This window comes from Uloborus diversus, chromosome 1 (genome assembly GCF_026930045.1).
Source record: "Uloborus diversus isolate 005 chromosome 1, Udiv.v.3.1, whole genome shotgun sequence".
NCBI classification, from domain to species: domain Eukaryota; kingdom Metazoa; phylum Arthropoda; class Arachnida; order Araneae; family Uloboridae; genus Uloborus; species Uloborus diversus.
In genome coordinates, this window is record NC_072731.1 from 184,303,266 (window position 1) to 184,422,368 (window position 119,103).

General features: G+C 34.4%; 2 protein-coding genes across 2 annotated transcripts; both read right to left on the reverse strand.

Moving 5' to 3' along the window:
• Positions 1-24,443: 24,443 nt before the first annotated feature.
• Positions 24,444-39,338, reverse strand: LOC129217585 (uncharacterized). Its single transcript, XM_054851915.1, has 6 exons — positions 38,957-39,338; positions 36,220-36,313; positions 34,395-34,523; positions 31,564-31,747; positions 26,239-26,410; positions 24,444-24,562 (listed from the first exon to the last, which is right to left on the reverse strand). Exons 1-6 carry the CDS (start codon positions 39,336-39,338, stop codon positions 24,444-24,446), a joined length of 1,080 nt encoding a protein of 359 aa, XP_054707890.1.
• A 7,008-nt stretch (positions 39,339-46,346) lies between these two features.
• On the reverse strand, positions 46,347-105,289 carry LOC129223687 (pantothenate kinase 3-like). Its single transcript, XM_054858080.1, has 9 exons — positions 104,992-105,289; positions 84,846-84,961; positions 61,960-62,123; positions 60,341-60,514; positions 59,624-59,868; positions 58,744-58,920; positions 52,780-52,903; positions 49,920-50,045; positions 46,347-46,665 (listed from the first exon to the last, which is right to left on the reverse strand). Exons 1-9 carry the CDS (start codon positions 105,054-105,056, stop codon positions 46,615-46,617), a joined length of 1,242 nt encoding a protein of 413 aa, XP_054714055.1. The 5' UTR covers positions 105,057-105,289; the 3' UTR covers positions 46,347-46,614.
• Positions 105,290-119,103: the final 13,814 nt, after the last annotated feature.

Below are 119,103 nucleotides of genomic sequence, written 5' to 3' on the forward strand. Positions count from 1 at the left end.
CTTTTAAATTTATAAAACACGCAACAAAGCATGAATATCATGCAAGTAATAAAAATTATTCAAAATGAAGCATATTTACAGAAATAAATATTCGTTGAATTGCTCCTTCTGTCGAATTTTGTTTCAGTAAATTGTTTTACAATTCCTGAAACTGACAATAAAATGTAATAAAATAAAAATTGCAAATAATGAAGAAAAATAACTCTCACTAAATTTATTAGGAAAGAAAGAAAAGGAAAACGATTAGAGCCCGGATTATGTGCACTGAAAAATCATGAAAAAATGCATGCATATATGTGCACTAAAAATACTTAAGATATTCACTAAAAACTAAAAAATATGCGCTGAAAAAAAAATTAATTTGAATTTTGACATCTGGAATTCAAATTATGTTTTTCGCAATCACAAGTGTGTGTATGTAGGCGTGTGTGTTTGTGTCTGTGTGCAGACATGAGTGTGTGTGTATGTGTTTGTGTCTGTGTGCAGGCATTTGTGGGTATGTGTGTGTATGTACGCGTGTGTGTGTGTGTGTAGGATAGGGACGCAACCCTAGAGACTGTTTTCGCTAGAGGAGCAGCATCGAGAGGGGCCGGTCGACGGTGGTGCTGCAGAGGGAGGTGGAGAGAAAATAAAATCATAGGAATTTCTACTCCTTCGTTGCACCGGGGCCTCCACACTTCCAAATCCGGCCCCGCGAGGGACTTTCCATCCACAGTGATAAAATGAAGGCCACAGAGGCCGATACTCCTCTCCCGGATGATAAAGTTCCGAATTTTCTATAATTTCCTCTTTTTTAATTAAATCTTAACATATAAAAACAAGTGTAATCCAAATTTTTCTCTAGTGCCCCCCCCCCCCATGGAGAGATGCCCGAAAGAAACACGGGTTTCGTATAATTACAGGAAAAAAATTATCGATCAGCAAATAAATTAAATCCCAATTGAAATGGAACAACAAAGCATATGCAGCATGCAGCCAGAAATGACACTTATGTTTTTTTTTCTAAAACGGCGTTCCTGATTTTCTCGAAGGAACTATTATACATCAGAAATTTACAGTAGAAGTGAGGCCATACGGCATAAGGAACAGAACAACGCTTAACAAATGACCATTCTATCAACATTAGGATATATGTGATTCATAGTATGGATAATTCTATCTAGAACTTTTTTCTTTCCTTCCTCCAACAAACACATCTATTGATCAAGAAAATTCAGATAAATCTAAAATAAATGAAAATGATCATTGATTTTATTTTCTCAATATTTACAATCAATAGTTGTATTCGATGTAAATAATTTTGCGTAACGAAGTACCATATTTTGTCGCTATTGGTCACGGAAGTTTTGAAAGGATATGAGTGATAATTTTCTTTTTCACACCGTCAAAGTGTTAAATGTCAATTCGTATGGGCGATAAGGAAAATGCTTTTTCAAATAAGGGATAGTAAAAATGATAAACAATAGGCATGGTTAAGGAATTACGAAATGATCGGAAACACCAAAAGTTAACACTGCACGAAAGACAATGAAAAAGCAAAATATACGAAATAAAAGAACTGCAGTAAAATCTGATTAATCCTGATTAATAGGGTATCCAGGCCGTCCGAATTAGTGAAAGTACGGATTTAAAAAAAAAAAAAAAACCTATAAATTGAACCAGGGAACATAAACAAACTATTGTAAAACGTAAAAATTGTATTGCAACTTTAAGAAAATGAAATATACTGCAGTAAAATCCCTCTAATGCGGATACTAACGGGGCAATTTCTTTTGTCCGCAATAGAGAGATTTCTACAGGACAGGGGTTTAATACTGCTATTTGAATTGAACTGGGAAATTAAAAATTGTCCGCCTTTGAGGGGTGTCCGGTAGGAGGAGTTTTACTGTAATTCATTAAAATGAAATTAAGTATAGTATGCATATTTTACAGGCCTACAAAAATACATTATTGCGCTAAGTGGCTTTTTATTTATACCAGTGGTGCCCAATCTACGGCCCGCGAAGCTAATCTGCGTGGCCCATTATTTTTCTCTCATGCAACTACATCTCTCCTAACATTTGGCTGTTTCTGGATCCTGTGAATTAGTTAAGTTTATTTTTATTTGCTCATTTCGAAAAAAGGCCAAACCCCAGTAACAGACACCGACAATGTATGTAATAGATGTAGCAAATAGGGTCGCTTTCTTTTAATGCTATAAATATAAGTAATGGTAATTATATTTTAATTCGCTGTTCTTTAGTTATAAATATACTTAAATGTTCATGCAACTTTTAATTCTTAAAATATAAATTTTGAAAAATCCTCGATTGCTCTAACATAAAAATATACTGTATTTTCCATACCTAAAATATAGGTTTAAAAAAATTCCAGATCGGAATAATGTAAAAAACTATACTTTAAATTAATTTTCTTCTCTTTCAGTACATAATCCTTTATTTTTATGAAATTCTCTTTGCAATTCACAAGATTTAGAAATCGAAATGGGTTTCTATCCTAACCTGTTCGACCTTTTTTCTATATCTGGTCTACCACAAAGCAAAAAAGCTTGACAACTAGTCATAAGCTGCTCGCCTTTTATCACTGTTAGACAAATGCCACATTAGGGACAAAGATGCTGTTCATTTATTAACAGCCTATGTAGATGCAGTAAATTTAAATCCAAATGACTTTGTGATCAATCGTACACCCCTGAGATATTTCTTCAGTTGTATATGATATATAAGATGATTGCTCTTTATTGCTAGCTGTTCAAGCTGTAGTGTTTGATACAACGGCTTGCAATACCGGCCGTATTCGAGCAAAAACTGAATGGTGATACCTTACATTTGGATTGTCATCATCATGCACTTGAAATCGTTCTGCAGAGTATGTATTTAAAGAAATTCTTGCCTTTCTTAGTTCTAGATCCAATATTCCATTATTTAAGGGCTTCAAAATTTTGTGGAAACATCTCCATCACTCAGACTTATAACATTTCAATCAAGTACATATACCACTTAAATTCTAAAAGACGAATTTGATGACATATTATTGTTCGTAAAAATCGGAAGTGAGAAAGATTACAGAGAATTTTCATAACTTGTAATAATATTTCCTGGTGAAGTTCCTCTTACAGGGATATGTTCTCGGCAACCTGGAGCTTATCCTTAAACCAGATGGGTGGCAAAAGGAATTTATTGTTTGAAAATTTATATATTTAGGAAACACTTTAAATTGACCTTACATGAAGAGAAAGCCCGTAAATGCTGTTTTACAGTTAAATGCTGTATGAAGATATGGTTTTTCGCAGCAACCCAATCTAGGCTCCTAAATATAATGTGTCTAAAAAATTAGCAGCGTACAAAATGATGACAAACATGCAGCAGAAGCAGTGTTTGGAAAATTTATAAATCGGTTATGGTATTTAGGGGATAAACTAGTAGCTTTGTCCGTATTGGGTGAAAGAATTAACTACGAATATAGGAAAAGATTACTCTGAAACAGAGGTTCCCAACCGGTGGTTCGCGAACCCCCAGGGGTTCGCGAGGTGCAGGAAGGGGGTTCGCGAAAATTTCGGTGCAATGGCGGATTTTTCCTAGTTTGGTAAAAAATTATAAAATATTCAATTTGCACACATAGTTACTAAATTTTTTTTTTAATTTGAAAACGCGCCAGACTCTTGTATTAAGCTCAAAAAAAAAAAAAAAAAAAAAAAAAAAAAAAAAAAATCTTTCAGCGGTTTTATAATCTTGGTTAAAAAGAAATTTTCTCATTTTTTTTTCGATAGACAACAAAAAGAGATATCCTTCCTTCTTTATTGCGAGGCGCCATGCAGAAACGTTGTATTAAGCTGTGGCGGGGATCACGATGACCTTAAAAAGGCGCCATCGCGTGGAGTCAATCAAACAATATACATAATATACATATGTCGAAAAAAATAAAGAATTCTCAAACAATGCAATATAGGGGTATTATTTCTATTCTGGTTGAAATATAACTCGGGAATTTCCGTCGAATTCAGTCATCGAATAGCAGACATGACAGCAAAAGGCTCTAAACTTAAAATTTATTACTGGATTTTACCCATCTGTTCGTTTTCAAAAATATATAACATCAGCATGCTCATAGTTCTGGGGAAATAGTTGTTAACAGACGTATTTAGAGATACTTTAGAGATGCTTGAAAACAAGTGATTTTGTTTGCAATTGGTTTTGCTACGTGAACTTGCTACTCTGTTTGTGAAGTTATAATCGTGTTGGTAACTTTTATGATTTAATAACTTTCTGCTGTTATGGATCGATGGTTGAAAACTGGTAGTTTGGTTGAGCGACAAATGGAGAAGCAGTCAATCGATCAACGCTCTACATCAGCAGTAACTTTCGAATCAACACAGGATATTGAAATAGATAGCTGTAATGAACTGCCGCCTCCCCCGACTAAACAGAAAAGTGAACTAGGGGAGAAAAAAGGAAAAAAGCGAGAATATGACAGTGACTATTTACAAATGGGTTTTTATTTTACTGGAGAAGAGTCTGATACTAGACCGCTTTGTCTTCTCTGCAACGAAGTTCTAGCGAACAGCAGTTTGAAACCGTCACTTCTGAGAAGACACCTCGAAACAAAGCATCCGACACACAAGGAGAAACCAAACGAATATTTTAAAAGAAAATTGGAATATAATAAAAAGTGTAGCGTCTCTACGTTCCTGTTAGAATCCAACGAAGATAGTAAAATGGCCCTTGAAGCTTCATATCGATTCAGTTATAGAATTGCAAGATCTGGACAGCCACATACAATTGCAGAAAATTTAATTGGACCGTGTGCTAAAGATATTGCTAAGTGAATGCTGGGAGAAAAGTCAGCAAAAAAAATTGACCTGGTTCCGCTATCAAACAACACAGTATCACGCAGAATTACTGATTTGGCAAGTAATGTGAAGAAAGAACTTGTGAATAGAATAAAAGAGAATAATTTTGCGATCCAGCTTGATGAGTCGACTGATGTAGCAAACGCTGCAATATTACTTGTCTATGTTAGGTATATTTTTAACGATACAATTAAAGAAGATGTACTATTTTCAAAACCTTTGAAAACCAACACAACTGGAGAAGCAATTTTCGAACTGGTCAACAGTTACTTTGAAGAAAATGGAATAGATTGGTCTTTGTGTGTGGGTGTGTGCACGGATGGTGCAAAATCAATGACAGGAAAATTTGTTGGCTTTGTGGTGCGAGTAAAGAAGATCAACGAGAAAATTGAATGGACTCATTGCTGCATTCATAGACAAGCATTAGCATGTAAGCGTATTCCCGCAGAATTATCCGCTACTTTGAATGATGCGGTAAAAATTGTAAATTTCATAAAATCACGTGCCACAAACTGCCGTCTATTTCACGCGCTTTGTGAGGAATTGAGAAGCCTTCATGTTACTTTACTTCTTCACACAGAAGTTAGATGGCTTTCCCGTGGCAAAATTTTGACACGCTTATTTGAATTGAAGTCAGAAGTCCAAGCATTTTTTGTTGATCATCCATTTCACTTGTCCACTTGCATATTCGATCCTCTTTGGATGCAAAGGCTTGCATATTTAGCTGACATCTTTTCAAAATTAAATGAATTAAATCTATCCTTGCAAGGTGCAGTTGTTAATATTTTCGTTGTATATGATAAAATTGAAGCTATGGTAAAAAAATTGAATTTCTGGATCCAATGCCTGGAAATGGGTGAGTTTTCTTGTTTCACTTCTCTTAGTAGTTTTTTATCAGAAAACTCAATGAAACTTGATGAAAGCGTTAAAAGAAATGTATGTGAACATCTGCAACATCTTGAACTAACTTTGACGAGTATTTTCCTAATAGGTGTAACGTCCCTCTCTCAAACAACTGGATACGCAATCCTTTTGAAGGAAATCCATGCTTAGAGAACACCCTGACATTACCTGAAAATTAAATGCTCATCGAGTTATCCTGTGATAATTCATTGAAAACTACCTTTAAAGAGCTCCCGTTAATTGACTTCTGGCTCAGTGTAAGAAATGACTATACCGTTTTGTCCAAAAAAGCAATTCGAATTTTATTACCATTTTGTACAACATATCTGTGCGAGAAAGGATTTTCCTCCTATACTTATCTCAAAGATAAATACCGAAGCAGATTGAATGCAGAGCCTGATTTAAGACTCAAACTGTCAGACATTGAACCAAACTTTCAGTTTCTTTGTTCCGTCAAACAGCCACAAATATCGCATTAAGGATTTTTTTCCCAATTTAAAGTATGCTTTAAAAAAATAGTTGGTTTATAAAACTTCTTGTTTATAATTTTTCTTGTAGATGTAGTTTTAACTTTTTACTAATGTTTGCACTTAATGATATTTTACAATTATATTTTTGTTTATTGCAATCAAATGCTGCAAAAAATGGAAAGCAAACATGCTGTTTTTTATTGTTTCTTACATGTTACTAATTTCAACATCAGGGGGTTCGCGAACTTTTTTGCCTGTTCCAAGGGGTTCGCAAAGAGAAATAGGTTGGGAACCGCTGCTCTAAAAAATGTAAGACGTGCCAGATGACTGTATAAAAAATTTCAGATAACAGTAGATGATTTGGAATACTTCCTTAGTAAAGATCTTCCTTTTCATAGAATCAATTACAAGTTAATAAAACTATTAGATAAGTTACAAACACCAAAAGATGTTTTCCTATTTGATCCTGATTCATGGCAAAATAAAGGAAGCTATTTAAAAGAAAGAGATATGGTTAAAATGCTGAAAGCTGTGAATGATACAACTGAAAGAGGAATACAATTAATCGAAGAATTTCACAGTCAGTTTGCCAAATAGGAGTCACAAATCCAATTTATTTTACAGATAGTCCAAGACTATCAAAAAAAAAAAATACGATTGAAAAAAATACGGATTGAGATACATTGAGAAAAGCGTCCGATTAAGGTAAAGTTTCTAAAGCACTATTTCATTCTTATTCAATATGTAAAATGTTTAGATGATATGAAGTAAATAAAAAAGTTAATTTTTGTGCTACCTCACCGTAAAAATATTTTTCAAACTTAGGAGAAACGATGTACGGGGTCTGAAGTAAAAACTCGAAGATTTGTCGGAAAATTGACAAAAGCGTTAAAGTTCAACGTCCTAGGGGCACGTGTTATTATTGACTGGTCGAGCTCAAATTTTGCACAGGTTACTTTTTATTATAGTGCCACAAAACTAGGGGGCGTCACTTGTTGAATTCCGAAAAAATATTTTCCCCATATAAATTAGGACCACCCTAATATATATATATATATATATATATATATACATATAGATAGATAGATAGATAGATAGGTAGTTAGATAGATAGAGAGGGAGAGAGAGAGAGAGAGAGAACTTTTAGGGATCAGCAGTAGTAGAAAACAGATTTCGTTACAATGAAGAGAAAAATAATTAACAATTTGAATTTAATTGTAAATATAATATTTGCGCAGATACAGGGTCGGGGGGTGGGGAATTTTCTAAAATTCTTCTGAAGTTCTAGTTACCACTGTTCTTATCTGCTCCACGCTGTACATACTTTGCTAATTGTATTGACATTAATCCAAAAAATTTGCTAAGTTTGGGCCCCTATCACTCATTAATCGGGCCCTATATAAACCTTATCACATTTCCGTGAGCATAACTGCAGGGATCAAAGTGACCAACTGACAAAATATAGGACATTTTTCGAAAAAAATATAAGACACATTTTGAAAAAAATATAGGATTTATAGGACACCAAAATATATAGATATAATGATAAAAGTTTGCACACACATCACAAAAAAGGTACTTTTTATTGCCCCCGTCTTGAAGGCATTAAGATTATACAACCCTCAAAAACCATATAAAGCTGCGTTTTTAGAGCTACAATTTCGCAAAATATTCTCCAGGAGAGCCTTCGTACCTCTTCCCCCTACCAAAGATCGCTTCAAGTGCATTTTTAAAACAAACTCGGACCCATTTCTGCCGAAGAGAAAACCCCGGAGTTATGTTATATGATTAGGTTCAGATTGTTAATGCTTAGATCAGTGATTCCCAACCTGGGGGCGATCGCCCCCAAAGGGGCGATCGAACTCTTTTAGGGGCGATAAATTTCTGGGGGGCGATAGGGGGGCGACCGGTATTAGGATACCTGGTAATGGGAAATTCTTGACCTTTCAAAAACTATATTTATTTAAAACAAATCGGTACACAATTCAGAAATCTTTCAGAATACCTATATTGTGTAATACCGAACCAAACATATGGCACGTCAAATCAAAGAAAGTCGTTCCCAGAAAATAAGGCATTTATGACTTACAGGTCAATCAAATCTGTTCGGATAAAAAAAATCCCAAAAGCGAAAAATAATATTTTTTATTTTATTGCCGTTTTCACGAGGAAGAAAAAAAAATCTTGTAAGCACTGACTGACCGTTGGCGCAAACGGCCAAAGGTGGGTGAATTACTTAGAAGACAAGCAACAGATCTTGACAAAGGGCTTCTTGCTTCTTACGAAGTGTCTCTTTTGATAGCAAAATGTGGTAAACCTCATACCATTGGCGAATCTCTTATTCTACCGGTTGCCGAAAAAATAGTTGAAATTTTGCTTGGTGAGGGCTCTAGTGAAAAGATAAGTCAATCTCTCCCCCTGAGTAACAACACAGTTTCCAGGAGAATAGATGAAATGGCTGTTGACGTTGAGTGCAAACTCATAAATGTTTTAAACAAAGTAAATTTGCACTTCAGATTGATGAATCAACTGTGACAGATAACAGAACTATTTTATTAGCTTACGTGAGGTGTATTAATGAGCTGAAAGTTGTTCGCCAGAACTTTGATTACTGATACTGAAAAAAAAAGTCTGGGATTTTAAGCCCTCTTTCCAATAAAAAAGAGAAAAATTCATGAACCAAATCTTGCATCATCATAAATATATGATTTAAAAAAAGTTAGCCAAATCAGGTGAGGAGATATGTGACTGTCGGGGGATTTGGACCAAAATTTCGCACTAATTGCTTTCGTTTGAACGATTCCTCCTATAATTTTTAGCATCTGAAACATCATACCATACGACTCCACTGGGAAATTTTAACCCTCTGATCCAGCACACAAATTTATTTCAAACAAAGGATATTATGACGTAGTATAAGCAAAAAAGTTTTTTAAAACTTATTTTAAATGTCTTATAAAGGTTTTTCAGCATTAAAGCGATGTGACCATACTTCAAATTTTTATGACGTAGTATAAGCAAAAAAGTTTTTTAAAACTTATTTTAAATGTCTTATAAAGGTTTTTCAGCAATAAAGCGATGTGACCATACTTCAAATTTTTATTTTAGTACAATTTTGTGGTATCGTTTTCCGATTAAGATTCATATTTATTTATTTTTTCAAAAAAATACTCATTCTCCCCCTTTCTATGATTAAAGATTAAAAGCTCAACAAAGGGATCGTCGATTTTTAAAGCAGTGAAGGATTATTTTGAAGAAAAAGAAATTCCATTGACAAATGTAAGTGCTTGCGCAGCAGATGGTGCCCCTGCCATGGCGGGTTCGTCATATTGGGTTTCTTGCACATCTTAAAAAAGAAGTGCCAGAAGTGATTACCATCCATTGTGTCATTCATCGTCAACACTTGGCTGTAAAAAAATTGAGTGGTGTTTTACATGAAACCTTACAATTAGTCATTACTGGTATTAACAAGATCAAAGCTAATTCTCTCAATGATCGCCTGTTTCGAAAGCTTTGTCATGAAAATGATGAAAAATTCGAGCGCTTGCTTTTACATACGTCTGTGAGATGGCTTTCCAAAGGAAACTGTTTGCGCCGTTTCTTTGAATTATTCAACTCTAGCTGAGTTTCTCGACTTGCATGATCCTGCTTCAAGTGAGAATTTGAAACAGCGCAAATTGGAACTTGCTTATCTCACAGATATTTTTGAAAAAATGAACGAAGTCAACATTAAGCTTCAAGGAAACAAGATGAACCTCATTAAGGTCAAAAGCATAATTTCAGCATTCATTGCCAAATTCGAAATCCACAAGGCAAATATTGGCCGTAAAGAATTTATCCTGTTTCCGACTCTAAAAAAAAGTTTAATCGTGGATGATGAACTTCCCGAAGAAAAAATTTAAATTTTTATTGATCACCTTGATCAGTTAAAAAAGAACATGGAATCAAGGTTTGCAGATTTGATCAACTTACAAATTCCTGACTGGATTTTAGACCCATTTAGTTTTGAAGATGTAGATGAACTAGAAAACTCTCTGCAGACAGAGTTTATGGATTTGAAATTCGATTGTGAATCAAAATTTACTTTCAAGCAATACGGTTACGAACTTGCCTGGGTGAAGCTTATGGATACTTATCCACAACTTTGGAAAAGAACAGCTTCTCATCTCAGTCCCTTCAACATATTTAGTTGAAAGAGGATTTAACTCTGTAGTGCAGCTTCTCACGAAGCAAAGAAATAGATTGGACATCTGCCTCAAAGGGGACCTCAGATTAAATCTCACTAATATAAAGTCAGACATCAAAGCTTTAACGGAGTTCCATCAAGCACAAGGCAACCATTAAAAAGGTTAAAAAAAAAAGAAAAAACAAATCTTAACAGTTAACATTTTTAATTTTTTCCAGATTTCAATTTTAAAAAAAAGCATGTTACTGAAAAATGTAGTATTCTTATTTTTGCTAAGTATGTAAATGACGTTGGTTAATTAAAGCACTTCAAATTGTTTTTTCTTTCTTTTATGGGGAGGGGGGAAGGGGTTAAGAATAACAAATTCAGTTTTAAAGCTAATTATTGCTTTATCATGCACTTTTTTAAGCTTTAAACTAAAATTAGACGTTCAGTAACATTAATCTTCACTAAAATCAGTGCCATCTAATTTGTTTTTAAGGGAAGAACGTGTAGCGCGACAGGTGTAATTTAACTTCCGAAAGGGGCGATGGGCCAAAAAAGGTTGGGAACCACTGGCTTAGATCTACTAATTACTTGCTCTTAAACTAGAAGCTGAACTCGTTCTCGACCTCTATATCTAAGATACGTCTGAAATAATTAAAAGACCGCCCTTTTCATACACGGGAAGTAAGTGTAAAAAACGTAGAAGGTACTTTTTGGACCTCGCGGCGAGTCTAAATTCAGGAGACATCGGCTAATGTTAATACAGGGCTAATGTTTCCGTGATGGCTTGACATGTCGTCCACCTGAAGCTTTTAGAGATATACACCTTCTTTTCTGGATAATACCTCACTTTAAAGAATATTCCTTACCTTAGCCGTTTTCCTCTGCCATCAAAAATAGTCTATGCAGCACGTATGTTTTTAGGACTTAAAATTCCAACAGTTTTCCGGGAGATTGCTTACTAATCCTCCTTTCCCAATATCATTAAGGATCATCTGAATTTTTGTTTTACACGTTCATTACAAATCATACATTCCGTTTTCACACGATACCATGTGAAAAGTTCCTCCTCTTCAATCGTTATTGCATATAAGGTGTGCCTGCAGAGACTGACTCGGTGGCCAATTTATTGGTAACAAACTTGTTAAAAAACTTCAGTTTCAAAAAACACGCCCCCCCCCCCCAAAGAGCGACAATTATCGTCGAAATTTAGTCTAGAAAGAAATCCTAAATCCCACCCCTTCTCCTAGTGTTTTCAAAGATAGCTTACACATGCGCTTTTAAGACTAATTCCGAAACTTTTCTTAGGTATTTCATCAAATCCCCCTCGCGCAAACATTGCCACAGATCATCTAAAAACGCGCTTTTGGAGCTATAATTTCGAAAATTTTTCGGGGGAGTGCCCCCAGACCCCCCATCATCTGCAAGAATAAAACACCTTTTCTATGTAGGTGCTCGTATTACTAATTCTTTCTTTCCACATTCGTGAAAGGCAATTCTGATTAATTGAGTCCTCAAATTTTAGTGATGATTCAATCCTAAAACTAGAAGCTGAATCCGTTCTGTATTTTACATTTGAAAAAAGTAGATGGGGGGGGGGGGGCGTCGAGTAACTCTTAAGAGGCTGGCTGGCCTGTAAATGCCAGGGCCAGTTCATGCTCTCCCATTCGCCACTGATTGGCGCTAGGAGAATATTTCCATTTATTTTCGTAAATCATGCCAATAGTGATTCCATCTGTCTGGTCCATCCAAATTCCACTTATTTTCGTCACAAAAATTATTTGTAGCCATTGGTTACCCCAACTTATGATTTCCTGGCTAAAGTTTAGATGTCCTATGTTGTTCCTAATCAGTAACTGAGGTTTATGCAATTTTGCTGCATAAATAAAACCTCCACATCTTCTAACTGCGTTATGAATCGTTTTTGACAAACATTTGAACATATTTTTTGAATAAGTTTCCTGATTGAGTACTTTCCAGATGATGTAAGTTTGCAAACACTTCCTCCATCACGAGAAGACAAAGCTTTAGGGATTTCCCTGGTGTTGTTTTTACCATAACTGTATTTCAATTTAAAAAAGTTGTTGACTTTAATCTTCAATCTTCAAATTGTTTTCGCAATAGTACTCCTAATCATTCCCGCTGAAGAACAAACTTCAATCTGTTTTCTTCTATGAGCAGTTAACTTTTTACCTTTCAATATCATCACATAGAGAACCAAAACTTTGAGGAAATTAATGATAAAACTACAAGTTGAAGGATTTTCACAATCTTGGGAACTGCGATCATATTTATTTCAGTATATGTACCTGTAGTTTAAAAAAAACGAGCTGATGTGTGTGCATCACATGACTTCCTTTTACACCAATTTAATGTCATTTCCCCAATACTGGCAATTTTAATGTGATTCAATAGTTTACTCTCTAAATATCACCAACAGTGGCCAAATTGAAACCAAATTAAAAAAAAAAAAAAAAAAAAAAAAAAAAAACGCCAAATTTGTCGCTAAGTATGGCGACAAAACTTGGCGACCAAAAGACTTGCGATATATCGCCAAGGGTCCGCCAAATTATAACACCACTTGAGTTTACATCGAAATTAACAATGATTCCTCCCCAAAAAGGGGTAAAAGACCCTTTTAAAAACACCCGAATGCAACCAAAAGGGGAGGTGCACAACTAGACCCCACTAGGAGTCTATGTACCAAATTTCAACTTTCTAGGACTTGCCGTTCTTGAGTTATGCGACATACATACGCACATACAGACGTCACGAGAAAATTCGTTGTAATTAACTCGGGAATCGTCATTATGGATATTTCCCGTGTCTAAACGTTCTTAGGCACTTATCCACGTGTGGTCGAATCGAAAAAAAACTCAATATTCATTCGGGGGTGAGTAAAATGGAAATTAAGGTCGACTTTTGAGTGAAAATATTTTCGCGACTACAATACTTCCTTTTTTGTTAAAGGAAGTAAAAAACTAGTGTCCTTAAAGTTTTTACTCAGGCTAAAATACTAATTTTGAATACAACACCGTTTTTCTGGTAATTGCATACTTTACAAATCCTGTCTGTTAAGTTATTTCTTAGGAATGAATATTAATAATTAATAATACAATAGTATTAAAATCAATTTAGTTTTATTCTCTAATTATCACAAAAAAATTTACTGGCCTTAAAGTTTTTACTCAGGCTGTATGATAATAAATACTAAATTTGATCCTTCAATAGTCATTATAATTATTTCTACAGAACAATTTCTTTAAAAGTATTAAAAAAATAGTCTTCTATAAAAAATAATAATAATAATAATAAAGTTGTGATATAGTTATACAGACATTACAAAGAAATGATATCCAGGGCTAGTGTAGGGTAGCTTTTTTTTTTCAGTCCCTGCCTGACACAATCTTTTTATGTAGTCATAGCAAGTGTATGAAAGAACTTTTCTAGCTTGCTTAGCTAAAAAATATTTTAGTGAAAACGCTATGATGTATCAGTAACATAAATTTACCCCCAAAATATATATTTGTATATTTTGGGGGTAAATTTTTGTAATGGCAAAAATAATGCAAATGTAATGTAAATTGGTTTCACACCACCTTTTTTTTTTGGTGAGTTGTCCAAAACCTAAGGTGAGTTCCCCCAAACTAATTTTTTCTAACTGCAGAGTTGTGCATTGGTATATATTTAATAAATGCCCCCTTCATATCAATAAAGCCTAAAATCCAAGAATTTTGAATGAAATCCCTAGAACCCTAGATCTCTTTTGAAAACCCAAGCTGTAGCACCCCTGGTTATAAATTATGTACTAATATAGGAAAAAGTAGGCTGCTTTAGTTCTGGAAGACTTGTGTTTGTAGTTTATAGCATTGTATTTGATGAATCACTCTTTACAATTCTAGCGAGAGAAAAAATAGATAATTATTGCTGAGCAAAATTGGTACTCCAATGCAGAAGAATAACTTTTATTTGGAAACATCCCTAAGTACATTTCTTCAGAAAAATAGTCATTTCATATCACAGAAATCTACAAATAAGCTTATGCTTAGACTTTGATATATAATATCCAGACAGTATCGTTTAAATCAGCCATTAACAAAATAAAATAAAATTAACAATACTCATAGTCATTAAACAAAAGTTTAAAAACTAGAATTTCAAAATTAAACTACGCAGCATATGTGTGCAACAGATAAATCATTTTGCATGAACAGTTGCAAAATATTTTCCAGTAAAATAGTGTTTATTACAAATAAATGCAATTACAAGAACAAACATTGCATTAATGGGGTCTCATTTCAAGCTAAACTTGGAAATGAAGGGCTTGTTGCAAAGAGGAGGTAGCTCCAGTTTTGATGTCTTCATAAGGTCTGCATTAGAGCTTAAATCAATCCACTTTTTTCTCTTTTGTATTTTAATAAATCCCCCTATATACTTCTCATTTCATGAGAAGTCATACCAATTTAAAATATGATTTGATGTTTTATGCATTAATTTCGAAACATAAAATTTGAAGCTTTCTCCTTTTTGCAGTAAGCCCTTTAATTCTTCAGGGGTGCCCATACCCCTCCCTAAGAGCAAGGACTCACCCCCTCCAAATGCAAGAGCCCCCCCTAAACAAAGAGGAAAATACCCCTCAAAACACCCGTCCCCCTAAACGTTCTAATGGCGCAGTCTGAACGTCTCCCCCCCCCCTTGGTGGGCACCTCTGAATTCTTACAATGCCAAGTTTTCGAAAATCTTCTTTTACCTCCTCAATAATGTTCATGAATTCATCACTGCTTTCTCTTTTCTTTTCAAAGCTGTCTAACAGGTTAATATTGATGTTAAAAATCCGTACACTGTTAAAAATTTTCCGGAAAATTTACGGTAATTGTTACTGGCATCCATGTTGCCAGTAACTATTACCGTAAAAATCAAATGTTACTGTAAAATTTTACGGTTTCCTCGGTAGGCCACAGCAACCAGTTGGCGCTGGGATCGCTTATTTCTCCGGCATAAATTACCGTAAAAATCAGCAATGCGTCGGCGATGCGATTTTACAGTAACAATTACCAGAAAATCTTCCTGAATTTTTAACAGTGTACTAGTACATTAGAGTTTGGACAGTTCTAGATTGTTTCTAGATAGAAAGAGCACTGAGCAACTTAGATATAATGTGCAAATAAACAATAACCACAGTAGATGATGATGCACTGTCTATTAAGTATTGTTTTCCGTTGCAATATTTTCTCTGAAGGATCTAATGACTTCTTTTATTGTTCACAGGGTTACAAATCTGGACACTGACCATAACATCGACTACTTAAAATAGCGTACATAGACTTTGGTGTGTCTGCGAGATTTATAAGTGCATCCTCTCCCCTCAATAAGAATTAAAAACAAATTTTAAATTAGTGTTATTTTTTCAGAGCGTGCGCCCTCATGTCTCTTATGCCTCCCCCCCCCTTGCCCCGGGGTCGCGGGATTGCTATGTACGCCACTAATCCTAGCCTGCATATCGATTTCATGGCTGTTAACTGACACCAAAGTCTAAGCCAGTCAACTTATTCATAAACTTTTGACAAATTAAAAACTAGATGAAAAAATTCTCTGACTGAGCGTCTAATATGGTAATTTCTGCAAATCTTAAAAATTCTTTTACTGTAAAGTTAAATTTCTCATCAACAAATCGTACTGGTACTCCCATTGACAATTGTTCTTTCCCACCAATATCAGCCACAGGGCCGACGCCAAAGGGGGGGGGGAGGGTGCTACACTATTACACTAGGGTGGTCACAAGGTACATGGGGAAAACTTTTTTCAAATCTTTTGCGGCACCCCCCTAAAATGTGCCAATAGACTAGAAAATGTGATTTGGAAAGTTTCAAGTCATTTCGACTTGAAACTTTCCAAATCACATTTCGTCATCGTTTTCGTCATCGTTTGTTCGATGAAACGATGTCATCGAACACATCGTTTCATATCATTGATATTAACACGTTCTGCAAAGAGGCTAAAGTTACGAAAAATGGCAATTTTTAGCAAAAAATCGTAGTTTTTCATCTGTAAAACCAAAATTCATTCTAGAAACTTCATCCTGCTCTCATATTATAGCGAATTTTATTCTCTTTAAGTCTAATTTCATCTAAATTCTTGTAAAAATAGATTGAACATTATTCAGGATTTTTCAAGTCAGGTCGTAGCTAATATCCTCAAAATCGCGTAAAAAGAACGAATCATTATATTATAAATTGTATTGCTTATTTTAGTTAATGGTTGTAACCCCCTTACAAAGTTGAGCTATCAGAGCAAAAACATCAATATTATCAGAAATATATGCAGTGAAATCCCGTTACAACGAATACCGATACAACGAAATATCTGTTTCAACGAAAGAAATTTTCAGCTCCGATTTGATTTCCATTACGTTGCTTGAATTTCATTACTACTAAAACCTCATTACAACGAAGAAAATTTCTGGTAATTTGAAATTCGCTGTAACAGAATTTCACTTTACTATAGTTATATCTCTAAACCTCAAAGCTAAAACAAACAACTGCACGTAAAACTTATGAAATTAGCTGTAGAGGCCATGAATACAGAACGTTGCTTTCCTCCTCGGTGATCAGCGCTAAACACCAGTTGAAAATCCCAGTCTTGTAAGGGTTTTCGACCCCCCAAAGAAAAAAAAAACTACGATTTCCAGGAAAGTGGACTATGTTCTTAGACGAGGACTTGTTAGGGCTTTCGTTAAAATGACAGTCATTTTATGGCTCTTTCTGCAGTACAAACCTGTGTTTTGTGAGTATTACAGAAAAAGTTTTTGTATTTAGCAAGTCGCTACAACATCTTAGAAGTTGGTTTGAAAGCAGTATTGATTTGCAAAATAAGTACGTCCACTAGTCCTCAACCAGATATTTTTCAAGAATTTCAGGATGAATGGTATAATTAAGAGGCAATTCAAAGCAAGCATTGAAGATTAAAAACAAAACAAGCAATCCAGGTGAAATTTCAAGCTTTTTTTTTGAGAAATAAAAACAGTAGCATCTTAGGGATGCCTATAAGAAGTTCATTCCACTTTGCTTAACTTATTTAGGGAGTCTTTCTCCAAACAATGTTACTTTTTGAGTACCTGGCGCTATTCATCACACAAGATGGATGGTAAAGGCCATATGACGTAGTGATAAGCAAAGGGATGTAAGTGAACATTTTAAAGTTCCTTATAAAATGCGTTTAAAGTGCAGATCCTAGGTAGACTTTCATTGAACTGTTTTTCTAAATCATGCTATATGACAGCTCCTACCAGAGCTACTAGTGCCATCTCTTGCCCTTAAGCAGAGGACACGTTCCCCTAATATTTGTAATGATTATTTCGAAAATTTTAATTTTTGACAATTACATTCCTTTGCTTCTCACTGCCTCATATACTCTTTAAAAATATATCTTCTCAGGGATCAGCTTTCCTTAATCGATTGAAAGATAAAAGGTATTGAAAGTATTAGGTTGTTTGTCAACATTTACGGAAAAGTATGGTTTATTGTCTGCGATCCAGCTTTGGCCCCCAACCAAGATCTACAGTTAATAAAATCTTTGGTTCAATACAAAAGTATTTATGAAGATGATGTAGGCACAGAACTACCTAAAATAATTAATCATTTGTGGTCCCTGAACTCAGAGAAGGTTGCATTTCCTTTTTTGATGATACTTTAGGGAGAAAATAAAAGATCAAAACAAAGAAGACTGCAAAATTAAAATCCGAAGTAGGAGATAATGAAGATGATTGTGATGATAGGGATACAAAAGCACAGCTCAATCTGAAAGAAGCTTAGTTTATTGGACAAAGAAGTAGATTTTTTCATTTCTCCTCAAACTTTTTAAGAGATACAATTTTTTTTAAAGAGATTCGAAATCGATAGACATTTTTTAAATACTGATCTTGATGAACAGTGTGAAAACCAATATTATATTAAGGCTAAAAAGATAGTAAACAGTGTAAGGGCACAGCTGAAACAGGTGTAAAACTAATTTCTAACTAACGACAGTTTCTATTACAAGTTATGTCCGAATGCAGGCACATTTTTCCACATTCATCAAAACCTGTCATATCAAAGTTATTACCACTTTAACTTCTCAATGAAAAGTAATAACATAATGATGTATAATTTAACAGTGTAAGCAATAAAATGCATTAGATTTTTTTTCTTTTCTTTTTTGTAATTTTAACTCTGCTTTATCTTCTGAACTGCTTAGTTATTTCATTTTAAATCAGCAATTTGTTGCATTTAATTTTTAAAGTACCTCTAAAAGAAGCCTTTTTAATGGATAAATTAAAATCAACAAAGAGCAAATAAATGTAATTGAATATTGTAATGCTTTTAGATCTTTGCACGAAAATTCCTTATTAATGATATCTTCCATGACGTGACCTGAAAAATGCCCAGTACCATTCCATAAATTTTGTTTAAAAAATGGATTAGATAACTCATGACGAGAATAAAATTTCCTATAAAATGAGACCAGAACGAAGTTTCTAGGATGAAAAGTTTTGGTTTTAAAGAAGAAAAACTACGATTTTTTGCTAAAAATCACTGTTTTTCGTAACTTTTGCCTCTTTGTGGCATGTGTTAATATTATCGGATTGAGCTGAAACTTTACAAATCATGTTTTCTAGTCCATTGGCACATTTTAGGGGGGTGCCGAAGAAGAAATTCGAAAATCCATTTTTTGTGACCATCCTAGTGGGGGCCTCCAATTTTATTTTAGCGATGCAACAACAAAGAAAAAGGTAAACTCTTTGATGTTTAAAAAATTGCAATAGTATTTTTTAATGAACAATTGAAATAATAGTAACAAAAAGTATCTTTTCTGTAAAATTTGAATAGAAAATGTAATCTTAAAATACAATTTAGGAACATCTATGATTCTCTTTTATTAAGATTATCTAAGTAAGGGCCGCAGAAATGTAAGCTTCAAACATTTTTTAAAACAAAAAAAGAGTAATCAGTACACTGTTCAGTATTCACTAGGCCGCAGAGTGGGTATGTCTGCCTAATCGGAAACTATGGACCCAGCGCATATTGAAGTGTTGTGCATAAAAAGTAAAATTAGCATAATAGGAGGAGGACCAGCGACAAAACTAACATGGTGCACGCCTTGTCTCTTGGAGGATCTGATTATACAAAACCATGCCTCATGGTTCTTTAGTTTAAAAAAAATAGATAAATAAATAGGATGGCTTCATAGGGGCTGCTGAAACATTCCCGTACATACGCACAAAGTGTGTACTTACATACGCACATACATATGTACATACGGAAGTCACGAGAAAACTTGTTGTAATTAACTCGGGGATCGTCAAAATGGATACTTTGGGTGTCTATACATTCTTTGGCATCTATCTACGTGTGGTCAGGTTGAAAAAAAAAAACTCAATATTCCTTCGGGGGCAACCAAAATGGAAATTAGGTCAATTTTTGAGTGAAATTTTTTTTCGCGAATACAATACTTCCTTTTTTGTAAAAGGAAGTAAAAATAGATAAATAAATAGGTAGCTTTCATAGGGGCTGCTGAAACATTCCCACATGTAATTTTTTTGATGAAAAATACTGTCCTGAAAATAATTGCTAAGTCAAGAAAAATGCATTGGTCGGCAAAATATATTTGAAATAGAGAGAGAGAGAGAGAGAGAGGAAAAAAATGGTTTAATGCAAGGAGAAGTTCAAAGTATTGTGATGAATAATCACACCAAAAGTTGTAATTGTTTGACCATAAAAATAGTGAGTAAATTAAAGCTTGATCAAGAGATGCAGGAGGCACATTTAAAATAAAACGGAGTGGAATAAATAAGACGTAAAGTATCACAGAAAATTACCACATCCATTTAAAATGTTAAAAGTTTTTTTTTCTGGGGCCGCAGACGCTTGTATTTCAAGAAAACAAAAATGTTAGGCCGAAAATGGAAAATTTTACATTGTAAAATCCAAGCTGCCCTGGAAGTGAGTTTTTAAAACTTAGGTTTTGAAAAAATTCCCGGAAAACGTTCTCAAACTCCATCCCTTGCCCTAACGTCATTAAGTCATTAAAGATGTCCTACACATGAGTATTTAGGACTGCAATTTCTAAAAACCATGAGTGTGCTCCCAACGTAACCCCCAAGAAACGCTCTCTCAATTAATCATTCATGGTCGAATAAATTCCGTCTGTCAGACTTTAATAAAAAAAAAAAAAAAAAAACTCTATGAGTCTCCCTGAGGTCCTCTTCCTAATATTACCGAAGACCCTTAAAACTTTCATTGTTAAAGCTTCAATTCAGAAAAATTTTCGTTGAAGATCTCCCAAATTCCCTGTCCCTTAACAGTATTTAAACGCACCTACGGTTGCGTTAATTGAAATTCAATTTTGAAAATTTGCCAGGGGAGGACTCCGAATCTCTCCACCCATAACCAAAAATCTTCTAAAACTGCGATTTCTACAGATCAAAATTTTTCCGAGAGAATACCTCTCTCTCTCGCCAACATCATCAAAAAACGTCTTAATTCTCGCTTTCAGTGCTTTAATTACAAAACATTTCTGTGCGCAAGTCCCTTCAAAACTCCCCCCCTCCCCGCCTTTTATCGAAGGTTGGTTTAAATTACGTTTTCGGAGCTTTAATTTCAAGAAACTGGCAGTGCACTCAATTTTCACAAAAAAAAAAAAAAAAAAAAAAACCTACAATCGTATTTTTAAGCCTTCAATTTCATTTTTTTTTTTGGGGGGGGGGGGGGGTGGATATCGCATCTTTCTTTTCCGAAATTATTTTAACCATAAACCGTCTACAACTGCATTTTTCGAACTACTATTTTCAAATTTTGCACGGGGGAGAACCACCGGCCCTCCCTTTACCTGTCACATTCAGTAATAATTCACAATTACGTGCTTGGAGTTTGAAATTTGAAAAAAAATCGGGGATGACTCCGAGTCTCTTCCTCCCTTAACATCACCATAGATCGTCTGAAACTGTATTTGAAATAACAATCTTGAGAAGTTCCCGCGGGAGAACCCCCGGAGCCCCTCTTTTAAATATAATCAAATATACGGCGATCGTGTTTTGCGAACCTAAATTTGGGTACAAATTATCGGGAGAGGCTGGGTACAAATTATCCTGGACATCCTCTCCCTTTCCTCCCCAAGTTAAAAATATATTCTAAAACTGCATTTTTATATCTTCGATTTCGAAAAAATGCCAGGAGGTAGCCCTCTGACACTCCCTATTTCTGACTGAATATTATCTTTACAGTTAAATTTATATTGCTAGTACTAAGGTCTAGTAATATCACTATCCCTGATAAACCAGAAGCTAAATCTTTCTCTCTCTGCATATTGGAACATGCATTTGAAACAATTAAGGGGCCGTCAAATGCAGCCCCCCCCCCCGTTTTTTGACCCAGTGACGGCAGCCTTGTCAGCCATTTCATCAGACAATAATGAAAATGCTGTTGATCTATTTACCACACAAACAATCTCTTGTTATAACAAAATATCATGTATTTAATAAATCTGTGTGATGCATATTTTGTTTCTCCACTATGGATTTGTAATTGATTCTCAAAAATTTTATCGCCTACACTTACTCTAAACAAAGATAAATTTCGAAAATTTACTACACTCTAATGTTCCCCTCTAATGGATAGGTCACAAGTCCCATAAAATATAAACCTAGCAAATAATGGATTTCAGTTTTTCTTATTGGTACTTACAAGCTTTAAAAGAAGTTTATTTCTGCCTGCACTACTGATAATGAGTGTGTGTGTGCTATGAAAGACCAAAATCGGAAACTGTCACCTTTTACTGGTGATTCACAGAAAATTTGGATTTCCACTGATGTCTTTGGTATGTGAATATTGATGGGTGACTGGCTACTGTCGTCATTTACCAGATTTCAGAGTTTCACAGCAACATATACATTCTTTTTCATAAAAACTTGTACGACAAGAAAGAGTTAACAAAACAATGTGAAATTTTACACACATAAGTACAGCATTGGTATAAGGAAATGATAATAAACCCAAAGCAAAATGATCATTTATCATAGGAAAAATCCTAAATGAATGGAGGTTTTAGTATTCCGTTGAGCTTATTCTAAAGTGAATGTATGAGCAGATACAGGCAAGCATTGAGGACTAAAAGCATTGTAAAATGTCCTGCATCATTGTGAAAGGTTTGCAGTTCTTCAGATAAAAGTTCGTAAAAAATTATATTATTCTTGTTATCAAAAAAATGAAATTATATTGAACCACAGACTTTTTTCCTTTGAATAAATACTTGACTTACATAATATTTTTAGATGAATAGTTAACTTTCATGTACCACTTAATCTGATGAAAAAATCGTTTACTGAATAAAAACATTGAAATAAATAACATATACACAAGTAAATAAATAAATATAATTTCAGGACTTTCACAAGAAAACAGTATAATTTTTCTGTAATTCAACATTTTAAAAATAAATAAATAAATAAAAACAAAAATAAGCATAAAATTTTGTAAAAACTATTTTTTACTACCCAACAGTTAAATAAACAAAAATCATGACTGAAAATTCTGACAATAAGTTTCTATTTGATAAAAGATGATTAAAAAATTGAATATAAATTTTCCTTTATAGTTCAGTCTTTAGATATAAATAAATAAATAAACTTTCTACAAAAAAATTTAACAATAAAAGAAAGTACATTTCTTAATAATTTAATAAAGAACTAAAAATAGTTTAGAATTCTTCAATGAATCCCAAGTTGATAAATATTTACAAGAAGTAAACATAGATTTTTCTCCCGTTTGATAAAATAATAAATAATACTAAAAAAGGTAATATTACTACATTTCTTCTCTACCAAATTAAGTCACAATAGCACATAATTTTATTTAAAGTAGCCAGAAAAATTGGACGATAAAATCACTGCAAATTAAACTTTTAATTGATAACTACAAAACATACTTCATTACCATATCCAACCCACATCAGAAAATAAACACGTTAAGAATTTCCATCTTGTTTTAAGAAAAAAAAATCTGCTAATTGCAAGAATCGTTTTTAATCTTTCTCAAAAAGCACTTAAAGCAATAACCAATAATACAGTGCCGGTAAAAAAAACTGCATCACCCTTGCACTTTCACAACAATGGGATTATGTGAGAAGTTTTCGTTGACCAATTAACGATGAATGTGTGTGAAATTCTGCAAAACTTATGAAACAAACATTTCACAGCAGGAATCCGATAACTGTTTACATAGATTGGGGCTGTTTCTGGGTCAAGGCAAACTGCTGACCCCATGCTCATTTTTCCATTTCTGAACCTGCGTGTGAGTTTAGAGAAAAAAATTACTTAACCCCATGTCAATTTAAGTCTACTGGCAGGATAAAGGTTTTTAAATTGCTACTTACCAGTTTTGCCGTATGGCAAGGAGCAGAATCATCCCGGAAAATGATGTTTGGAACTGAAGTAAAGTGATCCCGGATAGTAGGAAGCAATTTCTCCTCCAAAATGCCAATATACACCTGGGCATTTACTGTTCCTTGCACAAAGTGAAGCCCACCAACTCCTTGATCAGAAATACATCCCCAAATCATTTTGGATATGGGATGCTTGATTGTGTGTTGAATGCAGTCAGGATGAAATTCCTCTCCTTTGCGGCGTGGACGATGCATTTTTTTTTTACCACCAATGTACATAATGTGAGGCAGTGAGAAGCAAAGGGATGTAAGCGGACAATTTCAAGTTTTGAGAAAAACATGTTTAAAGATCCTAGGTAGGTTTTCATTGATTTTTTTTTCTAAATCATGCTGTACAGCAAAACCTACCAGGGCTACTAGTACTATCTGGTGCCCAGAAACAGAGGAGAGGTTCACCTACCATTTGTACTGGTTATCTCCAAATTTTTAATTTTGCCACTTACATCCCTTTGCTTTTCACTGCCTCATGTATCCATGAAAAAGAAATCAAATATTTCTACAAACCTTTTTTGCTAAATTTCCCAGTGAGGGTAATGAAAATTATGATCCGTTACAAACATAAACAAACTCTTTTGAACTACACATTTTTCAAAATAAAATTGGATAGTTCTTTATTGATGACTTCTGAGTGTTTCCAAAAGACATAATGAGAACCATTTTCAAAGCAAAGTGATTTTAGAAATGGGAGTTCTTTCCCTAAAAGCAAAATCGAAGAATATTTTAATATTTTGAAAATATATTTATATAAAACAAAATCAAAAAAAGTTCTTATATATTCTTCTATAGTAAAAAATTCTACAGAACTAACACTCCATTTAAGAACATTTATTTCTACTAACAAAGGAAATTTTAAAACAGATCTGACAGTAGTGAAATGTTTTTCAGTGAATATCTTTACATGCATAAAATCCAAAAAACAATGTTCCAGTTTGATTTAACATGCAGAAAATGTCCAATGTAGCAATTGTAACAACTGAGGTTGGCAAGGTTTTGAACACAACAGTAAAAATCATGGCTTTTATTCTCCTGTCCAAAACTATACTTTAAGTGAGATTGTATTTTGTGAGCAAATATCAAAAACAGAATGAAATCTGTTAAAGTAATAAAAAAATATAACTATTTAAATTATCTAAAAACATAATTTAGTGAACGCAAACATTCAAATATGTATTTAAAACACATATAAAATTTCTATCTGATTCTAATCTAGTCAAAGTTTTAACTCTTCATTAATAATTTCAAATACTATGCACAAGTTTAAATATGTACACATTTTTAAAAAATCAAAATTAATTTCCTACATATATATGCAGAGGCATGTTTGTCTTAGTATATTACTAACATTTAAAAACACTTACAACCAAGCTAACTATTTTGCATAAAAATTTGCGAGTAAGTTTTGAATTTGTACATGTTAAGCATTACATTAAAAATTCTGAAACATTAAAAATTCTAAGATACACTATAGTTGTAAAATATTGCACTTTTTATCAAAAATGCTGATTGAAACTCCTGTTCCAATTCAAAAAAGCATGGCATTTTCTTATTAAAAGTATACAACTCATAAGATATAAGCAGTGCTGTAGCTGGAAAAAAAAAGTTGGGGGAATGCAATTTTTTATAGGGTACATGTCGTGACTGGCGGATTTTCATTAGTCTTAAAAGGGTCAGTGTATGTTACTTAGAAAGCTTTAATTTTAAAATAAGGAATTTAGTTGTGTTTTAAACATGGTTTAAAACCAATTTGCATTATGTCTATAACAACACACCAAACATTTCAGGGATTCCCCTAGCAAACTAAATCTCTAGGTATAAACAGTGATAGATTTTGATGAAAATTCACACAATATACTTTAAAAAAGGATGCAAGTCGGTAGCTATGAAAGTATAATTGACAAAGGACTGAACAAAACAAATAAATATATCAATTGACATACCAGGCTACTTCTACTAATTGGATTGTATTTGAGGCAGTGCTAACATAAAATCCATGGCTCAGTGAAGGCCTACATTAAATGATTCCCAAACAAGAAATAAATCATTTAGTTCCTCTCGCATGTCTCGTTCATCTTCAACTATTAAGTTCAAGTCTCAAATACTTGTGTCACAACTTACATTTTTGACAAATAGAAATATCAATTGACATACTAGCCTACATCTAATAATTGGGTTGCATTTGAGGCTGTGCTAACATAAAACTTTCGGGCTAGGGAAGACCAACATTAAAATATTCCCAAACGAGTTAAATCACTTAGTTTTTCTCACTTGTCATGTTGATCTTGAACTAGTCAGTGTACGTCTCAAATGCTTGTGTCACAACTTACATTTTCAACAACATAACAATAGATAAATATTAATCATAGAACTTTTACCTTCATGCTCTAATTGTGCCTCAGAGTTGAAATAATAAATATCTGACTTTTCAGCTCCTAGAACATGAGCTATATCATATGAAGCTTCTTTATTAATCAATGTGTCATTCTCACTGAAGGCAAAAAGTATTGGAAACTTTTGACATGATAGCTGCTGTAGTTTTTCTTTGGACTAAAAAAACAGATTTTATAATCAGTAGTATTACAAAACTTAATAACTGAAAATGATTACAAAGGTCTGCAAGTAAAAAACTGCACAGGTATCGATTTCTTTTTCTTTTTAAATTTTCAGCATGGTAAAAAAAAAAAGCTTAAAAAATTCCATCATTTCTACACTTAAGTTTTTGTATGTCAATGTGCAAAATAAAATATATTTATCTTGTTGTGAAACATACAATTAATTATTTTTAAAAAATCAATGTTAAGCATTTTCTCCTTCATCATGTCTACTTGAATATGTCAAATTTTAAGGAAAATATTCCTAATAAACAAGCGATTTGCACCCATGAGACCATGACTGGTGATTTTCTAGCTGTTTAACAGCAGAAAATTAAATGGCAGTATCTGTTTAAGAAGTGGCTCTCAAAACCTTTTCATTACTGAGGACACCTTGGTAACCTTCCAAATCCTATGCAGACCACATATGAGGTAGTGAGAAGCAAAGGGATGCAAGTGGCAAAATTAAAGATTTGGAGATAACCAAGGAGGATAGAAGAAAGGGGAGACGCCGAAAGCCGCAAACTTGCCGCGCGCACTTGTCGCCGCGGACAGAGGCGGGCAAGGGAAGGAGAAGGGGAAAAGTCTACTAAGAAAGCAATGGTATCCAATGTGAAGCACTACGGAAAATGTTCATAAAGAGAAAGAAATGGGTCACCATTTATAATTTTTGTTGTCAGAGTGTAAAATATGCTTAACTTATCACATACAACAATGTAAAAAACTATATATTTAAGGGGGGGGGGTTCTTTTTTTTTATTCGTTTTTGTTGCTAGTGAATGCATTTTTGGAATGTAGAGTAGTTTTATTCATTTCTCATCATTACCACTCGACTTCAGAACCTTAACTGCACTTAATTTATGAACACGTATGTCTAAAACAGTCTTTAGTTAGAATTAGGTGGAATCTTTAAATTGTGTATAAACACGTAACATATAAATTATACTTTAAAATGAGGATTCTTTTGATCTTAAATTTTGAACATTGTTTGAAAGAACTACAGAATGCACACAAAGTGCAGAAAATATTTTGATTATGCACAATAAATGTTAACATACTGAAAGTAAAACAAATGTATGACAAAAACTTTGATTTCTCAAAAAATACTCTTAAACTAGTCAAAAATTTAAATAATTTTCCAATTACATTTTCTTCGTCAAGAGCTCCCTTCACAAAGTTTTCCTTTAAAAAAATCTGCCTATCAGTTCACGATTTATATGTTGCTCAAGTCATTTGCATTAATGAGAAATTGTTACGATATATTTGCTTTTTATTTCTAGAATTTTAAGGTTTGACTTTTAGTTGTAATATATTTGAATATATTGAATCATTGTTTATTATAATATTAAGTAGCAAGTTTATAAAGTTTACCTGCATTCAAAAAATCTTGATTTGTAATTCACAATTAAAAGCCAAAGTTTAAAATTCCGAAAATAAAGCACAAATGTATTGCATAAACATCACACCACTGCAAATGGATTGACTATTGAGCAATATGCCTTTTTTGATAGGATTGGTTGCTCTGTCAGCAAAAGGTTATTTTTGCTAGAAAAAGTGGCAAAAACTAGAGAAAACCTACAAAAACTAAAAAATTGCCAATTATAAATAGTTACAAAACAACAATATAATTTTGCACGTAATTTAATTGAAACTTGAATCAAAGAATACAATTGAGACTTTACATTTAATCCTCATTTATCGCGGTGAATTTGTTCCAGACTTCACCGCGATAACTGAATTTCCGCGAAGTAGGATTCTGTATTTATAAACGGAATATTTTCCTAATTAGAGGGCATAAAACTTACTGATGAAAATTTAAATAGGTTTTCAACATAGTTAGAGCCCCCTAGACACGAAACAGCACCCTTATCCAACATTACATTTGTATTACTTAATATATTGCACAATATATGAGAAAACGAGATATATTAGACGGAATTGATATCACATTAATTATATATATATATATATATATATATATATATATATATATATATATATATATATATATATATATATATATATATATATATATATATATATATATATTGGGAAATAAATTACACACACACACATGCAGTTCTTACACACTACTACTAACCAGGGTTGCCAGACGTCCCGGATTTCAAGGGACAGTCCCGTATTTTGAAAAACTGTCCCGCGTCCCAGGGAACTTCCATACGGGACGGCTAAAATCTCGTGTTCTAGCTAATAACAATATTTAACAAAATGAGACGTTATTTTAAGGGAAAAATAAAAGAAAACAAAAAATTTGAAATAAAGAGCAATAAGAAAATCATGCGGCAGCAAACACAAAAACTATTTTGTTTTAATTTGGTTTTTGTTTTGGTGCCAGACTATGAGAAACCGAATGATTGCTTCCTCTTTGCTGATTGACTAATGTTGGGAATATATCGTCAATCGCCATGAAAACAATTTTTATACTTTGATCGGTGACATTTTGTAAGATTTAATGCTTTATTACGAAAACGATTAAATATTTCAGATTTATCATGAAAAGACGTTCTACATTGGAAAGCAACCCTTAAAAATACACCACATCCGGTAATTGCCCTCAACCTCAAAAATAATAACCCCCCCTTCCCTTCACTCCTAGAAGCCTGTCCCGTATTTACTGTTCTTAAATCTGGCAACCCTGTTACTAACCTATGAAAAAAGCTCAACTTCAACTTGTTCAAACATGAATTAATTTCCAGTTAGTGACCGTATGTGTCCCCTTTCTTCCTCTACATTTATCCTCATCAAAGGTATTACACATACAGCTTAAAGAGCTAATAGTACGTTGTTGAACACCATTAGAGATGACTTATCCCTTTGTAATAATACAATGATTTAGCTTTGCAGTTAGCGTTTAAGGTTAAATTGAGATAAACTTTCTTCGGCAATTTTAAACCTCCACTCCCTCAAACTAGTACAACTACAGTCCCTAAGAAGAGCTTACCTTACTTAAAAGACATAATTTGTCATTCTCTTGTAAGAAAAAGTTTGCATGAGAACATAAAAAAGGCTCATTGCTATAATTGAAAAAAAAAAAAAAAAAAAAAACAGAAAAAACCGTGATGTAGTGAAACCGCGAAAGTCGAAGCGCGAAGTAGTGTGGGACAACTGTACTAGGTTTTGTCATTAATATAAATTCATAATTAAAACAATTTAAAGTAATGTTAGGGGACATAGGTACTGTTTTAAAACTTGACTATCGTAATGCAATGTTTAAAAAAAAACAGTCCTGTTTTACAGAATTCAATTGAATTTAAACGTGCTTGAACTATTTCGTGAGTAATTTTCAATAACAAAAATATTATTTAGTATGAGTTATACATTTTTTCATATGTATGTTTCACACTTGATATAATTATAGTTTACTTCTCCCTTTTTTTAAACTCTCATGACATTGCGAAATTTGCACTACTTATCCGCCAAAAATTAACTAAAAGATAAGAATTTCTCATTTAATAGTTTGGAAAGTTTAATAGTTTAAACCAAAGTCAGTGAGTTATTTTATTATTATTTAACCTCTACTTTCTTTCGTTCTGCATTCAAAGTATTAGTTAGAAAAGCATTTTACTGAAACAGTACAATCTTAACATGTGGATTACTGTTTCACTGATGTAATTTAATAATTTTAGGCATAAAATGTTAAAATTATTAGAATACAGTTAATATTACTAAATATTAAACTAACAACATCCAGTCCCCATAAATAAGGCATCTAGTTTTGCCACTTTGGCGAATATGGGCAAAAATATTTTTGCTAGAACAGTTTTTGCCCTTTTTTTTTCTAACTTAGGCAAAACTGTGCCAAACTTAATTTAAAAAAATGTTTATCTCAATGTTTATTATTAAAAGAATTAGACTTATAAAAAGTTTATTACGTTATTTCGCAACAGGTTGTATTGGAGATTCAAAATGATTGCTTTTGCTATTAAATGCAAAATTTTGCAATTTATAAATAAATATAATTAATAATAATATTGATAGCAAAAATAATTTCTGTAGTTCTACAATTCTGAACACAACACACCAACAGAAGGATGCACCAATCCACCTCCAGTTTTGAAGGAAATTAAAGACTTAAAACACAGGAATCAGTGGTAATAACAGCATCAGCACATAACAAGCACTTTAGAGTCCGCAACAGCTTTCTGGAAACAAACCCAGTAATATAATACACTATGTGCTCAGCAAATTTAGTCAAAGATCCAGGATCAAAGATGTAATCATGATAAGAAATTATGAATAGAAAATATTCACCATTAAACACAGCATTACACTACCATTTCTGAGCAAACACCACTGTTAAAGCCCTTTAAAGCCGAATGTTCTTGGTAGACTTTTCGTCACACCAGTTAAAACCGGTTATGGTTTTGGCTACACGTTTCCCTGCATTGGGCGTCTCCCCTTCCTTCTATCCTCCCTGGAGATAACCAGTACAAATGGTAGGTGAACCTCTCCTCTGTCTTGGGCAAGAGATTATACTAGTAGCCCTAGTACGTGCTGCTGTACAGCATTATTTAGAAAAACATTTCAATGAAAGCCAACCTAGGATGATATTTTTAAATGCGTTTTACTTGAAACTTGAAAATGTCTACTTGCATCCTTTTGTTTTTCATAAAAATTCTTACTAGTAGGTGAAATGAGATGAATCCAAAAGAGCATGTGCACTAATTTTTGCAGCAGATCCAAGATTAATTTTCTTTCGCTGTTAGCAGACCACATGAAAATTGCTCATGGACCACAGGTTGAAAATCCCTCATTGTTTTAGGGTATTTTGCATTTACAACTTAAAATCTATATATTCTAAGGTTTAGGATATTTTTGTTACATTCATGTGCAGCACGAGTATTTTAGTTTGCATTTCAAAAGCTGGTTCTTGATATTTTTTATAATAAAGAATTCTACATTTTGCATAATTAAAAGACAAGAACTAGTTTTTTTTTTAATTTTTTTAAAAATAATATTTTAAAGCTATAAAACAATTCACATATTAAAATTAATTATTCTGTTACATGAGTACATGTTTTCTACAGTTCAAATAGCATTATATTTCAAATATAGTGCACCTGCAATCATCAAATAAGAAATACTTACACTTGTAATATTTCCATTTGTCATAACTGTAAGTGACAACAAAGGATCCAAGCAGTGTTCCACTCTAACTGGCAATTTAACAAATTTCAAGAAAAAGGGACCAAATGTCTCCATAAGTTTGAATATAATGTAATTTTCACTGCCATTTACTATATATTCCAATTCCTTCAAATATTTGGTAGCCCTAAAAATAACAGATGTTTCAGATAACAAACAAATATTTATGCAGAAAAAAGTGGAGTGCTTTACGAAAGAAAAAAAAAGCAGCAGTAATGTTTTTTTACAGTGGAATCCATTTATTTGGACCAGCCGCTTATTCGGACGAAATCTTATAGAACCAAAACAAATCCTACTACACAAGCCTAATATTATTTGCTTATTGAGACAAAAAATCTGTACAATTGAACCAAGGAACATGAGAACAAATTGGAAAAAAATTTTAAATTGCCGACTTACGAGCTTCAAGTGTGTTAATGCACTTAATAGTTAGTACAATAAAAATTAATTATGGTTCTTTGTAACTTTCAATTAAATTCAGAAATATTTGCAGGAAACAAAATAGTTAACGAAACTCTCATTACATGGCGGCTCTGTTCCAGCAGATATCAAAATTTCAGTAAAGTTTCAAATTTTTTCAGTTCAGTTAGCACATTCAACAATATATAAATGATTTCAAAACAAAAAATGTTTACTTGTAAAATACCTAATTTACACTTCACTGAAATTTTTAATGACCGATTAGTACTTTTTATCACTTATTTTCTTACTTATTTCTTTCACATTTCTAGTTACTTCTGGTTGTTTCATTGAATCGATACTGACTGGAAAGAATAACAATAACAGTATCAGTCTGAACATGTTGTTGAAGGATTGTAAACATATTATTCGCTTTATTTAAATTTATTTTTTAATGAAACAATTTCATAAACAGCAATTTTTCTTCTTTGTATGCTACCATAGATATGGGGCTCACAATAATCATGAGGACATTTAAATGTTTTGTTTATAGCATGTTTGGTCAAGCTTTACTTGTCCTGTTCACTTAATCAGACCAGCCGGTTATTAGGACCAAAATGGTCCAGTCTCAATGTGGTCCTATTAACTGGAATGAACTGTATTACAAACAATTTTTTTTTATTCTCCTGCTTTGTGATGGAAAAAATAATTTCTTTTATTTACTACAATATATAAATATTCAGTTTATAATTAAAAATTATTATAGGCGATCTTGTCTGTATTTTAATTATAAAAACACAATATCTAATCATAACGTAAGTTGTCGAAATTCAAACTAAGTTCTATTTAAAAGTTGTACTACTGCAACTTTGCAAATCCCTTGAATCCTTCAGTCATGACGGGAAGATATTGTACTGTTATTTTACTAACCTTATAAATGCTATACTCATCATAGATTGGCTTTTTTTTTTTTTTTTAAAGATCAAAACATAACACTTCTTTTTCGTTACTTTGTTTGAAATAAATCAAAGTCATTCGAAATAAAGATATACCTTTGAGCAGAAAAGCAAAGGAAATATCTGTACATCAGAGCCAGACTAGCAAAAGTCTAAATATTGTGATTTTCAATTTATATTAGTACATTGTATGTAGAAGCCATATGAGCATAATTCTAAAATAATAATAATCCTTTGCAATTATTTATCAGAAAAAAAAGAGTGCAAGTCCCATCTTTTGTATGGACCAGGGAAACATTTTCCCTTTCTCCTGTAAAGTAGTGATTATGTGACTTAGGTTAGTGTGGCCCTTAGGAACAAATATTACAATATTGAATTGCACAAATTTGCAGATAACTGCATACACATGTTTGGGGCTTACAAGCAGTGAGGTAGCCAAGGAGAGGGTTAATAAGGTCTGGACCTTCTACAAAAGATTTAAATTGAAAATGTAAATTTTTTCTAATATAATTTTCCTATTCATGTAAGATGAAAAAGAAATTGAAATTTGAGCATAAATATATGTAGGTAATATATTTCCTACTGATTGTACAATATCAGAAAATTCAAATGTGGAAATATACATTTTTCTTTTCAGTTTTACATAAAAAATGTATATTATTATTATTCCGCAAGAAATTGATGTTAGGGCAAAATACAGCAATAGTGTACTTAATGTAATGAAGCAACTTCAATAATAAAGCATGGTTTGATTCCTTTTGCTTTGGATTTGGGATGGTGGGAGAAAAACATTTTAAAACTGGAACTATTAGTTTGTTGGAGGATTATAAGACAAATTGGATTTCAAGATATTCGGGTTAGGTGTCCTCTTTCTCTTTCTATATAGTAAATTCTCGATTATCTGCTAGGTTGGCATGGTAGTCGTGGATAAACCAACTTCACGGAGAATCTGCAAAATATGTAAAAAATAACACATACACAGTAGCTTAAACGCTAGCGCAATAGCTCAGTTAATCATTATGATTTTTCTTTCAAGTAGGAAAGATCAAAGATCAACTGCCCACGAATAAAATCGGGAGTTTACTGTAATTTTTACTGTATATATAGGCCTCCCCTCCAAAATTAAATCTTGGCTATGCCACTGGTTACAAGGCTTACCCTTTTCAATGCAAGAGAGTTGAATTTATGGATGAAAAGACATCTGACAAATTACTTTTCCTTATGCAAAGTCGTGAGTTTATTTAAAGGAAAGAGATATCAAAATGAGTAATATTGTATAGAAATATTGATGATAAATTTTTAAGTAAAAATAGTTAAAGCAATACCATAACCTTTTTTTAAAATTCAAGAACAACAATAAAGTAAAAATGATCAATAGGAAAAAAAATCAGCACAGAATACTCATCCTTATCAGCATACCTCATCTTTTCAGGACTGAAAGATCCAGGATTCAATAATGCAAGGGATTTGATATTGATGCCCCTATCTTTCAAACAAAGCAGTAGACCTGGATATATTGCACTGCTGTGGCAAACTAAAGTATTCACTCTGCAAATGTGGGGGGAAAATGGATATTAGAGAAAAATACATACAAAGTGCATACATTTTAAAGTTATGGAATTAGTTCTTAAATTTGCAATTTTTACATTTGAAAATTAAAAATAAGTGACATGTCTTAATTTTTAAAGTTTCTATTTTGCTGACGAAACATGTTACCAATAAAAAGTTACAAAAAAAAAAAGAGTTTTACACATAAGGGGAAAAAACACAATTAATTTCATAAAACGTTGAAATGATTTAGTGTTAAATCCTATTGACGATCTTTTGTTAAAATGTTAAATGATCCTAATGTTAAAATGATCTATTAATAATTTATAATGATTATAAATTATTAACATCATGTGAAGAATTTTGTATTTTATTTCAGAAAGAAAAACTTTTTGTCACTTTTATTCCATTTGTCCATTTATTATTACTATTTTTCTGTATTTTATTGATGGGTTGGGAGAAGGATCCATGTGTTCTAAAAACAAAACAAAAAAAGTTAGAGTGCTAAGCATCTAAGGAGTTTTTAGTGAGTTGTTGTATGGAATTCACAAGTCTGAAATGCAAAACATTTTTAAGCTTCATCATTCGCCAGCGATGCTTATAATCACTACAGTTTTTTCATGTAAAGGGATGCATTTGTGTCTTGCAATTCCAAATCATCAGAAATAAACATATGCGTTTGATAACATTGTACTTTCAAATTTTAATCATACGTGGTTGACACATTTGAGACTTCTCATACCGTTTTTAACTTTAATTTGTATTTAATTTGAATAGTTCTTGTACATAATTCAAAGTTTCTCAACCTGGTTCTCTTCTTTCCCATTTTGGAGTTGCAATGTTGGTAAAAAGTTTAATTTTTGAGATGTTGTTCACACAATTTTAACATAACTGTTAATTGATCACATGCAGCGCCTTAAATTTTCTCTGTTGTATCTTTATTTTTCTTTCGTGAAAAGCATGATATTCTTTGAGAAAGATATATTTTTAACATGTGTTAAAATGTTACGAACTTTGTTCATGTAAAAAGGGGCTGAAAATCCGTTTAGAGGATGTCGAAAAAGAACTCCAACTCAAATTCTCTCTGCGGCACCGTTTCATAAAAACATATTTCTTTAAAAAGAATATCATAACAAAAAGGAAATATGTAAACAAGATGAAAAATAAATGATAAAAGCTGGGTGTATGGTGAAGAAGCTGCTTAGCCACTGCCACTTCATTCTCATTTCAACCATCTGCACATTGCAGCAAAATATTGTTGCTCTGAACTTTGAACTTAATGGTTTTTTTTGAGCTAATGGGGGTACCACGGTACCCCTGGTGACCCCTGTGTGCACGCACCTGTGTATGTGTATTTGCCTGTTTGTTCAAGTTAAATGCATGGAATAAAGCATAAGTTAAAAAAAATATAAGAAAATATTAAAAGTTTTCTTCCAATTAAGTGTGTATTTGCATGCTTGTTCAATTACCCTAATGCTTGGTGTGACAAGGCAATTTCCAAGCCAACACCCGAGCAAAAACATTTCCTTTTGTCTGTCCCTAGGATGCCTAATCCTCTCTTGGGTTGGAGTTTTTTACTCCTGCCCCCGGCTGCTTTCCACTTTTTTGACCCTAATAACATCCCCTAATAACATCTTGAAAACAAAAGAGACACAACTTAAATCAAAATGAAAAATAAAAATTCTATACTTCTTACTGCTTTATATCAATAGCTTTCAAAAAATCAGAAATGTATTCTGCTTTTTCTTCATCTGAATGGCGGAAAATTCCAGGCCTATAAGTGCGAAAATCTAAATAAAACAAAATGACATTTTTTTAACACAAGTAACTTAATTTCTTTCATAAAAAGTATACAAAAATGTTTCAAAAAGGTAATAAGCCTGAGCAGCTGTAAAAATTATTCAGGATTTACAAAAATTTATAAATTGTAAGGCGACAGAGGCACAGATTACTTCTCTACATAGCCACCATTCTTATCACAGCATTTGTTTGAGCGCAGGGCCGGATTTAGGGAGAGCAGGCTGGGCTACTGCCCCGGGGCCTCCACAACAAAGGCGCCCCCCACAATAAAAATTTTTTACAAAATATCCTAACTTTCACGGGTCAGCAAATTTTATGTTTTTTCTCCCAGACATTTTTTTTCTTTCTTTTTTTTTTTTTTTTTGGCATTTCTACAAAGAATGCTTGCACAAAAATAATGTTATTATCAATATATCAGAAAGCCCTGATTGCAAGTATCCATTTAGTATCAATTTTTTATTTGATTGAGCATTTCAATGGCAATATATTTTTTTTATTCATTTAATTTGTAATTTGTACCTATAAGTTAAAGAGATGATGTATTGTAAATATCATATGAAAATAACCTTAAAAGTACGTAACTTTTAAAATGAAATATATGTTTAGATATAAATGAGAAACAGTAATTTTAAGTCTATAAATTATAATAATAATAATATAAAAAATAAATAGCAGTAACTTCAGGATGTATTTACTATTAAAGTGCTGATCAAAAATATCGGATATATACATATATATATATATATATATATATATATAAATATTCGGATATATATCAAAGTATCGGATATTTTTGAAAATATGATGATCTTTTCGAACCCTGATTAGGGGTCTCCACTCCTTCATTGCCCCAGGGCCTCCACACTTCCCAATTTTGCCCTGTTTGAGCGACACACCAAACCATCGAAACCGGCATGGAAGAAATCACCGTCAAGAATGGTAAACAACAAGAAGACAGCTAGCTGAATCACAGAGTTGATTCTGAAATGCTAACATTCCAAATGTTTCTTAAAAGGTTCAAAGAGATAGAAATCACTAGGTACAAGATCAGGAATGGGTCCATTACCTCCGAACAAAACCCTAATCACACTTCTTGTTTTCATGGCGGACCATGCTTTCATCTTAAAACTGACATTTTGTCCTATCAGTGAACACCTAGCTAATAATATCGGCACCATTTAAAAGCTCTGATCTTCTTCGTTACGTGCAGCATTATTTTTATTCATGATAAGAATTTGCACAAAAGTCAGAGCTTTTTACCCTACTTTTTGAAACATCTACATAAACAATTATGTAAATTAGCAAAGTTGGCTTTGACATCATTTTAAATCTAAGCTTGAAAATTATTCAAACCAGGTTTATACCCTTACCAGCAAAACAAAAAAAATTCTTTCCTTTTTACTTTCTTCTATATGTAATACATAGAAAAAGGTATTGGTTTCGCGCAAATTTTCAAATTTTGACAGATTTGAACAGATCTGCTGCTCTACAGCAAAAACTACCGCATGAAATCGAACGAAATTTGGTACACATATGTGCCCCTATGTGAACTTGTGCCTATTGGTTTTTGGCGCGAATTCCTCCAAGGAGGGTGGACCAATGGGACGTTTTTTTGAGTTGCGCATGCTTGCTATTCCTCAGGAAGTAACTGGCAGAATCAAACAAAATTTGGTCCATGTATTGCCATTAACAGGAACAGGTGCTGATTCAATTTTGGTGTCAATAACTCAAACGAGGGTTGAGCGTATAGAACGTTTTTTGTCGTCAATTGTGATGTTTAAAATAACTTTCAATTTTGTTCTTTGCTTTGTTTTTGCGATAATTCAGAAATTGGGACAGTCCTCAAGTTTTTTGTGTGCGCAATAGCGCAATTTTATTTTTTCTGGGAATATTGCTTTTTCCTCAAGCATGGGGAGGGGTCAGAATTCAAAAGAAATATATAGAAGAAAGTTTCGTGGTGGCCACAGCATACTAGTTAATGTTTGCTTTACAAGACTATTTCATGTAAATAATTTTGCTTCTCATTTATAATTAGATTCATTTCAATGTAGCAAATATGCACTGGTTGAAACAAAAAGCAAAATATTTAAGAAAAATACAAAATAAAAAATATGTTTAACAACAGTTTATTTCATAGTCACACTAAAGAAGAAATCAAAATTGTGTTTAACTTCAAATTTGCTGTGGAAAAAATACAAAACACACTTGAATCAATTATTTTTAGAAAACGGCCTTGCTGAAATAATCGATTTACTTTTAGCAGTAACTACTGCACCAGAAAAAAAAAATACTTATCAAAGGAGGGGGGGAAAAACCATTACATTTGCATTTAGATACATTCATGACGGTATATAAAAAAAGAAAAGTGCTCAAAGTAAAAGCACTTATTTTCAAAGCATTAATTTTCAGAAGCACATCTTACTCCCGAAAATTTAAGCCATAGGAAATATTTTTTTGCAGTAAATTTTTTCAACATTTCTCTACGGTCAGATAAAATTGGTAAAACTTTTAGTTTCAGAAATCAGCAATATCTTTATTTTTGGAAAAATAAGTGCCTTTACAGTAGGGAATACATAGGGGAAATGCTAGTTGGTGGAGTGTTTTTATTGGTTGCATGGGATAAAAGTACTTACCTGGAAAAGAGGGAGCTACAACTCTTATTCCTTGCTGATATAGGTGAGACGTTAGAAGTGTAAAATCTTTCCATGATCCGGGTGCACCATGTAAAGCTACAGTCAACGGCAATGATGAATGATTTGATTTGCTGTGAGTGTCGATGTAAGGAACATTGAAAGTCAAATCACTACTAGGAACAGTTTTGAACTTGCCTTCATTTTTCCACTTTTTATATAACTGGCCACAAGATTTTATTTGCACAAACTTTTCCTTAAATTGGAAATCAAGATTTTGATTTTCAGTATGTTCACATCGTGCAGATGATAGTATTGATCGTTGAAGATAATTCGATTTTCGAGCCTTGTCGGAATCGGATAGCATACGTAAAACCCGCTTCATAGTTGAGAATATAAAAACATGAAATAAATAATATTAAAAAGAGAAATTAAATATTTACACGGAAATTTCGGTCGATAAGACTTCCTGTTACATACGCAGAAGCATTGCATGAATGCGCAGCAGTAGGGAAAAACAGGAAAACTCTAAATTTTAATTTACCGTTCAAACATAAAATTATGCAACACTGTTACATTGCTTCAATCAACATTCTCAGAAAGAATTAGAGTAAAGAACCAGCTTTCACGTTTCTGGATTTCAAAGATTTCGTATAAACTTAAATAAATATTTCAGGAATTTTTGCGGTTGTATTTTCTTTCTTATAAAATTGAAAGAAATATAAAATCACTCAATTTTTATTGTTTATACATGTGACATAAATGATGCAATCTCATCGCAGTTTTTCAAAGTTGTAAACAAACAATACATTACCTTATATTAGATTTCTAGGCATTGACGTTCAGGAGAGTTCTTGAATCAAGTCTTTTCTCTTCAGTACACCTGAGTTAACCGGTAACTATTCGAACAATAACTGTACGATGGGCCGTGGTAGCCCGATCGGTAGAGTGTCGGATTCGGAGCCAGAGGGTCCTCAGTTCGAACGTCGATGGTCGAAGATCCACCGTCGTCATTAAAGGGGACTGGGCGACGTTAAATATTCTCGTGGTCTCAATGTCCTCCAAGTGAAACGATACCTCTGGGGTGCTAGCACCAGGTAGCTATTAGCTCCTGGACTAGTTCTAAATTCTTATTAACTGTACGATCCGGTGATGGTGCTGCCATCTATAGGTATACAAAAAATAATGGAGGCAAGGAACTTAGTATGCAGTCCTCGATATAGATACAGTTGTAGTCAGTTGTGACTCAGAATCGAAATCGGAAAACTGTACGATCCGGTGATGGTGCTGCTACATATCGGTATAAAAAAAGTAATGGAGGCAAGGCACTTAGTATGCAGTCATCGACATAAATAAAGTTGTAGTCAGTTGTGACTCGGAATCGGAAAGTAGACTTCCAAAAATAACAATGCAAAACTACCAACTCGGGCCGTGGTAGCCCGATCGGTAGAGTGTCGGATTCGGGGCCGGAGGGTCCTGAGTTCGACCCTCGATGGTCGAAGATCCACCGTCGTCATTAAAGGGGACTGGGCGACGTTAAATAAGCTCGTGGTCTCAATGTCCTCCAAATGAAACGATACCTCTGGGGGTGCTAGCATCAGGTATCTATTAGCTCCTGGTTTAGTTCTAAATTCTCATTAACTGTTCGATCCGGTGATGGTGCTGGCATCTATTGGTATAAAAAAATTAATGGAGGCAAGGCACTTAGTATGCAGTCCTCGACATAAATAAAGTTGTAGTCAGTTGTGACTCGGAATTGGAAAGTAGACTTCCAAAAATAACAATGCAAAACTACCAACTCGAGCCGTGGTAGCCCGATCGGTAGAGTGTCGGATTCGGGGCCGGAGGGTCCTGAGTTCGACCCTCGATGGTCGAAGATCCACCGTCGTCATTAAAGGGGACTGGGCGACGTTAAATAAGCTCGTGGTCTCAATGTCCTCCAAGTGAAACGATACCTCTGGGGGTGCTAGCACCAGGTAGCTATTAGCTCCTGGTCTAGTTCTAAATTCTCATTAACTGTTCGATCCGGTGATGGTGCTGCCATCTATCGGTATAAAAAAGTAATGGAAGCAAGGCATTTAGTATGCAGTCCTCGACATAAATACAGTTGTAGTCAGTTGTGACTCGGAATCGAAACTACCAACTCCCCCCTAAACAAAAATGTTAATACTTTGAAACATCAATCTGTAAATTTATCTCCAAAAATGCATTTTTGTGCACGGTGTGTGTTTAGAAAACTTTTATTCGTTTTGTTTTGTTTACGCGAAGGCGAACACAGTGAAAATTAATCGGTTTCATCTTTATAGTGGTAATTAATTTTATTAAAATAAACTAATAGATTCATCACATCTCACCTAATATTATGGTTGTGAAAATATTATTTCTGTAGTATGTCAACATCGCTAAAAATTCGGAAGGGTACCAAGTGACCCTAAGTTCTGAGATCTCAGCACTCTAAACCTTAAGGGGCCCCGGATATCCCGAGAACGTCCAGAGGTAAAAGTATTTTTTATGAAGTGTTACCCGCCGCAGGTGGCGAACGGGGTTTGGCGAGTGAAGTTAGCAGGGTGTGAACTACCTGGTTTAAATTAAAATTCAAAATAGAATTTTATGACTCAAATTTCTACTCATATTTCTGTGTCAAATGCATCTATCTCTCTGCTTAAAAATCATTATTGCGCAACTCTCTAATGTAGCTGCGAACTCAGGGACGTCCATCTCCCCAAGAGCAATGGCGCATCCTCCCTAGAAAGAAAAAAACTCCTGAAAACAGCACCCCTACACCGCCCTAAAAATTTCAATGCCGAAGTCTGCGCCATGCCCCCCCCCCCTTTCCAGGCGATTCTTTTCAGAAAGACAAAATATGTCAATGTCATTGCAGCGATAATGAGCGAATGAAGAAGGTAGAATGTAGAATCCATGTCAATTTCATTTTTTATCTCCCAAAAGAGTTACGGCTCTCAATGCCTACATTACTGAAAAACTAAAGCGTCCATGCGAAACGAGATAGGTAGCGAGGCATGATAAGGTGTTTCAATTCATTGCAAATTTACCACTTATAGTTGAAGTTCTGGACGTAATTAGTGAATGGACTGATGAGAGTTTCAGCAGGAAAAGCATGGATACTGTCAGGAGCCCTGTGTGATCCTGAGTTAATAGTTGATCTGCTCTGCCTTTCAGACTTTTGCGACGTTTTATCTTGCACTCTTCCTTTATGTGGAATATTGCAAAAAGAGTGTCCTGGTCTGTCAAAAGCTGGACAACTTGTGAAAGATTTAATTCAGGAACTCGAATTGAGACGTTCAGAATCAGAAAATCGTTTTGAGAAGATTTTTTGCGATATCGGTAAAATAGCCAAAACACTTAACATGCTGGACCCGATCAACAATGGTGCAAAATAGATTGGTCGGACTTGCTATGTTGCATATTCATCAGGACATACCTTGACCCCAATAGCGTGCTTAATCGTTTTTCAAAATTAAAAAATCATCGCCAATGTCTTTAATTATTTTTTCTTGCCCTTTAAACTTGTATGATCACTTTTAAAACATTATTTAGTATACAGGGTGGTCCGTTTTAACCTGCAAGACGTTTATTTTCGCAACCGTTAGTCCTAGACATATACTTCCAATTGCAAAAATGTTCAAAATAAGATGTAGTGTTAGGATATTGAAACTTCGAAGTGAAAATTAAAATGTGTCAAAAATACAAAATGTAACTTTTTATACGGGCCCAAGGTCCCCTAACTTATATGTAGGGAAATAATCTCATTGGAAAAAAAATTCCAACGCAAAAAGTTTGAAAGTAGTACAACCAATATTCATCGAGACATGAAACGCAGCATTTTGTGACTTAAACCATTTTTCACTCGCCGTCAATAACATCTTTTGGGGGAAAATATAGTGGTTAACAAGTGTTTAAAATTACATGTGTGCATCATAGAGTGATTTTTCAAATTATTGGAGGTTTTGTATTGTGTTTTTGCGTATCACGGCATAACATTTGCATTTTCTTTTAAATAGCAATGAAAAATATAATTACCTTGTTTTACTTACTTTAACGACCTGTCATTCTTCTGAAAGAGCGATAAGTTCCAATCTCATCTTCTGTATGGTCTCTTAAAACTTTAAACTGGAATATCTCCTTGAGTTTTAGTCGCACAAATGTCAAGTTTTTTGTGTTAGTAATACTTTTCAATCTAGATTACTTCTCTAAAAATTAGTTGGGGGATCTAGGGCCCATATAAAAAGTTAGATTTCGTATTTTTGACTCATTTTTGTTTTTGCTTTAAACTTTCAATATCTTAACTCTGCATCTGATTTTGAACATTTTTGCAATTTGAATATACATCTAGGACTAATGGTTGAGAAAATAAAGGTCTTGCAGGTTAAAACGGAACACCCTGTATATAAACGAGGAAAAATATCTGTTTTTCAGTAATCTTTTTTGAATAAGTCTTTTTGAACACAAGTTAAAGCAATGTTTTGTATTTCTTTGTTGTAGAGTTTGTCATTATATTTAATAGCGTCTGCAATCAATATTTTCTTTCAGCACTTGAAAATGCAACAACAAATAAACGGTTTTTAAAATTATTATCTTGGAATAGTAACTTGTAAAATGTGTGATGCATATAATTGTTTCGCAAAAAGCGCAACGAAGCAGAGGATGAATAGAAAAACTCAATTTTTTTGTTTATTTCTTTATTTGATGAATCATTTCATATGCCCCCCCCCCCCCGCAATAAATATAATTTCTAAGAAAGTTCCCCTCCCAAATCCATAGTCTGGAATCGCGCCTAGTCAACGGTGGTGCTCGCCACCGTCGTTCAGTCCAAAAATCAAAGGACGTCATTCAACGGTCAAGTAAAACCAATAAGCAATTCAAAATTGCTCAAAAAAAAAAAATAATAATAATAATAATTTGAATTCTGAAATTTTGAATTCAAATTATGTTTTTCGCAATCACGAGCTACGGCAGGACCCTACTCATTGGGGGTTATTGTTTCTAGAAACAGCTCCTGTCCCCCCCCCAAGCCTACCCCTCCTCCTGGGCGGTTACGTGTGTACAGTTGTGTGTATGTGTGTGTGTGCAGGCGTGTGTGTATGTGTAGGCGCGCGAGCGTGCATGTGTAGGCTTGTGTGTGTGTGCGTAGACCTGTGTATGCACGTGGGCGTGTGTAAAGGCTTGTGTGTATGAGCGTGTGTGTGTGTATGAGCACGCGTGTGTGTAGGACATGGATGCCATCGACAAGGAGAAACGGATTCCAGGAGGCAGTGTTCGGAGCTGCGCCTGCAGAGGCCGGTGGTGCTGGTGTCCCTGGTCCAAGCTGAAAAAGGAACCAAACGCCAAGGATGGTGAAATGAAAGCAATAAGCAATCGTGATTGCTCAAAAAAAAAAAAAAAAAAAAAAAAAAAAAAAAGAATTTTGACACCTAGGATTTAAATTATGTTTTTCACAATCAAGAGTGTTTGTGTGTATGTAGGCGCGTGTGTTTGTGTCTGCGTGCAGGCATGAGTGGGTGGGTATGTGTGTATGGGTTTGTGTGTGTGTAGGTGTGTATGTATGTATGTATGTGTGTGCGTGTGTAGGATATGGATGCAACCTGGAGACAGTTTTCGCTAGATACTAGTATCATCGTGAGGCCGGTCGACGGTGGTGCTGCAGAGGGAGGCGGGGGGGGGGAATAAAATCATAGGACATCAAAACAGTCAAGTGAGAACAATAAGCAATCGTGATTGCTCAAAAAAAAAAAGGGTTCTTCAATTATTTAAGAAATTTGGTTAGTAAATTTAAGACTTCAACCTTTCTTTCTGCTTCCTTGCGATTAGGGTACCCAGCACCTCCACAAATACTTTGTGGGTTTCTCGAACACCGCAGCACCCCTGAAGTAAGTGCTCCTTGGTCAGATCACTCGACTAGGGAAGCTCTATGTACTTGAGTGTTCAGGATACCCATGATGACATAAGAGAGCGTCAAAATTGTAGCTAGTTTTGTCATTTAAATGGTCAATGAACATTTCTCCCTTCCCTTTATTTTCTTGGTGCTCTAAGAATGCGCTTATTTAGCTTGTGGCTTAATTCACCACATTGTGGCAATGCTATGGTGATGTTTCGTGGCGGCGGAGATTTTCTCTACTATAACGAACCTCGGAGCCCAATCTCTTCGGTTTGAGTGTGTGTGTAGGGATGGTAGGGGAGTTCTACTAAGCAAAAAATATTTTTGAGGAGTTTTTGGATTTATATATAAATATCTATCAGGGTGGTATTTAAGGGGCCTGTTTTTAGGGCTCAAACCCACTCCGAAAAGTTTCAATTTTATTCCAAATATTGTTTTTCATTTACTTTTTTTTGTTAAAAAATAAAGTTATTATTTTTGAAGAATTGCATATCCTGTGCTTTTTTCTGAAAAATTTATTTTTTCGTTTTTATCTCGAACGAATTTCTTACGAAACAGTACCTAACGCTAACAAAAACATAAAATTTTTTGACCTTGAAAGTATCAAACTCTTAATAGCTATAGCATATTTTAAAGCTGTCAAAAATATTAATTTAAGAGGGGCGTGCATTCGAATGCACTTGCATGAGTAACAAATCTATTCTTTTAAGTTAGAAAAAGACATCGAATATTTAGCTGGGCTAATGTAGTGCACCCATATTTTTCTTAATTCAATTAATACGTCATCTTTAACATTTGCTCATGCTGATGGCCTAAAAGCGGCACTCCTCATTAAAATAAACTATTGTAACAAAAGTTATTAGAATTTTATTGATCATATAGATTTCACGAGAAATTTTTGGTAAAACCTTTCCTCATGGGTGAAAAATAAAAAATCCATTTTATAAGCAGCTTTGGAGCAGGTCAAATTGCATTTGGGAGCAGGTCTAAATAAGATTTTTAAGCATTAACATTTAAGCCTTCGTAGAGCACTCGTCTTCTCTTTCTACTGTTGCTGCATTCATCCTCATATAAATAATAGCCGATGATAGAGTAACCCGCGTGTTTCAAGAATGAAACTCGCGCCACGGCATGATAATTTGATTAACACGGCAGAGAAATGCTTTATTTTGACAGGGCTGAACTGGATCCAGTAACTTTTCTGTTTTGCTGGTAAGACTCACTTTAAGAGAATAAAGAAACATAAAAAAGGTCACTAATGAACGCTATCTACTGGAGTTAACGGTTAATCCACTGGTGCTAGGGTTAAACTTTCAACTATAAAAATGTCACCAAACAGGCAATTACTTCGCTCAAATGTAAAAGCAATTTTCACCCGTCATACCTTGGTGGGAAGCATTTTTCTTTTTTGAATACCGAAAGGTTTCAATTAGTGAAAGCAAGAACACATGCCACGGACATCGGCGTGGCACTGTTAGTAAATAATGACAATCAACATTAAAATGATAATCTATTTTATTATGCATTACAAAAAATATCATAATCCAAATAGGTTCACGCATAGAACATGCTCGTCGTGAACTTAGTCTGGTATGAACGGGTTTTTCAGGCGTCAAATTGGTCCCAGTACAAGTGTATTAACAACTTGAGCTTTGATGATATGAAGAATTTCATGCCTCTAACGTGTTAGGTTAACGATGTTATTACTCACTGAGAGATGTATAACAGCTGTACAGGATTTAGCGAAAAGCATTCTCCGTGATTTTTATGGACTTCTCATTAACTCCTGCAAGCAACCGACTGCTCCAAAATATCCCTAAAAGGAAAAAGTGCAGTTAAAACACGTAGTTTTTTTAAAAAATAATAACACTTAAAACATTTAGAAGCAGGATTAATTATCAAAGGACTAAAGTTTAAATGAGGTAACTGATGAAGGTTGTTTTTTCTGGTGACAATGCAAAATTAACTTCACCAATAAACAGTACTGACAATCATCGTCCACGTAATAATGATCCGTGCGCCACATAGTGGTGACCCGGCGACGCAACAGATGGCGCCACGTTAACGCAGCATTAGGCCCCAGTCGCAACGACAGCTGCAGCGTAACGGCACAACTACAGCCAGAACGCCGGACTTCTCAGCGCCTCTCATCTCTACATAGTATAAAATGAAGTCTCCAAAAAGCGTCTGTTTGTTTGAACTCGCAAAACTCCAGAACTACCCGGCCGATTTTGCTGAAATTTTCACAGGAACAATCCTTTAAGTCCTGAGAAGGTTTGCAGACCAGTTCGAAAACAATTCGATGAATAGTTCTTTTTTTATTCCAATTTAGGCCCAATTTTCACATATATTCCCGAATATGGGGGTGAAAAATTACTTTCACATATTAATATACATTTCGTTCGAAAGGGTAGAATTTTCCGCGTTCTATGATATTTGTTTCAATGCTCTAACTTTATTACAGCGGGAGTTATTTGCGGTTTTAGCTCGAATTTTTTTAGGCTTAGCTGAAATTTAGGTACTACTTTCTTCATTAAATAAATCAATAAAAAGTGAAGAAGTTGTCCCACAGCTTTCTTTTTGACGCCATTGGAAAAAGCGACCTTTTTTACTCCAGAATTAACTCGACCTATGGTCGAAAAACTAACCTTTTATCTCGAAAGGAAAAAAAGTTACAAGCCTTTTTAAATCAAGTTTCAGAAATCTCGATTTCATTCAAATTGTGAACCATTTTCTTTCGCATTTTAATTCCTTAAACTTATTTTATTTTGTGTTTCCATGGTTACGCATTTTAAATCCATCTTTCTGGATTTAATTTCTTAAAAGTATTTTAATATCTGTCGTCATTGTTTAGAAAGGAAATCATGATGTTTTTTTTTTTACTTATTTTTTACGCCTGATTGTTGAATATACGTCACTTGACACAATTTTTATTTTCAAGGTGGACCGGGCAAAGCCGGGCAACGCAGCTAGTCAGTGAATAAATTGAATAGCTCTTTCGCTTCCCTGCTCCATCACTTAGTTGGGGGGAGTAATATGGCGTACATTAGAGAGCTCATAACCTAACTTTGCTCCCAAACCTTGAGGTCCTTTTGATTCAGTGGTTAAAGCACTGGGTTAGCATTGCAAAGGACCGTGGTTCAAATCTCGACCCGGACAATCCTCCACATCGTCCACGTAATTATGATATGTACTCCACAATTCTACTACGCAAGATAAGGATACAATGACGAGGTTAGCATCACAAAAGGTCCGTGGTTCAAATTCCGACCCGGACAATCCTCCACATCGTCCACGAAATTATGATATGTACTCCACACTTCTACTACGCAAGATAAGGATACGATGACTAGGTTAGCATCGCAAAAGGTCCGTGGTTCAAATTCCGACCCAGACAATCCTCCGCATCGTCCACGTAATTATGATATGTACTCCACACTTCTACTACGCAAGATAAGGATACGATGACTAGGTTAGCATCGCAAAAGGTCCGTGGTTCAAATTCCGACCCAGACAATCCTCCACATCGTCCACGTAATTATGATATGTACTCCACACTTCTACTACGCAAGATAAGGATACGATGACTAGGTTAGCATCGCAAAAGGTCCGTAGTTCAAATTCCGACCCGGACAATCCTCCACATCGTCCACGAAATTATGATATGTACTCCACACTTCTACTACGCAAGATAAGGAAACGATGACTAGGATAGCATCGCAAAAGGTCCGTGGTTCAAATTCCGGCCTGGACAATCCTCCACATCGTCCACGTAATTATGATATGTACGTCACACGTCTACTATGCAAGATAAAGATACAACGACAGTAAATTATAAATGTTTAAGCTCTCGGATATTCTTCAATATTAATCTTCTTCTTGGCCAACATCGAACCTTGACTGTTGAGTGATACCATTAGTTGATACACTGACCAGTATAGATGGGCCTCCCTGAAAACGTTGTCCAGGAATTTTTGCTTTGATCCAGATATTCTTCAATAGTGGTCAGGTTCACATATTGTTAACATCAAAATATGTATGTAATGAGTTGAGTAGTTATTTTATTACTGCTTGGTATGAGCTTAATGTATCATAACCTAGTGAATACAATGGGTTTAGGTAATTTTCTCGTGTTTAAATGAAGTTGTAGATTGTAATTTAATGAGCTATTGTTCGACCAACCACCGACTCGATGGAAAGATGAACATCCGATTTATAGATAGAAACGGAAGCATCTATTACTTTGAAGGGTTTGTCAAATTCGAAGCAGTCTATCGAAACGACATTTTTGTTGGTAAGCAGTAAAGTTGTATTCTGAAAGACTGTCTTAGAGGTATTAAATATTTCTAAATTTGTCTGAAGCGAACAAAACTCAAAATGCGTTAATGAAGAAATTAATTGTTATGTTTGTAAAATGGAAAAAGTAATGTGCATCGGCGCTAATAAAAGTCATTAAAAATGATTGACCAGTTTCCTGGATTAATCGCTACCTTCGTCAGTCCCCAGAGCAGAATAAAATTGCTTTATTCTTTAAAATTCTGAGACAGCATTATAAAGTTCGCTTTTTAATCGCATTTATAAATGTAATGAAAATATGTAAATACTGCTGTAGTAAAAATTGTAGCAGTTACTAATACTAGGCCGTGGGAAAATATAGTAACGTTTGATAAAGGTGCATTACATAGTAATTTGTAATTTAAAATGTAGCAATACTACATCATTTATGTATGGATAAGTATGCATATATATCTTAATCTTCTCTTCAGTTTCTTTTTTCCCCTCGCCTTTAACTGCCGTGTACACTTCTCCCGGTTAATGTGATAACCTAATAATTTCTTTTCTTTCATACCAAACATAAATGAACTCGTCGAAGGTCAAGCATAAAATTACCAGAGCCGCACTATTAAGTTTATTGTTTAAGCAACCATCCTATCTATGTATATTTCTACATTGAAAGAGCTGTACAAATATAGGAAGTATTGAGTGAAGTACTGCGGGAGGATATAATTTCCCAACACTCTAACGAACACAATTATAAGGGGAAGAAAATATATATTTCAATAACTATACCTCATGTTCCAAAAAGAGTGCTTTAAGGGAACCTCTAGACCAGAACTCCATAGCATACGCCAGTAGCTTCATGGAAATGGTGTTGACTCGAAGAAAATTACCTACGAACACAACTCTTTGAATGCCCTGAAAGAATTGCAATGGACATAGCTTAAACTTCTTTGGAGAGAAAAAAATTATTAATAATTCGTCGACAAGGAATGTTTTTTATTTCACATCGATGATGCTAGCTTTGACACTAGTAAATACTACTCATAAGCCGAATTTTAAAAGAAATTAAAAAAATGACCATCTGATTTTTTGAACTCTTCAAGTAAGAATATGATTTTTAGTCCTTGATATTTTCTTTAGAGAAATTTATGTAAAGTAAATCTGATTCCTGGGTTTTATAAGAACTTTGTTTTTGAACGTTTTTTTTTAAAGCGTTAAACAAGCTGAATTAAAAGCTACAGCTCGTTTTGTTGTTCAATGTAATCATAAGCACCAGCCACTTGTCAAAGTTCCAAGGAACACTTTTAAAACAGATTGCTTAGTTCGTCATCTCAGAAAAAAAAAGCTTCATTAACTTGCAGAAAAAATGTTCTTAAATTGAAGAGTATGCTATAACCTTGCCACTATATTTTGTTGAAACAACACCACCGATTAGCATTTCATCAAAACGAGAAATATCGTAAATGTTTCATTTAAACGGAAAGGGACAACATCTCTTTGAAAATTTCAAATTTCGGTTTAAACGGAAAGGAGCAATCTCTGAAAAATTCTTAACAGTAGAGTGGCAGTCGTATACAGCGCCTCTCTGTGGCTGGTGCCTGTGATCAGTGGTGAATTTACTATGTCGCAATTGTGCAAAGAGGCCAGCATGTTCATAGGAGCCCAAAATACACATAATAAATATTTTGCATTAATTTTCTGTAATAAGCAAAGGGGCCCCAAAAAGTAATTTGTAACAGGCCCCCAAACTAGTAAATCCGCCACTGCTTATAATAACTTATGCAGACGCCTAATTTTCTCCAAACATAATTAGCAGGGAGGGGGGGGGGAGTCGTTTTCAAGTGGAAAAAAAAAGTTAAGCTTCGATGGGGAAAACACTAGCAGGAATGGGTTCCAACTCAAATTCAATTTTAACGTTGAATAAATAATCTTTTTACTGGCGGAAGTTTTTTTAATGAACGCGAATTTGCTGCAAAAGAAAAAAAAAGTTCAACTTCTTGGATATTTGGCGCTTATAGAATTGCAATACTCTGATAAACTACAAACATTCCGAATTTCAAATACGCCATTGTTTTTACTGGGTATTGTGAGCCCACATCACTCACAGTAACACATTAATTGAGGAGTTTACTTTCAAAACGGATTATATCCAGTTTTATATTTTTTTGGCAAAAGGAAAAAAACATTTTACGCCCAACACTAACTGTTAGAATTTCGAATTTTTCACAATGTTTTGGTAGAATAAGAAGTGACTATTGGCATTGGCATAAGTATAGGAATTTTTCCTCAATTTTATCAGACCAAAATTGCCAATTTTATTTTGGATATATTCCTTTTTGGCGTAAAACAGGGAATATCATCACTCTTGGGGGGGGGGGGGGAAACCACGCATTTTCTTAAGAAATAAACTTTAAAATTGAAACAAAATATTCAACATTTTTTTAAATATATATATTTTTTTACTCTACTTTATTCTTTCCTACTTACTTAATTCTTTTCATTAAACATTTAAAAAAAATAAAAAATAAAACAGGACATTCGATCTAATTAAGTATGAACAATGAAACCACCCAAGCTGATTCAAATACCATCGTTGTAGGTATTAATAGATCACATTTTTTATCAAAATTAATCACAATTTTTCAATTAACCACAATTTAATCATTAATTAATCACGATTTAGTAGTAATATCAATTATTTAATAAATATTTAGTAATAACAATTTGAGGTCGCGCTTGCCTAACTGATATCAGACTTGCACAAGGCTCAAGGTGCTGTGATCTCTTAATAAGGACAGGTATCATGCTTGATTGGAAATGCTCAGCCAGTGCCTCGCTCCGCTATTTTATTTATGAACTTCTTTTGAGTTTGAAGTGGCAAATTCAAATTTGGATATGCGCCCTTTTGATATGAAAGTGAATGAGTAGATACCGGTAAATAAAGGATAAGTTCCACTTTGCTGTAAAAGGCCTGGCGAGAAATAAGGGGATGGATAAACACCAATAATATTAGAAATTCAGAAGAAAAAAAAAACCTTTTTGAGCAATCACGATTGCTTATTGCTTTCATTTGATTGTTCTTGGCGTCCTTTGGTTTTATTTTCCCATCGCCACCCTCCGCACCATCACTGTCGACCGGATCCTCACGATGCTGCTCCTCTAGCGAAAGCCGTCTCCAGGTTGCGTCCATGTCCTACACACACGCGCATACATACACAATTACACATACACACGCATACATACAGACACCTACACATACGCACAAATACACACAACTACCCACACATTCATGCCTGCACACAGACACAAGCACATATGCCTACACACACATACACATACCACCCCACACACACAAACACTCATACACACAACTACCCACACACTTATGCCAGCACACAGACACAAACACACATGCCTACACACTCATACACATACCTACACACATACAGACATACCCCCACACACAAACATAAACATACACGCCTACATACACACACTCGTGATTGCGAAAAACCTAATTTGAATTCAAGGTGACAAAATTCAAATTAATTTTTCCTTCTTTTTTTTTTCCAAAAGTGGATATAATCCGTTTTGAAAGTAAACTCCTCAATTGGTAAATCTATAGGGGTTCTAGGTAAATCTTGAGTACCTCATTGAGTGCTGCCATCCGGGCGATGGATCCGATATTGTTTGTGATGGTTACCAAAGTTGCTCTGGCCAAGTCGGCCTGAGATGCTGCAGATCGCCTCTCTTTGCTATTCATGTTTCCGAAACTGTAAGAAGACAGGAAAAAAAAAAAAAAAAAAAAAATAAGTAAATAGTAATGTAATAGGTCCCTGCAGAAATTAAAGAATGCGTAGTTGTTGATGCAACAGATTGCTGGAATTGTTCACGAAACAGGTTTAGGATCTCAAAAGTGACAGTAAATAGTAAACAGTATAGTGACAGTTAATTTAGTGTTACAATATAATATAATAAATAACGTGTAACAAGCCTACACGACGAGGTCTGGCCGAGTTAAGGTAAATACTCGCAACCCAAGATCGTATCCAGATTTTTTTTCGGTTGTCTGTCGGAGCAAGTGTATAAGTGTGTCGATATAGTGCCCGACACTCGTGGGCGTACGAACCCGGAACAACCTCCCCCCCCCCTCTGGGAAAAGCCTTGTGGTAATTCTCCGATTATGAACCCAACTGTCTATTAATCAGGCTACCACGGTCTTCCGCCATACTCCAAACTAGAGCCGCTATATAGATAGGCCGACGTATCAGCTTAAGTTTAGCCATTTTGGATCGGATTTTTCATTGTTATGGAACTAGGGTTACCACAGCAAAGTGTCGTGTTTCGCCAAATTTGCCCTAAAAAATATTTTATTTAATAAACAATTCACGTGTGTAGCTAATACTCGTTCGCAGTGAACAATCACCTAATGCGAAAACTTGCCAGAAAAGACAACTGCTCAAAAATGCGCTCCGATCCAAAATGGCTGATCTTAAGGGTGCTCTTCACTGAGAGTCTGAAAGATTCGGATCTAATGTTAACCTACGGAGAAAGTTGGAGCTTGTTTTACAAATTCCTGTGAAGTTTTCGGATCCGGTTTTTTTTCTGAGTATTTTTCAAGACCATGTCTGTTTCTTTTAGTTTTTACTTTTTTGATGTGTCCATTCTCCGATTTTTTAAAATTCGAGAAAAAATGAATTTCTTCGAAAGCGAGGTACTGTTGGACATTTCGCTCTGTAAAACATCTGCAACTCGTGCTATCGAAATTTTAAGAACGCCCTGACACGCAAAATATTTCCAGCTCTCTTTTGAGATCTTGTTTGAAATAATGCGACCATTTTTTAAACAAATATCATGTTCTAACTATTGAAAAAAATTTCAAAATACGTTCACTTTTTGCATTCGCCCCGCCCTTTATTAGAAACCTCCCCTTTTTGAGGGGTAAGTGCTAATGGGGTGTAAGATTTATTACCCTCTCATTAGTTCCCCTCAATGACCTCCGCTGGACGTCCTTTCTTCTTTCCTCTTTTCCTAAGGCTTTCGTGAAGAATCAAGTGCTTTTGAAAGTGAATCCATGTAGATGCGTGCTATTAGCTGTTAAATTCGCAACATCTGCTTTTTTTTCAAATTTGTGGTTTGAAAAGAAATATATTTGAAAGGAATATTTCTGAGTCAAATTGTTTATTTACAATATAATGAACATTGTTACAATGCTGTCGAATGCGAAAAGTTGACATTTTTCAATTCCAGTAGAAAAATATTTTTATATATAGATTAAATCGTATTCCAGATACTGGGTATTTTGCATCGTTTTACATGTGTTTTATGTTACTACAAATGGTACACACATAAAGTGCTTTCCACAGCTCAACAAACATTTTTGAAAATTATTTGTGTCTTTAAGAGCCAGACTCGTCAAATTTCTTTAGAAGGTTTGGGAGGTGGAAAATTCAATTGCGGAAAACATTCCGTACACCAACATACTCATTAAACACATAGAAAATCATGAAAAATATATTAGCAATTTAATATAATTCAGTTAATGTAAACGTGGTAGAATTACTAAGCATTGTATGTATTAGTTTTAATGACGTTTTCAGCCTTATGTTGCCGACAAAGCTAACTAAAATGTGAACAATATAGAATGGGGGTTACAAGTTTTCACTGTTTTCTATTTTCATTCTCAGAAGCTAGATCAGCATTTTAATACAATGTAGAAAAAATTAATTACAGGCATAAAGGTTTTCAGGTCACATAAGCACCCCCCCCCCCTCCCTTAAAAAAAAAATCATTAAAGATCGTCTTAAATTTCGTTTTTATGGCTTTAATTTCAAAAAATTTCGGGAAGGGAGTTTGTGAAAAGTCCTTCTTTGACCATAAAAAAAAAAAGTCGTCTAAAATTGCATTTTTGGATTTCAAAAACCTGCATGTCCCCAACGTTATTAAAGATGTCCTACAATCATGTTTATAACACTTTAAAAATTTTGCCTCCCCCCCAACATCACACTAAGACTGCGTTTTTAGACTATTTCGAAAAATTTCGGGGAAAGCTTCCGAACTCCCCGTTTCCTAACAGAATTGAAGAACCTGAAATTGTGTTTTTGGCGTTTCAAGTTCAAAAATTTGCTGGTGGAAGATCACAGGACCTCTTACTTACTTCCAAATACTACCAGAGATCGTCTAAAAGTGCATTTTGAAAATTTTTATTTTCGAGAAAATTAAAAGGCATAGCCCTCAAACAGAGTGCTTGGGAAAATAGGGAGTATTTCTGAGTAAATAGTATGCTTACGATAAAGATCATGTTAATTAAATATAGAAATGGTTCCCTCTCCTAAACAAGAAGCTAAATCCTTTCTCTCGCTGTATTTACATATTACTAGGAGTCAATAGAATGGAAAATGTGGGATCTCAAAAAAGATTTTTGTTCTATACGAATGAAAATTACTTGATAATCATTGGATTAGAACATTCATTTTATTCTGTGACTGAAGACAGGATACGATAATTTTTCGGCACAGAAGTGCGTAACACAGAACTTAAAAGAAAAAGTTTGTCTTGTTTGTCTTTTTTTTTAATTGTGAACCCTTACTTGTACCTATAATTGCTTTCCTAAATGTAAGCTGTTCATTTTCATTTTTGTTTCAACTTTATGTATTTCCTGCAAATCTGTTTCTTGCCCTTTTTTTATTTTTTATTATTGATTCATTAAATGCAAGATGCATGAAAACGAGGCAGAGCGATAAAAACTTTAAAATCTGGCAGAGCGAGGCGTTGAGATTTTTTTTCATCTAAGTATTTCGAGATTTTTTTTTTTTTTTTTCAGGCAGATATACATGTAGGTAATATTTTCGTGCCTCCTGAGAAAAAGTACAACCCTTAATATTTATTATGACAACTAACGAGGATCAGACACTCACAAGACTTATTAGAAAATTTTAATAAAAACTCAATGTGTTGAAGTAGAAGCACTATATACACTATATGACCAAAAGCATTGGGACACTTTCAAAAATTCACATGTTTAGGGATTTCTCGAGAAATAATAGTCCAATTGCTCTATAATTTGTTTCGCATAAAATGTATACTCTAGTTGTCATTTTCCAATAAAAATTAAGTCTGCTATTCATTTAGGGGACCGACAACAAATTGAGTAAAAAAGTTTTTTGATAATTTTTCATTGCAAATTGCTGGGAATAAGCTATAATTTTCAGAAATGAGTTAAAAATCTATCAAAAACTTATTTTTATATTTTTGTGAAAGTATCTCTTATACCCATGGAAATATAAGCATTTCTTTCAAAAATGCAAAATTTTTTTGAAGGTTTTCGCCTTATATTACGCAGAGTATTTCGTCAAACGTTACTAAACTTTTAAAATATTTGACAGCATTTTAGAGAAACATAATAATAAAATTTGAAGTTAAAATATTGAAAATTTGTTGAAATATGAACAGTTAAAGCTATTAATTTTTCACTGCGCAGACACGAAAGATAGCAATTTATAACGTTCATAATTCAAAGCTCAGATACATCCTACAATCCATGAAAAAAATTCCACCGCAATTTCTTTAAATTTTAAAAAGTTATCAGCAATCTAATGAGCCGAATTTCTATAATTCTAGGATAGGCGACGAATGGTAAGGAATTGTTAGCAAACTGGCAACACTTTCCTGCCATCGTTATAGAGTGATTCATGATAAGAACAGATTATTTGTTGCTGGTCCCCTAAATGAATAGCAGACTTAATTGTTATTGGATTTGACGTCTGGAGTATACTTTTCATGAGAAAAAAATTACAGAGCAGAGAGCAATTGGTCTTTTATTTTTTGAGAAATCCGTAAAATTGTGAATTTTTGAGAGTGTCCCAATACTTTTGGTCATATAGTGCATGTAATACCTCATGTATTTTGCCGAATTTAGTAACTGGGAATCTGAGACTCTAAAAGTGCTAGGTTTAGTTTTATTGCAAAATTTCAACGCAAGATAGTTTACAAACATTGAGAGTGGGGGAAGGAGTGATTTTTGCCTTTGAGCTTGGAGCAGGGTGAGCACATTTGCATACAAAGATCAGAGAAAAATCTTTAATTTTTCAAATTCAGGAAATCCTTATCCGTAGCCGTCCGCGACTTTGCCGTTGTTATGCTCAATTTGAAAGAACTTTCACCATAACAACCCCTTGAGAAATGCTATCGTAGCCTTCTCATCTGCATATAGTACTTAGATAAATAAATAAATATTTTTTCAAAAAGAAAAGGATTCAAAGATAAAGATTAGGGGAATTTTCTGGTCACCAGTGGTGAGAAAAGGTATTTATAGTAGCCACATTTTTTTCTAGTCGCCACTACATTTGTAAAACAGGTAACTAACCAACAAAGTAGTATTTAATTTAGCACTAAAATATAAATATTATCAGTTCAAATAAAGGTTAATGTAACTAATTAGTGGCATTAATGTTTATTGTACAATCAAGTATTAACTATGCAAAGAGGATCTAGTTTCATTTTTAAGAATGTTTTCTGCTAACTCGGATGGGGTTGGGGAGAGTGGCAAACAGGCAGAGGAAGTGAAAGAATTTCGCCAACCGATAACTAGTTAGTCCCCACTTTTATTCGGCACTCGATTTTTCAAATTTATTAAGTAGGATCATCCATTTTTAAAGAATATTTTTTGGTTAGAATTTGGAGTTCATTTCGTTAAAATTCAGTGTGGTCATGCAGGCTATCTTTTTTTTCCTTCCTTTTTTGATATTATCAATTTTCAATAACGAACATTTTTCTAAAAATAAAACGAATTTATAAATTTATTTATTGCAAATATTCATTCATTCGTTAATTTTTCCTAGATGAGATCAGGAACCGTATTAATGGGGAAAAAAATCTTCGTTTCAAAAATTAATTTTAGTGCGAATGCAAATAAATTAATATCACAAGCGGGATTGCAAAATGCCGCGCCTTTTACACTGAGTTATTTTTCTTTTACCTATGTAGTCAAGACTCAAGAGGGAAAGAACTAGAATTTCCTTGGAAGGGTCTGTAAAAAGCTGCGGTTTCATTTCGCCGTCAGCTATTACCTCCTTCGACTACTCTGCACAGCAGGGGAGCGTCCGGTCTGTCCCCTTGCAAAATGTGACAGGTCACCATGATCCACACTCTCATCGGCCACCGCTCGTTCTATTGGTTGTTGAAGTGTCAATCACTTCACTGATGAACATTGCTTTCGTTTAAAGAAAAAGCCCATTTTCAAGCGAGATCGTTTTTCTTTCCCACTGAAGAGCAGCCTTAAGCTGATGCGCCGGCTATATATAGGAGCCTTACTCCAAACTAAGGCCGGTATCCGGTCCTGCGGTGGAGTGGGTATATTTACTGCACTGGGCTATCTCGTGTTTATTATAAACACTAACGATAGTTTTACATAAGAAATCTTTTTGAAAAAAAATCTTAATTCGACTTTTTAAAAGTATTAATAAAACATCAATGTTCGACTCAATTTTAATTTGTAACAGTAACTTAGTTTTACTTTATGACATGCACAAAATAAAGCGGTAATCTGGATCTAGACATACCGCCAGTTCGCCATTTGATGATTCCTAATCTACACAGCAAGCAAGTACTATACCTGCTAGCAACGGTGTTTCCTCTAAGGTTGAATTTCATGTAATCGCCTCCATAGATATCTTTAACTAGTTTGTCGACTTTCGTGCTATCTCCTTGTTCTGCAAGGGAAATTGCTTCTTCAAACGTGTCACAACCTGTCAGCAAGCAGCATAGTCCTAAAAAGGTTCCACCTCCCAAACTGAAATGAAATATAATAAATAAATAAATAAATATTGTCAAATGTTTTAAGCTCAATATCTTAATATTTAAGCAACAGTAGTTTCTCAAAAGAAGGTCTAAACTTTGCTTCAACTAAAGCATTCCCACATTTATTGAGTTTTAGAAAATGACCACTTCTAAGAAATCGGAAACGGTCAAATACATGATGGGGAAATATGAGAAAAAAAACTTTGCAGTTTGTATTCCTGGAGCGTGAGTGGCATAAACTGTAGTGTCTTGGAGGACTGTCCTGTCCAACTGACCTTATAGAGGAATGGAAAAATTATTCTGGTTAACTGTGGAGTCTCCAACTGGATGACCAAATTGACCAGATTGGAGATGACCAGATTGACCATAATGTGCGTCGTTTGAGTTTGGTTGAGGCCACCGTTCACTCCATCTGAGTTGTGAGTTTCTCGAGTTATGTAGATCAAAATCAATAAGACAGAAATCTGCTTTTAGCCGAATAGAAGCAATTAGCAATTACCCTGGTTGATTGAACAAATATAAAAGTTTCTTTGTGGCGTCAACTAAAAATTTGAAATCAATTGAGTTAGGTACTGAATTTAAGAATATTGTTTTGAAAATGTATAACGATAATAATGTTTCAAAGCATTTAGAAGAAGTTAAATCAGTCACTTAAAACTTTTTGGCACTAACGAAAGAATAACATCAAACCTCACCTGGTGCCTGTAACTCTTTTGTACTCATTCTCTGAATAAACTGCCAGTATGCTGACTCCAGACCCAATGTTAACCACCAGGAATGGATACGGAGAACTGAAATCGAATGGAACTTTTTTACAGCGATCGTCATCAACAGGATCGCTCCAATAGTAACATTCGCGGAAATTGTTTTGCTCCACGTATTGGATGCCGCGAATCAGGGAATCCATCTCATCGAACTTGTGAATCTTCTGAAAAATTTCCTGTTGCCAAGGAAAAAAAACATTTCAAAATAAACCCTACAGTTTCAAAAAAAGTAGAACAAAATTCTATATGAATATACATAAACATTTAAATTCATCGAGAACAGTTTAATGAAACTCAACATGTGGAAATCATGTCCAACTCTCAAGAAGTTGTAAAATAGTCATTTGCAACATGAGTATGATTTTTTATGAAAACAAGAGCTGCAGTTCACATTTTCTTTAAAATATAAGCGTTTTTTTTTCACTAAAAATTACAAGTTTTTTCAACTTTTTTTTACTACAATATCCAGAGTTTCCAATCAACTTTCGTGAAACTTGCAGAAATATTGACAACACGCAAAATAAACATTATACTCGAAATGGAAATGCACACACACACGCATAGAATAGTATCTACTGAACCTTGTTAATCTATTTTCATACTTTCATAGAGTGACAAATTAGTTGAAAAAACTAGAAAAGTGATTACCTTTTGGAAGTCCTGTTCGAACTTGTACGCTCCACCACCAGTGGCGCATACTGTGCTGGATACTGGAGCAATTTGTTTGCTTTTAACCAACCTTAGGAAAGCGCTCATTTCGCTGGTTGGAAATCGTATGAAGTGGAGAGATCCGTGGAGGTTATTTACCATGACATTGTCCATCTATAAGTGGATGAAATAATACGAATGTAGCATTTCTCGGAAAAAATACACACATGCAGCTATACTCTGTTCAGCGAAAAGGTGGACAGAAATGAACAAATCAGTGGGCAGAAAGTTGGCTACATTGGGAATTTTCTCTGTATAGCAAAAATGATCATGCCAAACGCGGTTGCCACTGTTAAATGGAGTATTTCTGTATTTAAATCAAGTCTATCTTTTTCGTGAACGTAGTACAGGCAAACTTCTATGATTTTTCGCTATCCTTAAAACAAAATCAACTATAGGTTGATTTTTTAAATTTAAAACACAGCTTTTTTTTAAGATTTCATTTTTTCTTCGAATTTTCTCATTTCTAACTGAGAAAACTTTTGGAATATTTTTTTTTAACATTCTCTATTTACTTGTAATATTTATCATCATCATCATCAAGCTAGGACTAGTAAAGAAGTACCGTTGAATGATTAATATAAGATATAATCAGTGTTGCAACTTTTAATATTAGCTTCAAATTTATAGAAATTCAAAATACCATAACTCATCGATGAACTATCACATTTGTCCTGAGAAAACAGAAAGTGCGATATAATTGAAGTCATTGCAAATAATGATTAGTGATTCATTTATAACAGTGGTTCCCGAAATGGCCCAGAAGGACTCCAGGGGTTCATGTAAAATAAAAAAATAAAAAAAATAAAAAAAAAAGGTGAGGAATGCATGAGATGCAAATAGAAGTCCACGAGCCTAGATCCCATAAAAGCAATTTATTGCAGAAATTTAGGCATTCTACAAGTGTTATATAGAGCACCAAAAAAGAATTTTTACTCATGTATACTTACAGAATACATTTTAATCTAATAAAAATACAACATTTTACATGACAGAAAAATATACACCTTTTTGGATAGCATAGACTGTGTTCATCATTCATTTTTTTCATATAAAATTATATACATATGTGTCAAAGTACATCATCTTCGTTCTTCAGTAGAGAAAAACGAATCGTTTTCGTACACACACTAATTATTGAAGCACAGTGCAATCTGACTGAGAATCGTATGGATTAATCGGCACAACGGAAGCTACGAACATATCGGACTCCGTATCGAGTCCCGGTCAAAACGTTTCAAGTATATCCACAACAGAATTGTACATTTTAATGGTTAAAATAGATTATAAAAATCGAGAACACTAAACAATACTCAAAATGCTTTGGTTTTTTACAATCGCTTCACCGGTTGAACTGTTGATAATCAATAGCTCTGCTCAACGCAGTGCACGCAACCACGGACAACGAGAAAGAAAGAAAAAGCGAGAAAAGTGCATATGCGAATTTTCGTCACACAAAAAACAACTACGTCACTTCCGTCACAATAACGTTTGCTGATCAGAACTTCAATGCTCTCACATAAAAAGTTTCACTTCAAAAACAAAACGTGAATTCTTACTTGTAAGTGCACGTCCCTAGTACCAGTGTTGCAGTAAGCAGCCCTGCCCTTCACGAACTGCTTCAGGTTTTGGTGGGCTTCCGATTCGTCGGAAGAGTCTGTGGGCTCGAAATAGACGACTTTGACCAGGCTGCCACCAATGTCGATTCCAAACAGAGGTGTGCCTGAAACAAGAAAAGCAAAATGAATTGGAATTTCAAAATTATCATAAATAATTGAGAAGGATCTGAAATCAGAAATTAACTCAAAAGAAACTCATTAGGCTCAAGTTAAACTCAAAGATACTCGTAGGCATGTTTAAAGAGAGGTATAAAAATAAATTTTATACGTATATGCAATACATAAATAAGACAAATGAAGGAAACAAACTACCAATAAAATTAGCTGATGTCCAAAAAATTAAAAATTAATTTGAATTTTGACATCTGGAATTCAAATTACGTTTTTCGCAATCACGAGTGTGTGTGTGTGTTTATGTATGTGTGGGGGTATGTGTGTTTGTGTGTAGGGTGGTATGTGCATGCGTGTGTAGGCATGTGTGTTTATGTCTGTGTGCAGTTATGAGTGTTTGTGTGTGGGGAGGGTATGTGTGTAGGCATATGTGTTTGTGTCTGTGTGCAGGCATGAGTGTGTGGGTAGTTGTGTGTATGTGTGTGTGTGTGTAGGTATCTGCATGTATGCGTGTGTGTATGTGTTTTTGTATGTATGTGTAGGTGTCTGTATGTATGCGTGTGTGTATATGTTTGTGTGTGTATGTGTTTTGTATGTATGTGTAGGTGTATGTGTGTGTAGGTGTGTACATGCGGGTGTCCGTGAGTGTGTATGTGTGTGTGTGTGTGAGTAGTTGTGTATGTATGCGCGTGTGTGTTGGACATGGATGCAACCTGGAGACGGCTTTCGCTATAGGAGCAGCATCGTGAGGAGCCGGTCGAGGGTGATGGTGCGGAGGGTGGCGGTGGGAAAATAAAATGATAGGACGCCAAAAACAGTCTAACGAGAACAATAAGCAATCGTGATTGCTCAAAAAAAAAAAAAATGATGCTGGGTAGTAGACTCATTTATTTTTAAACGAACTTCTTGTAAAAATTTTTCTCTGCAATAACCATAACCAGGGTTCGAAAATATCCGACATTTTCAATTAACACAAACAAAGTCTTCAAAATAGTAAATGCACACTCAAATCACTCTTTACTTTCTTGTATTATAATGACAATATGTAGACTTACAATTAAGGTTTCTTTCATTTTTTATCTAATATTTCATTCTACATTTCTATCAATTTTAAATGGAGTTAATTTGGCATTAGCTGTTTTACTCATTTTTCTTCTGTTAGTTACTTTTGCACAGTTATATGATTCAGAAATAAATATGCATTAGTCAGTCCAGTCATAAGACATTTTCTTTCTTCTGAGCAATGTTTAATATTTAATTAATTATTTTTAATATGAGTTAAAATTGTTATATTACTAATAATTTTATGAATATAAAATACAAGTAAAAAAGAAATATATTACTTTGCTGTATTAATAATGTATTAATACATCATAAAAATATAGTAAATAAATTTTTAGTTATTTTTAATAATAAATTAACAATATTACTATCACTAATATACTTTTTTTTATTGAAAATACCGTAGTTGAAAAAATAAATATCGAAAATATCAAAATAGCATGAAATTTTCAAAATAAATATCGGATATATATCGTGATGTATATCATGATATATATCGACCGATATATATCGGCGAACCCTGCCATAAACGGAAACATCAAGGAAGGCAGCCTTTCTGCATTTAGCATAACCCATTGACGAACAGAACGCATCTCATATCTGACTGTGGCTCAATTTACAACAATTTACTGATTATGACCATATTACCAATTGTGACATTCTATACTGATTACGACTTTGTTACTGCACCAGTATATGTTTAATCATTCTTATCTCGAATCAAGATTGTTTTTGAAAAATGTGCTGTTTCTTAAACGTTAAATAACTTTTAATCATTTTGTAATTAATTATCCTTATTATTTATGTTTTTAAGTAACACCGTTTTTTCTTCAAAATTGTACTTAAAAAAAATCATTTATATGTTTTTCTTCAAATTTCAATCAACCTTAATTATGTACACAAAATGTTGATTTTGATGGTGTTACTGTATTTTGAGTTGTCAAAATTTCAATCAAGTCAGCTGTTGTTCAGGGTTTCTCTGTTGGACGGCAATGGAAAGTCACTCCACATCTCCCGCCAAAACCGAGAAGGTCTTGTTACCATTCGGGGGAGAAGTGGAGAGAGAGAGAGAGAGAGAGAATAAAGCGACTAACATAAAGACAATAGACAAATGTAAAGAATTCGAAGTTAGAGACTTTGCATTTGACTTCTAAAGTGCAGAAAAACTTCAAACTATTTTGAAGCCACGGATACAAATGACGATGTTTTTCGGATCCCACGTTCCTCGAAACCAATAACAAGAAAGAGAAAATAGAGAGAAAGACAGTTAAAATCAAATAATCAACTTCTTTGGTACTGTACAGAAATATAAAATTAAAAAAGCAAGTATGTATGAATTTTTTATATTTTTTTACGAATCCGTTTTCCGTTTTCTTACGAGCACTCGGTTATAACGAGCAAAAATCGCGGTCCCTTCGCGCTCGTTATAAACGAGTTCGACTGTAGTTGCATAACTCTGCTTTACAAACCAGGTCTATAATTAACACCAATGCAGCAAGGGACATTTGGGTCCTTGTGTAAATGCTTTCAGAGTCTTTCAAAATAAACCTCTACTGAATTAAAGAGCCTTGTCAAAGAGTAAATTTACAGTGCTGGCCAAATTATTAGACTAAAGAGTTTTTTTTTTTTTTGCTTTTTGTACACTATTTGTACTAAAAATACTATTTATTTTACTGTTAAAGTACAGTACATACTGTACACTGATTATTACGTTATTTTAGCATAATTTAATGTTTGCAGGTATCAGCACTGTCTGCTTTGTTTATGTTCTTTGTTTATCTACTTACCAGGAACATAACCTCAATCAGCTTAAACAGTTCACTAGTTCTTTTTATTAGTGTGTTCTGTTATATTTAAAGTTAGGTTTAGGTAATTAGTGAGTATGTGTATGTGAGTATATATAATACATGGGCGTCACTGGCTCTTCGTTATTGAGGGGGACGATTGATGCAACGCAGAACAATCCCCCCCCCCCCCATTTTTTTGAAATCGGGAACTTTAATTTAGTGATGTAAAAAGAAAAGGGAAGCCTTCCATCTCAAAAACAAAAAGAATAAAATAATGAATATAAGTACAAATTAAATAAATACCTGTGTGCTGAAAAGTAAAAGAAGACAAAACAAAGTTCATTTGCACAAATTTTCAGCAAGCATGTGTTTCCGAGTTACAAGAAACTCTTTTTCTCTCTTAAAAGAAGGGAGTTTATGGATAGCTCATTTTTATCGGTCGTGTTTGTTCATCAGCATGATTTCTATAAAGTCAGCATTAAGCTAAAAACGTTTTATAAATAAAAATCGATAAAAATAGATTTTTTGCAAATTTTGTAGGAACAGTATTAATGAAAGGAGAGAGTTTTTCCTTTAAAAAATTAAATCCACTTTTGTTTATAAAAATAATTTTTTGAAAATACTCACAATTTTTTTAATCACATTTTTTTTTTTTTTTTTTTTGAATTGATGTTAACATTCGGGAACGTTGACGTTCAAAAAGCTAAAAATACTGTCAAAAACCGTCTCAAATAAGCAAATTCTTAACGTTTCAATAAGATAACTGTAAATAAAAAGTTAGTCTATAAATGAGAATCTTATCCCGTTAAAAACGAAGCAAACAAACATAGGTGCAATCTTTGCCCCTGTCGATAAAATAATTGAGCGCATAAAAAAAAAAAAAAAAGAAGCAATAAAATAACAATATTTTCACTTTTTACTTTCAAGGGAGACTTATTTCACAAGCAGCAGTTTTAAATTCCCCCCCCCCCCAAAAAAAAAGCTTACTAGATAACGGACCTTTCCTCCCCTGGTATTTTGTAGTGCAAAATACCAGGCATTGCCGTAAAATGCAAAGAAATTCTGAGAGTCGACTGAACATCGAACACAAAATTGCATATCCATTTGATCACTGATCGTAAATATATCAAGATAATAGTGATATAAAAATATCAGTAACTTCAATGTTAATTTATAGCAGCGGATTTATTATTTTTGATATATTTGTCACTCTTATATTATAATATTTTTAAATTCTTTCTTTAACTTACTTTTTTCGTTTCGCATTTACTTATAAACAGTAAACAAACAATAAATAGAAAAATGTATTCTTTTAAATCGGTTTTTATCTTTGAAAGAATAAGAACAAACTGATTCATTTCTAGAAGGATAATGGCAAAATAAGCCGTACTATTCAACTTTCAGAGAAATAAAAGTATGATTAACAATGTACGTGGATTCACACATTGACCTATAATACACCCAAAAGTCTTTTTCTTTAAAATAACAAAGTAAATCAAAACTTTATATCTTTCACTTTTTTTTATAGTCTTATATCAATGTTTATTTTGTAAATAAATTTAATTATCTAGAGGGAAAATATTTAGATTTTAGATCAAAATTAGATGCGCATTCTCCTCATATTTAGGTTTATAAAAATTACAAGTTAAAAATTCAGCTTTTATCTACGTTTTATGATTCTCTGAATATTTTATAATCCTAGATTATTATTAATAATCTTGATCAATGACTGGGAACTGAGTAAAATTTTATCGCTACATCAATATATTTAAATAAATAAAACTGAAATTTTATACTAATAGCAAAAGAATAAAATATAACTTTAAAGAAATTCCTTAAGTGTTCTAACTACTGCGACCGACATCTGTCCCGGTAGATTTTGAAAACTGGTACGATTTTTGGAAATTTCAAAGCTAGAAATATTTCAAGACTGCAATATTTTGACTGCTTCATTTTGAAGCAACTAAAGTTGCTTATATTATTATTAACTTTAAATAATTTAATGTAACTTATTTATTTCTTGGGAACTTTCAAGTTAAATAAAATATATTATCAATTATATTCCACAGTTTCTAGTTCCAAGGGTTCAGCACACAAACCTTTTAATTAAATATAATTTTCCACTAGATTTTGTTGTATGGTACAATTGTGTATAACTTAAAGTTCAATAATTTATAAAATTATAATTGTAAAAATGAATGTTCTCAACATAAATTATTACAAGCCGAAGCGGCCGAGTCACACCTCATGATTCGACTAGGCCCGGGTCGGATGCTTCATTCAATCTCTTATTTGTAGCGCGCTTTTTACTACAGAGGAAAAAAAACCCAAAAGAATTATGAACCATTTTAAATTTACCATTAATTAGGAATTCCAACCACACTTAGAGTTTTCAGTATTTATACCAGTAACGTCTTAACTTCAGTAATGTATGTATTCATTTAAATGCAAATTTTACTGATGTTTAAAATAATGAAATTTTCCATAATGGATTTCCATGACCTGTACGAACCCTAAGCGAGTTCGACTGTACTGATTCAATGAAGCATTTTGAATTTGCGTGAGTATGTCGTGCAGAGAGATCACCTGAAACTTTTTTCAAAGTCACGAGTTAAATGAACGGATCAAAAGAATGAACGATCCTCTGATGAACGGATCATTAAAAAGAACGACATTGCCCACCTCTAGTAATGAAGGACCTATTCGCAACTCAGGCTCAAGCGCCACCATGAATATATGCCCGATAAAACCATTCTTGACCAATCAGTAAGAACAATTCTTTCTGTGCTCACTGTTCGGATATGGATATATTTTATCTTTAACTTACAGAAAAATACAAAAGAACTTTGATCCCGCATTTTTTGGTCTCCTGTGTGCATTGTTTTGGTTTTACGGTCTCGTCACGCATGCCATCTATATCCATTTTTCCCGTTTGGATCGTTTCTAAAACTTGCAGTTTACCGCATGTGTCACTCAAAAAATTAAACAACCTAAAAATAAAGAAACAAAGTTGAAATTTAGCCTACTACCATCATGCTTGACAGTTATGCTTCAATTGGTAAAGACACGTGACTTGACTTCTGTTCAAGGATTGATCACAGGGAACGAAGAAATGGACTATCATGTCATCCGAAAAAAGGTAAGGAAGAAAAAAACTTACATTATTTTGGTGTCCCTAAAATTGTGGTGTCCTGGGCGGTCATTCCAAGCTCGTCAGCTTGCGAGATCGAGATTTTCGCTCACGTGATCGATTGTGACGTACAAATGTCGCAAAGTAGCATTTTAATCTACTCGATCTTAGCTTGCGGCTAGGGGGGAGAGAAAATTTTGGGTTTTTCGACAAAATGTCCGAAACGGTGGAAAAAAAATTAAACTTCAAGCTAAATAAACTTCCTATGAAACTTTCTACACATATTTGGTAAATTTCCAATAATTTTCCGGGTATATATCATGAAAAATCGGTGATTTTCGGAAAATTCTCTCCTTTTGTCAAACATTTGCTTCTGGAGCCACCTATGATGAGTAGTCATTAAAGTTGTCAACGGCAAATTTGTAGAGCATTAAATTTCCTTCAATTTGATATGCTATTTTATTGTATTTTGTTCAACCAACCAAAAGTTACAGAATTTCAAACACGCTCTTTCATGGCAAAACATGGAACACTTGCCATTCACAAATTTCAAACTGACTCGAAAGAATCGCGCACTTCCTCTTACCTAAATGAATTCGACAATCCAGATGGACAATAAAGAGGATTTGTGGATTACTACAACACAAATGATGTTTAAGGGTGGGGGGGGGGGATTCTGAAATTGTTTGTGATTTGTTGGAAGGAAAGAGTAAGAAGTGTGACATAAGCATTTTTTAATACGAATATGTTTATGAAAAGTAGCCTGTAAAAGGAACTTTGTGACAAGGGGGGAGGGTAAAAATGTTGAAAAAAAGTGTGACATTATTTATGGACAGCCCTTTACCAAGGAATCGGACGAAGATTTTCAAAATTACGTATATGCAGTATGAATTGGTGGACTGAGGACGTGCAGAAAGTCAGCACTATACATACTGTTTAAGGAAATTGATATTGATTTAATTTAATTTGAATTTGTTGTTACTTAGGATACCTAGTCTACAAAACTGTTTGGCAAAAAGAGACGACTGTATATACCATATGGACATTAACGTTAGTTAGAAAATTGAAACGACGGTCAAACAAGAAGGTTTCTGTCCAATTTTCCTAATAACAGTCAGCTGACAAATCCGCTAATGATGAAGCTGTTGAAAAACGAGACAAATAAACTTCGAGCTTTAGGTGATGTTGATGTTGATATTGCGAACACGGCTATCATCAGATGACAAAAGTCTTCGGTAGCTATCATTTGAAAGGAATTCCTCCTTGTTGTTCTCTTGATAGCCAAATACAACATTCTACTGTCAAAATGTACCAGAAATCTAAAATCATACAACATGTATCTAAAATATATATCAACAGTTCTTCTTCCCCTGAATCCATTGAGGCTGCTGGGGTCATATGTATCTCTCATGGTACGGTGCTCCAGTCACAGAAAACTCTCCCAACGAATTCCGTTACAGATCATTTATCAAAGTAGCTGCAAACATCAAGGCTGATCTCTAACTCTGCCGTACCATCAGGTACACCTGTAGCTAGGAACTTAATGATTTTGGCCGATTGCTTTTCTACGAGTGACCTTCCAGTCACTTGTAGAAAATCATCGTTAAACTACTCTGTCGAAAGCTTGCATTGCAAGGGCAGTTGCAACAACGGAATCAAAATATTTATCCAGGACGAGGGAGACGACAATGACATCAATACATTACCAATTTTTTAGAACAACTTTTCCACTGCTGGTGACATGACCTTTCCGCCTCAGAATAAAGCCAAGATGTCACCTTAAAGATGATATTTTCATTTTCTAATTATTGTCAGTCCATATTCCATATAAACACTTTCAAAATATGATTAGTAACTAGTATGTTGTGGCCATCACGAAACTTTCTTCTATATTTTTCTTTTTTTTTTCTGATCCCTCCTCATGCTTGACGAGGAAGCAATATTCCCAACAAAAACAAAATTACAAATGTAAAAACTTGACGACCTCCCAATGTCTGAATTATTGCAAAAGCAAAGCAAAGAGCGAAAATTAAAAGCTATTTTAAAAAGCCTTGCCTGAATTAATTACAAATATTTTATTTGTTAACAAACATAAGATGGCAACAGTTAAGAATTTTAAATCATTGAGATAATACCATAGACTAATAATAAGAGTAGACCGAGCTATGGCAACCCTTTTGCTGCTCATAAACCAAACCATGTGACTGGTGGATATCCTAGCAACAGCGGGCGTTAATCGTAGCAGACGATCTACGCCAGCGCGAAATAAAATAAATAGAATTTATGGAACACGGAAGAATGATCTTTTATGGAGTCCGATTTGTAAATTTGTTATTCCAAGTTGTAAATATTTTGTTAATATAGTGAGTTTTTCGTTTAGATAGTATTGTGCATTTTCTTTAGTCAATTTCAATAACTCTCTAAGCAATAAAAGATGCAAGCGACCAAGAAGAATCAGCAAACGGTAAGATTTTTACCTACAGTTTCAATTTAAGATACCGATTAGTACATTTTTGCGTTAACGCAAAACGTTTACGCCATTTCGTTCACGCCAACGCTGACAGCTCCAAATGAAATAAAAGTTACCGAAAACTGATCAAAAACTATTACTAATGTCAAAATAATGCATAACTAAAAGAAAAACAGTTCAATCTCTGCACCTGGAAGTTTTTTTTTAATGAAAACACATTGTCTTAAAATACATGTCGAGTGCCAAACTATGGATAATGCTGCCATCTAGCAACCATGCTGCCAAAGTCTTCGCCAAGCCCTTCCACTAGTCACATGATACATCTATGAACCAATTTTCTTCATCAGCAAGAATGAGAAAGCTCGGTCTACTTATTATTAGTCTATGGATAATACCATAGACTAATAATAAGAGTAGACCGAGCTATGGCAACCCTTTTGCTGCTCATAAACCAAACCATGTGACTGGTGGATATCCTAGCAACAGCGGGCGTTAATCGTAGCAGACGATCAACGCCAGCGCGAAATAAAATAAATAGAATTGATGGAACACGGAAGAATGATCTTTTATGGAGTCCGATTTACAAATTTGTTATTCTAAGTTGTAAATATTTTGTTAATATAGTGAGTTTTTCGTTTAGATAGTATTGTGCATTTTCTTTAGTCAATTTCAATAACTCTCTAAGCAATAAAAGATGCAAGCGACCAAGAAGAATCAGCAAACGGTAAGATTTTTACCTACAGTTTCAATTTAAGATACCGATTAGTACATTTTTGCGTTAACGCAAAACGTTTACGCCATTTCGTTCACGCCAACGCTGACAACTCCAAATGAAATAAAAGTTACCGAAAACTGATCAAAAACTATTACTAATGTCAAAATAATGCATAACTAAAAGAAAAACAGTTCAATCTCTGCACCTGGAAGTTTTTTTAAATGAAAACACATTGTCGTAAAATACATGTCGAGTGCCAAACTGTAGATAATGCTGCCATCTAGCAACCATGCTGCCAAAGTCTTCGCCAATCCCTTCCACTAGTCACATGATACATCTATGAACCAATTTTCTTCATCAGCAAGAATGAGAAAGCTCGGTCTACTCTTATTATTAGTCTATGGATAATACTTCCAATCATTTCCATACAATTAAAATCGCGAGAAATACGCAGACGATAATCTATTACGATTTATCTTTCTTATTGTTGCATTAATTCGCAACTCCAACGAACTATAGGGGGCACTGCAGTCACTGTCTAATGGCGGACGAAAAAACTAAAACAAACGCACGTGGTAACGAAGAAAATGCTAAAAGTGTTGTGATTTTTGTTCGTATGTATGATTTTTTCGCATTATTCTTTTTCAATTAATTTTCAAAGTCTTGTGGATATTCTGGCCCACGTAGAAAGAAATGAGAATTCAAGAAGCATTACTAAACGTCAAAGATTAATGCAAACTACGTAGTTCGTAGTTCTAAGCAGCTATTTCCACGATGTTGAATTCGATATTTATCAATTCTTGATAAAACTAAATAATAATTGTGACCTGACAAGAATAACAATTAATGCTAGAAAATTCAATATGACATTACAAATTATTATCGAATGGAGTTCCGAATACTTTTCTGCCTTGCTTGGCTAGCGCTTATTGTTTTGCATTTGTAGCTGAGTTATTTCTATCGAATTCCCGAATCGGTTAATTTAAAATTTTTCTGTTTCGATTTTTCTAATTTCTGAGTTACGATTTAATTATGTCATGTTATGCAAATCATCAACAAAATTCTCACGGATATATGGTGGTAGTTTTCTTTTCAGTTTGATTGACCATTATTTCTTTTTACTTATCGAATTCTGTAATCTTACTACCATTTTATTCCAATTATAATAAAAATTAAAAATGGTTTAACTAAAAGCGCGAAATCTCGCCAAGGCTACTTTGCTCGCACAATACTAAAACTATAACCCTAAACAAATTTGGCGAAACCTTTCAGCTGAGAATAAAAGGAATAAAGTAAATTCTTTCTCGGTTAAACATTTTTCATTTTGTTCTACGATAATATATTCAAGAAAATATTTTGCATACTGTCCATTCCAACTAAATGCTGCTGTAAAATATAGTTAGTTTAATAAATTTAAGATTAAAAAAAAACCCATATTCTTACAAATTCATACAAAACAATAAAATTTTTTACCTTGTATAACGTTATCCAGGTTTGTTAATCCAGAATTTTCGCTTTCACCATTTCTCAATCAACTCATATTTTAGAAGGAAATAATGAAAACTAACATTATTTTGAGAAGCTCGAGAATACTACTATGGGACGAATTAATTTCTGTAGCTGAAAGCAAACTAAGATACATCGATTGCGTTAATAAATACTCAGAACAAACTGCCTGTGTTTACGTCAGCAGACATACGTGGAACGCAACGTGGCAATGTTTTAGTTTTCCCGGCAGTTTTATAAATCACCGCAAGGTAGCGTATTCGAGCGCTGGAGTTACGAATGAAGCTATTTTTATTCGCTAAAAATCTAGTATGTTGTGGCTATCACGAAACTTTCTTCTATATTTTTCTTTTTTTTCTGATCCCTCCCCATGCTTGACGAGGAAGCAATATTCCCAACAAAAACAAAATTACACATGCAAAAACTTGACGACCATCCCAATGTCTGAATTATTGCAAAAGCAAAGCAAAGAGCGAAAATTGAAAGTTATTTTAAAAGCCTTGCTTGAATGAATTACAAATATTTTATTTGTTAACAAACATAAGATGGCAACAGTTAAAAATTTTAAATCATTGAGATAATATTTCCGATCACTTCCATACCACACCGATTCATATTCCGATCATCTTTCAACATCACACCAGAGGATAAGGGGCAGGGCCCCAGGTGCCTCAAGCAACGAACTTATATTTCTGTGGCATTTCCATACAATTAAAATCACGAGAAATACGCAGACGACAATCTATTACGATTTATCTTTCTTATTGTTGCATTAATAAAGCTATTTTTATTCGCAAAAAAAAAAATAAATAAATAAATAAATAAATAAAATTAAAAAAAATTAATTTGAATTTTTGGCATCTTGAATTCAAATTATGTTTTTCGCAATCACGAGCGTGTGTGTTTGTGTAGGCGCATGTGTGTGGGTGCGTGGGTGCGTAAGTGTATGTATGCATGTGTGTGAGTGAGTGTTGTGTACGTGCGTGTGCGTGTAGGTGTTCGTGTGTGTGTGCGTGTAGCCGTTCGTGTGTGTGTGTAGGCGTTCGTGTGTGTGTGTGTAGGCGTTCGTGTGTGTGTAAGCGTTCGTGTGTATGTGTATGTAGGCATGTGTTTGTGTCTGTGTGCAGGCATGTGTGTGTAGGACATGGACGCCACCGCCCAGTAAAAGTGGATTCCGGGATCCGGGGGACAGTGCTCAGGACCAGCCGCGCCGCCGCCGGTGGACGGTGGTGCTGCAGGCCTGGTCCAAGCTGAAAAAGGAACCGGAACATCAAGGACGGTCAAGTGAGAACAATAAGCAATCGTGATTGCTCAAAATAAAAAAAAAAAAAAAAACACCTTGGAGTGATTGGTGTCAAAATTGAACCAAAGCCTGTTTACATATGGATTCACATATATTCCAAATTTCAACTAGAACGTAGCATTACTTCTTGAGATAGGGCACTCACAATGGAAAAAAAGAACAGGCGATTGCGCTACCCCTTTTTAGCTGTTGACACCAAAATAAAATCAGCTTTTATACCCACTAAGGGCTACTTGCCGATAAATTTTTCTTTCATTCCGTTCATTATTTCTTGAGATACAGCAGTCATAATTGACGATAAAAAACGTTCTATAGTTCAACCCCGTTTGAGTTATTGACACCAAAACTGAATCAGCAACTGTTTCTGTTACTGGCAACATATGGACCAAATTTTGTTTGATTCCGCCAGTTACTTCCTGAGGAATAGCAATCACGCGTAACTCAAAAAATGTCCCATTGCTCCACCCCCCTTGGAGGAATTCGCGCCAAAAACCAATGGGCACAAGTTCACATAGGGTCACATATGTGTACCAAATTTCGTTCGATTCCATGCGGTAGTTTTTGCTGTAGAGCGGCCACAAAAAACTGGTCACACACAGCCGTGACACACACACACACACACACACACACACACACACACACACACACACACACACACACACACATACACACACAAACAGACAGACATTTTCCAAAAATAGTCGAAATGAACTCAGCACACCTCAAAAAGTTCGAATCCGTCAAAATTCGAAATTCGAAAATTTGCACGAATCCAATACTTTCTTCTATATATTAGATATAGAAGAAAGTAATAATGATAATAAAAATAAATCAGCACCTCTTGGCGTGATTGGCGCCAAAATTGAACCAAAGCCTGTTTACATATGGATTCACATATATTCCAAATTTCAACCAGAACGTAGCATTACTTCTTGAGATAGGGCACTCACAATGGAAAACTAGTATGTTGTGGCCATCACGAAACTTTCTTCTATATTTTTCCTTTTTCTGATCCCTCCCCATGCTTGACGAGGAAGCAATATTCCCAACAAAAACAAAATGACACATGCAAAGACTTGACGACCATCCCAATGTCTGAATTATTGTAAAAGCAAAGCAAAGAGCGAAAATTGAAAGTTATTTTAAAAGCCTTGCTTGAATTAATTACAAATATTTTATTTGTTAACAAACATAAGATGGCAACAGTTAAAAATTTTAAATCATTGAGATAATATTTCCGGTCATTTCCATACAATTAAAATCACGAGAAATACGCAGACGACAATCTATTACGATGTATCTTTCTTATTGTTGCATTAATAAAAATATTTTTATTCGCAAAAAAAAAAAAAAAAAAAAATCAACACCTCTTGGAGCGATCGGCGTCAAAATTGAACCAAAGCCTGTTTACATATGGATTCACATATATTCCAAATTTCAACCAGAACGTAGCATTACTTCTTCAGATAGGGCACTCAAAATGGAAAAAAAAGAACGGGTGATTGCGCTACCCCCCTTTTTAGCTGTTGACACAAAAATAAAATCAGTTCTTATACCCACTAAGGGCTACTTGCCGATAAATTTTTCTTTCATTCCGTTCATTATTTCTTGAGATACAGCAGTCACAATTGACGACAAAAAACGTTCTATAGTTCAACCCCCGTTTGAGTTATTGACACCAAAATTGAATCAGCACCTGTTCCTGTTAATACCAACATATGGACCAAATTTTGTTTGATTCCGCCAGTTACTTCCTGAGGAATAGCAAGCACGCGTAACTCAAAAAACGTCCCATTGCTCCACTTTCTTTAGAGGAATTCGCGCCAAAAACCAATGGGCACAAGTTCACATAGGGGCACATATGTGTACTAAATTTCGTTCGATTTCATGCGGTAGTTTTTGTTGTAGAGCGGCTACAAAAAACTGGTCACACACAGACGTGACACACATACATACACACACACATACATACATACACACACACAGACAGACAGACATTTTCCAAAAATGGTCGAAATGGACTCAGCACACCTCAAAACGTTCGAATCCGTCAAAATTCGAAATTCGAAAATTTGCACGAATCCAATACTTTCTTCTATATATCAGATATAGAAGAAAGTAAAAAGAACGGGCGATTGCGCTACCCCCTTTTTACTTTCTTCTATATCTAATATATAGAAGAAAGTATTGGATTCGTGCAAATTTTCGAATTTCGAATTTTGACAGATTCGAACGTTTTGAGGTGTGCTGAGTTCATTTCGACTAGTTTTGGAAAATGTCTGTCTGTCTGTGTGTGTGTGTGTATGTATGTATGTGTGTGTGTATGTATGTGTGTCACGTCTGTGTGTGACCAGTTTTTTGTGGCCGCTCTACAGCAAAAACTACCGCATGAAATCGAACGAAATTTGGTACACATATGTGCCCGTATGTGAACTTATGCCCATTAGTTTTTGGCGCGAATTCCTCCAAGGGGGGTGGAGCAATGGGACGTTTTTTGAGTTACGCGTGCTTGCTATTCCTCAGGAAGTAACTGGCGGAATCAAACAAAATTTGGTCCATATGTTGTCATTAACAGGAGCAGGTGCTGATTCAATTTTGGTGTCAATAACTCAAAGGGGGGTTGAGCTATAGAACGATTTTTGTCGTCAATTGTGACTGCTGTATCTCAAGAAATAACGAACGGAATCAAACAAAAATTTTTTGACAAGTAGCCCTTAGTGGGTATAAGAGCTGATTTTATTTTGGTGTCAACAGCTAAAAAGGGGGGTAGCGCAATCGCCCGTTCTTTTTTTTCCATTGTGAGTGCCCTATCTCAAGAAGTAATGCTACGTTCTGGTTGAAATTTGGAATATATGTGAATCTATATGTAAACAGGCTTTGGTTCAATTTTGACGCCAATCGCTCCAAGAGGTGTTGATTTTTTTTTTTTTTTTGCGAATAAAAATAGCTTTATTAATGCAACAATAAGAAAGATAAATCGTAATAGATTGTCGTCTGCGTATTTCTCGTGATTTTAATTGTATGGAAATGATCGGAAATATTATCTCAATGATTTAAAATTTTTAACTGTTGCCATCTTATGTTTGTTAATAAATAAAATATTTGTAATTAATTCAAGTAAGGCTTTTAAAGTAACTTTCAATTTTCGCTCTTTGTTTTGTTTTTACAATAATTCAGACATTGGGATGGTCGTCAAGTTTTTGCATGTGTAATTTTGTTTCTGTTAGGAATATTGCTTCCTCGTCAAGCATGGGGAGGGATCAGAAAAAGGAAAAATATAGAAGAAAGTTTCGTGATGGCCACAACATACTAGTTAGCTGTTGACACCAAAATAAAATCAGCTCTTATACCCACTAAGGGCTACTTGCCGATAAATTTTTCTTTCATTCCGTGCATTATTTCTTGAGATACAGCAGTCACAATTGACGATAAAAAGCGTTCTATAGCTCAACCCCTGTTTGAGTTATTGACACCAAAATTGAATCAGCACCTGTTCCTGTTAATGACAACATATGGACCAAATTTTGTTTGATTCCGCCAGTTACTTCCTGAGGAATAGCAAGCACGCGTAACTCAAAAAACGTCCCATTGCTCCACTTTCTTTAGAGGAATTCGCGCCAAAAACCAATGGGCACAAGTTCACATAGGGGCACATATGTTTACCAAATTTCGTTCGATTTCATGCGGTAGTTTTTGCTGTAGAGCGGCCACAAAAAACTGGTCACACACAGTTGTGACACACACACATACACACACACACAGAGACACACACACACAGACAGACAGACATTTTCCAAAAATAGTCGGAATGGACTCAGCACACCTCAAAACGTTCGAATCCGTCAAAATTTGAAATTCGAAAATTTGCACGAATCCAATACTTTCTTCTATACATTAGATATAGAAGAAAGTAATAATGTAATAAAAACTATGCTGTAATTACAAACTAGTATGTTGTGGCCATCACGAAACTTTCTTCTATATTTTTCTTTTTTTTTCTGATCCCTCCCCATGCTTGACGAGGAAGCAATATTCCCAGCAAAAACAAAATTACATATGAAAAAACTTGACGACCATCCCAATGTCTGCATTATTGCAAAAGCAAAACAAAGAGCGAAAATTGAAAGTTATTTTAAAAGCCTTGCTTGAATTAATTACAAATATTTTATTTGTTAACAAACATAAGATGGCAACAGTTAAAAATTTTAAATCATTGAAATAATATTTCCGATCATTTCCATACAATTAAAATCACGAGAAATAAGCAGACGATAATCTATACGATTTATCTTTCTTATTGTTGCACTAATAAAGCTATTTTTATTCGCTAAAAAATAATGATAATAAAAATAAATCAGCACCTCTTGGCGCCAAAATTGAACCAAAGCCTGTTTACATATGGATTCACATATATTCCAAATTTTAATCAGAACGTAGCATTACTTTTTGAGATAGGGCACTCACAATGGAAAAAAAGAACGGGCGATTGCGCTACCCCCTTTTTAGCTGTTGACACCAAAATAAAATCAGCTTTTATACCCACTAAGGGCTGCTTGCCGATAAATTTTTCTTTCATTCCGTTCATTATTTCTTGAGATACAGCAGTCACAATTGACGACAAAAAACGTTCTATAGCTCAACCCCCGTTTGAGTTATCGACACCATAATTAAATCAGCACCTGTTTCTGTTACTGGCAACATATGGACCAAATTTTGTTTGATTCCGCCAGTTACTTCCTGAGGAATAGCAATCGCGCGTAACTCAAAAAACGTCCCATTGCTCCACCCCCCTTAGAGGAATTCGCGCCAAAAACCAATGGGCACAAGTTAACATAGGGGCACATATGTGTACTAAGTTTCGTTCGATTTCATGCGGTAGTTTTTGCTGTAGAGCAGCCACAAAAAATTGGTCACACACAGACGTGACACACATACACACACACATACACACATACACACACACGTACACACATACACACACACACACACACATACACACAGACAGACAGACATTTTCCAAAAATAGTCGAAATGGACTCAGCACACCTCAAAACGTTCGAATCCGTCAAAATTCGAAATTCGAAAATTTGCACGAATCCAATACTTTCTTCTATATATTAGATATAGAAGAAAGTAAAAAGGTGCTGCCAGTCAACTACATTTACCTTATTCCTATCGTTAAAATTTTCATTATCATGCTATAGCGTCACATATTCATTTCAATAAGAATAAGGAAATTGAGTACATGCTAGAACTTCATAGTTTATGAGTACTTGTCAGCTGGGTGTCGAGGGGATTGGGCATAGGCTTCGTATTTCTTTGGTATCAGGTTTGAATCTGCAGTTCAAGTGTTCAGCCGATGGATTTTAAAGACAAAGAATACCGTCAGGGTCCTTGTCACATGATTGCTGCACAAGATCCCTTGAGCGCCTGCTTGGCACAGACACTCTGAGACAAAAAGAGCGAAATACTTTTTTGTTTTCGAAAAGTATTGCTTTTCAAGAACACATACCTAGCAAACCACTGGAAATGTGACATATATGTATGAAAAAAATTTCACAATAAATTTAATAAGCTTTCACAATTGTTCGGAACACATTTTACATGCCGTTTTCGAGATACAATCGATAACCACAAAATTTGGCTCCCTCTTCCCACCTTATAACTCCACTCCCCCCCCCCTCCAGTGTCGGGAACTTTCAGTATATTTACTTATTAATTACTTCTAACAATTTTCTTACTGAGGAAGTGCTGGCTTTCTGCACGTCCTCAGTTCACTTTCGTTAAATAATGTCATGGGTATGGAACTAATTCATACTGCATATACGTAGTTCTGCAAATCTTCTTCCGATTTCTTGGTAAAGGGCTGTCCATCAATGATGTTACACTTTTTTTCAACATTTTTGACTCCCACCCCATTTGTCACAAAGTACTTTTCATAAACTAATTTTTATGAACACATTCGTATTAAAAATGCTTAATGTCACATTTACTTTATTCTTCCCCCTTGTCATAATTTCACGATCCCCCCCCCGCCCCTTTAAACATCATTTGTACTGTAGTAATCCACCTATACTTCTATATTGTCCATCAGGATTGGTATATTCATTGAGGAAAGAGCAAATGCGCGATCCTTTCGAGTCAGTTTGAAAATTGTGAATGGCATGTGTTCCATGTTTTGCCATGAAACGGCGTGTTTGAAATTCAGTAACTTTCGATTGATTGAATAAAATATAACAAAATAGCATACCAAATTGAAGGAAATTCAAAGCTCTACAACTTTGTCGTTGACAATTTTCATGACTACTCATCCTGGGAGGCACTAGAAGCAAATGTTTGACAAAAGAGAGAATTTTTACGAAGATCATCGATTTTTCATAATATACCCGGAAAATTATTCGAAATTTAACAAATATGTGTAAAAACAGTTTCATAGGAAGTTTATTTAGCTTGAAGTTTTATTTTAAACGCATTTTTTTCCCCAGTTTCCGAAAGTTTTTCGAAAAAAACCAAAATTTTCTTCCCCCCTCCCTCCCACCTTTAGCTCATCCCTCAGGGGCGGGGACTTTTAGTATGTTTACTTACTAACTATCCCTAGCAATATTCTTAAGTCAAAATTTATCGCATATTCCATGCACGCAACAACGTGTTCATTGACTGGACTGCAAGACAAAGAGGTAATCAAAGATTCGGAAACGAGTGAGAGCAGAATAACCGTTATGGAGGATGAATTGATGAATATTCTGAAGACAAAAATTATCGCATATTCCTTGCACGCTACACCTCTGTTTTGAGCACTCATTAACTGGACTAAAAATCGGATATAAAAATATTTTAAACTCAAAATTGATGCTGGAATTGAAAAGAGCAGATATTTCTTTTTCAAAAAATAAGATTTTTTTTCTATTTTATTTGAAAAAATTTTGTTGATGTGTCAGGACCACTTTTCGTGGAATTGCCCTATAGCACCCTGTAACTTTGAACAAGTGCAAAATGTTCTCTAACGACCCTCTTATTTAACTCGGTCCTGGTTGATTTTTAATTATTCGCCCCTCTTATCATATACTAGCAGTACCCGCACAGTGATGCCCATACTAAAAATTTAATGGAAGTCTGTTGAATAAAAAAAAAATTGACGCCCCCTCCCCCTCTGATGTAAAATGATCATTTTTCTTTGTATAAAATGCGTACACACCTTTTCCAAAAAAAAATAAATAAATAAATAAATAAAAATAAAATAAATAAATAAATAAACAAACAAATAAATAAAATAAATAAATAGAGTTCCTTAGGAATTTAAAAATTATCTTCAAATCATTAAATTAAATTTACAGTTGCTTTAAAACTCTATTTAGCGAGTGAAGCAGTTTTTACTGTAATTTAAAATAATTTGCCAAATAAACAAAAAAAAAAAAAAAAAAAAAAACATCAAATAATATCTTTCAAATGTAAAAATAATTCCGCAACTCTTTTGCTTATCGCCAAACTCGCCCAGCAACCACTCTATCATAATCCATCCGTCTAACGAAAAAAAAAAAAAAAACATCCCGTGGAACATTCAGAAATCATCGTCAGAAAAAAAGAAGAAAATGTCATACATTTCACTCGGATAAAACAAATCAAAAGTTTATTTTCTTTCAAAACAAATCGCCAAAACAATGAATTACATTTACGGCAGCTTTAAAACAATAATTCTAGACTGAACTGCTCAGCGCCTAACGTGCCAAGCAACCACGCTACCGGAACCCAGCCCTTTTGCGAGTGAAGCGGATGTTTTTTCTTTGGCTGTAAGCAAATGTTTCGCCAAACAAATAAAAGAGCATAAAATCACATTAACAGTAGCTTTCAAATCTTTATATATTAAGAGCTGCGTTGCCCGGAAAAATTGTGTCAAGTGACATATATTCAACAATCAGGCTTAAATAAAAGAAAAATAATAATAATAAAAAAAACATTCAAAATTACCCTTCCAAACAGTGACGATAGATATTAAAATAAATTTAAGAAAATAAAATGCGAAAGATGGATTTTAAAAGCGTATAGTCATGGAAACACGAAATAAAATAAGTTTACGAAATTAAATGCAAAATAAGGAAAGAAACAATGGATTCAAAAAGCGTAACCGTGGAAACGCGAAAATAAAATGGTTGACAACCTGAATCAAAATGACATTTTTCCAACTAAAAACGCTTGTAACTTTTTTTTCTTTGAAGATGATAGAAGCTAAGTTTTTCGACCATAAGTCGAGAGAGATCTGGAGTACAAAATGTCGCTTTTTCCAATGATGTCAAAAAGAAAACTGTGGGACAATTCCTTCACTTTTTATTGATTTATTTAATGAAGAAAGTAGTGCCTAAATTTCAGCTAAGTCTAAAAAAGTTCGAGCTAAAAACGCAAATTACTCCCGCCATAATTGTTAGAGCATTGAAACAAATTGTTTAGAACGCGGAAAATTCTACCCTTTTCAACGATACATAATATTAATATGTGCAAGTAATTTTTCACTCTCATATTCGGGAATGTGGGGTGTGAAATTTGGGCCTAAATCGGAATAAAAAAAAGAAATATTTATCGGATTTTTTTATAGCCTATGTTACTCAGTAAGAAAGCACTTTTCATATAGTGAAGGAATTTTTCAAATATGTGCAGTGGTTCCGGAGAATTACATCGAACATATAAACACACAAAAATTCGCCCTCTATTTTTATAATATTAGTATAGATCAGGGCTGTCCAACTGCAAAAAGCCCACGGGCCAGAATTCCAGTCACTGATCACATGGTATGCCGCACTTTGAGAAAGTTGAACAATTACCTCTTACCTCTTATACAACAACAATTAATAGTTGAATTAGTAATCGTAAAACAATGAAACAGAAGGATTGCAAAACAATTTGCTTATATTTTAATGGGAAAACTGAGGCCGATAGGCCGATCCGCCTTCTTTAGAAGGAAGGAGAAGAAGTTGAAGTCTTCTTAAGAAGTTGGCGCGCCGCATGCGGCCCGGAGGGCCGCCAATTGGACAGCCCGGTTATACATTAATCAACAAAGTACAGTCACATCATTTATTACTTATTCAGAAATATGTTCCTTCCTTTTATTTCAACTTTTTCCCACTTATCCTAAGCAGTTGACAGCAACAAGTGACTGCAATTACATCATTTAAAAATAAGTTCCTTCCTCGTATGCTTTAATGACATTGTCTCTTCTGAACGACAACAAAATATTTCCAAATAATCGTATTTTGACCTCGATAATCATTTCTATTTTAATCTCACGGAAAGTCTTTTTACGATAAATACTCAAGCGAAAGTTCGAAAAGAAAAACCGTCCACTGTAACATTACAAAGTTCTTACCGCAGCATTTGTCAACTCTTGATCAATTCTTTATGATACTCGTATATAGTGTTAATTACTTGAGAGTTGTCAAGTGTCACTTTTGTAACAGTCGCTCCTCCATTCATTGTTGCCTAATGCCTACTTGAATGCTGGCAATCACAAAAAAATACAAAAAGTATTCTAAACTCTGACACTATACTACGTTGAATGAGAGAAATGCGTTGCAAAACTTTCAAAGGCATTTAAAGCATTACAAAAGACAATATACGAGAATGATTCTGAAAAGGAATCTTGAACATAAGAAATACTGTTGTCAACATAACTTAAGCCTAGACTACAGACCACTGAGAAAAGATATAACTAAAATTAAAAATTTTAAAAAATCCCGACTGGGTGACAAATGTAGAATCAAGAGTTGAAAATTGAAAATCCTTTTAGAAGCCTTGTACTGTTAAAAATCTATTACAAGTATTTTATTTGTTAGCAAATAGATATTGGTAACAGATAAAAATTTCAATCATTGCTTTTAATTTCCTTGTCGGCCAACAATGAATTCAGTTACCAATCGCGTGAATAAAGGCTCAGCCATATTTAAAATCTGCTTTAAAAAATCGTTATAATTCGAATTCTATACAACATGGAAGTTCCAAACCATTCTATCAGACGTAGAAAAAAATACTCTTTGTTTTGGTACTAAATTTAAAACATGAATATTGTTTAGAGGTTTTTAATTAATATCTTTGTTAATTAATGTCATCCGAAGACGAAACCTAGCTAAGAACGCTCTCGATCAACTCTCCTTTCGAACAATTTTATTCATTTATTATTTTTTTTCAAAATCGGTCCATCCGTTTAGGCACTAGAGTGCCACAGACAGATGCATAGACACGTCAAACTTACAACCCCCTTCCTTTGTGTATCAGGGTTAAAAATAATCGCTAAGATTAAAAATGCTCCGTGGAACATCTATAACTGTAAAATTAAATCAGCAAATAATTTCCAGTTGTTTGAAAACAAAGCACTTACGAATATTTTGAAAATATCCTCCTTTTCCAAGAATATGATCAGAAGGCTTTTTTGCGAATTTATTGAAGCGCATTTAGTGAAAAATCCTTACGTGATTGAAAACAAATTGATGTCATATTTGGAATCAGCGCACAAAATAATAACAAAGTCTGTCATCAACAGTACAAACACTTTTTCTAGATCCAAAATTTTCAGGCCAGTGTTGATTGAAAAATTGTAAATAACACTTGAATTTTTCAAAAACAGCTGACTAAACTGTTGTTTCTTATGTTGAGCTGAAGAAAATGTTGCGAGAATATTTTCCCCGTGAAGCCTTAAAAAACTTTTATTGCTTTATTGCAATTAAGCTTTAAAGTGCAAGCTATAACTAACAACTTACGATGGGTATTTTCGCTATTTGTGCAGATAGATTCTTTAACAGTATTCATACGCACACCGCAGTTGCCGAGCGTCTTGAATAGCTTCTTGCTGGTCTCCATGCTACTTGATGCAGCCCTGAAAAAGTGAAAAAAAAAAAGCAATGTTTCAATCAAGTAGGAAATAACTTAGAAGAAATGCTATTGGTCGTTAATAAAATGACTGGTAATAAGATTATAAAATCGAATTGAAGACCTCAGTACAAGAAGGGAACAACTCAACTTTTTCCGGGTTTTCTGTTTTACATTGAAATGAATGAAGAAAGTTTCTTACTCTGTGTAAGAACGGAACATCTCCAACTAATTTTCCATAAGATATTAATAGAAAGAAGCTTTGACAGGCTACGTTCCAAGAAAAGAACCAGGGGCGCCGGCTTGCTAAAATTATTGGGGGGAGGGGGCGATCTTTGAAGACGTCAGGCGAAAGAATGGGATTCGGAGCATTACCCCGAAATTTTTAGAAATTGAAGTTTTAAAAATGCAACTTTAGACCGTCTTTTAGCAATGTTAGAGAAAGGTGAGGTTCGAAGGTTTTCACCTGAAAATTTTTTATAGGCTATGTTTCATAACGTTAGAACAAGGGGTGGGGCTTGGAAGCCTATCGAGGAAATTATTCGAAATTGGAAGTCTTAAAAATGCGGTTCTGGGCCGCCTTTAATGACCTTAGGGGGAAAGATGGAGTTTCGTACTCTCCTCTCAAAGTTTCTAGAAATTGAAATTCTTAAAACATAATTTCAGAGTATCTTTGTTGACGAAAAGGGGGCTTTGGAGACTTTCCCCCGGAATTTGACTTCTTTTTAAGTGCAATTTTAAAGGTCATCAGTCACAAATACCTATAAAGTTACACTTAAAAAAGGAAGGATTCCGGGGGAAAGTCCCCGAAGCCCCTTTCCTATAACTTCAGCATAGATACTCTGAATTTAAGAATTTCAATTTCTAAAAATTTTGAGAGGAGAGTACCAAACACCATCTGTCTCTGCATCAGTCACAAAAGGCAGAGCATTGCACCCTAATGCTACCTCCAGGCTACTTTCCTAGCGTCATGCAGTAGACATACATTGATTGGGGCTGTAAATTTAAAACCAACTTTTGAATTCCTCCAAACTCCCCCCCCCCCCCCCTCGTATTTGACGCACCGCAAAGCAGTCCTCTTAAATCCTGAAAAGATAAGTCAAGGCGGACGATAACGTCTCTTCGTATATTAAATAGAGTCTTTGCCTTAATATTTAGTTTCACAAAGGCTTGCAAATTTATTAAATGTCACTATTCTCAATGACAACTTGATAAGCAAAAAGAAATTTGTCTTTCCATAAAGTACTCCTCCAGCAAAAGCACTCGCCATTCCCTCTAAAAAAAGTCACTCAGAAACACAAATTATTGCAACCCCCTCCCCCCCCCCAAGCCCAATGGAGTCGGCGCTAGTAAAAAGAACGATAGATCCTCAAAAACTCCATGTTGTGTGAAACTCATCCAAGTAGTATGCAATTGTGGAGAGCCAAATTGGGCAAGCATTGAATTTGCAATTCAAAATCGCAATTGTAGACAAACTTAAAAGATTTTCACGGAAAGGGGCTCTGGAACTCTCCCCTGAAATGTTTCCAAAATCGAAGTCTTAAAATCGGCCTGAAGAAAAAAAAATCTTCGTATAATCCACGGATAATACGATGCAAAAACATGAAGTTTTGAGTTAACACACAATTTTTGCAACAAAATTAAAAACGTGAAGAAGTAATAACTCCTAAGAAGTATTCAAAACTAATATAAAAAATTATGATTTCCTTCCTATTTCGTTAATTACTTGAAGATAATGAGTTAAGAAAGGAGCAAACGGTCTAATATTGTGCAAATGAAGGCTTGTTCCTTTAATATATGTTGCTTATTTTACATAGCCTGAATCGCGTAAGGAAGAACATTCAAGCTATGTAAAATAAACAACATACAGGGTGGGTAACTGTCTCAGCGAATCCTGCTGTAAATATTGAGGTTCAATGCGCTGGTGTAGAGGAAAAACGCAAATAATCCACGGCAGCGTATAATCCGCACCTCATTAATTTTACTTTTTTTAACAGATAATCCGCGGATTATACGCAAGAAAATACGGTGCAATTCATTTTTTTTTTAATTTCAAGCACGTACGCACAAAAAAGGAAAACAAATAAAAAGGTAAAAATTATTACCTGAAAAAAGTGAGGGGGCCCGGGCCCCCTATGGCCTCTCCCATGAGCCGCCACTGGTGATAAGTTTATTTCCAAGTATTTTTACCCTTTATCATTGTTTTTTATTTGTTCCAATGCTACTCTTGCGTTTGGGTTACTTTGGCACAAATTGGTTTCCCCATTTAAAATCATTGTAGAACTAACTAACAAGAGCCAAAGAAAGAAAGAAAAATATTTATTTGAAAGAAAAATATATTTTGCAAAAAGTTTGTGCCCCAAATAGCTGTTTTAAGGAAAATTATTATTTTTTTAAATGTGTGTGCATACCAAGTTATTGTTCAAAAATTACCGACGGAGAACAGTCATCTTTTCATCAGTCTTGGAAATGGAATAATTTTATTAAGATAACACCATTCTTATAACAAAAGATCCTAAATTTTTGGTCACTTCAAAAACTTTTTTGGTGCATTCCATAATTGCAACATTCATTCCTTCTTCTCTCGCACAAACAGCTATCTTTGGAAACCTGAGCTCATTTCATTCTAAAATAATAAAAATTCCGTAAACTTTCCAACAAATTTAAAAATATTTGTAAGAAGTAGATGTAGTTAGGTAAACCTTTTTCTAAACCTCACGCAACTTTTAATTCCTCTTCATTTTCCATAATGAAAGCCATGCAACTGAGACCTGATGAATTGAGTCTGCAATCTCCTACTTCAGCCATTACCGAGAATTCCAGGTTTTTTTTCTTGTGTTTTTCCTGTTTAGAGTCTTAGTTTTAGCTATTCTTTACTTTTTCAAATCTCTCTGGTGGATTTTTTCAAGTTTTCATGCTAAGCCAAAGTAGGTCGTAATTTTTAGGTTGTAGAGATATGATGTCATTGTCAATTTTTAACAAAAAAAAAAAAAAAAAAACCTAAACAGAAATGAGAAGTACAACTATACTACGGCATAGAGTATTAAATAGTGTTCATAAATAGGTACTTAAAAAAACTCTTAGCCTGATGTAGAACCGCTTCTACATGGAGAAGTTTGAAAGGTTATGAAAGCACATGTTAGCACAAAGAACTTAGAACCACTAGTGTTGCTTCTTGAGTAGATCTATAGAACTGCTTGCTATACATAATTGAGTGTTTGGGGATGCTCTCTAGTTGTATCTGTCAAAATATGTTGAAAAAACTGCGCCCCGAAGGTTGACAGAGGACGTTGTATCTTTTTTCCCAGTTAGGCCAAAGAAGGACCTAAGGGCCAAAGTAGCCCGCGTTTACGGTAGCAGATAGTTCGAGTTTTGGGAAGTTTCGAAGGTTTCTGATGAGTTTGGGACCCATGAAAACTTCGAGAAAAGGGAATATTCGAATTATAGGGCTTCGAGTTATCGAGAGTTTACTGTGTCAGGATTGTCGTTAGACTAGACCTCAAGTAAACGAAGCAAATACTCAAAGATTCAGGCTCTCTTGGAAAAGCTTACAGACCTTAATATCAGCGATAGAGAACCTATGGAACGCGTGCTACAAGGTGGAATATGGTACGTGCTTCTTTGGCCCATCACAAGCACATACAAAGTTGATTTTATTCACTGATACAGTAGAACCTATTGAGAAGAGATAAAATAGAGGGAGTGAAGACTTTCCTTCGTGAAGCATAAATCCCAAGTCAAGTGATAGATTTTAAAGCAACGCATTGGAAGAAATAGGTTTCTTTCGCTAGTTTCATGCAAAACATGTCAATCATTCGTTGGTTTTGAGTCATATGACTTGGCTTCAGCTTTTGCTGAACCAATGATTGGACTTGCGCTCTCCATTTACAAATTTCTGCTCTAACGGTAGAGCCTCGCTTATCCGGATCAAATGTTAAGTATTTTTTGAAAAATAACAGCATTACGAAGCAAAAGCAACCTATCTCCAATAGTCCAGTCAATGAGTGCTCATAAAAGGGGTGAAGCGTGCATGGAAAATGCGATAATTTTTGACTTCAGGATATTTTTAGGGGTAGTTAGTAAGTAAATATACTAAAAGACCCCACCCCTGGGGGGGGGTGAGCTAAAGGTGGGAGGGAGGAGGGGAAGCAAATTTTGAGTTTTTTAATATACGTCGGAAACGGTGGAAAAAATGCGTTCAGAATAAAAATTCAAGCTAAATAAAATTCCTATAGAACTGTTTTTTACACATATTTGTAAAATTGCTTGTAATTTTCAGGGTATATGTTATGAAAAATCGATGATTTTCGGAGAAATTCCCTCTTTTTGTCAAACATTTGCTCCCAGTGCCTCCCAGGAGCGGTATTCATAAACATTGTCGATGACAAAGTTGTAGAGCGTTAAATTTCCTTCAATTTGATATGCAACTTTGTCATATTAAACCACTCAAAAGTTAATGAATTTCAAACACGCACATTCATAGCCAAAAAAAAAAAAAAAGGAACACTTCAAACACAACATTCAAATTTCAAACTGACTCGAAAAGATCGCGCACTCAATGAATCTTTTCTCAATGAATTCGACAATCCTGATTGACAATGAAGAAATACTTGTTGATTACTACAACAAAGATGATGTCACGCTTCGAGGGGGACGGGGGGGGGGGGGGGGGGGTTGGAGAAATTGTGACAAGGGGGAAGAGTAAAATGATGTGTGACATCAAGCATTTTTTAATAAGAATATATTTATGAAAAGTAGCTTACAAAAAGTACTTTGTAACAAAAATGTTTAAATAAAGTGTAACATCAGTTATATATGGACAGCCCCTTACCAAGAAATCGGACTAAGATTTGCCGAATTAAGTATATTCGGTATGAATTAGCTCCATACCCATGGCATTATTTAACGAAAGAAGACTGAGAAAGTGAAGAAAGTCAGCACTTCCTTAGTAAGAAATTTGTTAGAAGTAATTAATAGGTAAACATTCTACAAGTCCCCGACCCTGAAGAATTACATACAGAGATGAAAACAATAATAAATTATCATGAGTTATAAAATGACGTCATATTGTAGTCATTTACAAAATATTGCTTAAATTCAAACAAACAAAAAAACTGACATTAATAGGGTATGTGGGCACCCCTCATCTGCGTACAAAGTTTACAGAGTGTACCCACGCTTTTATGAGGTGATCAATCACCACAGAGTCGAGTAACCGCCATTCCTCATGTAGAGCCGTTTCCAACTCTGTGAGAGTGGTTGCGGTTTGGAAGCTTGTACTAAAAACAAGGTCAAGGCCATCCCGAAGGTTTTCAATGGGATTAAGGTCGGGTGAGTACGCCGGCCAGTTCATGCGCGCAATACCCTCACTCTACAGGTAGTCGTCAGCGATGGCAGCTCTATGAGGAAGCGCAATATATCATCCATTAAAATGGAAGCAAGACCTACTGTTGCAGCGTAAAATCTCACAGTGCAGGTCGGTTTGATACCCCAACGAAATCCCTGTCCAGACTATGTTTCTTCCATCTCGGAATGCATAATGTTCGGTGATGTTCTGGGGCCGATTACGTTTGCCATGTGCTCTCCAAATCCTTACACGCTTGACATCGGGTTGCAGAGCAAATCTTGACTCATCTGTGAACATAACAATACTCCATTCCAACACAGTCACACTGACATGTTGGCGGCGGCACTTGAATCGTGCACCTCTGGATTGGACTGAGAGAAGAACACAAACTCATGGTACCCGGGCATACAGCCAATTCATAAGTAGCCTTCGGAGCACAGTAGTGGCAGAAATTGTCTTACCAATGGCCGCTGCATCTAAAGATGTCACACGTGTGGATATCTCTCTTCGGTTCCACTTTTCTACAACAGCAATATATCAATCTTCCCCGGGGTTTGTAACCCTTGGGCGACCGGTCACAGGTCTTCAGAAAACTGTTAGGCTCCTTAAAAATTGTTTCCATAATCGTGAAATGGCAGAGGGATGAACACAAAGAAAGGAGCAACATTTGTGACTGCCTTCTTATACGACTGCCTTTTTTGCACATTTCTCGACAGGAAATCGTGTGAGAGAGAGAGAGATTTTGGATGGGCGGGGGGAGGTTACCTAACTTATTTCCATACTTCTATCTACCTATGCAGCGAATTGCAGCTTCTTCAATTCGGATTGCCTTCCAGAAATTTACAATTTCCTTTCCGTGCTTAACTTTTGGCAGTGAGTGTAGTTGATGAATTCAAACAGAAAAGTGCCTTAGTGCACCTTCATTTTTTCTTATGATTTAAGTCCTAGAAATGTAGATTGTAGCTCCATAAGGCCATGTGACGCAAAAGCTGGTGCTAATTCAGTCATAAATGAGAGTGATATTTGGTTGGAGAAAATTCTATTTCTTCAAAAGGTACCGTGAGTCGAAAAAAGTTGGAGAACCCCTGGATTACACTTTTTAGCTTTAGCATACTTTTGGACAGTTTAAGACACTTTCGGACACTTTTGGACGGTTTTAGACAGTTTTGGACGGTAAAAACCACCTGTCTTGTCCTAAACCAGTTTCGTACAGTCCAAAACCCAACCCCGCAATTAATGTAATAATGTATACGCTTTACCCTATGTAATTTGCTGATAAGGCCTAAGTATATAGGGGATGGTTGCCGTCAATGAACCAGTTCCATGTCTAAACCGCGAAGATATTTCTCGTGTTTAAACAGACGCGTAATCAATTTTAGTACCTTCCTTTGTCAGAAAAAAGTCTACTGCAGAGTCATCAAGTAGCTAAAATTACTTCTTCATATTGTCAATCGGTCAGTAAGATTTCTACCATTATCTAACTAATTATTGAGATTTTCATTTAGTTATAATATGCTTTGAACATCACCGATCAGTTAAACGTGAACATTGACTTAAAAGAGTATCTTTTCAAGTACAATTCCCCATACTTCATATGCTTCATCATGATCCATCACAGCAGTAACACCTATAAGAATATTCAAAATGGAGCAGTTGCTATCATTGGACCGCTATGTGTTTTCACGAATGAACCACCTGACAAAGGAAAATCGCAAATATTGTTGTAACTTCAGCTCAATTACCTTTGAAAATTGCTCGATAGTTATAAAATAAATATTACAATAATAAAAAAAGTTTCTCAGTAGCTCATGAAAACTCTTTTACTTTATTATAATTTCACCTTTTTTTAAAATATAAAATTGATTAAAAATTTAAAAGATAATAATATAGTTTCAAATACTTTTGCCGTTCCAGAAAAATGCAAAAATTAGTAAAATATGGCCCTTGGACAAGTGAGATTATGTAACGTGCTACAGTAGCTTACAGAAATGGTGGTGTGGACCTTAATGAAGTCTGCCGACAATATCGAGTCCTGAAAACAACTTTAAACAGTAGCAGGGAAGATAAAAACCGGATTGTTGTTACCTTAGTCACTTATTAGAAATTTAAGAGATAAGCCCTCCAAAATAGGAATATAATTAGTGCCTCATATTTTGAACTAGAGAAGACGATTTTAGAATTACCTCCAAATAGTTGGGGAATTGGCTTTTCAAGAGGCGGAGAAAAATAACGTGTCCCTCAGCTTTAATTAAGACAAAAACTAAGTTTAGTACAATATTCTCCTGTAGTTTGAGACTTAAGCTTCTGGTTTCAGTAATAAAATCGTCAATAAGTTCATTTTAGAGAGCAAGTACATTCTTGCGTAGCACGAAAATTTTCAAAATGGATTTCACAAAACTCTCAATAGTTCAAAAGAGGTAGTAAAGATATTAGCTAAGCATGGCGTTGCACAGGTTGGGAAAATATCAAGTGGTGAACGAGGTGTGATGACAACAGGTGTGTGTTGTATGAGTGCTGGTTTTTTGCATGTTCCTCTTATCCGAAAATTAAACATTTTAGAAAATAAATATCTTTTTCTATAGCTTATTTTTATTTGAAGTGTTTATTGATCGCCTGTTATAAATATTCGTAAGTTAAGCATTGGTTTTTTTAATTTGAGAATGTGGTCCATCGATGGAAATCCGACGATCCATCCATAGCAACCGGTTGCCATGAATAGACCACATGCTAAAATATTTATTTTTAATTTTCATTCTTTAATGTGTATATTTATCATGAAAGTGAATATTATTATTAAAAGAGAAATATACCGAGAAATTGTTCCTATAATTAACGTGAAATTTGAATTCGATTTCCTTTCGAAAAAAAATCGAAAACTGTTATGTGGTTCATTGACGGCAACCTATTCCTATGCGAGTATATTACAGCAATTCTGAATTGCTAATTTCTCAAGCTCTTATTGTTTTATTTCCACCGAAAATATTGTTCATTTCTTTTTTTCTCTCTCTCATCATTTTGAAGCTTACAATAATATTTATGAATAAAGACCGGTCTGATTTCATTTTCCTTGAAGTTAATGCACTTTCGAAATATTTGGGAAAAACACTTAAGCTCATCAAAAACGAATCGAAAAACACAGTAGGTGAAAATCCATTTTGTCACGTCAGAAACAATTGCCATTAAGGGAAATTATCCGAATGAAAGACACGTTGGACGATTTTTCCTCCTAAAAGCAAAAGCATTTTCATTGCTTTGTAGTGGTACAATAAAGTTTCCTCAATAATTCTACGCTTTAAAAGTTTTTAAATAGCACTTACGATCATTAAATTCATTTCCTTCAATCAAATGAGCAAATAAAAAAATATTTTTTCGTTGATTATTTAAATTTATGATTACGAAAGACAGTGGCGGCGATTGGGGCTAAGTGTGTGTGCTAAGTGTGCGTGTGTGTGGCGGGGGAGGGGGCAAAAAAAAAAAAAAAAAAAAAAAAAGACATAAAAGCCTTATGACTTTTAGCGGCAGCAAAAAAAAAAAAAAGTACAACATTTTGTTTGGGCTGGTTTTGAGAACATTGATGAAGATATAATAAGTAGAAATTAATGCTAATCTCACAACTTAACTCCCGTTTTTCCCCCAAGATTTTGATGATTTTTTTACAGAATAACGTTTCCCGAAGAAACATTTCGACATGAATCAGACTTATTATTTAGCCTGAAGTATTTTGAGGCGTCACAAACACTTGGTAATAATTTTATTGAAAAAATATGCCTTGTTTCAGTAAAACAATTTATTTACAAATATTTAAACAATGAATAATAAAATAAAAGTTATTGGTATGCTAAATAATGTTTCGTGTAAACAGACATACGAAGTAAAACAATCACGTTTTGAAAATTTTGAATAGGGTCGTTTACAAAATTTTAAAAGTATTTTTTTCTGAAAGAGCATGCTTAAAAACATAACATCTGACCATTTTTTTTAATAATTCGTTTAGCTTAATATTTAAAAAAAGATACATAAATCGGTGCGCTTTCATTGTTTAAGCTTCTGCCGATGACATCACAAATGATGAAATTCCATTCAGTGTTGCCATTCACAGAGCAAAATATTTAATTCGCATCTTTACTCACGTGTATTGGCAACGATATGGTTGATAACAAGCGTAGAGCGCAATTTTAATTCGCTTCTTGATTATTATAACGTGGAAACGCAGTAGAAAGATGCGCCAAGGAACATCATTTCTGACGTCATCAGACCACGCCTTGTTTGAAAGATCGGACATTTTAAAAAATTAATTAAAAAGTAATTGTTGGGAAAATAAAAGTATTTTCTGGGTGCATGTTTTTTTTTTTTTTTTTTTGCTTATTCTATCAATTTCAGTGACAAAAAGTACTATTTTTGACTAAAGGAAACAACCCCATTCTGTTTTTTTTTTTAAATATAATTTCTAGTTTTGGCTTCTAAAGTGGAAAATAAAATATATTAATTAACCATGAACAGTGGTCCCCGAGTCGCCGCCACTGACGAAAGATGACAATGTGGGACAGTCCACAACCTTTAGTGAACATAAGCAAAGTCGTTCACCGTGGGCGGTTTGTCAAACAGTACACGTTGCGAAAGACATGGCCAGTCAAATTATTTCGGCATTTCAATGTCTTTAGCAAAATTAGGGGCTCCACACTCAGCTCGCTTCGCTCGCTAACATTTTTTTTTTATTTTGAAACAGGATTTTAGAATATATATGTATGAAAAGTAAATGCAGAACCTCGGGTTAACTGAAACTGTCAGGCATTGAGCTAGACTTTTAATTTTTTTTATTCGCAGTCGGTGTTTAACTGAACACTTGAGACATTATTTCAATTTTCATAAACGTCATTTAATTCATCGTGGAATTAAATCAAAATTTTGTGCAATGAAAGTCATTTATATACTCGTACTTGTAAAGATTAATATTCAGCAAAGCATGCGCTTAATTCATTTAAGCTTGGCTTTAAAAAGAGCTTCCTATTAAAAACTCACTATCACAAATTTTGCAGACAATCTATAAAAAATTCTGAAACTGTATGAGGCTTTAAATTTACATGAAGCTTGAAGAAATTATTTTATACGTTTCAGTTCATTTTGAAAACATTTTTTATTAAAATGTTTTATTATTTTTTACAGAATGTTTAGGCTCAACACAAGAACGAGTTGATGTGTGCATCACATGACTTCCTTTTACCCCAATTTAATGTCATTTCCCCATTACTGGCAATTTTAATGTGATTCAATAGTTTACTCTCTAAATATCATCAATAGTGGCCAAATTGAAATCAGATTTAAAAAAAAAAAAAAAAAAAAAAAAAACTCGCCAAATTTGTCACAAAGTTGGCGACAAAACTTGGCGCCCAAAAGACTGGCGATATATTACCAAGTGTCCGCCAAATTATAACACCATTTGAGTTTGCATTGAAATTAACATTGATTTCCCCCAAAAAAGGTGTAAAAGACCCCCTTTAAAACATCCGAATGCAACCAAAAAGAGAGGTGCACAACTAGACCCCACTAGGAGTCCACGTACCAAATTTCAACTTTCTAGGACATACCGTTCTTGAGTTATGCGACATACATACGCATATCCGCACATGCATGCATACATACGTACATACGGACGTCACGAGAACAGTCGTTGTAATTAACTCGAGGAATGTCAAAATGAATATTTCGGGTGTCTATACGTTCTTAGGCACTTATTCGCGTGTGGTCGGGTTGAAAAAAAAAAAATTCAACATTAATTCGGGGGTGAGCAAAACGGTAATTAAGGCCGAATTTTGAGTGAAAATTTTTTCGCGAATACAATAATTCCTTTTTTGTAAAAGGGAGTAAAAATAGTTAACTTAATCCAGCGGTAAGCAACCTGTCGATTGCCATCGACCGGTCGATCTCGAGCCCATTTTGAGTCGATCGTGGCAATATTATGAGCCCTGCTTTTTGTCTGAATAGAATTATTGATTTCTGGAACAAAGTTCGGTTTAACGTCTAAATCAAAAGTTTTTTGAAAATTTGCCAAATTTTTTACAGTTACGAAATTCTTTTTTAGTCACTATTTTATCAATTTTAAAGCAAACATTATACTTGTGTCTGAAATTAATTCTGATATTGGTTAACAAAACATCAGTTTTGCAATTTAAAGCAACTGCTTAATAAGTATCAAGGTATTCTTTATAAGAGTTGATCTATAATTTGAAATCAGCATAGTCTCAACTTAACCCTGTATGCAAAACATCCGCTTTAGTCTATATTGTAGGCATTATGCCCCTACCCTCCCACAAGTCGATTTTGTGTGTTCACATTAAATTCAGTAAGCAGATCTTCAGTCAATTTAGGTTGCTGATCGCTGACTTAATCTGTAGGAATACATTCTAGTACTATTAGCTAAAGACAATGCACATTTTTGAATGAATCAGAAGAATGAAAAATAAATTCTAACTTCAGGCAGAGTACCGTTACACATCTGGTTGCCCCGAATAATGTTAATGATCTTCTATTAATTTCCCATTTGAAATGCTATTACGTAATACTAGATCCATTCTACGTAAGAGGAAAAAATAATTAAAAGCTCTAAGTGATGCAATCGTTAAAAGCAACTGGAATCAAATCTGAGAAATAATTAAACGGCACTAATTGCTTTGTTCTGCTTATGAAAAAAGCTTATGACTTGTGCTAGTGCAATGTACCTTTTTTCACTTCGATAAGAGTATATCCTGGGGAAATGAAACCTGTTGTCTCTTTGCCCTTTTAAATGCCATTTAGTTTTCGTGAATATCGTCAGGGTACTTTTTTTTTTTTTTTGTATGAAACCGATTTTTTTCTTAACAGTGGAAGAAAATGGAAAAAATCGAAAGAAAAAGACAGGAAAAGAAAAGATCAAAAATTTCAATTTGATGTAATTTCTTCAAAAAATCAACACATTAGAAATTAATTTTTCCACCTCACTGCTGAACGAAATAGTGTAATTTTTTTTAAAGGGGAGAGGGTGCGCGACAAAGTGAAATAGTTAAGATAGATTACAATTTTTCCAAATGAACAAATTGGATATTTATTTTCAAAACCACATAAAGAGTGAGAGAGAGCAAAGTGCTTTGTACTTGAGCTTGGAATCGAAATATTATTTTCCAGTTTCGACAGTAAATTTGTACCTTCGAAGAAAAAAAAAAAAAAAAAGGCGGAAAATTGTATCATTTAGCTTTATTTGGCAAAAAGTGACATAATAAAATATTTTTTTAAATGAAGTGTAGAGACGGAGTGGGGATTTAAAAAAAAATTGGGACACGATTTTGTCTAAATTTTAGATTATTTTTTGAACAAATAATATCAAATATCAATAGAAATAAAAGCTGCTATTTTGAAAATGTGCTGCGTTTTTGTCATCTTAAGACCTACGTTTATTTGTTGGTAAATATTTGTACATTGCGAATAGTTTTCTTTGCATCCACTTTTCATAAGATCAAAAGAAATGGGTCATGTTACACACATTGCTGGATTTACCTGTTAGCTAAACAAGCTACAGCTTAAGATCCCCGCTTTGTTAAGAGCCCCTAAATCCAGAGAGAGAGAGAAAAGAAAAGAGAGCGATTCGTTCCTGAAAAATGAAAAGTACTTGAAAAAATTAATTTCGTTTCTAAGTGCTCAAAAACCTTGTAAGTTTGGAAAATGTAATTATAAAATTTGAATTTTTAAATTTCTAACAAATGGAGGAGGAAACAAAACTGCAAAATTCAGCTGCTGTATCAAAAATGAAAAAAATAATTTTTCTCGCATTTTTGAGGCTTGAGATAAATGTGACTGACATGTTTCATATCTTGCAATTTATTTAATCCCGAATTCAGTATTTTGGAAGATCATTTTTATTGCGCGATTTTATCTTACTTCTACTGCACATAGTTAATTTGTTTAGCACGAGTAAAAAGTATTTCACTTTCTCTATTCTTTTTTTACAGTACTTGAGATCGAAAAAAAAAGGAAAAAAAGAAAGAAAAAAATGCTGTTACGAGAAATCTTTAGCTATATTTATATTTTAAATTAAAACAGATCTTTCTTGCACAGTTTCTGTAAAACTATACAGTCAAGTATTAAATTTTCAGAGACTAGAAATTGCGAATAAACTATAATAAATAATTTTTATTGTTCTTGAGTCCTTGAAAATAGCTAAACAAGTTTTTGAAACTCTTTGAAAAGAGCTTCAATTTTATTTCTTACTAGTGGTACCCGCACGACTTTGCCCGTAGTTGAAAATTAACAGGTCATTTGGTTCGCCTGCATCTTTACAAATAATGGATGACGAATTTCTCGCCAATTTGCTATGTTCATTTGCTCGCCCCCATGTTGCGGTTTAACGTTATGATAATTTCGTGTTTTATTCTTCCACGTTGTGATAATTTGTTTGGTAAAATTTTCTTAAAATTGGAATAGAAAAAGAACAAAACCGAATTTTTGAAAAATCGTTTCGAGGTGCACACTCTATGCTACAAACTAACTTTGTGCCAAATTTCCTGAAAATCGGCGGAACGGTCTAGACACTATACGCGTCACAGAGATCCAGACATCCAGACAAACAGAGATCCAGACAGACTTTCAGCTTTATTATTAGTAAAGATCAAGTGTTAAAACCATTAATTATCCGAATGGCCAGGATGTTACGCTCTCGTACCTAATTTCTAAATCTCTACACCATTTCTTTTACAGCATTTTTTACTATTGATAATTTTGCATTTAATTCGGTGTTGTTTTTGTCGGTGTGTTGGGGAGATAATCAATAACTAAATTAAACCGAAAGCTGATGTGATCAAGTGACAATGCGTTATCTTTCTCCTCCCTCGAGTTATTAATATTTATACTCACTAAAATCAAGTTGTATTAATAATATTACACGCTTTATTGTAAAAAAGCAATCGAAAACTTTGCACTAAGGCATACGTAAAACGACACAACGTGTATAAAGTACAAATAAAGTATTAAAATAGAGTTAAAAACTCAGCAAACTCCTGTTTAGGGGCTATCAAATGCAAGCCTTCATCAGTGCATAAAAGAAGAACGAAAAGTCCACCAATGTAAACCAAACGACAAATGAACAAAAAATGGAAGGAAGCAAAGTAAATGTGAAAGTAAATCATTAACTACTGAACAGTAGTTAATGATTTGTCGAGTACGCCCTTTTCCCCTGGTGTTTGGAAATCTTATCTATAAAAACTTTTTTCTGTTTGTGACGTTTTCCCGCACTATAGGTGTCGTTGCTATTCTGTGAAGCAATGTTTCCGGTTTCCATGTTCATTTACTTTGCTTCCTTCCATTTTTCGTTCATTTGTGGTTTACATCGTGTGGACTTTTCGTTCTCCTTTTATGCACTGATGAAGGGGCTTGCATTTCACAGCCCCGAAACAGCTGTTTTCTCAGTTTTTAACTCTATTTTAATACTTTATTTGTACTTTATACACGTTGTGTCGTTTTACTTATTACACGCTTTATTTTTTAGGACTTTCGTTCTAAGTCCGAAAGTTTTAAAAGAGCAATACCAGTGCCGTTTAAGTAATGATAAAAAAAAAAAGATGTTTATTATGAATGTATTTGTCTCTTAAATATCGTGCTCTGTTATAAATACCAGCATTTCTACAGATATATCAGCATTCGAAGACCCAGCGGTAATGATATTATAATTGAGGTGATGGTATGAACGGCGTTCATTTCCAGTATTACACATGAAGTTACTTAATTGTACTAAGATACCTGTGACCTTTGCATAAAGTAAATGAAATGACAGCAACTAACTAGCATGATTAAAGTGAAAAATTAACGTAAATAAAGCACAAATTCTCAAGAAAATACAGCATATAGCTATTTCAAGGCTACAATGGAGGCTTCTTCATTAGTGCAGAAAACTCACCACACAGCCTGAGAAACTCGTTGAGTTCTCTCACGACTTTCTGGTTATGTGTTGAGTTTTTTGCACTGATGAAGAGGCTCCATTGTAGCCTTTAAGTAGCTTATGTGCTGTATTTTCTTGAGAGTTTGGGCTTTATTTAATTTACGTTGGCTTTTCACTTTAAGCACAAAGCTTATTTGACCATTTTTCTTTTAACTAGTAGTGTGTCCTGATTTAAACGAGCCTATTTTCACGCATGTTGATTTTCTAAAGACAGCCACATACTGCCGTACGAGACTCAAAAGTGGAATCAGCAACTGCGCTCAAAATAAGAAACTTTTTTTTTTGTTCTTCGCCTCCACGTATTTGATTCAGACGTCACTTTATCGGTACTTTAAAAAATATATTTCTCTCTCACTCATAAATGACCATAAAACAATAAAAATGTAAAGTAATTAATTTAATATAAAACAGATTTAAAATTTTTTTTTTTGCAAACTGTTTTCAGTAAAATTCCAACAATTAATTTTTCAACAAAAATATTTTTTAACTCCAGAACCTTTTTTTGTGATACGTCAGACGATAAAAGTAGGAGAAAAAAATACATACGAATTTCCAAAAAATTTCTCTACATACCATAAAGCTTTTAAGAGAGGGAGATATCAAAAACTATGTACTATACCGAAAACCGATATGAGCAAGTGACGGTGCGTTATTTTTTCTCCTCTATCGCTCTTCTCTCTCTTTCCGGAAACAATATTTTTCAACTTATTTCTTTTACTAAACATTTACATAATACTTTAACAAAAAATCTTTTGTTGTTTAGTGGAAAAGATTCAACTAATGTCCTGCCGGAAATTGATCAATGTGGCAACTTTGAAAAAAAAAAAAAAATAATAATAATAATAATTGTACTTAATTTGAATTCAAATTATGTTTTTCGCAATCACGAATTGCGACCGGATCCTACTCATTGGGGGCTACTGTTTCTAGAAACAGCTTCCGTCCCCCCAAGCCTTCCCCTCCTCTTGGGCGGTTACGTGTGTATAGTTGTGTGTGTGTGTGTGTGTGTGTGTGTGCAGGCGTGTGTGTATGTGTAGGCGCGGGTGCGTGGATGTGTAGGCTTGTGTGTGTGCGTAGACCTGTATGTATGCACGTAGGCGTGTGTGTGTGTAGGACATGGACGCCACCGACCAGAAGAAACGGATTCCAGGAGGCAATGCTCGGAGCCGCGCCGCAGAGGCCAGTGGGCGGTGGCGCTGGTGTCCCTGGTTCAAGCTGGAAAAGGAACCAAACGCCAAGGACGGTGAAATGAAAGCAATAAGCAATCGTGATTGCTCAAAAAAATAGTGATTTTAAAAAGTTAGGCATGCAAAAAAAAAAAAAGACTATCATTTAGGGGGTAGGGGCTCAAAAAAAAAAAAAAAAAAAATACGAACACGCACATGTATAAATACGTAAATGTATTTATGAAAGACAGAAAGACCTTCCCCTCCTCCACCCCGACTTCCAAAAGTTTTGTGTAATTATGCATTTGCGTTTTTTTTTTCAAAATATATGTTTGGAGTATCACCAACGCTAGGGCCCTCCCACTCTCCCACCCGAAAAACTTCGATTCGACGGGACTGTTTTTGCTCAAAGTTTTCGCAAATCATTTCCAGTTCCATTTTATCTATTCACTCATCAGCATAAAAATAAATAAAAACTATAATTTTAATCTTACAAGGAAATAAAAATTTCTTCTTTTAACACTGTGCCCTTAACAGCTGCACTTCAGACCTATTTTGATCACTATTAGAATGCGTTAAGTACAGTTGAACTGGAAACATTAATAACAGCTATCTCTTGAGCGATCGCTCAAATGTAAGTTAATCAAGCAAATGTGTGTCATGCAAGGCCAGCGGGGAGGAACACATAATTCACGTATAAAAAATATACTACCTTTAATTAAATATTCTTCTCATCTTCCCGACGATGCAACGTTCTGAACCTTGGTATGTCGGAAAATCGATGACCGGAAACACGGAGGTAATTTTAATTGTTCTCTTACAAATACTATAAAGAGATTTTCCACTGACAGATTTTTTCAGTGGTTCGTTGTTATGTTATTGAAGTAAATATAATTTCGAACGCATAAAATTGAGAATTTCATTTTCTTCGAAAAGAATCGAAAGGAAATTCAGTTGAAAATTTCCTTTGGATTATTCATTTGTAGTCTAAATAGAGTCAAAGTCAGCGCCAAGCATTCGCCGCCGTGCCAAATGCGATGAAATAGTAGTAAATTCGGAGAAAGAAACTGATTTGGCGAAAGTAAAGGCAAACGGAAAATTCTCAGAAATTTCTACAAACGAGCTGATGATCATATGAATTCCTTTCACTCCAATTTAATGTCATTTCCCCATTACTGGCAATTTTAATGTGATTCAATAGTTTACTTTCTAAATATCACCAACAGTGGCCAAATTAAAATCCAGGTTTTAAAAAAAAATCGCCAAATTTGTCTCCAAGTTTTCGACAAAACTTGGTGACCAAAAGACTGGCGGTATAAGTCCGCTGGCAAGTGTCCGCCATATTATAACACCACTTGAGTTTACATCAAAATTAACTATGATTTCCCCCAAAAAGGGGCAAAAGACCCTTTTAGAAACATCCGAATGCAACCAAATGGGGGAGGTGCACAACTAGACCCCACTAGGAGTCTACGTGCCAAATTTCAACTTTCTAGAACATACCGTTCTTGAGTTATGCGACATACATACGCACATCCGCACATACATACGTACGTACAGACGTCACGAGAAAACTCGTTGTAACTAACTCGGGAATCGTCAAAATGGATATTTCGCGTGTCTATACCTTATCCACGTTGTCGAGTCGAAAAAAAAAAACTCAACATTCATTCGAGGGTGAGCAAAATGGTAATTAACGTTCGATTTTTGAGTGAAAATTTTTTCGCGTACTTTCTTTTTTGTGAAAGTTAGCAAAAATAGAAAAAAGGTTCTCTCTCCGATCCTCAAAATTAGTTTTTGTAATTCCAGAAAAAGCAACAACAAATTGGGAGCTTAGTGTCTTGTACGTTGTAATTTAACTTGAATGTTAGTGAATATTTGATTTAACAAAATTATTCATTTTTTTCCTGATTGGTTTCCTAAAAATTAAAAAGTCACAATTAAAATTTAAAAAAAAATTAAGTCTTTGGCTAAGAGTTTTAGAATTTGACTAGGATTTTTAAAATTTGGCTAATTTGTTGACTTGCAATTTGAAATCTCTAGCGCGGGCTCTGAAAGTCTTAAAAGTTTTCCGCCGTATAAAGCACAAAAGCAATATTTACCGTCGAGCTGAACACGAGAAATAGTTTTTTTTTTAAAGTTTAACGGATGACACTTCAGATACCCCCCCCCCCACTCTCAAATAACTATAAAACATTATATTTATGAAAAATATGACACAAAAGAACTACACGGTGACAATAACTCAGTTTTGCTAAAAAGCGCAGACGACTTCTATGTTTAGCAAGTCAGAAAACAATTTTCAGCAAATAAAGTGAAACAATTTTCAAAACTTCATATTCATGCGTAAACCGTCTGTAAGATCGCTTAATCAGAAAAGAAGTGCTGGAGCTGATCTCATTACAGGTTACTCCCTGCTATACATTTATTTACTAGAAATAAAGTTAATGTTTTCTCACAAAATTTTCCCATGAAAATATTTTGGAGCAGTAAAATTGATTTACGGCTCCAAATCCTAAAAATGCTACATGCAGATATAATTAGGATAGAACAGATGCTTATAGTCTATTAAGGGTTTAAGAAAACGGCAGCTTTACTCCCTGCAAATTTCTCAGTACCTTTTCCATGCATGGGTAGAATAAATATTTATAACACATTATATGCTGCATTATTAAATTTTTTACCTTTAGCTACTATGGATGTTCAGCAATAAATTATAGCAAGTTATTCACAATTTTTTTGAACCGAAATTTGTCAAATAAATGAACCCGGAATTTCCCGGTAAACCAGGAAAAGAACTCATGAGTGATTTGATTCTGGCATAATTATGAAATGAAACATAAGATGCTTAGTATTTTGGAAGGTTAAGAAGGTTTTCAATTAATACACAGAGAGACAAAACAAAAAAGACGAAAAAATCAATATATAATATGAAAATTCATTAAATGTATTGAACAATTACAACATTATCTCTGCCGAATCAATAACTTTACATATAAATCAGTTATCAGAACTCCAAAAATGGCTAAAAAATCTTTTTCAATGTACCTATCCCAAAATTAAATTTGTCAGTGCATGTGATTAAGTTTTAAAAGGATATCTACAGCATCCAGTGTATTTCTTAATAATAAGAGAGTTAGAGAGAGAGAGAGAGAGAGAAGAGTGAGAACCCCTTTTAACTAATTTTAAAATTTGACACATATAACAGTCAAAACGTTCATGTTAAGTTCAGGAATAAAAGAGTAAATTCCAAAGGAAAAAAAGATCTAAATTGTTAATCGCAAAATTTATTGAAAGAAAACATTCCCCCCCCCCCGTATTGAAAATAAACAAGTTCATCATTTGTTTGTTTGTTTCTTATGAGGGTACATATTGGCTCCACAATAATGTAGTTGAAATGCAATTGCCGAAAATATCTATTTACAGTTGAATAACGCATTTCATATAACTACTAAAAACCTATTTTTGAATCTTTTGTAAAAAATTAAATATGAGTAGCAAATGAAAAATGCACTTAAATATTTTAACTTTTTACTTCTAATGTGATATAAAAAATAACTCACCAACTGGCGCGTCTTTGATCGACTATTACTGTGGGCGCATCAGCATGCAAAAGACATAAATCCATCGGGAATGTGTAGATACGAGAGTTCTTCACAATACAGGTAAAAGTCCCAACTATTGCTTTTGCTGCATAAAAAAAGGGAAAATCAGTCACTCGTTCTGGGTTTTAAAGAAATTGTTTGTTTCGAAAACGGAACTTTCTCGGGGAAGAGCTCCTGCTGCCGACCTTGGAAAGAAACCTTCCAATCATGAACCTTTTTTTTTTTTTGTTCAATTCCAAACCATCAATTCGAAAGAAAAACAGACGGCTTTTTCATTTGGAGTAAAAATTCCTGCTTCGCATTTTGGTATCGTCAGCACACCACGTGATGCGACCCCGTTTTGGATGAGGTCGCTTTCATGATCGACGAATTTCGCTGTAGGCACAGGTAAGCGATTGCAGATTGAGTTTTCGCTGCACTTCTGTTCTTTTTCTTCTCGGCTTTTCCATTCAACTGTGTTGTAATAATTTTTCCCGCGCTCAGAAAAGAACGCGGATTTTCCACTGAAACAAAAGTGATTTGATTCTCGTGCTCTAGAATTTTCAGCTCACTTGAAAAAAGATCGTGTCCATTAATAGAACAAATTTTGTCGAAAACAGGAAGGGATAATCATACGATAATTAATAGTGCAAAAAATTCAATACATTTCAAAAGCTGGAGTAAAATCAGTATTTTTTTTTCGCAGACCCAAGATTATAACGGGCAGGGAGGGGGCGGGGGAATCCTATTTAAAAAAAAATAATAATTTGAATTTTGACATCTTGAACTCAAATTATGTTTTCCGCAATCACGAGTGTGTGTGTGTGTATGTAGGCGTGTGTGTTTGTGTGTGGGGGGTATGTGTGTTTGTGTCTGTGTGCTGGCATAAGGGTGTGGGTAGTTGTGTGTATGAATGTGTGTGTAGGCATATGTGTTTATGTGTTTGTGTATGTGTGTATGTGTTTGTGTATGTGTTTGTGTGTGTGTGTATGTGTTTGTGTGTGTGTATGTGTTTGTGTATGTGTATGTGTTTGTGTGTGTGTATGTGTTTGTGTGTGTGTATGTGTGTGTGTAGTTGTGTATGTATGCGCGTGTGTGTAGGACTTGGATGCAACCTGGAGACGGCTTTCGCTATAGGTGCAGCATCGTGAGGAGCCCGTCGACGGTGATGGTGCGGAGGGTGGCGGTGGGAAAATAAAATCAGCTAACATCAAAAACAGTCAAATGAGAACAATAAGCAATCGTGATTGCTCAAAAAAAAAAAAAGAAGAAGAAGAAGAAGAAGCAACGTGTCTGAGCAAACATTTTATTTTATTCGATTTGGTTCAATTACGAGACTGCTCATTTGTTTTAATCTTCTTTAATTAAACCCTTTTAACAGTTCACAATTCTTCATTTCTTAAAAGCTGTACTAATTTTCGTTTTATAACACCTTTTAAAACAATATTACATTTCATTCTGCAAAAAAGTACACAAAACAACAACAAAAAGCTTTAGATGAGGAATTCTCAATCGCTGTTCCAGTGAATTGTCGCCTGTCCATAGGCGGATTTAGGCTGTCAATTCTGGAGGTTCAACAGTATAGAAGTGGCGTAGCTAGGGAGGGGCGGAGAGGGTTGTCCGCCCGGGGCGGCGTACTTTTCCGGGCGGCGATTCAGCACTTTTGGTGTGAAAAAAAATTAAATAAGGGAATCATACTTTAAATCTAATACTGGAGGTAAGGGAAAAAAAACCCTTTGAAATGTAAGGTTTTGGTATGATTGAACGGTCATTTCAGTGTTCAAAGTTGAAATATTTCTGTAGTGAGCCCTTGAACCTTCCTCATTCACTTAATGTCCTTAAATTGTAATTCAACACTTAAATTGTATTTTTAAAACCTAAATTTTGGAAAATATTCAAATATGTAACATCGAATATCTTTCTGAAATATAACATCTGTTTATGCATATAAATAGCAAATATATTTCTGTAATATATGTTTCTTTGCCAGTGCTGAATTAATGCAGGGAAAGCAAATTATTGGAACTTTGTTATGGAATAAAAGCTGACTCTCCATCGTCCCCAAAAGCTTAAACTGACTTCAGTTTTGATAAAGGTTCGGTAGAGAATCCCATTCCCCCAAAAGTTACTTTTAACTGCAAATTTTGAAGTAAATTCAGAGTATTTCTCCGAGATAGGTGCCTGGATCCCGCCCCCTTTATTTTTGTAAGAAGAATGCGGATTAAATTAGTTTCCCTTTGCTACCTTAAATGAAGTTTTATATTTTGAACGATAATTTTTAATGTATTAGATATGTCTCAGTGAAAAGGTGGCAAATAGAGGAACTGCCCAGGGCGACAGAAACTGTGAAGCTACGCCATTGCAATACAGGGGATGGGGAGGGGATACCACACTGCGACTAAAGCTGCTATTTTGACGGCAAATGCGACTATTTTTATGACAAAGCGAGTATTTTGCAATCAGTTGTAAAATACAGCGACTATTTTAGTAAGTGTAACTAAAATTCGTAGAAAACCTAGTTTATTTTTCTCCTAGGAGAAAAAAAATTTATAAAAAAAATTAAAAAATCGCTTTTAAGTTTACCCCCTAGTTACCACGGAAAAAAAGGAAAAGTTTTACCGCATTTAATTTTTCAAAACAATCGTTTTAAAAAGTGGGAAAATGAAATGTAATAAAACATTCACGACCAGAAAAAATGTGAAGTTTATTTTTTTTTGTATAAAAAAAAGTTTCGTCGCGATCGTTAAAGATCGCAACTTTCATAACGGTATCGTTTTTGTGAGTGCGATTTTTGTAAAGGATTAGTTTTTGCAATCGTGATTTCTGTTCCTGAACTACTTTTTTTTTATTTTTAAATTATTGTTTTTTGGTTCTTAATTTCTTTTATTCGTACTATACATTCTTTTTTTTAAACGAGAGCAAATTTTCTTTCGATCAGAAAAAAGAAAGTGACGCTTCGAGCTCTTTTTATACAGTCAGTATTTTACTGTTGTCTTTAATATTAACAGTCAGACAGTGAGAAAAATATACTAGACCGTGTCAGTGCTGATTACTCTCTATAGTGTTTATTCAGGGTTGGGCTAAAATTTGGAAAATATTTTTTGAAGTTTTCCTTTTTAAAGGTTGTTTGGAGAAAATTTACCCCACGTAGGTCTGTCCCACTTCATGGCATTAAAATGATATAAATGCTTTTTTTTTTAGGAGACTATTTTAGAAATTATTTTCTGTATCTGGTAGCTACACTGGTGTGCAAAAATTAAGGACGAGACGGTTTTTTCAATATAACTTTGTACAAAAGCTTTCCAAATAAACACATTTTATACCGTAAGATCCCTAATACGTAAGGACATGTGTAATGTAAGCAACACTTACTAAAAGAGAAATCAGAGGGATAAAAAATAAAAAAAATTTTGGAAAAAAAAATAGAACCGACTTCAAAATTGCTCTAAAAAGTGAAAAATAATTTTATTCTTTAAACACCATCGATAATGCTTTTAAACATAATTTTTGAAGTTGGCGCAAAAACAAAACGTAAAATCCAGTGTAACCATGCTTCGTTCATATTTTTTTTTTTTCAGAAAAGCATCCAAGTTACGAACGAAACATTTATATCGTTATTCAAATATGCTGTCATCAATGCATAATGTATGTGATAGTGAAGAAACTGGGCCTGGTTAAATTTATAGTTGTATTTGAATTATGGCTGCAAATGATTTTATCTATCGTTTTTGCGCCAACTTCCAAAATTATGTTTAAAAGCATTATCGATGGTGTTTAAAGAATAAAATTATTTTTCACTTTTTAGAGCAATTTTGAAGTCGGTTCTATTTTTTTCCAAAATTTTTTTATTTTATTCTTTTTAGTGTAAATGCAGGTATTTCAGAAATAGTAAGAAGTTACCATCACGAAACTTCACATTTTTTTCTTAAGAATGCTCCATACTAAAAAAAAAAAAAAAAACTATTGACACGCGTTAAACTTTAAGCGATTGGCACTAAAAACTTATCTTTGTTCCTCTCTGGAAATCATGCGTAGTTAATTTAATTATAACCATTTAAGTATTGCGTTTTTCCTAACTAATTTACATTCCACAGCATCTAAGTTGCTCATGATGCAATCCTGTATTTTCTTACTTAGCCCCGATCATCTGTTATCGGCATAGACAGGGCCGATCCTAGGGTGTCGGCCGCCCGTGTGCAAAGACCTAATGTGCCGCCCCTCAAGAGTAATTTGCATATTTTGACTAATCTTTAACGTCTATATAAATCTTTCTTTAAATTTCTATGCCAAGTTCGAATTAAAAAAAAAGGGGGCGGGGGTTGGGGGAAGAAGAAATATCTTATAAAAGGAAGAAATTTTTTATAGTAAGAAACTCCTTAGGTACAATTTATATCTTTGAAGAAAGTAATAGATACCAAAATTTACTAGTCGTAAAAACGCATTTTATAGTCTTTCTTCGGTGACATCAGAGAAGAGACGGAGGAAGGGGAAGCATGGGGGGAAGTGTCAGGGGTTCAGGGGAAGAGGATTGCTCCAAGAAGATTATCAAAATTGGCGTATGAAAAATATTTTTAGTTAATCTTTAGTTGCGTTTGGTTGCAAGGACAAAAGAGTCAAGTATATTCAAGGTGCATGGAGAAGTTTTCGAAATCGACGTCAAATATCGCAATTTTAGGAACTTTTTCGAGACTTTAGGTGAAAGTAATGTTGCAGCTCTTTTCTAAAATTATTTCAAAATTGAAATCAATTTGAAGCTATTTTTTAAGACCGTAGCTTAGGAAGGATCGGCGTTCTTCCCGAAAAATCTCCGAAACTGAAATTTTAAACCCGCAATTTTGGGTTACCTTTGTTGACGTTGCAAGAGGGAGGGAGATTCAATCGTCTCCCGTCGAAAGATTTCGAAACATAAGTTTAAAACGCAAATTTAGGCCGTCTTTGGTGATGGTAGGGGATCTGCTATCCTCCGGTAATTTCCCGGCACTATTTTTTCAAAAACCCGTTTTTGGCTAGATTTGAAAACAATAGGGGAAACGTGAAAATATTCTGAACCAAAATATTTTTCGGAACTGAAATCCATTATAGTCTATTTTTGGGAAGGAAGGATTTTGGGGCTCTTAAGCGGATATTTCTAAAATCGCAATTTTATATTATCTTTGGTGACGTTAACAAAACTGGGAAGCTTCTACGGATCTTTCGGATATTTTTCAACATTAATATCTGAAAAATATAACTATAGACTTTAGTCCATCTCACCGAGACGATTGATACGGCCCTAGCGCCGTAAAAAGTTACATAAGCCTGGCTGTTCTCCTCCGGAATTCTTTAGAAATATTAGTCCCAAAATCGTATTTTAAGCATTCATTCCATTATCTACTTGCACTCAGAGTTTTCAGCGCAAAGGCACCAGCCTAAAGTTTTGCTTGCAATTTAACTCTTTTATTTAGTACTACTTTCAGTCTAGTTTATTATTTTAGCTGCCTCTTCACAGATGCCTGCTTATAAATTTTTCAGTGCGTAAGACTGAAATTCTGCATGAAGAGTGTTGATTTGGTACTTGCACTTAAGATTTCTGCTGTTGAAGAGTATGGAACAGCTATTATAATTTTTATTTACTCTATTGGTAGTTTATTATTAAAATTCAATAGTTTGTGTATTCTCTGGCTTTAATTTATATTAACATTATTGCTTATTTATTTTACTTACTATATCACTGCATTCTGCAGATTTTAAACAAAGTTATCTTGGCTTCCTTAATTTCTTGGTTTAAATGTAGTCACTTGAAAATATGACCCCCCCCCCTCTCTGCATCTTACACAAACACAAATAATATTTTTTTACAAACGACTTAACATATAGTTGACTGAATGCCTTTGCCCTGTATAAATTCAATTTAATATTGCAATAAAAAAAACATACATTTTTTTCTGAATGACATATGAAAAAAACGAGCTGATGTGTGCATCACATGACTTCCTTTTACTCCCATTTAATGTCATTTCCCCATTATTGGCAATTTCAATGTGATTCAATTGTTTACTCTCTAAATATCACCAACAATGGCCAAACTGAAAACAAATTTAAAAAAAAAAAATTAAAAAAAAAAAGCAAAAATTAGACAAAACTTAGCGCCAAAACACTGGTGATATATCGCCAAATGTCCAACAAATTATAACATAGCTTGAATTTACATCGAAATTAACAATGATTTCCCCCGCAAAAAGGGGCAAAAGACCCTCTTAGGAACATCCGAATGTAACCAAAAGTGAAGGTGCACAACTAGACCGCACTAGGAGTCCATTTACCAAATTTCAACTTTCTAGGACTTCCCGTTTTTGAGTTATGCGAGATACATACACACATACGCACATACATACGTACATACGGACGTCACGAGAAAATTAGTTGTAATTAACTCGGGGGTCGTCAAAATGGATATTTCTGGTGTCTGTACATTCCTAGGAATATATCCACACGTGGTCCGGTCGAAAAAGAAACTCAACATTCATTCGGGGGTGAGAAAAATGGAAATTAAGGCCGATTTTTGGGTGAAATTTTTTTTGGGAATACAATACTTCCTTTTTTGTAAAAGGAAGTAATAAATAAATAAAACAATAGTTACTTTTTGCAGGAGTCACTCATGCCACTAATTCTTCTTATCATATATTTAACAGCTGTGGACAATTCGGTGGTTTTCATAGCTTCCAATAAAGTTGGATCCTTTGTGATCCTTGAGTCCAGACCACTTGATTTACTATCAATTAACATTAAAATGGCTGTCAAACAAGGCAGATCCAACAACATATGAAATACCTGGTCAAAAAAATCATACAAAATAATGTATCTTTTAATTGAATTCTTTGTAAAAATTTTAGTAGTTTGACAAAATATAAAGAAATATACATCAGCTATAAAGATTTGTTTAAAACCATGAAAACTTAATAATCTCCATTATCTAATACAGATCATTTCTTTGTGACAATAAAACCTTTTTGCAGATGAAAACTAAGAAAAACAAGCAACTTGTAATTTACTATTAACATAATTAGAAAAAAAGTAAAATAATTTTCAATATATATCAGGTATTGGAAGAGCATTCCGGATTCAATTCATACACACACACACACACACACACACACACACACACACACACACATATATATATATATATATATATATATATATATATATATATATATAATACACACACATATGTATAAATATCAATAAGCAACAAGCAGACAAGGTTACAAAACAGGTAAATGACATAGATGAAGCCAGAACTCCTCAGCAGTGGAGGCTTCATCCTATGGTCAAAAGACCAAAAAGTTATACTAAAACTAAATGAAAGCTATCCAGTTCCGAAAAAGCTAACACTCAGGAATGCATTGGGCTAAACGCACCATGTGTGAAAAACAAATGCAGATAACTGGAAGTGAGACCTAAATGTACACACTGGGGTTTCGTCTAGGTCATTAGAAGCCAAACGCTATCAATAATGACCCTCCACTGTATCACCAGCAAAAATCAATAGTCTTACATATGTGTCCGGCATGTGTATGCAGATTCATTTTTCACATATGGTGCATTTAGCCCAATGTTCTCCTAAATGTTAGCTTTCTCGGAACTGGACATCTTTAATTTAGTTTTAGCATAATTTTTTGGTCTTTTAACCATGGTCGAATCTTCCACTGCTGAGGAGTTCTGGCTTCATCTATGTCATTTATCTGTTTTTTCAAAAATTCATGTTTTAAAGAAGCTATTGAGAAATGAGTGAACAATCGTTCTGTAACTTTTGTCTATAAAAAGTAGGCTTCAGCTGACATGCTTCAATAAAAATTAAATCACCTATGCATTTAGGAAACTAGCAACAAATTGAAGAAATCAAAAACATATTATAGTACAGAATCAGTATCAACTGATATCTATCCTACTTACCTCAAGAGAAGTTTGTTGTGACATAAATGCAGGAAGCAATTCAATAAAATCTCCTAAAAATGTATTTGGCCTCCATGCTAAAACCTGTCAAAAGTTTCAATAGCAGTTTCAATTTATTGAAGCTCATAAAAAATGAAAAAGTAATTTTAAGGTATAAATAACTTTTTTATGTCTTAACATTATATACCAAATATTAAAATATTTTAACACATTTTTCACACTTTAATAATTAAAGATTTTTTTAAACAATTCAATCATAGTTTTTTTCTGAACAGTACACATCATTTTGTCACACATTTGTGTTACTATAAACTAAAAAATAGAACCGACTTCAAAATTGCTCTAAAAAGTGAAAAATAATTTTATTCTATAAACACTATCGATAATGCTTTTAAACATAATTTTTGAAGTTAGCGCAAAAACAAAACGTAAAATCCAGTGTAACCATGCTTCGTTCATTTTTTTTTCAGAAAAGCATCCAAAGTTACGAACTAAACATTTATATCGCTATTCAAATATGCTGTCATCAATGCATAATGTATGTGATAGTGAAGAAACTGGTCCTGGTTAAATTTATAGTTGTATTTGAGTTATGGCTATGAAGGATTTTATCTATCGTTTTTGCGCCAACTTCAAAAATTATGTTTAAAAGCATTATCGATGGTGTTTAAAGAATAAAATTATTTTTCACTTTTTAGAGCAATTTTGAAGTCGGTTCTATTTTTTTTTCAAATTTTTTTTATTTCATTCTTTTTAGTGTAAATGTAGGTAATTTCAGAAATAATAAGAAGTTACCATCACGAAACTTCACATTTTTTTCTTAAGAATGCTCCGTACTAAAAAAAAAAAAAAAAACTATTGACACGCGTTAAACTTTAAGCGATTGGCACTAAAAACTTATCTTTGTTCCTCTCTGGAAATCATGCGTAGTTAATTTAATTATAACCATTTAAGTATTGCGTTTTTCCTAACTAATTTACATTCCACAGCATCTAAGTTGCTCATGATGCAATCCTGTATTTTCTTACTTAGCCCCGATCATCTGTTATCGGCATTGCATAGATGATAACGATAAAAATACTACAGAGTAGTTGAGGCAAACCTAATAGTAGCATTGTGAAGGATAAGCAGATCCTAATCACTGCATCACCTCGCTTCCAGGTTAGGTTTACTCCTACTATGGAGCAATAGCACTGAAGAAAGGAAGATTTTGATAATTCACATAGGGTTACTATAAATCAGCAGGGTTACTAAAATAAAATTATTTACGCCAAAAATGAGCCGACAGCGCCAGATTCCTCATTATCGAAATATCCCTTGAAGAAATTTGATGCTTGCTTCAGAGAAGCCCTCATTCAAAATTATCATTACAATTACTATTAATGTTACTGTTCTATGACACCAACCTTTTATAACAATGAGTTTCATATTGTCGCGTAGATGAAGATAGCAAAGACAATGTGAAAGCCAAATGAAGCGAATACTCGTTAGGCTCAACTCGAGATCTTTATTCAGAACCACGAATTAACGTTACATCTCCTCATATACAACTTGAGAAAGTGCTGGATTTTTCCAGACTTGGAAGGATACAGAAATTAATAGAACATTCGAGAAAATACGGGAACAGTACAAACGAAATTTTAGTAAAATTCACCTTGTCCTAGTCGGGATTCGAACCCGGGTCGCTCATGTGGGAGGCGAGAATTCTACCACTGAGCCACCGTTATCCACGGATGAAAAGTGCGAACTTCGCTACAATATCATTTTAATCATTTAATAGGGAATAATGCATAAAATTTACTGTTTTTTGCCCATAACTTTTTTTCTAAAGAACAAATATGGTCAAACAAAGTAATGGGACCTAAGTTGAGCCATCCCCTATCCATTAAAAAAAGAATCATCAAAATCGGTTCACTAGGTGAGACGCTATGAGTGGACAAAAAAAAAAAAAAAAAAAAAAAACATATATACGGTATGAACTGATAACCGCCTCCTTTTTGAAGTCTGTTAAAAAGAAGCTTTATTGAAAAAGTAGCATGGAGCGCAATGCGACTGAAGGCCGAAACATCCCTGTGATGGGTGTCCAGCAAGAAACATCCGGTCTTCAGTAGGGGATATGATCTCCCCCGACTGCTAGGCAGGTTTCACAGCGTCTGCCCATGCTGAGAATGAGGGTGTCAATGAGTTGTTGAGGCATTGCTGCCCATTCGTCTTGCAGCGCCAATCGAAACTCCCGAATCGTTACTGGTGGTAAGGTACGAGCTGCCAAGCATCTGCCTAGAAAATCCCATACATGTTCGATGGGATTGAGATCCGGAGATCGTGCCAGCCAATCTATACGTTCAATATCCTCACTCTCTAAGAGCTGTTCGGCAGCTAATGTGCGATGACATGGTGCATTGTCGTCCATGGAAAGGAACTGCGGACCCATAGCGCCTCTAAAAAGACGCACATATGGAAGAAGAATCTCGTTACAATAACGGGTCCCGTTGACTGAACCTGCGTCGAAGATGTGAAGGTCTGTACGACTACCAAGCATGGAGCCTCCCCAAACGAGAACACCGCGACCTCCATACCTGTCCCTTTCATTGATGTTCGAAGGATGATTGCGGCTTCCCCGCTCTCTCCAGACGAGTATGCAATGAGAATCGCTACTCAGACTCAATCTGCTCTCTTCTGTAAAGAGTACTCGTCCCCATTCATTGTCTCTCCAATTCCGGTGTTCCCGGCACCACAGAGAACGCCTTCTCCGATGGGCAGGCGTTAGAGGTACACACCGTATAGGGCGTCGTGCAAACAGACCACCACCGTGCAATCTTCTAGCCACGGTAAAACGCGATATCGGTCGTCCAGTCGCCTGTGTCGTGTGTCTAGTGATTTCTTCCGCTGTCTGCCGCCTGTTTCTTCTGCTCTGTAAGACAATATACCGGTCATCTGTGGGTGTGGTTCCTCGTGGACGATCATTACTGAACCCCCGGATAGCTGTTCCTGTAGTTTGAAATTGTCTCCAAAGTCGTGAAACGATGCTGTGAGCAATTCCGAACTCTGCAGCCACACTTGTCACACTGCGGCCTTCCTCCAACTTCCCAATGATTCGACCTCGGGTAAAAGCATCCAGATGTCGTCTAACAGATTGATTATTCGCCATTTCTCGCTGAGGCAGCAACTCGGTGTGATTTAAACTACTATACGGCGTGCAATCTCTTTGCCAGAAATACTGATCTTACACCGACAACATGCTTTATACTACTCAGACACTCCCCCATTACGTCTGCCTGCGTATCTGCGCATGTGCTACCGTACATCACCTTACTTAATCTCCTGATTGGTCTTTCTGTCCGCTCAGCCTCTTCATTCAGCTGATATGCTAATTTTTCGACTTCGTCCTTAATTTTTGCACACCAGTGTATTTTGGAGACTATTATTCATATTAAAAGCAACAAAAGCAACTTATTTTAGTAGCGGAACTCAGTGATAGCACTGCCCCGCCCCCTTCAGAAGATTTTGAAATTTTACAGTGGAAACGTTGGTTTTTAGTTGATTTAAGAGTAATTTTATTGTACTGTTTACTGGAATGATGTTTTGTTTTATATCGTTTTTGAGGAAGTACATAACAATAGCCATATTTTTTGACTTTATTAGCCATGGTTGTTTCAAAGAAAAAGAAAGTTGTAATGTTATACCAATAAATACCAAATTACAGAGTATGAAATTATCATATAATACAGTACTGAAAAATAATTAAAGGAACGTTTATATTTGATTTATGTAATTATTTATCATCTTTCTTTTTTTAATGGAGAAATACTTCTTTTTAATTCGTGTAGCACAATTTTATTCGCACTGGCGATGTGTGGTGACCGGGTCTCACAATAAGCTGCCAATTATTGTATTTTTGGGTTTGCTTTCAAGTAAATTAATTTGCATTTAGCTGTAGAAAAATATAAGTTGTTTTACAAAATTTCTGAGGAGAAATATGTATTTTCTCCTGATAAAATATATATCATTTAAATTTTCTTTGAAAATCCAACCCAAATTGTTGGAGGTGCGGCGCACCCCCTGTCACCCCCGTAAATCCGTCTATGCGCCTGTCCTCGAAAAACTTTGACCAGTCCTTGAATGTTTTTACCATCTTTTTACCAACAAAGTAAGAGCCCATGAGTGAAAGACCTATGTCATAGTAAAAGGCCAAAAATTTTTCTGCGTAAGCACATCACAGCAGGCAAGAACGGATCGCTATTATTTAAGCTGAGTGGCGCTGGCTTTGGCAGAAAACAAACAGATAGCAAAAGATGCATGAAAACTGAATCCTTCCATGTCAAGCCAACTTATTGTTTCCATCCGACCGTCTTCAATTGGAACGAAATTTTATACAGGTGCGGACATATCTTTGAAACTTAACTCACCAATACACATTTTCAGCTTCTAATCCAAGACCCAAATCCTGTGAAGAGCATGAGGGCACACAGAGTACCTAAAATCCCAGATCAGACCGCAACAGGACATCACCAATGCTTTGCCTGAGTTTACAACTAGATAGATACTATAGTCCAGGAGTTCTCAATCTGGGTGACGCGGCACCCTGGGGTGCCGTAGGAAGATGCCAAAGGTACCGCGAAATGTCCATGGTATCAATATTATGGAAGGTGGGTGCACGAAATAGGCCATGACCAATAAGGCAACCACAACTCCCTTTCTTTTAGATGTAGTAAAACAAAATTCGTTAGATCGGGACTTCATCGACATCAGAAAAATTAACTGATGTCAGAGGCATATTTCGTTTACTTGGCAACAGTGTAGCAAAAGTTATTATAGAAGAGTGATGTCAAAGCTACCTGTTCGTATTTTACGGAATGTTGTTTCTATATCGTTCACTGTAGTTTAATTGTATATAAAAAAAGCTGTTTATTGTTCTTGAAGACAAATTTTTGTAGTTGACGAATTAAAATGTCCTTGAATACCGTCGTTTTTTCCCCCAGTGATTCGATAACCTAGAAAAGTAGATTGTATCAGAATGAGGCCATGGTTTGCCTTTTTAGCTCTCCGTCTTGATAATGTGCCACCACAGAATCGGATGGAGGATATTATCCTGTGCTGCATATGCTGTACGAACTGTGCGCAGAGGTGTAAAAAATAAACAGATAATAATGAATTTATCAGTTGCCCCAAATGTGACGTTTGATCTTTCTCCTTTCCATGGAAGTGAACATGAAATTTTTGGTAATGTTTCCAAGGGTTTAGTATATGTTTAGTATATGTTTTTGTTTCAAGAAGAATTTTTCTTTTTTTTAATTTTATTTTATTTTAATGACAGCACTTTTTAACAGTTTTCTGTCCTCAATTCAGCATGAAGTAATTTTTGGCAAAGAACTGGCTTTATTTGGGACCTATGTTTAGAATGGGACCCAAATCTTCTTTCTTTGTTAAAACTGATGAAAAACATAAGTAAAAAAATCTAAATTTTCACGTTTTTATTTTTTATTTTTTATGAGACATCTAATGAATAGGCAAAAGCTGGAGCCGATTCAATCATAAATGGAGCAACATATTAGGTTATGAGGGTGGCTTTTTTGGCTCACTTGCCTGATATAATAGCGATGGACTAGGGTGCCGTGAGAAAATCCAAATTCTTCAAAGTGTCGCCAGTCGAAAAGGTTTGAAAACCTCTGCACATACACATAGTCCCTTGTATCCGATCACCCTATCCTATCACAACAGCAATACTACAATCACAACTACAGACAAAAGAGGGGAGGGGTGAGAAAACATACCTTCTTGTTTTTGTTAAGCGTCGAACAAATTAATTTCCATATTTTTTTATTCAAAAAGAAAAGAAAGAAAACTTCTCTCATAGTACTGTAAAACGAACACTTGAGGAAGCGATATGGTCGTTAAAAGGAATGAAGGGAGAAGCGAAAAGTTGAAAAGAAAAAGGAATTACTACTTGTTAATTTCCAAAGAAATACGGACGGAGGGGGAAAAAACCGATTTTTTAATCAATATCTCCGCTAATTAAAGTTGTATAATTATGCAACCTAGTCAATCACGTAACCTACAAAAATACGAATCTAACGATACCTTGTTCGATTATCAGTTCCCTGTCGTTCACCAGGAGTAGCAATGACCTACATAGATAGATAGTTTCATACATACATA

What these genes read in the sequence shown, in the direction of transcription:
- LOC129217585 (XM_054851915.1), bottom strand. Translation starts at nt 39,338, where the DNA reads ATGAAGCGGGTTTTACGTATGCTATCCGATTCCGACAAGGCTCGAAAA. An exon ending in TGTAGCTCCCTCTTTTCCAG is followed by an intron (nt 36,314 to 38,956) that starts GTAAGTACTTTT and finishes TGTTTTATTTAG; the next exon opens with ATTTTCGCACTTATAGGCCT. An exon ending in CAAATGGAAATATTACAAGT is followed by an intron (nt 26,411 to 31,563) that starts GTAAGTATTTCT and finishes CTGTTTTTTTAG; the next exon opens with TCCAAAGAAAAACTACAGCA.
- LOC129223687 (XM_054858080.1), bottom strand. Translation starts at nt 105,056, where the DNA reads ATGGATTTATGTCTTTTGCATGCTGATGCGCCCACAGTAATAGTCGAT. An exon ending in AAATAGCGAAAATACCCATC is followed by an intron (nt 62,124 to 84,845) that starts GTAAGTTGTTAG and finishes TTCTTGTTTCAG; the next exon opens with GCACACCTCTGTTTGGAATC. An exon ending in CTAGGGACGTGCACTTACAA is followed by an intron (nt 60,515 to 61,959) that starts GTAAGAATTCAC and finishes ATCCACTTATAG; the next exon opens with ATGGACAATGTCATGGTAAA.